Genomic DNA, 144,179 nt, shown 5'->3' on the forward strand with positions numbered 1-144,179 from the left:
CCAAGGCGAGGGTGGTGCCGAAGCTGGCGGCGAGGCGGGCCTCGGCGGTGCCTTCGGGGGTCGAGATCCGAGAGACCTCTCCTCAGGCACGGTTGATCATGGCCCGAAGCGGGTAAGTATCTTGGAACGTCTTCGTCCTGGCTTCTCATTCGTATGTCCCGACCGCGACCTTTCTTTCCTTCTCAGCAAGCGAAGCCACGGCCTAACCGACCTGGCTCCCCGGAAGGCCCTTAAGACGACATCGGATTCCGCAGCTGGTGCCGCGTCGGGCCTCGCTATTCAGCTAACCTTCTCGCAAGGCGCTCCACAGCGGGGGGCTCAGGCAGCACCAGTCGCCGTGGAGCGAGTTCCCGAGGCCGGCTCTTCTGCCGAGGCGGCCATCGTGCTGGAGGAGGCGGCTGGCGCGGACGTGGCCTCGGGCCCACCAGACATGCCGCCGGTGCTGGCGCCTGCTGCTACTGAAGCCGCTGTCGTCCCAGTCGGGGAGCAACCTGTTGCTGCTGACGCTGAGATGGCCGAGGCGTCGGCGCTCGGTGCCTCAGAGGAGGGGGCGTGGAAACGCGATCCGTCCCGCCGAGCGGCAGCCTCGTCCCTGCGCGGCGGAGCTCCGAGGGGCGGCGCCAGTTGCTTCGGTTCCGGACCCGTGAGGCTTTGGATCCCTTCTTCGTTCTTGACGATGAGCGGGAGGAGCAGTCTTGAGACGAGCTCCGCGAGTGTGCCGAAGCAACGGTGGGGTCGCTCTGGTCGTCGCTGGAGGTCTTCTGCAGGGACGTCCCCAAAATCCTCCAGATAATGGTTTTAGGCATACCTTCTTTGTGACCAAGGCGTCTTTTGTGATGTCCCGCTCCCTTCCCTCAGGATCTGACGGATCTGAGCGCCGCCAAGTCGTCGTTCATCCACCATGAGGTCGACATCTAGGGCTCGCTGCGATCCCTGAGGACCTCGCTCGCCGGGGCTACTGCGCGCCTCTCCCAGTAGGGCGCCGAGGTGGCGGACCTTCGGCTGCTTTGCGCAGATCTGAGAGCAGAGGCGGCAGCGGCACGCGCAGAGGTGCAACGACGACAGTCGGAGTTCGACCAGGTCGCCAATGAGCGAGACCAATCTCGGGGCCGGGCTGCCGAGGCCGAAAGCCGGGTTGGTGCCCTTGCAGCAGACCTAGCCGTAGCCCAGGCCGCAGCCTCGGAGCAGCGTGCCCGAGCCGGAGGTATGTCTTGGCCATTTTCGGTTTTCGTTTCAGCTTGTCTCCTTCGCTTGTGTTTGAGGCCTTGCGTTCTGGCTATTCGTAGAGCTCGAGTCTGCCCTTGGTGAGTCCACCAGGGCGCTTGCCGGGGTGGCTGAGCAGAGGGAGGCCGACCACACGGCCATGTCCGAGGCTATCTCGGACTTCTGCCGGGTCTTTGGCTTCGGCAACGTCCCCTCAGGAAGCTCCCCTCAAAGTCGCCTGCAGGCCTTGGGTGATCACGTGCGCGGCAGACTCCGCGAGGCACTACACCACGGCGTCAGGCGGGCCTTCGCCGTGCTTGCTTCCCACTACGTTGTGGATCTGGAGCGGGTCAGCGAGGGGTATTGCCTCCCTGACAAAGATGAAGCCGCCCTGGCTGAAGTCCAGAGGCTCGACGCGGCCGCCGCGGGCCCGAGCGCAGTGCTGGCGACCACCTTCGAGGCAGAGATCCTCCCGCCCACACCGTCGTCTGAAGCCGGGGTGGACTTTGCCGAGGGCGAGGACGAAGCCGAAGGCGCGGCTCCTTCCCCGGGCGGCGCCTAACTCTGTCGGAGTAGTTTCCTTTGAAAGCACGTGTGTCTTTTGCGGCCGCTGAGGCCTGAACACTTTATTATCGTAGTATAAAGTCGTGCCCCTTTTCCTTTTCATTTTGCGTGTCTGGCTCCGCTCGTCAGCAGTAGGGTGGCTTGCCCGAGTAGGAGTCATTTTTCGTGGTAGGTGCCGAGTGAGGTATCTGTAACCCAGAGGCGTAGGAATCCCTCGGCTCAGTCAACCTTGCCACTTACATGCACCCGCGTTCGCTTCTCGGGGTCCTGCTACCAACATAGCCGGGAGAAAGCCTTTTTGATTGAAAATTTTGACATGGAGGGGGTTCCCCCCTTTTTTAGCCCCCGAGGGAGGGTTGGGCTTTGCCGAGGCAAGGCCGACCCTTCCTTGATGACCAAATTTTGCGTGGGAACGAGGTATACGAACAACTCGAAAACATCTTAAGGGTAGAAGCGACGTAGCTGTTGGATGTTCCAAGTGTTGGTGTAGACCTCGCCTTGACTGTCGGCCAGCTTGTTCGTTCCGGGCTTCAGAACTTTGGCAATGACGAACAGCCCTTCCCAATGGTTTGTGTAGCCCCCGGGTGCCTTCTGCAAGGGGCCGACGAGGTCCAGACCCCACACAGCAAAAAGCCAGGTGATGGGTTTCGTCTGCAGAGCCTGAGCGGGCAGGCGAGTCTGCCTCGCGTAGAACTGACACCCTTCACAGGTGCAGACAATTCTAGTGGCGTCGGCCACCACCGTCGGCCAGTATAGAAACCTTGTCAGAAGGCGTTTCCGACGAGGGCTCGAGGTGCTGCGTGATGGCCACAAGCCCCCGAGTGTATCTCTCGTAGGAGCTCCTGGCCTTCGGCGATGGAAATGCATCGCTGGAGGATGCCTGAGGGGCTGCGGTGGCAGAGCTCCTTCCCATCTCCCAGCAAGACGAACGACTTGGCGCATCACGCCAACCGCCGAGCTTCGGCTCGGTCGAGGGGTAGCTCTCCTCGGTGGAGATATTGCAGGTACGGGGTCTACCAGTTTCGATTAGGCGTGACCCCGCTTCGCTCCTCCTCGACGCGCAGTGCCTCACCCTCGGGGGCCGAGGGTACCTCGGGCTGAACCGAGGATGCCTCGGGCCGAGCTGAGGGTGCCTCGGGTTGGGCCGAGGGTGCCTCGGACTGAGCCGAGGGTGCCTCGGACTGAGCCGAGGGTACCTCGGGCTGATCCGAGGGTGCCTCGGGCTCGGACGTGTCGTCGATCTTGACGGAGGGTTGATGCAGGTCTCGGGAGAAGACGTCTGGGGGAACCGTTGTCCGCCCCGAGGCTATTTTAGCCAGCTCGTCCACAGTCTCGTTGTAGCGCCGGGCGATGTGGTTGAGCTCGAGTCCGTAGAACTTGTCTTCCAGGCGCCGAACCTCATCGCAGTAGGCCTCCATCTTCGGGTCGCGGCAGTGGGAGTTCTTCATGACTTGATCGATGACGAGCTGTGAGTCACCGCGAGCGTCGAGGCGTCAGACCCCTAGCTCGATGGCGATGCGCAACCCGTTGACCAGAGCCTCATACTCAGCCACATTGTTAGACGCCGGGAAGTGGAGGCGTAGCACATAGCGTAGATGCTTTCCGAGGGGCGAGATGAAGAGCAGGCCTGCGCCCGCTCCTGTCTTCATCAGCGACCCGTCGAAGAACATGGTCCGGAGTTCCGGCTGGATCAGAACTGTTGGGAGCTGGGTGTCGACCCATTTAGCCACGAAGTCCGCCAAGACCTGGGACTTGATGGCCTTCCGAGGGGCGAACGAGATTGTTTCGCCCATGATTTCCACTGCCCACTTCGCGATTCTACCCAAGGCCTCTCGGCACTGGATGATCTCCCCCAGGGGGAAGGATGACACCACAGTTACCGGATGAGACTCGAAGTAGTGTCGCAACTTCCGCCGCGTCAGGATCACCGTGTACAGCAGCTTCTGAATTTGTGGGTAGCGGATCTTGGTTTTGGACAGTACCTCGCTGATGAAGTAGACTGGCCTCTGAACGGGCAATGCATGCCCCTCTTCTCGTCTCTCAACCACAATCGCGACGCTAACCACCTGAGTGGTCGCGGCGACGTAGATCAAGAGGGCTTCTCCGGCAGCGGGGGGCACCAAGATAGGCGCGTTCGTGAGGAGCGCCTTCAGGTTCCCGAGGGCTTCCTCGGCCTCGAGGGTCCAAGTGAAGCACTCGACCTTCCTTAAGAGGCGGTACAGAGGCAGACCTCTTTCGCCGAGGCGTGAGATGAAGCGGCTCAGAGCCGCAAGGCATCCCATGACTCTTTGTACGCCTTTCAAGTCCTTGATGGGCCCCATGCTGGTGATGGCTGTGATCTTCTCCGGGTTGGCTTCGATGCCCCGCTCGGAGACGATGAACCCCAAGAGCATGCCTCGGGGAACCCCAAAGACACACTTCTCGGGATTAAGCTTCACTCCTTTCGCCTTGAGACATCGGAATGTCACTTCAAGGTCGGAAAGGATGTCGGAGGCTTTCCTCGTCTTGACTATGATGTCATCGACGTAGGCCTCGACCGTCCGGCCAATATGTTCGCTGAACACATGGTTCATGCACCGCTGGTACATCGCACCCGCATTCCTCAAGCCGAACGACATGGTGACATAGCAGTACATGCCGAAGGGTGTGATGAAAGAAGTCGCGAGCTGGTCAGACTCTTTCATCCTGATTTGGTGATACCCTGAGTAGGCATCGAGGAAAGACAGGGTTTCGCACCCAGCAGTGGAATCCACGATTTGATCGATGCGAGACAGAGGGTAGGGAACCTTCGGACATGCTTTGTTTAGACCAGTGTAGTCTACACACATCCGCCATTTCCCTCCTTTCTTTCTCACAAGCACAGGGTTGGCAAGCCATTCGGGATGGAATACCTCTTTGATGAACCCTGCCGCCATTAGCTTGTGGATCTCCTCGCTTATGGCTCTGCGCTTTTCCTCGTCGAATCGGCGCAGAGGCTGCTTCACGGGTCGGGCTCCAGCTCGGATATCCAGCGAGTGCTCGGCGACATCCCTCGGTATGCCGAGCATGTCTGAGGGACTCCATGCGAAAATGTCAGCGTTCGCGCGGAGAAAGTCGACGAGCACTGCTTCCTATTTGGGATCGAGCCTGGAGCCGATCCAGATCTGCTTGGAGGCGTCGCTGCTGGGGTCGAGGGGGATGGACTTAACCATCTCCGCTGGCTCGAAGTTGCCGGCGTGACGCTTCACGTCTGGCACCTCCTTAGAGAGGCTCTCCAGGTCGGCGATGAGGGCCTCGGATTCGGCGAGGGCCTCGGTGTACTCCACGTCGCATTCGAACGTGTGTTTGTACGTGGGGCCGACGGTGATGACCCCATTGGGGCCCGACATCTTGAGCTTGAGGTAGGTGTAATTGGGGACGGCCATGAACTTCGCGTAGCATGGCCTCCCCAATACTGCGTGGTAGGTTCCTCGGAACCCGACCACCTCGAATGTGAGGGTCTCCCTTCGGAAGTTGGAGGGTGTTCCGAAGCAGACGGGAAGGTCGAGTTGTCCGAGGGGCTGGACGCGCTTCCCGGGGATGACCCCGTGGAAAGGCGCAGCGCCTGCCCGGACCGAGGATAGATCAACACGCAGGAGCCCGAGGGTCTTGGCGTAGATGATGTTGAGGCTGCTGCCTCCGTCCATGAGGACCTTGGTGAGCCTGACGTCGCCGATGACGGGGTCGACAACGAGCGGGTATTTCCCCGGGCTCGGCACGTGGTCGGGGTGGTCGGCTTGGTCGAAGGTGATGGGCTTGTCGGACCAGTCTAGGCATACTGGCGCCGCCACCTTCACCGAACAGACCTCCCGACGCTCTTGCTTGCGGTGCCGAACCGAGGCGTTTACCGCTTGCCCACCGTAGATCATAAAGCAGTCGCGGACCTCGGGGAACTCTCCTGCCTGGTGATCCTCCTTCTTGTCGTCGTCGCGAGCCCGACCACCCTCCGCGGGTGGCCCGGCCCTGTGGAAGTGGCGCCGAAGCATAGCGCACTCCTCAAGGGTGTGCTTGACGGGCCCCTGATGATAGGGGCACGGCTCCTTGAGCATCTTGTCGAAGAGGTTGGCACCTCTGGGGGTTTCCGAGGGTTCTTGTACTCGGCGGCGGCGACAAGGTCCGCGTCAGTGGCGTCGCGTTTCGCTTGCGACTTCTTCTTGCCCTTCTTCTTGGCGCCGCGCTGAGTTGACGCCTCGGGGGCATCCTCCGGTGGGCGGCCCTGGGGCTGCTTGTCCTTCCGGAAGATAGCCTCAACCGCCTCCTGGCCAGAGGCGAACTTGGTGGCGATGTCCATCAGCTCGCTCGCCCTGGTGGGGGTCTTGCGACCCAGCTTGCTCACCAGGTCGTGGCAGGTGGTGCCGGCGAGGAACGCGCCGATGACATTCGAATCGGTGATGTTGGGCAGCTCGGTGCGCTGCTTCGAGAATCGCCGGATGTAGTCCCGGAGGGACTCTCCCGGCTGTTGTCGGCAGCTTTGGAGGTCCCAGGAGTTTCCGGGGGTGCACGTACGTGCCCTGGAAATTGCCGGCAAAGGCTTGGACCAGGTCGTCCCAGTTGGAGATCTGCCCCGGAGGCAGGTGCTCCAACCAGGCGCGAGCGGTGTCGGAGAGGAACAAGGGGAGGTTACGGATGATGAGGTTGTCATCGTCCGTTCCACCCAGTTGGCAGGCCAGCCGGTAGTCCGCGAGCCACAGTTCCGGTCTCGTCTCCCCCGAGTACTTTGTGATAGTAGTTGGGGTTCGGAACCGGGTCGGGAACGACGCTCGTCGTATGGCGCGGCTGAAAGCCTGCGGACTGGGTGGTTCGGGCGAGGGACTCCGATCCTCCCTGCTATCATAGCGTCCCCCACGCCTGGGGTGGTAGCCTCGGCACACCCTCTCGTCGAGGTGGGCCCGACGGTCGCGGTAATGGTGCTCGTTGCCGAGGTGACCCGGGGCCGCAGGCGCCGTGTTGCGCGTGCGCCCGGTGTGGACCGAGGCTTCCCGCATGAATCGGGAAGTCGCGGCGCGATGTTCCGAGGGGTACCCCTGCCTTCGGGAGGCGGAGCTCTCGGCCCGTCGGACCGTGACGCCCTCCAGGAGATTCTTGAGCTCTCCCTGGATTCGCCGCCCCTCGGTGGTTGATGGCTCTGGCATTGCGCGGAGAAGCATTGCTGCTGCAGCCAGGTTTTGGCCGACCCCACTGGAAGCGGGTGGCGGCCTCATCCTGACATCGTCGGCGATGCGGTGCTGGAAGCCCTAGGGTAGATGACGCCCTTCTCCGGCCGGAGGTTGGCCCGCCCATTCCTGCCCGACGTCCCGGCGGATCGGCTCAAGTGCTCCTGCCCCCTCGTCGAGCCTGGCCGGCACCCCGTGGATTTGCTCGAGCTGTGGGTCATGACCCCCCCGCCGGAACGGGGACCACAGCTAGCTCCCGTAGGATGTCAACGCGTGGCACAGGCCTAGGGGGATCGCCGTTCTCCGGCATACCAAGATGGTTGCCTTCGGAGGGACCCCCTAGATCGACGTGGAAGCATTCACGACTTGGGCCGCAGTCCTCGTCGCCGAGGCTGCGGCTAGGTTTTCTCTCCTAAACTCACTGGTCAAGACCGGTTGAACTGGTCCTGAGGGGCAGTTCAGCTGGTCTCTGACCCCTCTGACCTCTGATCTGCAGTCTGCCAGTCAGACTGGCAAACAGGTCGCCAGAGCTATCAGGGGCGGTTCAACCGCCCCCCCTGGGCGGTTCAACCGGTCTGGTCAACCCTGGTCAGCCTGCAGGTCAGTCTGCCAGTCAGTCTGACAGTCAGACTGGCAGACAGTCTGCCTGACCTGCCAGGGGCGGTTCAACCGCCCTAGGGGGCGGTTCAACCGGTCTCAAACAGCAAAATCGGCCCCAACGGCTAGTTTTGAGCTCCAACTATATATACTCCCTCCTACCTCTCTCCCCACAGCAGTGAGCACGATTTGAACTCCATTTCCAACTTGAGAAACACCTCCCTCTCTCTCACACACATCTCTTGCCTCTCCCATTTCAAATCTTTGGAGAGAAATCTTTGAGTGAGCTTGAGAGCTGCGGTTTTGTGCTTCATCTCTAAATCTCTCTTGCTCTTCTTCTTGATTCGAGCTTTGGTACTACATTGAGTTCTTTGTGGATTCATTACTCTTGGAGCTTCTAGCTCCTAGACGACTAGGTGTCTCTTGTGAGTCTCCAAATCTTGTGGAAGACCACAAGAAAGTTTGTATTACCCGCTCGTTTGAGCAAAGATTATTGTGTGGGTTTGACCTTTGTGGTCGGCAAAGGGAGGATTAGGGTTGAAAGAGACCCGGCTCTTTGTGGGCGCCTCAACGAGGAAGTAGGGCACCTTTTGTGGTGTGACCGAACCTCGGGATAAATCTTGTGTCTCTTGTGTTCTTGCTCATTGTGTTTGTTTGTGTTCTTCGTTCTCTCACCATTGCGTGGAAGATTTGTTTATATCTTTTTGGTGTGTGGATTTTGAGAAGTGCCATTCTCAGATCTACTACTTTGAACCCTGTGGATCATTTAGAACATCTCATTTCCAAAGTTAACTAGGTGAATTTCGAGATCAATTCAGTTTTACCCAGTTTGCTTCTAGTTTTTGTTGAAAAAGTTTTAACTTGCCTATTCACCCCCCCCCTCTAGGCAACTTTCAATTGGTATCGGAGCCTAATCCTCATTCTAATGCTTAACCGCGTGAGGAAAGATCATGTCGGGGGGACTAAGAAACGAAAGTGCTTCTAAGCTTGAAAAAGTTGAGGTTGCCTCGACTTTATCTTTTGGTGCAGATATTGATCCTAGGGCAATAGATCTTGCCATGAAAATCGCCGAAAGGATGTTCCTCAAAATGAAGGAAGATGAGGCGAAGAACAAGATTGAAGAAGAAGAAAATGATCGATGGAGACCAAACGACGAATCCACCTCTTCACAAGGTTCGTCTTTCAAATCCACTTCTCATATGTGCTTTATTGCTAATGGGAGTGACAGTGAAAGCGAAAGTGAGGATGAGGAGGAGCAAGAAAGTGATAGTGAAGATGAGGATGATCTTCAACAATTCTTCGCTCAGCTAAGCAAGAAACATCGGATGAGCTTGCTTAAACTCATGAAAAGAGTGGAAGAACAAAAAGAAATGCTTCATAATCAAGAAGACTTCCTCATCAGAAAAATTGAAGACTTAGAGAAGTTGACCAATGAGCATGAGAAGCTAAAGTGCTCTCATGATGATTTGGTCCAAAGGTATGAAGACATTTCAATTGAGCAAATTAAAGTTGTTAATCATTCATCATATATTGCTCAATTAGAAAGTAAAAATGCTATGCTCAAGAACACAATAGAAAAGCTAAATATTGAAAATCTAGCTTTGCAAGAAAAACATGATATGCTTGTGTGCTCTCATAATAAATTGATGGATTCACATATCATGTTAGAAATGGCTCATGAGGTTGTGTTAACTAATTTGAAATCATACCAACCTCACACATGCACATGTACTCAAGTAGAAACTATATTATCATGTGCTAACAAATGTTGCTCTCAAGAAAGCCAATCTTCCATTGAGCTAGAAATTTCAGGAATTAGTGATATTTCTATCACACAAGAGAATAAAGAGCTCAAGGAAGAAGTTGGAATGCTAAGAAGGAGCTTAACTCTTTTGAAGGGAAAGTGTCATGCTCAACCTTCTCAAGATAACCGTGATAATATGGTGAAAAAGCTTGAGAAGGGGACAACCGCAGCATGCACAAAACCCCTTCAAAAGAATACCAAGCTTTCCAAGAAGGGCATGAGCAAAATCCATGGTGAGAAAATTAATGCTCATATGATTTGCTCTAACAATGTACCTACGTGCTTCAACAAAGAAAGATCAAAGAGAAGCGATAGGAGGTGCTATGGATGCAAGGAGAAGGGCCATGAAATTGATTCATGCCCCCACATGAAGAATCAAGACCTTGCACGATCAAGAAAGATGACCATCAAAAGGGATGATAGCAAAAGGCAAATGCATTGCAAGGACAAGCATCACATTTGCTACAATTGCCGTGAAAAAGGTCATCTATTCAAGGTTTGTCCAAAGGATAAAACTCCTAAGCCTAACTTGTCAATACATTCAAATATGCTTAGGAGACCCAAATTTGACTCTTGTGCTAGAAAGGTGATGAGTTCACCACATTCTAGGACCAAGGCTATTTGGGTGCCTAAGTCCTTATTGGCTAACCTTGATGGACCCATCCAAAGATGGGTACCAAAATGTACTTGATAAGTTTTGCAGGTACCCACAGATGATATGAAGCTTTGGGGTGCTTGAGCGGTTTAACTCAATTCTTATCTCAAGCTATCAATCTTACATTGTATATCCTTTAAGATTGACCCAAAGATGAATTGAGTTGTTATATCACTAACTTCATATTCATCTCTAGCAAGAACTTGTGTTGTAGGGAATAAGGATTAACCTTTGTAGGAATCAAGCAAAAGGCCCACAACCAAGTGATATCCAAAGGATGGTAACAATTAATTCTTAAGTGCACATTGCTTTTAATTGGTATATTCCTTTGTGTCTTTTGTAGCCACATAGGAAAAATGAAGCACTTGAGAATGAACTTAAAAGATTTTACCTTGCTTTGGAAACGATCTAATTATATAGTAGATTGCAAGTTCATATTTTTATATTGTGACAATCTACATGCTTTAAATTGATTGTATGTATATTGTGGCATATTTCAAGTTAATCATCATATTATTGCCATGACCTAGACATAAAGAGTATTATCCCATGTTCTTAAATGAATAGAGTGCTAAGTAAGAAATTCAAATTCTTATAGCACTTACCAAATGGGGAATTCTCTATATGACTAGAGTTGTGAGACTAATGTTTTTATCTAAGTGATTTATGTAGTTTCACAACATGAGAATGTGTTTCTCAAATGGAGTGTGCCATTCAATCTATGCGTACATTTTAAAATTTGAAATGAGGTTTATTGTGAAAAAAATTATTTTAAAATTCTTTCCAAGCTCAACTGGTTTGACCAGCTGAACTTTCTAGTTCAGCTGGGGAGACCAGCTGAACTTCTGAGTGAACTTCAGCTCGGCTGGTATTCACCAGGAAACCCCCTGGCTGAAACCGATTGAACCGGTGTCCAGGACTGGTTGAACCGGTCTGGTGCAGTCTGAGCCGCTGGCGCCCATCAGTCTGACCGTTTGACTGACCGCGTCAGCCCCCCTTTTTCAGACGCCTTTTCAGACTGCGCTAGTACCTTTTTTCAGGCGTCAGGTCACCTTTTGCAGCACTTTTTCAGTCATTTTTTTGTTGCGTCAGGTCACCTTTTCAGAAACCTGTGCGGTACCTTTTCAGCTTTATTTTTGCAGACTTTTACTGTTTCATTTGGTATGTGACCAATAATTGTTCCTTTCAAGTGGCATTCTTTCAATTGGTAATAATCTATTTTATGAAGAAAAAAACGTCAATATGAAAGTTAAATTCTTTTTGGCTTAAATTTGTAAATTGGTGCATAATATTAATTCACTCATCCATGTGCATTAATTTAAAAGGAATTTAATTTATGCCTTTATGTCTCATAAATGATGGTTTGTTTGCCATTCATATATAGATATCATCATTCATTAAATACTTCCTTGGACTACTAATACCTCTTTTCAAAAGTGTTTTATCAACTAGTTTTAAAAGGAAAAGAGATAACAAGCTAAAGAAGGAAGTCTCCACGAATGAAGACAAGAAGAATACTTAGATCACACCATCTCATATAGCAAGACCTTTCAATTGGTATAACAAATGGTATGTTTTATATGGTGGTAAGTATTCTTAGGCATAAGTTAATTCATTGCAAATTTGTCATGCCTTGACCATGATATGTAATATACTCCTCATTAGACTCTTAACTGAACTGAAAGTGCATGTGGCAAGTCATTCAAATACTTGATGCACATATCTAGTGGGAGAACATTATATATCTTGTGTCATAGAGAATAAGTTTCACTTGAGTAAGCTATACTAAGACAATCCAAAATGGTAAATTTGTATCTCATTCATATGGATTGTAATCTTTGTTTTCTAAATAGCTACTCTTGATGCAGTTTAAAATTCCCTTGTCATTAATTCTAAAAGTGCATAAGAATCTTTTTGATTGATATTCATCACATACATATGCACTAACATGGATATGTTCTTGAACTGTAAAAGGTACAATTAGTGATCCATACTCTCTAAATTTTGGAAACCCATATTTTGATATCTTAGAAATCTACTTCAATCGGTATCCATATGCTACACATTGAATTGGATCACTAAGTTGTAAATTCCATGCATAACTTGTCTTTATGATATGAATGCTTGTGCGACTAACCTTGATAAGCTAGGTGCACCCAAAGTCAAGGTAGGTTCATCATCAAGAAGGCAACACAACGATGTATTAAGAAAAAGGAGAAAAGGCTCCTATTCTTAACTCTAGTTTTTATCTATGTGATTAAATATTAACTTGAAACCATGTAAGATGGTTGTCAAGTATATGTGGGTGCCTACACAAAGAGAAAGGTCACAATAAGGATTGTGTGGGTACTCAAGGCTCTTCCTACTAATCTCAAAGGACCCAATTCAAATTGGGTACCAAGATATGAAGCTTAAACTTGTTTTGCAGGATCACGCCTTCAATGGATCAAGTTGGATCCTCGATAATGAATGTATAAATCATCTTTGGAGATAGTAGCTAGGGTGGTAACAACTGAATCTCAAGTGCATATTATTTTCAAATCTTATCTTTTTGTGACTTGTGTAGCCACTAAGGAAAAAGAAGCACTTGAGGATATACATCAGATGTTGATTATGAAATAAAGATCTAATTGGAAGTTGAATGAATATTATCATATGGTGAACAATCCAAAATTATGTGACGTATTCTCTATCTAGTTAATTTGGATTTGATTCTTCTATATTAGACACTCACCATAATATGGATTAAGTCATCCCTTTAGACTTCATTGAATAACCATGCATATTATCCATGTCATTCAAAATATATTGTGCATGAGGGTTCAAGGAAATTTAGTCCATATTATGATGTTTCTCTATTTTAGCAACACGCTTGTCTTCCACATATAAAGGGTTGCTAAATAAGAAACTAGTGCTTGTGCTACTAATGTCATCTCTTGTGTTGAGTTTATCCATAGAAAATCTATGTTAAGAGAAGGTGCTTGTTTTAAATTGGACAAATCACAAGCTTAAAGGATACTATTCAACTAAAGTAAGAATAAGTTGATAAGAGGCCAAGGTATGAAAACTTCCACTCCTTCAGTTGTTTTAGTATTCTATCCTTAGTGGGATGTACCATAGTATAGGTTAAATTCCTTGCAATATAAAATGTTCAATAGTGCATATAACTTTGACATCAATTATATGTGTGCACTAATTTAAAGGAATTTAGTCTATCCTTTTGGGTTTCAATAATGATGATTCATTTGCCATCCACATATAAGGATCATCATTTGTGAAACCCTCTCTTGTGTTTTTAATACTCTCTTTTCTAAGTGTTACAACGAGGTCCTTCCAAGAGCTTTCAAGATGGATGCAAAATCTACAAAAAAAATGAATGAAGTTCAAGATCACTTGGTTGGATGAAATCACAAAGAGAAAAGAGAACACAGTGAATCAAGAAGGGAGTTATATTTTTTTTGTCAACCAAATAATGAAGATGTAGTGACATATTTATATGATATCCTTCATTATGAGGTTGAGGTTCATATTAGCATGCTTTACCCTCCAAGATTTCAATTGATATACTTTTAGTTCTTAAACTTTTAATTGGTTTAATTTTCATCATCTATGTAAAGCATGTTATGTTAAACCAAGATATAGTGCAAACATCTCCTTTAACCTCGTATTGTTAATGTGCATAAGTGTACTTTGTGTACTCTTGCATGCACAAATTGATGAAGAGTTTAGCCTATATCTTGTGAGACTAATGATTTCTTTCAAGTTCATGATTGTGTAGTCTCACGCCTTGGAGAACATCAAATGAGGATGAGTGGTTCCAAGGAAATGATCAAATATTTACCACATGTCACCCCATGGATTAGTTCTATTGGGGATCGATATGTGTTCTCTAGCATAAATTCAATTGTTTCAAATATATTATGCCTTGACCAAGATATATGATGAACTCCTCTAAGAATCTTAATTGAATCAAGTGCATGTTACAAGTAATTCAAGTACTTGATGCATACATTTAGGGGGAGCTCATTCTATATCTTGTGTCCTTAAAGACTAACATTTTATTTTAGTGAACTTGTGTAGTTCTTTGAAGAGAATGAGTTTCTCTTGATCGTTTAAAGAGGATAAGTTTCTCTTTGAAATATCAAGCCTATCAAAATCTAAGATAGAAATTCATGATTATAATGAAGACCATATGGCATGGAACAAAGTCTCAAATTAGAAAGGAATCTTCAAGCAAAGACAATCGCTTCCACTGCAAAATTTGATGGGTATTAAAGATTCTTTGCTCCAATAAATATATCTTTTATACATTCCACAAGGGAATGAGTTTCTCTTTTATATGCTACTCCAACATCATCTAAAATTGGTAAACATGTATCACATGCTTCTGGATTGCAAATGTCTAAAGTAGCATAGCTTATAAATTCTCTTGTCTAGAACTTAATTGATTAAATAGTGCACATGTTCCTTATGTTGTATAATTATATTCAATTGATACTCCTTTTATGCCAATGGTACTTTAAGTTGCAAATAAGTACTCTCAACAGGTATCAATTGAATTCATATATATGTGTGCACTAAAACTTGAGGAGAACTTAGTGTAATATGCTATTAGTGATCTATTTATCTATCAAATTGTATCAATTGGTGTTTTTCAATTGATATTTTTCATACATGATCACTAGTTGCATAATCCATACTTGTGCAATTTTCATGTTGCCTCTTGTTGTGATAAGAAAATGCTAGGTGACATCTAGACTCCAGGTATCAAGATTTATCTTTCAGTTAGTATGACAATCTTCATTTGATATCTTGGACCTATGTCACAATTATGCCAACAAGAGCTTGCAAATGAATTCTAAATCCAACACAAGTCTGGAAACCCCTTGAAAAGGTAAAACGCAAAGGTACATCACTTATGACACTTATCCATTACCTTTGTGCCATATAAGGACCCCTTTCATGATAGTGTGTTCACATCTCGCTTAATCATAATTTCTATCCTTTATATTCTTTGTATCCTTTTTGGAGATTTATGACAAAGGGGGAGAAATTATGCATTAAAGCTTACCTTTAGTCTTATGTAACTAAGTGTTAGAAGACTTTTAAAAAGGGGAGAAATAATTAACAAAAAGGGAAGTCATAAGAAAAACATAAGATGAAGAAAGTTGATAAGTGCATTCCATGTCATGAGCATCACGTTTATTTTATGACACACTGCACCCTATGAATAGTATGATATAAGTTGTCTATACTTTGACCTAAATATGTGCTTTTGGCATTTGAGTACAAAAGTGTTATTTTCTGAAATGCACATATTTAGGGGGAGGAAACTATATCATAGGATTTAAAATCTTATTTATCAAATCTTATGTAAGCTTTAAATGTGTTGTCATCAATCACCAAAAAGGGGGAGATTGAAAGTGCATTCATCCCTTTTGTGAGTTTTGGTGATTTGGATAACAACACATTTAAAGGTCTAACAAGTTTGCTAAGTGTTGAACAGGGAATTTAGTATGATGAACACACTTGAATAGTGTATAATGATCAGTGAACAAGGTTCAACACAAGGTCAAATAACCAGTGAGACAATGCAAATGGATATAATATGGTCTCTATATTGGTTTGAATATATGGACAAGTCCTGAGAAATCACTATGCATAAATATGATCAGAATAGAGGTTGAAGTGATTAAGAGGATTGGTCAAGCCAAAGTGAATAAGATATGAGGAATCGTGAATTGGCTTGACCATATTACTATCAGTCCATATATGCTTCTATGAGAATCAAACTAAAGCTTGATTAATCTTAACAGTTATATCTAGAAGACATTCAAGCAAGGTTCACAATATTGAAGAAATGATTCTCTTAATGGATGCTCAATAGGATGTGACTCAAGAATGGCTTGATAGGGTGAAGATAGCAAGGAAAGGGCTTCGAGGAACTAAGCGAAGGTGAAGGCCAAGCGACGGCTTGTAGACCGAGGTACCATGGCTAAGGTGAAGAAGAGAGTACTTGCACTAAGTCGATGAACTAATCAGCTATGAAGAGTTACAACATGTTGATGCATCAGTAAGGTGACTTGAAGCCATGATTTGAACTCATATAAGGTGATATGGTACAAGTCACACGGTTTGATTTGAGTTTGCTTCAAAAGGTGAGACAAAGATGTTTGTGATCCTTATGAAGCAATGCCATGGAGAAATCACACATGAGACACCAATGACTCAAGGAGTTTACTTCATTTTATTTTATTTAACTTGAGTATAGGAATCGTCGTACTATAAAGGGGGATCCAAAAAAAAGGTTGGTGTTTGCCAAAGCTCAAACCTCTCTATTCAAAAGCTATTTTTGAAAAGCAAAAATCTCTTTAACATTCTATGGTTGACCATGGTTAGGTTTGAGAAACCTAGAGTGTTCTTGCTGAAAAGCAGCTGAACTTCTTCAACTGCAGCTGAGCTTTCCAGCTGAACTTAACTTCAGCTGAGTTGAGCTTCTTCAGCTGCAGCTGAGCTTTTCAGTTGAGCTGAACTTCAGCTGAGTTGAGCTTTCTCAACTTCAGCTGAACTCAACTTCAGCTGTGAACCTCTTTGACCATACACCAGCTGAACTTGCCTCCGGGAAGTTGAGCTGGGGTTTTCTCTCCTAAACTCACTGGTCAAGACCGGTTGAACTGGTCCTGAGGGGCAGTTCAGCTGGTCTCTGACCCCTCTGACCTCTAATCTGCAGTCTGCCAGTCAGACTGGCAAACAGGTCGCCAGAGCTGTCAGGGGCGGTTCAACCGCCCCCCCTGGGCGGTTCAACCGGTCTGGTCAACCCTGGTCAGCCTGCAGGTCAGTCTGCCAGTCAGTCTGACAGTCAGACTGGCAGACAGTCTGCCTGACCTGCCAGGGGCGGTTCAACCGCCCTAGGGGGCGGTTCAACCGGTCTCAAACAGCAAAATCGGCCCCAACGGCTAGTTTTGAGCTCCAACTATATATACTCCCTCTTACCTCTCTCCCCACAGCAGTGAGCACGATTTGAACTCCATTTCCAACTTGAGAAACACCTCCCTCTCTCTCACACACATCTCTTGCCTCTCCCATTTCAAATCTTTGGAGAGAAATCTTTGAGTGAGCTTGAGAGCTGCGGTTTTGTGCTTCATCTCTAAATCTCTCTTGCTCTTCTTCTTGATTCGAGCTTTGGTACTACATTGAGTTCTTTGTGGATTCATTACTCTTGGAGCTTCTAGCTCCTAGACGACTAGGTGTCTCTTGTGAGTCTCCAAATCTTGTGGAAGACCACAAGAAAGTTTGTATTACCCGCTCGTTTGAGCAAAGATTATTGTGTGGGCTTGACCTTTGTGGTCGGCAAAGGGAGGATTAGGGTTGAAAGAGACCCGGCTCTTTGTGGGCGCCTCAACGAGGAAGTAGGGCACCTTTTGTGGTGTGACCGAACCTCGGGATAAATCTTGTGTCTCTTGTGTTCTTGCTCATTGTGTTTGTTTGTGTTCTTCGTTCTCTCACCATTGCGTGGAAGATTTGTTTATATCTTTTTGGTGTGTGGATTTTGAGAAGTGCCATTCTCAGATCTACTACTTTGAACCCTGTGGATCATTTAGAACATCTCATTTCCAAAGTTAACTGGGTGAATTTCGAGATCAATTCAGTTTTACCCAGTTTGCTTCTAGTTTTTGTTGAAAAAGTTTTAACTTGCCTATTCACCCCCCCTCTAGGCAACTTTCAGCTACCGTCGGAACAGTCGGAAAGGCAGTAGTCGCATGCGGTCATGAAGTCCCGCATGGCACTGGGGTTACCAAGTCCGGAGAAATCCCAACAGAAGTCGGGCTCGTCATCTTCCTCGGACCCCGAGGGCCCGTAGGTCGAGACGTCCGTTAGCCAGTCCCAAGGGTGACCGCACACGAAACCCCAGAGGGTTTGGACTCGCCTCTACGAGAGCGTCCGCCAAAGCGAAGTCTCTTGGCGGGTCGAGGCTGAATCCAAAGGGCGTGAGATGGGAACCGGTGGGTACCTCTTGGTCGACGGGCGGTGACGAAGTCACGTCAGGGACTGACTGCACCGTCGTCTCAGGTACGAGGGTGATGCCCAGCAAGCCTTTCACGAGCGTGCTGGCGTCGTCCGTTTGCTTGGAATTGGCGTGTTGCGGGGAGACGGCGCTCGTCTTCGTCTCAAACGCGAGGTCGATGCCCGACGCGTCCCCCGTTGGGGCGCCGGCGCCGTCGACTCGCTCGACAGCCGACGAGGTGCCGCCTCCTGCTTGGCCTTGGTTGCCCCGCCTCCTCCTCCGTCGGCGGGGGAGAGGGCGGGGTGAGCTCGAATGTCGTTCTTCCACCACGCGGGGAAGACGTCGCCGATTCCGCCGCCGGCGGGCGGGCTGTCGGCCGCCATTGTTACTGTCGCACGACGGGGGAAGGAGCATCATGTCGTAGTTGCCGTCTGAAAGGGAATTAGGGTTTCACCTAGTCCCTAATTAATTTTGGTGGTTGAATTGCCCAACACAAATAATTGGACTAACTAGTTTGCTCTAGTGTATAAGTTATACAGGTGCCAAAGGTTCACACTTAGCCAATAAAAAGACAAAGTATTGAGTTCGACAAAAGAGCAAAGGGACAACCGAAGTCACCTCTGGTCTGGCGCACCGGACTGTCCGGTGTGCCACCGGACAGTGTCCGGTGCACCAGAGGACTCCAACTCAAACTCGTCACCTTCTGGAATATCCAGAGGCGCTTCGCTATAATTCACCGGACTGTCCGGTGCTCCAAGGAACGGCGCCTCAGGAACTCGCCAGCTTCGGGAATTCGCAACGGCTAGTCCGCTATAATTCACCGGACATGTCCGGTGTACACCGGACTGTCCGGTGTGACAACGGAGCAACGGATATTTCGGCGCCAAGGGCTACCTGCAGCGCATTGAATGCGCGCCAGCGCGCGCAGAAGTCAGGCACGCCCATACTGGCGCACCAGACACTCTACAGTACATGTCCGGTGCGCCACCGGACATCCAGGCGGGCCCAGAAGACAGAGCTCCAACAGTCGGAACCCAACGGCTTTGGTGACGTGGCTGGCGCACCGAACATGTCCGGTGTGCACCGGACTGTCCGGTGCACCATACGACAGTCAGCCCCACCAAACGGCTAGTTTGGTGGTTGGGGCTATAAATACCCCCAACCACCCACCATTCATTGCATCCAAGTTTTCACACTTCCAACCACCTACAAGAGCTAGGCATTCAATTCTAGACACACTCAAGAGATCAAATCCTCTCCCAAATTCCATACAAAGCTTTAGTGACTAGTGAGAGAGATTTGCTTGTGTTCTTTCGAGCTCTTGCGCTTGGATTGCTTTCTTCTTTCTTGATTCTTTATTACGATCAAACTCACTTGTAATTGAGGCAAGAGACACCAATCTTGTGGTGGTCCTTGTAGGAACTTTGTGTTCCAAGTGATTGAGAAGAGAAAGCTCACTCGGTCCGAGTGACCGTTTGAGAGAGGGAAAGGGTTGAAAGAGACCCGGTCTTTGTGACCACCTCAACGGGAAGTAGGTTTGCAAGAACCGAACCTCGGTAAAACAAATCCGCGTGTCACACCTCTTATTTGCTTGCGATTTGTTTTGCACCCTCTCTCGCGGACTCGATTATATTTCTAACGCTAACCCAGCTTGTAGTTGTGATTATTTTTGAGAATTTCAGTTTCGCCCTATTCACCCCCCTCTAGGCGACTATCAATTGGTATCAGAGGACGGTGCTTCATTAGAGCCTAACCGCTCAAAATGATGTCGGGAGATCACGCCAAGAAGGAGATGGAGACCGGAGAAAAGCCCACTACAAGCCACGGGAAGACTTCATCGGAAGAGTCTCGCAACAAGAGGAAGGAGAAGAAAGACTCCTCCAAAGGTAAGGAGAAGAAGTCTTCTTCACACCACAAAGAGAAGAAGGAGAAATCCTCTTCCCACAAGCCGCATCGGAGTGGGGACAAGAAAAAGAAGATGAGGAAGGTGGTCTACTACGAGACCGATTCTTCATCGACATCCACCTCCGGCTCCGACGTGGCATCCGTCACTTCTAAGCGCCAAGAGCGCAAGAAGTATAGTAAGATTCCCCTACGCTACCCTCGCATTTCTAAACATACACCTTTACTTTCCGTCCCATTAGGCAAACCACCAACTTTTGATGGTGAAGATTATGCTAGGTGGAGTGATTTAATGCGATTTCATCTAACCTCGCTCCACAAAAGTATATGGGATGTTGTTGAGTTTGGTGCACAGGTACCATCCGTAGGGGATGAAGATTATGATGAGGATGAAGTGGCCCAAATCGAGCACTTCAACTCCCAAGCCACAACCATACTTCTCGCCTCTCTAAGTAGAGAGGAATATAACAAGGTGCAAGGGTTGAAGAGTGCGAAGGAGATTTGGGACTTACTCAAGACCGCGCACGAGGGTGATGAACTCACCAAGATCACCAAGCGGGAAACGATCGAGGGGGAGCTCGGTCGCTTCCGTCTTCGCCAAGGGGAGGAGCCACAAGATATGTACAACCGGCTCAAAACCTTGGTGAATCAAGTGCGCAACCTCGGGAGCAAAAAGTGGGATGACCACGAGGTGGTTAAGGTTATTTTAAGATCTCTTATTTTCCTTAACCCTACTCAAGTTCAATTAATTTGTGGCAACCCAAGATATACACTAATGACTCCCGAGGAAGTAATCAAGAAATTTGTGAGCTTTGAATTCATGATCAAGGGCTCACGGAAGATCAACGAGCTTGACGGCCCCTCCACGTCCGAAGCTCAACCGGTTGCATTCAAGGCCACAGAGGAGAAGAAGGAGGAGTCTACACCAAGTAGACAACCAATTGACGCCTCCAAGCTCGACAATGAGGAGATGGCGCTTGTCATCAAAAGCTTTCGCCAAATCCTCAAGCAAAGGAGGGGGAAGGATTACAAGCCCCGCTCCAAGAAGGTTTGCTACAAGTGTGGTAAGCCCGGTCACTTTATAGCTAAATGTCCTATTTCTAGTGACAGTGACAGGGGTGATGACAAGAAAGGGAGAAGAAAGGAGAAGAAGAGATACTACAAGAAGAGGGGCGGCGATGCCCATGTTTGTCGGGAATGGGACTCCGACGAAAGCTCTAGCGACTTCTCCGACGACGAGGACGCCGCCAACATCGCCGTCACCAAGGGCCTTCTCTTCCCCAACGTCGGCCACAAGTGCCTCATGGCAAAGGACGGCAAAAAGAAGGTTAAATCTAAATCCTCCACTAGATATGAATCCTCTAGTGATGAAAATGCTAGTGATGAGGAAGATAACTTGCGCACTCTTTTTGCCAACTTAAACATGCAACAAAAAGAGAAATTAAATGAATTAATTAGTGCTATCCATGGAAAGGATGATCTCTTGGACTCCCAAGAGGACTTCCTTATTAAAGAAAATAAGAAGCATGTTAAAGTTAAAAATGCTTATGCTCTAGAAGTTGAGAAATGTGAAAAATTATCTAGTGAGCTAAGCACTTGCCATGAGACAATAGATAACCTTAGAAATGAAAATGCTAGTTTAAATGCTAAGGTTGATTCTCATATTTGTGATGTTTCAATTCCCAATCCTAGAGATAATAATGATGATTTGCTTGCTAGAATTGAAGAACTAAATATTTCTCTTGCTAGCCTTAGGATTGAAAATGAGAAATTAACTGCTAGGGCTAAAGATTTTGATATTTGCAATGCCACTATTTCCGACCTTAGAACTAAGAATGATATTTTGCATGCTAAGGTTGTAGAATTAAAATCTTGCAAACCCTCTACGTCTACCATTGAGCACACTTCTATTTGTATTAGATGTAGAGATGTTGATGTTAATGCTATTCATGATCACATGGCTTTAATTAAACAACAAAATGATCATATAGCAAAATTAGATGCTAAAATTGCCGAGCATAACTTAGAAAATGAAAAATTTAAATTTGCTAGAAGTATGCTCTATAGTGGGAGACGCCCTGGCATCAAGGATGGCATTGGCTTCCAACGGGGAGGCAATGTCAAACTTAGTGCCCCTCCTAAGAAATTGTCCAACTTTGTTAAGGGCAAGACTCCCATGCCTCAGGATAACGAGGGTTACATTTTATACCCTGCCGGTTATCCCGAGGACAAAATTAGGAGAATTCATTCTAGGAAGTCTCACTCTGGCCCTAACCATGCTTTTATGTATAAGGGTGAGACATCTAGCTCTAGGCAACCAACCCGTGCTAAGTTGCCTAAAAAGAAAACTCCTAGTGCATCAAATGAACATAGCTTTTCATTTAAAACCTTTGATGCATCATATGTTTTGACTAACAAATCCGGCAAGGTAGTTGCCAAGTTTGTTGGGGGCAAACACAAAGGATCAAAGACTTGTGTTTGGGTACCCAAAGTTCTTGTTTCTAATGCCAAAGGACCCAAAACCGTTTGGGTACCTAAAGTCAAGAACTAAACTTGTTTTGTAGGTTTATGCATCCGGGGGCTCAAGCTGGATCATCGACAGCGGATGCACAAACCACATGACAGGGGAGAAGAAGATGTTCTCCTCCTACGAGAAAAACCAAGATCCCTAACGAGCTATTACATTCAGGGATGGGAATCAAGGTTTGGTCAAGGGTTTGGGTAAAATTGCAATATCACCTGACCATTCTATTTCCAATGTTTTTCTTGTAGATTCATTAGATTACAATTTGCTTTCCGTATCTCAATTATGCAAAATGGGCTACAACTGTCTCTTTACTGATATAGGTGTCACTGTCTTTAGAAGAAGTGATGATTCAATAGCATTTAAGGGTGTGTTAGAGGGTCAGCTATACTTGGTAGATTTTGATAGAGCTGAACTCGACACATGCTTAATTGCTAAGACTAACATGGGTTGGCTCTGACATCGCCGACTAGCCCACGTTGGGATGAAGAATCTTCATAAGCTTCTAAAGGGAGAGCACATTTTAGGACTAACAAATGTTCATTTTGAGAAAGACAAGATTTGTAGCGCATGCCAAGCAGGAAAGCAAGTTGGTGCTCATCATCCACACAAGAACATCATGACGACCGACAGGCCGCTTGAGCTGCTCCACATGGATCTATTCGGCCTGATTGCTTACATAAGCATCGGCGGGAGTAAGTATTGTCTTGTAATAGTGGATGATTATTCTCGCTTCACTTGGGTATTCTTTTTGCAGGAAAAATCTCAAACCCAAGAGACCTTAAAGGGATTCTTGAGACGGGCTCAAAATGAGTTCGGCTTAAGGATCAAGAAAATTAGAAGCGACAATGGGACGGAGTTCAAGAACTCTCAAATTGAAGGCTTCCTTGAGGAGGAGGGCATCAAGCATGAGTTCTCTTCTCCCTACACCCCACAACAAAATGGTGTAGTGGAGAGGAAGAATAGAACTCTATTGGACATGGCAAGAACCATGCTTGATGAGTACAAGACTTCGGATCGGTTTTGGGCCGAGGCGGTCAACACCGCTTGCTACGCCATCAACCGGTTATATCTACACCGAATCCTCAAGAAGACACCCTATGAACTCCTAACCGGTAAAAAGCCCAACATTTCATATTTTAGAGTCTTTGGTAGCAAATGCTTTATTCTTGTTAAAAGAGGTAGAAAATCTAAATTTGCTCCTAAGACTGTAGAAGGCTTTTTACTAGGATATGATTCAAACACAAGGGCATATAGAGTCTTTAACAAGTCCTCCGGACAAGTTGAAGTTTCTTGTGACGTTGTGTTTGATGAGACTAACGGCTCTCAAGTAGAGCAAGTTGATCTTGATGAGATAGGTATTGAAGAGGCTCCGTGCATCGCGCTAAGGAACATGTCCATTGGGGATGTGTGTCCTAAGGAATCCGAGAAGTCTCCAAATACACAAGATCAACCATCCTCCTCCACGCAAGCATCCCCACCGACTCAAAATGAGGATGAAGCTCAAGTTGATGAAGTAGAAGATCAAGCAAATGAGCCACCTCAAAATGACGGCAATGATCAAGGGGGAGATGCAAATGATCAAGACAAGGAGGATGAAGAACAAAGGCCGCCACACCCAAGAGTCCACCAAGCAATCCAACGAGATCACCCCGTCGACACCATCCTCGGCGACATTCATAAGGGGGTAACCACTAGATCTCGTGTTGCACATTTTTGTGAGCATTACTCTTTTGTTTCCTCTATTGAGCCACACAGGGTAGAGGAAGCACTACAAGATTCGGATTGGGTGGTGGCGATGCAAGAGGAGCTCAACAACTTCACTAGGAATGAGGTATGGCATTTAGTTCCACGTCCTAATCAAAATGTTGTAGGAACCAAATGGGTCTTCCGCAACAAGCAAGATGAGCATGGTGTGGTGACAAGGAACAAAGCTCGACTTGTGGCCAAGGGATATTCCCAAGTCGAAGGTTTGGATTTTGGTGAAACCTATGCACCCGTAGCTAGGCTTGAGTCAATTCGCATATTATTAGCCTATGCTACTTACCATGGCTTTAAGCTTTATCAAATGGACGTGAAAAGTGCCTTCCTCAATGGACCAATCAAGGAAGAGGTCTATGTTGAGCAACCTCCCAGCTTTGAAGATAGTGAGTACCCTAACCATGTGTATAAACTCTCTAAGGCGCTTTATGGGCTCAAGCAAGCCCCAAGAGCATGGTATGAATGCCTTAGGGATTTCCTTATCACTAATGGATTCAAAGTCGGAAAGGCCGATCCTACTCTATTCACTAAAACTCTTGAAAATGACTTGTTTGTATGCCAAATTTATGTTGATGATATTATATTTGGGTCTACTAACGAGTCTACATGTGAAGAATTTAGTAGGATCATGACACAAAAGTTCGAGATGTCTATGATGGGGGAGTTGAAGTATTTCTTAGGATTTCAAGTGAAGCAACTCCAAGAAGGCACCTTCCTAAGCCAAACGAAGTATACTCAAGACATTCTAAGCAAGTTTAGAATGAAGGATGCCAAACCCATCAAGACACCCATGGGAACCAATGGGCATCTCGACCTCGACGAGGGAGGTAAATCCATCGATCAAAAGGTATACCGGTCGATGATAGGTTCTTTGCTATATTTATATGCATCTCGACCGGATATTATGCTTTCCGTATGCATGTGTGCAAGATTCCAAGCCGACCCTAAGGAAGCTCACCTTACGGCCGTAAAACGAATCTTGAGATATTTAGTTTATACTCCTAAGTTTGGGCTTTGGTATCCTAGGGGATCCACATTTGATTTAATTGGTTATTCGGATGCCGATTGGGCAGGGTGCAAAATCAATAGAAAGAGCACATCGGGGACTTGCCAGTTCTTGGGAAGATCCTTGGTGTCTTGGGCTTCAAAGAAGCAAAATTCGGTAACTCTTTCTACCGCCGAAGCCGAGTACATTGCTGCAGGCCATTGTTGCGCGCAACTACTTTGGATGAGGCAAACCCTTAGGGACTATGGTTACAAATTAACCAAAGTTCCTCTTCTATGTGATAATGAGAGTGCAATCAAAATGACGGATAATCCCGTCGAGCATAGCCGCACTAAACACATAGCCATTCGGTATCACTTTTTAAGGGATCACCAACAAAAGGGAGATATCGAGATTTCTTACATTAATACTAAAGATCAATTAGCCGATATCTTTACCAAGCCACTTGATGAACAAACTTTTAACAAACTTAGGCATGAGCTAAATATTCTTGATTCTAGGAACTTCCTTTGTTAATTTGCACATATAGCTAATTTATATACCTTTGATCATGTCTCTTTCATGTGCTATGACTAATGTGTTTTTAAGTGAATTTCAAACCAAGTCATAGGTATATTGAAAGGGAATTGGAGTCTTCAGCGAAGACAAAGGCTTCCACTCCGTAACTCATCCTTCGTCGTCGCTCCGCGCATCTCTCCATCTTTTGGGGGAGAGTTCAAAGCAAAAAGACTTCGTCTTTGGTATCATCTTCACTCATTTACTTATGACCAAAGGGGTAGAGAGCATTACACAGGGCTCTAATAATTCCGTTTTTGGCGATTCATGCCAAAGGGGGAGAGAGTGAGCCCAAAGCAAAAGGACCGCACCACCACCTAATTTTCAAAAGAGTTTTTCAATTGGTATGATTCTCAAATTGATAACTTTCAATTTGGTATCCTATTGTGTTCAAAAAGAAAAAAATAGTATTTTCAAAATCTATATCAAAACCCTCTTGAACACTAAGAGGAGGATTTCATCTAGGGGGAGTTTTGTTTAGTCAAAGGAAAAAGCATTTGAAACAGGGGGAGAAAATTTCAAATCTTGAAAATGCTTTGCAAAATCTCATTCATTTACCTTTGACTATTTTGCAAAAGAACCTTGAAAAGGATTTACAAAGGAATGTGGTGCAAGCGTGGTCCAAAATGTTAAAAATGAAGAAACAATCCATGCATATCTTATAAGTATTTATATTGGCTCCATTCCAAGCAACCTTTGCACTTACATTATGCAAACTAGTTCAATTATGTACTTCCATATTTGCTTTGGTTTGTGTTGGCATCAATCACCAAAAAGGGGAGATTGAAAGGGAATTAGGGTTTCACCTAGTCCCTAATTAATTTTGGTGGTTGAATTGCCCAACACAAATAATTGGACTAACTAGTTTGCTCTAGTGTATAAGTTATACAGGTGCCAAAGGTTCACACTTAGCCAATAAAAAGACAAAGTATTGAGTTCGACAAAAGAGCAAAGGGACAACCGAAGGCACCTCTGGTCTGGCGCACCGGACTGTCCGGTGTGCCACCGGACAGTGTCCGGTGCACCAGAGGACTCCAACTCAAACTCGTCACCTTCTGGAATATCCAGAGGCGCTTCGCTATAATTCACCGGACTGTCCGGTGTACACCGGACAGTGTCCGGTGCTCCAAGGAACGGCGCCTCAGGAACTCGCCAGCTTCGGGAATTCGCAACGGCTAGTCCGCTATAATTCACCGGACATGTCCGGTGTACACCGGACTGTCCGGTGTGACAACGGAGCAACAGATATTTCGGCGCCAACGGCTACCTGCAGCGCATTGAATGCGCGCCAGCGCGCGCAGAAGTCAGGCACGCCCATACTGGCGCACCGGACACTCTACAGTACATGTCCGGTGCGCCACCGGACATCCAGGCGGGCCCAGAAGACAGAGCTCCAACGGTCGGAACCCAACGGCTTTGGTGACGTGGCTGGCGCACCGAACATGTCCGGTGTGCACCGGACTGTCCGGTGCACCATACGACAGTCAGCCCCACCAAACGGCTAGTTTGGTGGTTGGGGCTATAAATACCCCCAACCACCCACCATTCATTGCATCCAAGTTTTCACACTTCCAACCACTTATAAGAGCTAGGCATTCAATTCTAGACACACTCAAGAGATCAAATCCTCTCCCAAATTCCACACAAAGCTTTAGTGACTAGTGAGAGAGATTTGCTTGTGTTCTTTCGAGCTCTTGCGCTTGGATTGCTTTCTTCTTTCTTGATTCTTTATTACGATCAAACTCACTTGTAATTGAGGAAAGAGACACCAATCTTGTGGTGGTCCTTGTAGGAACTTTGTGTTCCAAGTGATTGAGAAGAGAAAGCTCACTCGGTCCGAGTGACCGTTTGAGAGAGGGAAAGGGTTGAAAGAGACCCGGTCTTTGTGACCACCTCAACGGGGAGTAGGTTTGCAAGAACCGAACCTCGGTAAAACAAATCCGCGTGTCACACCTCTTATTTGCTTGCGATTTGTTTTGCACCCTCTCTCGCGGACTCGATTATATTTCTAACGCTAACCCAGCTTGTAGTTGTGATTATTTTTGAGAATTTCAGTTTCGCCCTATTCACCCCCCTCTAGGCGACTATCACCGTCGAGGGACATGAACTCAAGACTCCCGAAACGGAGCACCGTCCCGGGCTGGAAAGGTTGCTGGAGACTGCTCATCTGGAGCTTGACGGGAAGCTGTTCGTCAACACGCAGCAGGCCCCTACCTGGCGTGCCAACTGTCGGCGTTTCGAGACCGGGGGGTCCCTGGGCCGACGAGTGAGAATGTCGCCGCGTGCCCCAGCCCAGATGGGTCGGCGCGAGGCCGAGCGCGAAGGGGGGAAGGAGGCATGAGAGAGGTGGAAATCCCGCAGCCTTCATGTTCGTCCCGCGCCCAGGTCGGGTGCGCTTGCAGTAGGGGGTTACAAGCGTTCCACGCGGGAGGGAGCGAGCGGCCTCACGCGAGCGCCAGTCCCGTCCTCTTCCCCGCGCGGCCAACCCTCTGTAAGAGGGCCCTGGTCCTTCCTTTTATAGGCGTAAGGAGAGGATCCAGGTGTACAATGGGGGGTGTAGCAGAGTGCTACGTGTCTAGCGGAGGAGAGCTAGCGCCCTAAGTACATGCCATCGTGGCAGCCGGAGAGGTTTTGGCACCCGGTTCGTGTGGTGTCGTGGCCATCGGAGGAGCGCTGGAGCCTGGCGGAAGGACAGCTATCGGGGCTGTTGAGTCCTTGCTGACGTCCTCTTGCTTCCGTAAGGGGGCTGAGAGCCGCCGTCATCATAGAGCGTGCGGGGTGCCATCATTACTTGTCTGGCGGAGCGAGCCAGATGGGACGCCGGTCTTGTTCCCCGTAGCCTGAGTCAGCTTGGGGTAGGGTAATGATGGCGCCTCCTACTGACGTGGTCGGTCCGCGCCCTAGGTTGGGTGATGTGGAGGCTCCTCCGAGGTCGAGGTCGAGTCTGTCTTCCGTGGCCGAGGTCGAGTCCGAGCCCCCGGGTCGGGCGAGGCGGAGACCGTCGGCTGAAGCCAGGGCTGAGTCCGAGCCCTAGGGTCGGGTGAACCGGAGTTCGTCGTCTTCTGGGGCTGAGCTCGAGTCCGAGCCCTGGGGTCGGGCGGATCGGAGTTCGCCGTCTTCCGGGACTGAGCCCGAGTTCGAGCCCTGGGTCGGGCGGAGTGGAGTTCGCCGTCTTCCGGGGCTGAGCCCGAGTCCGAGCCCTGGGGTCGGGCGGATCGGAGTTCGCCGTCTTCCGGGGCTGAGCCCGAGTCCGAGCCCTGGGTCGGGCGGAGCGGAGTTTCCTATGGTGCCTGAGGCCGGGCCTGACTGCCTGTCAACCTCACTCTGTCGAGCGGCACAGCAGTCGGAGCGGCGCAGGCGGCGCTGTCCTTCTGTCAGGCCGGTCAGTGGAGCGGCGAAGTGACTGCGGTCACTTCGGCTCTGTCGACTGGAGGACGCGCGTCAGGATAAAGGTGTCAGGACACCTTTGCATTAAATGCCCCTGCGATTTGGTCGGTTGGCGTGGCGATTCGGCCAGAGTTGCTTCTTGGCGAAGACTGGGCCTCGGGCGAGCCGGAAGTATGTTCGTCGCTGGAGGGGGGCCTCGGGCGAGACGGAGATCCTCCGGGGTCGGCTGCCCTTGCCCGAGGCTGGGCTCGAGCGAGGCGTGATCGAGTCCCTCGAATGGACCGATCCCTGACTTAGTCGCATCCATCAGGCCTTTGTAGCTTTGTGCTGATGGGGATTACCAGCTGAGAATTAGGAGTCTTGAGGGTACCCCTAATTATGGTCCCCAACAATATGTCATTCTTTTTACACCAAGTACTCAATGTAATCATGCGTGCATGTATCGTTCTACACAACATAATAATTGAGGATGAGCATAAATGATCGTACGATATAGATGGCTACTAGATAGTCGAGTCTTTCGATGCAACTCTAACAATTACCCTTGAAGCATCAAACTTTGCGGTCATCCTTCAGCCTAAGATTGCAATCCATTATAGTCTGGTGCATGATCAACTCTAAGATAATTTAATGAAGCATATTTGAGATCTCTACCACGAGAATTAGTTTTTTTTGAAGTAATGCAATTTAATTTTTTTATAAATTATATAATTTTTATTTGCTTAATTATGTGCCTGACATGTTTTTTAATAATACACTGTTACATTTCAAATATAAATCTATAAAAGAAAAGTTGATATAATACTGAGGTGGTTGTAGTATGACATTAAATGCTATAGTCTAACAATAAGGTGTCGTTTGGTTCGCAAAATGTAACGTAAATAGTAATGATAACGATTCGTACTCGAATACTAGCGGTAACAAAATTGAATAAGACGGTATCTATTTGTAGTGTAGTATCGATTACAGTTGAACTTAAACAAACATGATTTAACGTTATCAGTTACCCATTACGTTACCAATATGTGAACCAAACGACATCTAAAAGTTATACCCTAAAGTGCCTCGTTTGATAGCTTATGTGATGAGGGTAAGGGCTAAAAGTAGGGTTGGATGAAATACTCGTGACTCGTTGGCTCTCTCGGTTCATGGGTGGCTCGGCTTGTTTGAATTTTTTCACGAGCTGAACTGACATCCTAGCTCAATTCTTTAACGAGCCAGCTCGCGAGCTAAACGAGCTACCACGTTTCAACAAAACAAAATATATGCATATCATTTACGTAATAATTGATGAAAATGTTATATGTATGTGTGATGTCTACGGATTATGAGTTAAACTAATGATCGATGAATTATGTCTATGTGTTAAATTGGTCTATGCAAATATAACTGTGGGTTAAACTGATGAACATGCGTGTGAATCATGAATTGATGAGTGATGAGTTATGTTACTTTTGTGTTACATTGATGTGGTATGTGAAACTATGAGTATAATTACTATTTTCTATTGTTAAATTAGTTTAAAATTAACTAAAATTGTTTAGTATATACATATTGTTTTGTCTACTCTAGCTCGCGAGTTAAACGAGCTAGTTCGAGCTCGTAAACGAACCGAGCTGACTTTGTGGCTCGTTAGCTTAACGAGCCAATTCAAACTCGGGTGAGCCAAACCGAATTGGCTCGATATCCAGCTCTAGCTAGAAGTAGGGTCGGACGAAATGCTCGTGGCTCGTCGGCTCGCTTAGTTCGTGGCCGGCTTGGCTCGGATCAGTTCGTTTGAATTTTTTCACGAGCGAAGCTAGCATCCTAGCTCGGTTCGTTAACGAGACAGCTCAGATTGTTAACGAGCCAGCTCGATTTGTTAACGAACCAGCTCGTGAGCTAAACGAGCTATCACATTTCAGCAAACCAAAACTACATGCATATCATTTGCGTAATAATTAATGAACATGTTATATGTATGTGTGGTTTCTATGGCCTATGAGTTAAACTAGTGATTGATGAATTGTGTCTACGTGTTAAATTAGTCTATGCGAACATAAGCGCAGATTAAACTAATAAATATGTGTGGATAATGAATTGATAAGTGTTGAGTTGTATTAATCTGGTGTTACATTGATGTGGTTTGTGAAACTATGAATATAATTATTAAATTAGTTTAAAATTAACTAGAAATTGATTATTATGTATATATTATTCTGGCTCGTGAGCTAAACGAGCCAGCTCGAGCTCGTAAATAAGTCGAGCCGAGCTAACTCTATGACTCTTTAATTTAACAAGCCGAACCAAGTAAGCTAGCTAGCTTAATGAGTCAACTCGAGCATGAACAAGCACAGCCGAGCTGGCCGGATATCCAGCCCGAGCTAAAAGAATTGCACAAGCCTTTAGCAGGTAGCCGATCAAATCTCCACCGTCCTCATCGTTGTTAACGAGAAAAATGGTCTTCTAAAGTCTAAACATCGTGCTTTACATTTTTGCTATCCATAACAAAATACGACGTAAAACATTTTATATTTAGATCTTGTTTGAAACAGCTCCAACTTCAAAAAAAAAAATAAAATAAATAAATAGTAAAGTTAGTGGAGTAGATCATTAGATGTCCAAAAAATTATGGATCTAAGCTATAAACTTTTAAAGACATTTAGATAAGTCATTTTATTTATTATTAAGATTAAAAATATACTTAAAACTATTTAAATTGACATTATAAATTAATAATGATTAATGTCCACACTAGAGCAATCCCAAACATCCCTTTAATTTCAATATCATTTAAATATTTTTTGTTATGTCCCCTTACCAAAGATAAAAATATCTAAAATAACATTGCAACTAAATATAACATATTCTGAAATATTTGTTTTTGCGAAATCAATGTTATCAATGGCCAAAAGTATAAAGCGTATTGTATTTACAGAAATCCAATTTTATCGTCGTCGACGTCGATCCCTCTCTCGTTCTCTCAACAAATCGACGAAGTCCCTGAACTCATTTCCAGCCTCTCCGCGCCCCAACCACCGCCACCGCGTGCGAGATCACAAGCCTCCACACCGTGACCACCGGCGCCGCTGCGGCGTCCTGAGCAGGCGGCGAGCCTCGTGCACAGGGCAGGCTCGGCTCGCCGGGGCGGACGAGATGAGCGGGCACGACTCCAAGTACTTCTCTACCACCAAGAAGGGGGAGATCCCCGAGCTGAAGGAGGAGCTCAACTCCCAGTACAAGGTCTGCGCCCTCACTCGCTTTACCTTGTTCTCTTCCTGTGCTCTGCCGCGCCTGTCGATTGGTTCCTGCGCGTGGATCCAGATCCGGGCGCGACGTTAGGGCTGCAGACGCGTCTGCTTCTAGATCTGCGGGTCTCGGCTGCTTTCCTGTTGGGTTTGGTCGTGTTGAGGGTGCGATTTTGCGCCGGAAGTGCACATTTCGGTGTTATGTTGGTTACGAATGAGCTGGAATGTGCAGAATTCAGTGCTGGATCGCGCTGTTTAAGCTGCGTTAGACATTTCTGGGCTGAAACGGGTTTGAATTGGAGCACTTGAATGGATTGAACTTTGGTGCTTCTGAAACTTGGACTCTGAGAACTTTGAATAATCTGATTGTTTCATTATATGCCAATATGAATTAGCAGGGGTCAAGCCGTTGACCATTGATTAATTCCTTTCAATTAGTGCAGAAGATGAGAAATGCGTGCTTATGGAATTCAATGCAGTTCATTAGCTCTGTGTTCAGCTATATTATTTTATACCCATATATACATGATCACCAAGGACAGGCCTGACACAGTGGTAAAGACTTTCCAATGAGTCAAAGGTCCTGGATTCTACGCAGCCTCTCTGCAAACACATGCAAGAGAGGCACACACAATAAGCTGTCACTTTGTCATGAGATCAGTTGATTTATGATAAATAATAAAATTCATGTTTCCAAATTCCAATTTATGTACACTTAGGCTGTATTGGTACATTTTTTTTTGTTGAGGGGGGCACAAGTGTATTATACTATGTAATGTGGTAGTTGGACCATATACACTTGGTCAAATTAAGTACTATGTAACTGTAGTGATGTTAAGATTATAGTTGTTGCTGCAAAAGGAAACCAATTTAGGACTATAAGCTACATTTCTGTGTTTCCATATTTCCTGATGTCTGAACTTTTTCCGAAATGTGGCTTGCAGGACAAGAGAAAAGATGCTGTCAAGAAAGTGATTGCTGCTATGACTGTAGGAAAAGATGTCTCATCATTGTTCACTGATGTTGTGAACTGCATGCAGACTGAGAACTTGGAGCTCAAGAAACTAGTATATTTGTATCTCATCAACTATGCTAAAAGTCAACCTGATCTTGCCATTCTTGCTGTGAACACATTTGTTAAGGTTAGAAATTCTTTTTCGTAAACGCGTAGGAGAACTGCGCACCAATATATTAAGAAGAATATAGAAAAGGTCAAAAATAGACCACAACAAGAAAAACCACCTTACGGTGGCAAAAAAACCCGGAAATATACAAAAGGGTCCATCTAAAAAAGAAAAGAAAGATCAAGAAGCAGCCAACACTAAGGCCAAAGGGCACACAGCCCCCCAGCACCCGCAAGGCACCATCGATGAGTGTCGTATTTGATGTTTGGAATAATCTAATTGGTGCTACGGGAGGTGCCCTCAAACACACATTCATTCCTTTGCTTCCAAAGCCACCAAGACAACTAGAGAATTGATCCCCTTGCGTAGCACAGCAGGTACCTTGCTTTCCAGATTAGCCCACCAGTCTTGAAAAACAGTATGAGGGGTGCTAGGAGCCAATAGCTGCAGATTTACTAAGCTGAAGATCCTGAACCACACTTCGCTGGCGAAGACACAAGTTACTAAGAAATTCTAGCAATACTTGCAATTAACATTTATGGTTTGTGCAGAAAAAGATGCAAAATATATGACCTATAGATATCATATAATCAGAGACATGAAACTTCTGCAGGATTCACAAGACCCAAACCCATTGATTCGTGCTTTGGCTGTTAGGACAATGGGTTGTATCCGTGTGGACAAAATCACAGAGTATCTCTGTGATCCACTTCAAAGATGTCTCAAGGTCTTTCTTCGTTCTTCAAGAACGTTATTCAATCAAGCTGATCCCTCTTCCATCTAATGATCTAAATGACAATATATGTAAATTGTTCCTCAGGATGATGATCCCTATGTACGGAAGACTGCAGCTATTTGTGTTGCTAAACTTTATGATATAAATGCTGAGCTAGTAGAGGATAGAGGATTTCTGGAGGCCCTTAAGGATTTAATATCTGACAATAATCCTATGGTTGTTGCAAATGCTGTTGCTGCTCTGGCAGAGATTCAAGATAGTAGTGTTCGTCCAATCTTTGAAATCACCAGCCATACACTGTCAAAGCTTCTGACAGCTCTGAATGAATGCACAGAGTACGCCACACTCCTTGGCTATATTTAGTTTTGAATATCTTGGTAATTTACCAAAATCAAGCACTTCAACATTTGGTAATTATGCAGGTGGGGTCAAGTTTTCATTTTGGATTCTTTGTCAAGATACAAAGCAGCAGATGCCAGGGAAGCTGAAAACATAGTGGAACGAGTTACACCCCGTCTCCAACATGCAAATTGTGCGGTTGTTCTTTCTGCTGTCAAGGTAGGTTATTACCTGATTCACATCTACCGGGATATCATAAGGACTAGGCCTTGTGCAGTTTTGTTTATGTGCTTGTTCAGTAACTGTAACTTACCACGACTACTGTCTTGCAAGGTCTATATAGATGAACTTCTCAGTCATCAGTCATCACTGCATTGTAGCATGGACTGTAGACATCAATTTATATTATGATGAACTGCTGGAACCACTGGACATTGCAATTTATTTTTTGTTGCTTGACCTTTCAAGTGAATAGGACTACTGTTACTGTCATTAAATTATTTTTTTATAAGAACTATGAAAAATCAAAACGTCGTATAAGGTAGAACGGATGAAGTAGCTACTAACAAAGCACCATTTCCATTTTTATTTTATTTTTTTGAAATACTTTTGTTGACTCTTTCTTTTTAGTTTCTTAGCCTATTTGTTATTCTGTTCTGTCCCAGATGAGAACTTCTGTTAATGTTTTTTTCCTTATGTGATTTTAGATAATCCTTCTACAAATGGAGCTCATTACGAGCACGGATGTAGTCAGGAATCTCTGTAAGAAAATGGCTCCCCCTCTTGTTACTCTTTTGTCAGCAGAGCCTGAAATTCAGTATGTAGCCTTGAGGAACATTAATCTGATAGTTCAAAAGAGGCCTACAATACTCGCTCATGAGATTAAGGTGACAATTTTTAGCTCTTATTCATCAATCATGTCAGTGTGTTCCTCTAACTCAATAGTGCATTTGTCTATAGGTTTTCTTTTGCAAGTACAATGACCCTATATATGTTAAGATGGAAAAACTGGAGATTATGATAAAGCTTGCCTCGGATCGAAATATAGATCAGGTACATAATCAAATATTTTTTGTTGTATGCTGCTGTTGATTCTAGCTTATGTTTTATTGATGTCAAAGATCATTTTCAGCTACAGTTTTGGTTTATTATTTTTATTTGTGGCCTCATACAATAGAGAAGTGCAGAAATCAACAAAGGAAGCATTCCAGGGACGATTTCAATACGAGTTTGAAATTCAATTGCTAGATTTCTTGAACATGTTTATCTTATGAGAGACTTGAGAGTTCTGTTGGTACTGGTGTGACTTCTCTCTGTTCAAGAGTTGACCGAGCTTTTTGTAGGTGCTCTTGGAATTCAAAGAATATGCCACAGAGGTTGATGTTGACTTTGTGCGGAAAGCCGTTCGTGCGATTGGGAGATGTGCAATTAAATTGGAGAGAGCTGCTGAAAGGTGCATCAGCGTTTTGCTTGAGCTGATTAAGATAAAAGTTAATTATGTTGTTCAGGAAGCTATAATTGTTATCAAAGACATCTTCAGACGCTACCCTAACACGTGAGTTGTTTCTCAATTAATTTGGGGTATATTTTCAGACTATCAATATATAAAAACACCCTTCCTGTTCTGCACGAGAAATGGTGTTTGTATATGACTGTTTTGTTTTACTGAATTTCACAGGTATGAGTCTATCATCGCTACACTTTGTGAAAGTCTGGACACTTTAGATGAACCAGAGGCTAAGGTGTTAGTCAATGCACACATCCTAGTAATTTATTGTATTTTTGTTGGGATACTTATTTTTGTTCACTTATGTGTCTTAATTTCTCTAGGCATCCATGATTTGGATAATTGGAGAATATGCCGAAAGAATTGACAATGCTGATGAACTTCTTGAGAGTTTCTTGGAAACATTTCCTGAAGAACCAGCATTAGTTCAACTGCAGCTGCTAACCGCTACTGTTAAATTGTTTCTTAAGAAGCCAACTGAGGGGCCACAACAGATGATACAGGTTGCCATTTCAGATGCTTATTTATTTACTTATCTTTGCAATGTTGTTTAGACTTTAGACTTGCTTCAAGCCTTCAAGATGTCTGAATATTTACATATTCGGTATCATGAATTCTCAGTCTTGCATTGATGATGTTGATGTCTTGAGAGCACTGTTAATAATGGTGATTGTTGTTGCAAGTAGTTGCTTCCTCCCATAATTCCTTGCTTCTAAATGTTGGTTCATCCTTGATATCATGATCAATAATCTTGTTCAACGTCAGTTCACTGCTAATTTGGAGCTATTGCCTGTAGGCTGTTCTCAATAATGCCACAGTTGAAACAGATAATCCTGATTTGAGGGACAGAGCTTATATATACTGGCGACTTCTGTCTACTGATCCTGAGGTATTACATGTTAGATTACCTGTCTAGGGTTTGGGGCCTTCCCCATGTAATTACTATCTCAACCCTTTGTAATGGGCCAGGCCCAATTACCTAAGTCTATTAATACTACACCCAACCCTGATTAGGGTTAGGGCTTCCATTCCAACTTTACATATTTGAGTTTTTAAACTGATGATTTATTAAATATCCACCCAACGACTGAGCTATGTTTGGTTTTCTGCAGGCTGCGAAAGATGTAGTTTTGGCAGAGAAACCTGTGATCAGTGATGACTCCAACCAGCTTGACTCATCACTTCTTGATGAGCTGCTAGCAAACATTTCTACCCTTTCATCAGTTTATCATAAGCCCCCAGAATCATTTGTCAGCCGTGTCAAGGCAGCTCCTAGGGCTGATGATGATGAGTTTGCTGATACAGCTGAAACAGGGTATTCGGAGTCCCCATCCCAGGGAGTTGATGGGGCGTCGCCTTCCTCTAGTGCTGGTACTTCTTCTAATGTACCCGTGAAACAGCCGGCGGCAGCATCCCCACCTGGTCCAGTGGTAATGCCAGACCTTTTAGGTGATTTAATGGGTATGGATAATGCTATTGTCCCTGTTGATGAACCTGCAGCACCTTCTGGGTAAGTAAAGTTTTAATGGTTATTCTATTTCTAACCTGGTACTTATCAATTTTGTGTATCGTGTACAACTACTGACCATATTGATATATCATTCTTTACTTTTGCAGCCCTCCGCTACCTGTCTTACTGCCTTCGAATACAGGTCAAGGGCTGCAGATTAGTGCACAACTAACACGGCGTGATGGCCAGATATACTATGATATATCTTTCGAGAATGGCACCCAGGGTGTCCTAGATGGATTTATGATTCAGTTTAACAAGAACACATTTGGTCTTGCTGCTGGTGAAGCACTTCAGGTTTCAGTGATTATATTCAATAAGTTACACCGACAACTTTTTTTGTTTGAGTTTCATGGACTGAGCTTGATGTTTTTCTGTGGTTAAGGTTACTCCACTGCAACCAGGCCAATCAACAAGGACACTTTTACAAATGAACACGTTCCAGAATATCAGCCCTGGTGCACCAAACTCGCTATTACAAGTTGCTGTGAAAAATAATCAGCAGCCAGTGTGGTACTTCAATGACAAAATTCCACTGCATGTTTTCTTTGGTGAAGATGGAAAAATGGAACGAGCTAGTTTTCTTGAGGTAAAAAGCGCGATCAAGTCTGTATGGTTTTGCTGTTTCTTTTTTCTTGTTTGGGCAATCAAAGCGAGTGATGGTGCATTGCCCATAGTACTACTTGATTTAAGTCACCCATGTTTCGTTCTTCCATACGAAATTTGAAGTCATTTTATCTGACTGCAGGCCTGGAAATCTTTACCTGATGACAATGAATTTACAAAAGAATTCCCGGGCTCTGTAATCAGCAGTATAGATGCTACAGTTGAGCGCCTTGCAGCATCAAATGTGTTCTTTATAGCCAAGCGGAAAAATGCAAACATGGATGTTCTGTATCTGTCCGCGAAGATGCCCCGCGGAATCCCCTTTCTTATAGAGGTTACAGCTGCGGTTGGTGTTCCTGGTGTGAAATGTGCAGTCAAAACTCCAAATAGAGAGATGGTTCCTCTCTTCTTTGAAGCTATGGAGGCTCTCACCAAGTGACGCCAAAGTTAATGGATATGTGGTTCTACAAAAATTTATCAGTCGATGAGCTGCTATAGGTGTTTGGATGCGGCATTTTTTTTTTCACGGAAGCTTGTGTGAATTGTAGTTTTTGTATTAGATTACAGTATTTAAACTGATAGTTCCTGGTTCCAAAGTTTTTCGCCAGAAATACTGGAGATGTTCTTGCCTCACATAATCTGTACATCTTACCCTGTTGGACCTGGAAATTTTCATCTTGTTATGCATAGCATATGAAATATGACTAGTTTTCTACACGGCTAATGTAAACTGATACTACCTCCGTTGACAAATATTTGTTGCCCGCTAGTTTATTTTTGAACTAAACGGCGAAAAACAAAAAAGAACGAAGGGAGTATAATATTGTTTTGCTTCACCCTTGACTGATTACTGCTGCCTTTTCTGTACTGACCAATTAAGAGTGTTGGGTAAGAATGCAAATGCCACTCAATTCTAGGTTTAGCATTAATTAAACATCATAGTAACGTCTCTCTGTATATCTTACCTAATCGATAGAAATAGAGATTATAGATAGAGATTTTGATGAAAAAAAAACTGCTATAGAAATTATGGTGCTTCTAAACATGCTAGTTTACCTAGTTTTTAAGGAACTGGTATAGAAATTATAGTGCTATTAAACATGTTAGTTTATACTTCAGTTTCTAGGAATCCAGAAACTAAGAAGCTGACTTCATCTATTAAAATCAGTCTTTGTACGCATGCCCTTGTTTGATAAAAAATATGGTGTTTGTCACCGCTCTATCCCCTCGGTACTAGCTTTGCCCGATCTAAATGTTTAATTATTATTTAAAATTTTAATGAAAATATGAGTTTAATCTATATTTAAAATTGACAGAAAATAAAAAAGGAATAATTGAACCAATTACTTTTAAAATAGAGTAGCGGTAAATTTGTTTTTTTATAAAACAAAGCTAGAAACCAGCTTCTAAGACTGTCCGCAGCGCATGCCGCACGGTGCCCCCTCCCACCCCTAGCACCGTAAACGCGTAGGGGGCCTCTACGCGTGCAGCGCTGGCCTCCAAATGGCCCCCTACGCGTTGCAGCGCTAGGGGATGCCGCGCCGCTCCGGAGTACTGTAGCGCCCCTTGCACAGTGCTCCCCTATTTAATAGTTAAAAAAATAGTAATAAAAGATGAAAAGAGTTAGATAATGATATTTTATAGTTGTAGTGGGTATATGAGGATAATATAGGGGAAACCGCTGCGGGAGATGAAAATTTAGGGGGTAAAATGTTGATGATGTGACCCAAAAAAATGATATAGGTGGAAAAATTTAGAGGTCACCGCTGCGGACAGTCTAAGAAATCAGGCCCAAACACGTACATCTAGTTTATTATTATTTTTTCATAGAACAATTCTAGAATTTGGAGATAGAAACCAGTGTCTTAAAAATTATGATGCTTTTAAAAAGATCCTAAATCTCTAAATATAATAATTATAATTGTTTTACGTTCGGAATTTCGTGGGATAAGAATGAATTTGACCCTCTAAAATGTGCCAAAAAACAAAGAAATTGTTAGTACGGAAACATATAGAGAAATTCAAATGATGATTCCGATAGCAGCTGATCCGAATACGAAAACTGATGAGAAAAAACAGCTCCAGCATTGAAACTACGCAAACACATTACCCATCGCTGCGAAGCTCAAAAGAAAGTAAGAAACCCATCGCTGCTGCTGTTTGTCAGTTTGTGTAGCCGTGCGTGCGTCATCACTCACCACCATCCGGTGCGCATCCGAGGCGGCATCCCGCTTGGCGGCGTTGGCTGCTGCTGTCTAGCCGTCGCCGAACGCAACCCCTGGTCGAGCACGACGGCGCGCGTGACACGAGACACTGGTGCGCCGCCGTCCAGCGCCCGCTGGTACGCGTCGTCACTGTCCACGTCGCCCCCGTCGAACGCGAGGCGCACGAGGCGTTGCACGTCCCGCGGCGTCAGCTCGTGTTGATCTGCGAGCTCGGGGCCGTCGGAGCGCGCCTGGAATCCCGATAACAGCAGCGTCCCGTCGCTCGGCCCGCCCTCCCGAGCGAGGGCGCCATCGTACGGCCGCGCCGAGAACTGGGCGCCGTCTTCGTCGTCGCTGATGAGGGCGGCCGGGTCCTGGTCATACTGGCAGTCACTGCCGCTGCGCCAGCCGTGCGCCCAGGATTCCTCGTCGAGCTCCAGGTCGCTCCCAGTCTCCTCGCTGTCCGTCTTGAACGAGTTGACGAACTCGACGCCGCTGAGCTGAGCCCCCTCTTCCGCATACCTCGCCCGGACGCGCGCGGTCGCGTCCCTCGCCGACGTTGCGACCTCCGGTCGCAGCGTCGGGTGCTCGAGCCTGGCCACCAGGTCCTCGAACGCGCGGTCGACCGCCGCCGCGCACAGCTCGCCGACGGCGACGCGGCACACCACGTCCTCTATTTTGTCGACCTCGTTGGCGTCGCCTCCCGCACCGCCGCTGCGGTACCTCTGCTCGACGATGAGCCGGAAAGTGGCCGTTGCCTCTGACGACGCGGCCGCGGGGATTACGGCCAGGGATATCGTCTTGCCGTCTTGCGCGAGCAGCACGAGCTTCTCCGACGACATCGTGTCGTAGACTCGTAGCTCGCGACTGGCGAGTGGCGACAGCCTAGCGCTCTAGCTTAGACGGCCGCCATCCGATGATCCGCATTCGGTTCAAATTCTCTGTTCCACCTCAGCCTGTTTATATTGCTCTCCGATGCCAACTGGGTTAATGTTTAGGGCTTGCCGGCTGTGATCTGATTGGAGATTTGGGTTCAGGTCTTCAGGGTAACAGATTGGAATACTGTATCGCGTTATTTTCGTCAGCTTGCATGCTGATTTCAGAGTTCAGACTCAAACCGTTGACTCGAAAACGGACGGCTAATACAAGTATATATATAGAGAGAGAGAGGAATACTTGTAAGAAATATGGTCCTAGCGTCAGTTTATTGACGGTTGATGACAACATAGACACTTTGACCCAACAACCACAACCTTATGCTAGTTGTGAATAAGTACATAAAGCCATACCTTCGGTCATGGCACATTGTCAGGGATGTCCTTCTCTAGCGGCAGTCATACTTGTTATGAAAGTAGGTATGTTATGTCATATCATTGGACAATGGTGTCTATACCATTGGACACAACATAGGTAGTAACAATTGTGGCAATTTGTACTTGACAATATTTTATAGTACACTAGTGAAAAGAATGATGACGTCTAAGAGAGGGATGAATTAGGACAACTATGTTTCACACCAATCTATGGCCTTAATTTTTTTATTTAATCAAAACCTTTGAGAATAACCAAGCATTCATATGTGTAGCTAAGGTTTTTGTATAAGTGTTGCTATCTGTAGCAACCTTGGTTCTAGACCTATCCACTAGTCTATAACTAAGCTAATAAGAAAAGAACACAACAAAATGTAATAGTGTAAATACGAAAGCTTAAGTGTAATAGAGATACAAACTCCCAATGTTGCGCCAATATTTTTACCAAGTTATTAAAAAAGCACACAAGCTTCTTACTAATTCTCGTTGGAGCCCATACGAGAGCCAAGCTCTTTGTTTTAGGTAACTCTGTAGATAGCCACAAGCCTTTTCCACGCATAAGTGATGCTCCACTTTTGACCTCTCTTGGATGCACCCCACCATCTACATTATCGAGATTCTAGCTAAAATGCTATGGGTCTCGTTCCCTATGGTACTTGGTAGCGACCACACCACAAAATGCAGTTGGTGTTATCTTGCAAGATATAACCCCCGATACAATACAATGATGCGGGCAAGCGCCAAGGGTTGAGATTGTCTAATCTCATCTCTAACAACTAGGAATTAACCTAGAGCAAGCACTATAATAACGATCTAACTAACCTAAGCACTTCACACATCACATATGTTGTCCTTTCATTCTCTACCAATGTTTCATTTCTCACTTGCTTTCCTTTCATTGTAGGCCAAGTAAGCAGCGTAAAAATACCGCCAAAGGATGGTTTCCAAAGAAAGTGGAGACTTCAAGTAATCCAGTTCCATCTCTAAGTGTTGGCCAAGGGAGCCCAAGTGATGTAGCTAACGAGCTGGTGTGTTTTGACTCTGTACCTAGTGATTTGGTTGTTGCCTTGTTGGTTCTACTGAGTTGGTTGGTGGCCCAACTAATTTCAGTATTTCTTCAATGCCGGCACCCATGACAACTCAAGATGACAAATTGACAACTACTCGAAGGAAGCTCACTCCAAAGAAGAAAACGAAGGGCTGATTTCGGTGTTTGTTCTATGTTCCATGTAAACTTTGTTGGACATGGACTGCATGTGATGTAAACTAAGTTGGATGTGGACTATGTTCAATGTAAGCTTCCTAAGGCCTTATTCGTTTGTGTCGGATTGTACCCGCAATCGTTTCAGCTAATCAAAGTTTATATAAATTAGAGAAGCAATCCGGTTATGAATCGTTCTGACACACCAATCCCAAACAACCGAATGACACCTAAAGAAGGTTCCCATTCACCTTATTTTATCCCGTACACTTGTTATGATGAAGCAATGTTGGCTACTGTTGGTTCCTGTCTACTTGCTGGCATGCTATTTTCAAGTGTAGACAGTTTGCAGTACATCTTTTTTTTTTCTTCTCAAATGGGATTCAGTCCGTGCACTAGTAGTACATGCCGGTGATATCGCTATTGTGTCCGATATCAAAGTTGTCTCTAAATGTAGATCTTTTTCATTATTATATCCTTGTTCTGAAACTTGTTCTTGATGCTCCCTGCTCTCCCTCCTTAGCTTTGAAAACCTCGCTTCTGTCGAGTCCAACAAACTCTGAAATAACCTGGAGAATGTCTGGCCACTCTCAAAACTGCAAATGGCAGGCTTGGCTTTACCCTATGATGCTAATCCATGTTGGTGCAGGTGGGTAGACAAGAACACAGATGGATCAATCAGCGTCTGGAGCGACGCGGCTGTGCGCCTGGCCCTCCGTCGCGGTCTGTTACCTATATCTCCGCAAAGGCACATGGATAAATTTTTTCAAGGCTGAAGCAGTTATTAGTTGCAATCTCCAGCATAACAAATTCGCGAATCCGACTCTCGAGCGTACCTACCATGGATCCAAAAATCTTAGGGATACCCATGGCCTAAACTTGTTGCTGAATCCCCGCTGCCTCCACGGCGTCCATGCCCTAGCTATTTGATGCTTGCTTCAGCCCAGGGTTTTCCTCCGAATCCCCCTTCTCCAGCCTCAGCTCCCCTCTCCAATCGCAGTTGCAGTTGCGGCTGGGCTAGGCTTTCGTCAGCAGCACTTTCCTCCCCTCGGCTCTTGACAGATCGAACTGCTTCCATCAGCAATTCAATCGGGAGATGGCCACCACTCAGTTCGCCATGGTTGAGGAGCTGGCCTCGCTCATCAAGGACAACCTGCACAGCAAGCATCTCATCCTCTCCACCGAGGAGTCCCTCGTCGCAGCCCTCCAGGAGCTGCACTGCCGTGAAGAGGACGACGGCGCGGCGGATACGATAGAGCTCCAGCCTGCCGGGGCCTACCACCGCCTTCTCTTGCATCGCCTTGCTGAAATTTATGGGTAAACAAACACCTGCTAGCTTAATCGGGGTGATGTTGTGTGCGCGCGCTGTCTAACAGCTAATCTGCCTGCTTGTGCCTAGGTTCGCGCATGAATCGGCCGGTGAAGGCGAGGATCGACATTTGGTCCTCCAGCGCTGCCCCGAAACAGCCATGTAGGTTGCCAAGCTTGCTTCAAATAAAATCTCTCACCATGTCATGTCTTCTCGACTTGTTTGTTGCCCATCGTCTTTATTATGCATTTGCTTTTCTATTTTATAGACCACATATTCTGAGTTTCTGACATTAGATCAGAACCCCCATTGTACCACGATATTAGTATGTTTCAAGTATCGTTCAACCAGGGTTTGATGCTTGGACCAATGCAGGATAAATCGAATTACAGCCAATTCATCTACAAACTCAGACACAACTTTCCAGTTGTGTATCGATATATATAATCCCTTGTAGTATGATATTCTGTTTGGATGTATGAATAGATATGGTCACTTCCTTCCTCTATATCTGAGCATCCAGTTGTACCCTAACTCATTCTGTTCCTGAAAAAAAAGTTCTGTCATTTGGGCCTATGGACACCATACTATTGTGAGCTAATTCAACTATACCTTCTATACTCAGCATCTTGTTGCTTTCTTTATGTTGGATTTACCTTTCGTTGCTTCTCCCACCTGTTATTTTCCTTTTATATTATCTTTATCGCAAAAACTATGTTATATCTTACTGATCTAGTAAATCCTTAGTTGTCTTTTCCCTTTATGTTGAATTAGTTTTGTCGTTTGTTGCAGCCCATCTGTTCTTGTTAGTGATATGATATGGAAGTTTGATAACAGCGATGATTTCATGTCTGTTGTGCTAACCCGAAATGATACAGGTGAGACACTTTTTATGCCCATTTGTAATAAAAAGATGGGTATTTTACCTGCCTTATCATGTGCATCTAGTATTTGGATTTGCGTGTCATAATCTATCTATAAAAGGAGCTGTAAACAAGCAATGTATATATTTGTGAGCAATATTTTGCAATAGGAGATGTAAAAAAGCTGGTTGAAGGAGTAGATCTGCACCCATGTTCTTGCGGGCTTTACATGGGTGGTTAGCCAATACATCTGTATTATCTGGCTTCATATGCAACATATGTATTTTTCACTGTTTGTATGGGCATATGTTGATACTTCAGAGGACATACTTGTTTCAATGGTTATTGTTGTCCCCAGAAACTCTAAATACATCATCACATTGTAATGCTATTATAACCACTATTATGCATATCATTGTAAAGGTCTCATGTACTCACTGAAACAAGTTTCCATTCTTCTACCAGATTTTCAAAAACCTCAGAAGGCAGATATTGTCCAAAAAGACATTTCTGTTAAAAGCTCGCGTCTGAAAGACAATACAGGTATGCAGAATATGAACTCTGCCTTTCAGCCAGAAAACTTGTTACAAATAGGAATCAAGTAAATATTATTTGCATGGATCTCAACATATAATTTTTACATAAAAGCATGTGGGTTTGAAAAAAAAAATAAAAGTACAACCTGTAACTAGTTAGCCCTTATCTTTCAGACTCGAAACCTCTGAGGCAGCCAGCAGTACATCCTGCAGCATCATTAAAGGAGAGGGAAGCTGCTTATCGAGCTGCTCGTGAGCGGATCTTCTCTGTGGATGATGCCAAGGGAAACGATAGGTCATACGTGAAATGTCGGCAGGTTCCTGTTGTTGCTCAACGGATGATTGCCCATGCACTCGGTCAAAAGGTTCAAAATACCACAGAGGCAGTTGCCTCCACAGAAAGCAGAGGAAAACATAAACAGCTGCCAAATGGGAAAAGTATTCCGACACATAGCAGGAACAACTTCTGCCCAGTTACACCAGATAACAAAGAAGCGGTTCGAAATGGTAGGCCAAACTCAGCTGGTTGTAACTCGTATCAAACTCCATCAAGCCAAAGACGCCACACAACTAATACTAGAGCTGTTACTGCTGAAGGCTTGAAGAAAGAACAGACTGGAGCAGCTAAAAGAATGTTTGCACATGCACTGGGTCTGTCTGCAGCTCGAGGAAGTAATGGTGCGCTGCCCAAACCGAAGTAAAGATGTGGATTTGAGAACGGGTAAGTGGAGAAGGTTGCCCAGTGCAAGCTCAAGCTCCTGCCGTGGGATGAACCTGCAACGGTTGGTGCTCTTCTGTGCCATCTACTACTGTGGAGCGATTTTTGTGGTGCTGTAGGAGATGAAAGCGGTTATTGGTTGGATGTTAATTGTTGGACTTGGACCCAGAGAGGATATGTGGCCCGGCGCTGGTTCGAAAATTCAAGCTCAGATGGGGAAAGATGTTGCTGGATACGCATTACATGCCAAGCCAAGTGGAAGAGAAACGCCCCTCCTGTCACTCGTATGGTAATATCGCTCTAAGGTTGCTGCAATTTGTTTACTCTAGTACGTTATTTAGAGAGGCACATCCTGTGCCGTTACTTTTTTCCTTTGACTATACTTATATAAGGACGACTTGCTGGATTTGTGGTCTTGATTTAATTTGTACTCTTAGGGCTTGTTTAGCAGCAAGTGTAATGGACGAAATTGAGAAGTTTAAAATCTCTTACTATTTAATTTTGATTGGTCCCCTCAATGAGCCCTGGGTTTGTTTGGAAGCAGAGCAATAGAATTGGAGGAGCTAAAATGAATAGTAAAGGCTGATTTGGTGACAAGGGGATCCTGTGAGGATCGGAGGATTGAGGGAGAAATAAACTAATTTTCTCTTTAATCTCCTGTGATCCCTGTTCACCAAATCAACTCTAAGAAGATTTGAGCCCCTCTAATCCACTTGCTCCCAAACACGCCCTGGTAAATGTTTGTATTTGAATTACATAACTTAGTCGTTGAAATAAGAGTCTGTTTGTTTAGGATTATAATATGACCAGATTATATAATTGATCAAATTTTGAACAAAATGTTAGTTTAAAATTTATTATATTATATAATCTAGATAGATTATAAACCCAAACAAACACCCCCTAACTATGCGTACGTAAGCATGGGGTTTCACCAGTGTTTGGTGCAGCTACGTTGCTTAACTTGTTGTCAGAACCGAAGCTGCGCCAAACGAGCCGAGCTTGCCAAACATTAAGCTGCAGGCAGATCGAAAGCATTTAACTGATCTGTTATTTTTACTTGCAAATGTTTTTTTTGGTTGCACGGAACACAAAACATTGTAAAATCAGACTTCTTAAGTTCGCAGGACTCGGATCGTATTAAGAAGATAGCCACCTAGTATTGTATTAAGAAGAACTTCTCACACAGGTCGAGAAAACCTCTGAACTCCTGCCTCATCCATACACAGCGGCATCGAAACCCATGTGAGAACGACCGCAACCAGGACTGAGCCTTAAACCTGTACTTTGACGTAGGACAGACGAGCGGATTTTTTTAACCACACCCTGCGCTCCCACGAGAAGTCGAACTCAAGACCTGAGAAATGCTACTCAGACCACCTAACCAACTCGGTAGAGGCCCTTTCACCATGCCATATAAAAGAAGTAAATGATTAGAAAGCACCATATCTGAAGATCCTAAATGTACTATTTTCAATAAAGTTTACAAGATGGTACTCTCGCTATTTATCGCACAACAAAAAAAATAATGCTAGCGAAACAATATACAATAGCAAAATACGAAAGGGTCTCTAGCTTGATTAGTTATGTGGTCTGAGTAGCACTCAGGTCATAGATTTGACTCCATATATGAGCGAATTTCAGCCCGTGTTTAAAATAAATTCCCTCGCCAAAGCACAAGTCTAAAGACCTAGCCCCGGTTGCGGTCTCACATAGGCCACTGTGTATGGATGAGGAAGAGGTTCAAAGGTTTTCTCGACCAGCGTAAAAATATATTCTTAATATAATGGCGTTTACAGTCTTACCCAGTAGGTTGAATTCTTTTTTTTTAATGTACAATAATTAAGTGAACGGTCAGAAATGACAATTCCAATTATGAATAACCCAACTTGATTTTCAGAATCCGGGGGGTGGGGGGACTGATTACTCCTAAAAAAAGTTTCTGAATGTATACTAGATATATGTGCACAAGGACAAAGAAATCTATGTAATATCTTACCTTCACTAATATCCAAACTAGTAACCTTTGACTCGTGGCCCACCAAACTTTTGATTGCTTTGTAATCCCGAGCTGACCACAGCTGAAAATATGGAATGCATTTGATAGCAATATGATTGCTGTCTATATTGATTGATGAAGAGGGAGTACAGACGCATATAGAGATGGACAAACGGGCCGCCCGGCCCGGCCCGGCCCGACCAAAAACCGGGTCGGGCCTGCTGTGCCAGCGGGCTTAAACGGGCCGGGCCGGCCCGTTTAGTACGAAAAAACGGGCCGAAAAGCGGGCTAAACGGGCCGGTAAACACGTTTTAGTGTAAAAAAACCGGGCTTAACGGGCTTAGAGGTAAACGGGCCGTGCCGGGCTAGCCCGCCGTGCCTAGTTTCCTGTCCAAGCTCGCCCGCTTATTCTACCGTGCCGGGTTCGGACCGGGCCCAAAAAGCGGGCTTCGTGCCGGGCTCACGGGCCTCGTGCTTTTTGGCCATCTATAGGCGCATATATTTATAGAGGGACAGAGGGGTAGGGGATCTCAGGTTTATAGAAACAATACCCTGAGATCTCCTTGAATGGAAGAAAACTATCTCTGCCCCCTAAATGGGAGGATTGTATCTATATCTTCCTATATGCGGCTGTAGCTTCCTATATGCGGCAGTGCTAGTAAGACAAGTATGCCTACACTTGTATGGAAGGGGATCCTGCGCCTATATGGCAGGAAACACATGTCTGAAATATCAGCTAACACGCCCCCGCAGTCTGATCATCGGTACCACAAACGTTCAGGCTGGATCTGAACTCCGTGATGACTGTAGAGGGAAGCCCTTTGGTGAAGATGTCTGCATACTGGGAGGTAGTAGGCACATGGAGAACGCGGACATCACCGAGAGCCACCTGATCCCGAACAAAGTGCAAATCAATCTCAATGTGCTTGGTTAGCTGATGCTGGACAGGGTTTGAAGACATGTAGACCGCACTGATGTTGTCACAATAGACCAACGTGGCACGACGTAACGGGTGACGAAGTTCGGCCAGAAGCTGACGAAGCCAAGTGGATTTAGCAACAGTGTTGGCGACGGCCCGGTACTCGGCTTCAGCACTGGAGCGGGACACAGTCATCTGTCGTTTGGAGGACCAAGAAATAAGGTTATCACCAAGAAAAACTGCAAAGCCTGAAGTGGATCGGCGTGTGTTAGGACATCCAGCCTAGTCGGCATCAGAGTATGCAATTAACTCAGCCTGAGAAGAAGGGCGCAACTGAAGACCCAAATGCAGAGTGCCACGAACATAACGGAGAATGCGCTTCAAGGCGGCAAGGTGAGGCTCGCGAGGATCATGCATGTGAAGACAAATCTGTTGCACAACATAGGCTATGTTTGGTCGGGTAAAAGTGAGGTAATGTAGAGCTCCAGCTAAGCTGCGGAAATCCGATGGATTAGAAACAGGAGCACCAGTAGCTACAGAAACCTTTGGGTTTGTGTCGACAGGTGTAGAACAGGGCTTGCAATCTGCCATACCAGCCCGATCCAGAATATCCAGCATATATTGACGTTGCGAAAGGAAGAGGCCTCCATCTCGTCGTTGAACTTGCATCCCCAGAAAGTGATGTAGGTCACCCAAATCTTTCATAGCAAACTCCAACTGTAAGGCCTGAATGATGTGTCGAAGGAGAACAGTAGAGGATGCTGTGAGTATAATGTCGTCGACATAGAGTAACAAATAAGATGTGTCAGTTCCTCTATGGTAGACAAACAGAGATGTGTCACTCTTGACCTCGATGAATCCCAGGGAGAGCAGATGAGTGGCAAACCGACTATGCCAGGCACGTGGTGCTTGTTTCAGTCCGTAGAGGGATGTATTGAGTCTGCAAACATGTTGTGGGCTGGCTGAATCCTCAAAACCTGAGGGTTGGCTACAATAAACAGTCTCAGAAAGAGTCCCGTGAAGGAAAGCATTCTTGACATCAAGTTGATGAATCAGCCAGTTGCTGGAGACAGCCAAAGATAAGACAGTTCGCACAGTAGCAGGCTTCACGATGGGGCTGAAAGTCTCATCAAAATCAATGCCGGGTCGTTGCGTAAATCCACGGAGAACCCAGCGAGCCTTGTACCTTTCAAGAGAGCCATCAGCATTAAATTTGTGCTTGAAAATCCACTTGCCGGTCACAATGTTTGCACCATGGGGTCGAGGTACCAGATCCCATGTGTGATTCTGCAAGAGTGCTGCATACTCATCTTCCATGGCAGCTCGCCAATTAGGATCAGCAAGAGCGCCACGAAAGGTCTTCGGAATTGGAGATAGGGGGCGACGTGGAACAGTGCTGGCACCCGGAAGCCAGCCTTAGCGCGTGTGACCATGCGATGATGGTTAAGCACTGGGGAGACAGCCACCGCTCTGGGTGGGGGACAACGATGCGATGCGTTCGTAGGAGATGGAGATGAAGCAGCGACACTGCCAGTCGAGATGGCAGAACCGTCCAGACCAGCCGGGGTGGTTGTAGTGGCCAGGTCCTGCACTGGGGGTGTGGACGACGCGTGAAGACTTGGCCAAACCGGCGTGGTGCAGTAGTGTCGGGTGCACCACCAGCAGCATTGGGTGGAGCAGCGCCTGCTGCTGGGAGCAGCAGCGCCGGGAGCTGTAGGCGCGCCAGGAACAGCTTGGGCGCTAGGAGCAGCAGCGCCTGTAGGTTTGCTGGGAGCAGCAACATTCTCCGGTATGAGTCCTGAAAGAATCAGAGGTGGTGGGCCTATAGGTGGCGGCACCGGGTTAGTGGTAATTGTATCTAGGAAGTCAAAATCTTGGGAGGAGGCAGTGGGTTGCTGTTCAGCAAAGGGAAAAGTGGACTCATCGAAAACAACGTGGCGGGAAAGGATGACACGGTTGGATAGGAGGTCAAGACACCGGTACCCTTTGTGATGTGACGAGTAGCCAAGAAAAACACACTTAGCGGAACGGGGATCAAGTTTGTGGCTAGTGGTGGCAGATAGGTTGGGATAGCAGGTGCAACCGAACACGCGAAGATGTTCATAGGAGGGTATGGTTTTGAAGAGGGCAAAGTGAGGAGTGGAAAAATGAAGGGTCTTGGTGGGTAGAATGTTGAGAAGAAGTGTTGCCGTGTGGAGTGCTTCAACCCAGAAGGTTGGTGGGATGCTGGCCTGAAAGAGAAGGGAGCGAATGGTGTTATTGGTAGTACGGATGATGCGCTCAGCTTTACCGTTCTGAGATGAGGTGTAGGGGCAGGACATGTGTAGGAGGACACCGTGGGTGAGGAAGAATGTTCGAGAATTGGAGTTATCAAACTCGCGCCCGTTGTCACATTGCACGGCTTTAATCGTGACACCAAACTGTGTTTTCACATAGGCGAAAAACTGAGTGAGAGTCGGGAAAGCATCGGACTTTAGTCGTAAAGGGAAAGTCCATAAGTAATGGGAGCAATCATCAAGAACGACTAAGTAATATTTGAAACCCGAGACACTTAAAATAGGGGATGTCCACAAGTCACAGTGAATAAGATCAAAATTGTTGACCGCACGAGAAGTAGACGTACGGAACGAAAGGCGAACATGACGACTCAACTGACAAGCATGGCATAAAGGAGAGCTAGCATCTTTATTACACATGGGAACGATTGATGCGAGCTTGGAGAGGGACTCATGGCCAGGGTGACCGAGACGGCGATGCCAAAGTGACAGAGTGGAGCTGGCGATGAAGCTGTGTGCGGCAGGGAGGCACAGGGGGTATAGAGGCCCGGAGCTATTGCACCTGACGATCACGTTCCGAGATAGTAGATCCTTCACAGAGCAACAAGAGGGATCAAATTCAATGGAACAGTTATTATCGGTAGTAAACTGGCGAACGGAAATTAGGTTCTTAATGAGTTTGGGTGACACAAGAACATTGTTGAGATGTAGAGAACCATGTAAAGTAGTGGAGCCAGTGGAAATGACATGAAGAAGTGAGCCGTCACCGAAAATAATGGAGGAAGGTGCAGTAAGAGAGGGAGTTGAAGTATTGGATAGGGTACCGGCGTTGGAGGTCATGTGGGAGGTAGCACCGGTGTCGAAGTACCAGTCAGTCTGCTGAGGCAGAGTCAAGGACACAGTACTGAAAGCGGATGCAAGGGACTGAGCGTCCCAAGAGGGAGTGGCCGACTGTGCCAGCATGCCGTAGGGAGACTGGGGGGCGCTTCCCTGCAGAGGGTCGGTCTGTAGAGTGTGCTGCAATGGGGCGTCTCCCTGTCCTTGAAGAGCACCATGAACGTATTGCTGGGTCTGATGGGCCAGCAGCGCCTGGTGAGGAGCGATGGAGACTGGAGCAGCGTAGAAAGCCTGCTGTTGCTGGGCCGTCGGAGGCAGCAGGGCCTGGTGCTGCGCCAGGAGACCTTGCTGCTGCTGTGGGGTCGGCGTCCGTGGGCCGGGCCACATCTGGATGGCCCCAGTCCAAGGATTTTGGATGGAGGGCCACAGACCGGAGGCACCCCCGTGCTGGCCGCCGGGACTAGTGCCTGGGAATCGAAGGATACCCTGGCGCCCGTGGCCACCCCTCTTGCTGCGACGGTTGGGGTGGCGTGGGGCCGAAGGCGCCTTGTTGGAAGCAGCAGGAGCCTTGTTGGAGGTCGTCGAAGCCCCGCCTTGTGGAGGTTTGGTGGAGGTAAGCAGGGCGGCAGATGGAGAAGACGCACGATGAGCCATCGTGAGTTCCTCCAACAGAAGAGTGGCCCGGACATCGTGGAACGTCGGAAAGGGGCGACCGAGGTGAAGATGACGTCCGATGTCGGAGAAACGGTCGCTGAGGCCACGCAGAACGTTGAGGACCAACGTCCGGTCGGATACTGGTTCGCCAAGATCACCGAGGGCATCTGCCATGGTTTTGAAACGACGACAATAATCGGAGACAGGTAGATCACCTTGGACGAAGTGCCGGAACTGAGCGTCGAGGTGGAGGGCGCAGGTTTCCCGATTCCCGAGAAACTGGTTCTCGAGAGTCAGCCAAGTGGTGTGGGCAGTGGCGCCGCGTTCCATGGCCATTTCAGCAAGGTCCGGGGAGATGGAGCCGGAGATCTAGGACTTGACAACGCAGTCCATGCGTGCCCAGTCAGGGAAGTGAGGCGCGGGAGTGTCGTCGAGGATGTGGCTGTCCAGGGAGTATTTGACAGTGACGAGAAGGAACTCATCACGCCAGCGGGTGTAGTTGTTGTTGGCGAGGTCGAGGACGACGTGAACGAGACTCCGGATGTTTTGCACAGCGACGACCTGGGAGTGGAGGTTGACGATCGCAGCAGCCTCGTGAAGGAGGATGGCATCGTGGAGGCCCTTGTCAGCACCACCTGCTGGATCAGAGAGGTGGGACTGATTGTCGTCGACAGGACTGCCATCGGCGGCAGTCTGAGCAGCGAGGGCGCGTGCATGTGCTGCGCGCTCGAGAGCAGCGCGAACACGTTCGGCGGCAACATCGCGCTCCTGGGCCGTGGTGGCCGCCTCCTGCTCTGCCTGAAGGGCTTGGGCGAGTGCAGCATCACGCCTGGCAGCAGCCTGGAGGCGGGCTTCATGCTCGGCTGCGACCTGGGTCACGGCGTCGTCGAGGAGAGGTGGCTGTTCCAGACCAGCCATGGTCAGGGGAGGGCGCTGCCTGGATGGCGCGCAGAGGGGAGGTGAGGGCGCAGCCAAGACGTGGCGCGCAAGGAGGAGGGAGGCGGCGCAGCTAGAGGACTGCGCCTAGGGCAGCGGAAGAAGGATATGAACTTGAACTCGTGATACCATGATAGCAATATGATTGATGTCTATATTGATTGATGAAGAGGGAGTAGGCGCACATATTTATAGAGGGACAGAGGGGTAGGAGATCTCAGGTTTATAGAAACAATACCCTGAGATCTCCTTGAATGGAAGAAAACTATCTCTACCCCCTAAATGGGAGGATTGTATCTATATCTTCCTATATGCGGCTGTAGCTTCCTATATGCGGCAGTGCTAGTAAGGCAAATATGCCTACACTTGTATGGAAGGGGATCCTACGCCTATATGGCAGGAAACACATGTCTGAAATATTAGCTAACAGCATTAGAGATTAATTGGCAAATGAAGGAATAAGGAAAAGTGGAAAACAAATTCAATAAATTACATATTTTTACCGTTGCTTTGGTGTCATAGGAAGAAGTCGCTAAATAATACCCTTCTTGGGGTTCCAATTTCACATGTGAAATAAGACTCTTATGAGCTGGTATAGAATACAACATTTACTTTTTCCTCAAATCCCATATTCGACAGAAATTATCTTCACTTCCCGTTGCAACCAGATAACCATTAGGAGAGAAGTTGACTCCTAGAACCCGAAATAGAAAATAAAATTAAGTCATATACAAATGAGGTGTTCACAATACAGTTACAGCTCCACAACGCCATATGTATAACCCCATACGAAGTTTTGTGAAGGTACTTCTAAAGTTCCATGATGCAGAAGAAAAAAGAAATAGCCTACAGGTTTCACATGCCCCATATAGGTAAAGAACAATCTTCCTGATCTCAGATCCCATACTCGAGCATATGCATCAAGACCGCAAGATGCTGCCAAAGAACCATCAGGGTGAAAGCTAACACCATATACACTTCTGCTGTGCCCCGGCCTCTTGGAGTAGCAGTTCCTTTCCAGTATTGATGTCCCACGATCTCCAAGTCTTGTCAAAGCTAGCTGTACCAAGGTACTTTCCAGATGGATGAAAAGCAAGGCGACCAAGACGATCAAGGTGACCATCAAAAGACATCAAAAGTGACCCATCTGGTTCCCATAATTTTGCAGTTCTATCAGCTGAAGCCTATGTTGCCCTGATACGGGAATACGGATATGTTGCCCTGATACGAGGATATGGATGCGCGATACGTCGATACCCCGATACGTCATTTCTCAAAAAATACTGATACGACGATACACAATATATATTATAAATAAAATTAAATGTTGAAATGTCTGAAATAGACCACCGCCGATCAGTTCAGTTTAAGGGCATTAGAAGTTAATGTTCAACAACTTTGACTAAAGTAATCATCTACTTCCTCTTCCAGAATTTATCTAGACTCAAATCAATGAATCCAGCATGCCAAAAACATGTGTAACGATACGCTATACCAGCAGACTCGCAAATAATCACTAGTTCACCACACAAGTTCTAAGTTCTAATTCTAACAGACCAGACATGAAACAACAACTAGATTCCATTCTGCATCTTCGGTCAAACCCAATGCCTCAAGATCTTCAAACAATCTTTCTTCAAGTTATGGCTCATCCAGTATCGATCAGCTTGCTCAAGAAAATCAGCACCACCCTCAAAATCAGCTTCGAAAGTGTCAGCTCCAACATCCCACATTGCTAATGGACCACAACGGTATTCATCAGATTTTCTAGAAAGAAGACGCGAGTTTTGGTGTGTGAAAACTAAATCCTCAGCACGCCCAGGATTTAGCCTACAATTTAAATTGCAGATTTGTATTAGGAATCCAAATTCATACATGTGTGACCAACTGATCATAATGAATATGACAAATAAAATGAAATAAAATTGAACCTGTTTCTCAATGAACTATGGATCAGCCCATATGTACTCCAATTTCTTTCAGCACAGGAAGATGATGCTGGCTGTCCAAGTAATTTAAGTGCCAACTTCTTTAATTCTGGAGCAGAATGGCCATGAATTCCCCACCACATTTTTGGTTCCATATAACTTCTATCCTCAAGTGAGTCAAATGAATTGAATCCAGGTCCAAACAAAGAGAAATTAGCATACTGCAACTTAATCTTTTTTAATTCTGCACCAGAAAAATACCTCCTGAAACAAGTATTTCTCATCTCTGAAATTTCCTCATCATTATGAGGAGCCTGTCGGTTGAGGACCTCATTGATCCATGCATCAGTGTAATACTTTGAATTTAGTAAGTGTGCCAAGCAGTGCAAGGGCGTGTTGCTTTTTGTCCATCGACTCACCAAGATGTCATGCACAGCTGAGTAAAAGATAGATTCTTCATGTGTCTCTTTCATTTCATGACGATAGATCACACTCTTCACCTTCTCTATCATTGTGTCCCACATCTCATATATCAAATGGAGGCATGGCTTGTCAGTATCTGTCGCTCGTATCATTGTATAGATAGGCTCAGTGAAACTAAGGAAATAGCGCACTTTATCCCACCACAGATCATTCACAATCTTCTTTACAAATTGAGCCTGACGTGGATTATCTTCCCTATAGGCACTCCACTTTTCACTCACAACCATCACTGAAAGAGCATCTTTTATAGCAATAAATCTCTTCAACATCACAATAGCAGAGGAAAATCTTGTGTCAGCAATGGCAAGGAATTTCAGATTGCTTTGCTCATTGAACATAGACAACCTCATGGAGTGATTCATGATGAAATTTTTAATCATGCTGGCATCTCCAATGACTTCGCTAATCCACTGGAATTCAGTATAAAGCACATTTTCAATTTCCCTAGAAGCACATATGTTCTTCAAAGCAAGATTCAAAGTATGCACAACACAAGGGGTCTAAAAAATATGAGGGTGCTTCTGCTCAACTATGATGCCAGCAGCTCTGCAATTGGCAGCGTTGTCAGTGATCACTTGCACAACATTTTGTGCCCCAACCTCATCAATTACTGCTAACATCTTCTCTGCAATATACTCCTTGGTCTTGGATATTCCTTCAGTGTTGATCGCTCTAAGAAACATTGGACCATCTTCTGTAACAACCAAGAAATTCAAGAGTGGGCGTCTTTGAGCATCTGACCATCCATCTGAAACAATACTCACACCTTTAGAGCTCCAAGTTTCCTTCACGGGCTACAACATTCTCTCCACATGTGTCCTCTCTTGCACAAGAAGAGCTGTTCTCAACTTGTTGTAGCTTGGAGGGACATAACCTCCAATTGGGTTATTGGTAGCAAACATGAAAGCCTTTCTAAAATATGGGTTACGTGCAAGATTAAAAGGCAGACTACCAGTGTAAAACATTCTAGCTATTAGTTCATCAAGATGTCTTCGAACACCCAAATTGAAGCTAGATTCAATAGCTGAAACACCCCTCCTTTTCCTCTTCTCATTGCCCTCAACTGGAAGTCGGGTATCTCTAGGCATGGTTCTATCAGCAACAACACTGGCTGCAGCAACTTCAGCTTTCAATTGTTCAAGAACATGTACTGTCACCACTCGACAAAACTTCACCCAAAACCAGGAATTTTCAACATATGTGCTTTAACTCTAGAATATCTTCCATTATAAACATGGTTACAGAGTCTACACCTAATCCTCGTGTTGCCCTCCCAAACCCTTTCCAGTTCTTTCAAGTATCTCGGCATACCTCCACAATGGTTTTTTCTCATCATCACCATACAAGCAGCAGCCAAGACTTGTTTTGCGATGGCAGTGTTATTTGCGACTGGAAAACTTCCTTCGCTGCTGCTAGCATCAGTAGATGCACTCGTTGCCATGAGATCTAACAAGAACAGAGAATGGGACAAGTACCAGTCAGAGAGTCAGGCAGCCACAGAATTACAGAACTCGCCGCCGGCCATGGAATCTAAGAAGAACGAGACGAGTTTGAGACTTTGAGAAGCAAGACAGGGCAGATGGCAGATCACGTCCACAAACCTCACGACGGCAGACGGGCTGGCTGATGGCAGAAAACACGACCACAGAACTGGAGGCGGCGGACGACCTGATGGCCACGGATCGGCGACGGCTGGCGGCGCGCAGGAGAAGCGGAGGTCTCCAATCAGTGGTGGCGTGCAGGTCTCCAAGGATCGGCGCGCAGGACTGGAGGTCTCAGGTCTCCAAGCGGAGGTATCCCGTGCGACGCGCAGGAGAAGTTAGGGATATAAGGTATCCCGCATGTGTTGGAGAGGTGTCCCGTCATTTTTTATTTATTTAAATTCACAGAAATTTTGGATACTCTCCGGATACATATCCAGAAGTATTCGAAGAGTATCCATATCTGATACAGTATTCAACAAGTTTTGTGAAGTATCCGCGCATCATAGGCCGCGCATCATAGGCTGAAGCTGTTGCTAAGAAGCCATCAGCAGGAGAGAAGGCAACATCAGTCGCACGCTCTTTGTGACCTTTTAGGGTTGCAACCCTAGTTATTTGTGGCATGCTCCATACTTTGATTGTTCCACTCCAGGAACTACACGGTGCAGATAAGCAAATGGTTATTTCCTGAAAAGAAATCAAGAGTGAAAGAACATAATCTTCCATATAAAGCTGAAAACAAGTGTAAACATTTAATAAGCAACTAGTTGCACTATTGGTAACATAGATACGTTGTTTAACTTCAGTTAACAATCTTATTTATTGTGCACACAAACTGCTAACTAATTTCAATTAACGACTCAAGGTGAATATGGCTGAAGATGGTCTTTATTGCTGTTATTTTGATAATCCTGAATAAAGCCAATGTATAGAGTCTAACTTCAGCTTTATGTTCTACCAAAGTTTGTCAGGATAAAGCAGGGATTATGCGCACTCGGAAGGGATACAAGTTCCAACCAATCACATATGAGAAGATTTTTTTTCTCGAAAAGCACAGGAGAACTGTGCTCCATAATATATTAAAAAGAGAGGACAAGGGTCTAAAGAAAGCCACACACTGGCATACACAAAAGGATCTATAAACACACTCAATACTACAACAGCATATATGCTGGCAGCCAAAAAGGATAGACCTTTGGCTCCCGCAAACTCCCATCTCTTTCTTTCCTCTTCTGTTTGCTCAAGGAGAAGAGAGAGGTTTGGAGCTTCACCATCAAACACCGCTCTATTTCGGTGCTTCCAGATCGTATGAGAAGATGGGACTAATAATATGTTGGACATCCCCTATCCACTAGAGTAAGAAACAAATCCGATCCTGATTTCCTAGCAGCCCAGTGATCTTAGACACTAAAACTTTAAATTACAGCTGACTTAGTTAATTCCCAAGTGATATGCTTAGTCTATCATTGTCGAAGGGGTATAGTGCGCATGTGCACATTTTAAATGTGAGACATACATCTCCTATCAATGGCAGCAGTTAATTTTAAAAAGAACCCCTTCCACCAAAATTTTATGACTAACTCCACAAAGTTGCCACCGTTAGATGCTAGATGGATGTCCTAAATTTAAAATGTGTACGTGAGAACTGTATCCCTTTGAGCACCAGCTATGTTGCCCACGTAAAAGTTTTTTCTATATTTGATATACCTTATGATATGCTTAGTCAAAATGATTAAAAGTATTGCCAGACCCAGAATTAGCTACGGAAATCACATAATAATAAGATCAAAGTCGGAAACAGTTTTCTGCATCCTTGCCTCGCAACATTTGTTTGAGACATATAGAAGAACAAAGCACATGTAATTCCGTATGATTAAGAGGAAACACCTTGTGGCGAGCATGGATGCATCACGAGAGAAGGAACAACCAGTGAGCGGGTGAAAGTCGCCTAGAGGGGGGGTGGATAGACGAAACCTGAAAGTTAAAACTTTATCCCCCAACTAGATCCCTTGATTAGTGGTTAGAACAAGATAGATAATTATCGAAGTATAAAAACTAAGTCCTTGCTTGTAAAGAGTATTGCTTTCAAATAATGCGGAATTGATAAATCAATACTACTAATAAGTCTATGAGAATAAAGCAAGAGGGCTTAGGCAAGAAGAGCAATAACACAAGTTCTCTCTTGCAATGTGTTGCTTTACTAAATGAGAATTTAACTTAAAGCAACACCAAATAGAATTAGCAAAGAGTAGTGCAAGAGAAACTTAGAAAAGGGAAAGGACAAACAAATCACAAGCAATAAGCACACGAGACACGGGTGATTTGTTTTACCGAGGTTCGGCCCTCGAAGGCCTAGTCCCCGTTGAGGAGTCCACTAAGGACGGGTCTTTTTCAACCCTTTCCCTCTCTCCACCGATCACCCAAGGATCGGCGAGCTCTTCTTCTTCTCAAGGATCACTCTTGATCCCGCAAGGACCACCACACTCTTTTGGTGTCTCTTGCTAGCTTTTACAAGCCTCCAAAACTTTGGAGGAAGTTCAATGGGAGTCAAAACTCCACGCGCAAATGAACACAAAGATGTAGCACACACTATCTCTCAATGAATCTCACAAGGCACTAGTGCTAAACTCAAATGAGTAGCTCTCAATTGCTTGCTCTCTCTTTTGTGGCACTTGTGTTGGTTGTAGCGGTCTAAATCTTGTGTATAGGATGGATCAATGAATATATGTGGTTGGGAGGGCTTGAGTATGTCAACTAGATGACTTGGAATGTTGCTTGGGCTCCCACACTTTGAAGTGGCCGGTTGGGGTGGTATTTATAGCCCCCAACCACCCATATAGCCGTTGGGGCGCATCTGCCAGAAATTGCACTGGCGGACGGTCCGCGACTAGGGCCCGGACGGTCCGTGACCCTCCAACGGTCGATTCTGACATCTTCAACGGATACTTCTGACAGATCAACGGTTAGATCAACGACTATCTGCCTCGGTGACACCACGCGGACAGTCCGCCCTTGGTTCCGGACGGTCCGCGCCAGCTGTATAATTCCTTTTGCTCAACTTGTCACATTCGGGCTGAACCAGGTCTTCACCTGCGGACTGTCCGTGAATTATAGCCGGACGGTCCGCGCGTTGTAGCTGGACGGTCCACGGTTTAGTCGGACTATCCATGATTTATAGTTCCTGGTCGAAGTCAAAGTGGTGTCGCGGATGGTCCGCCGCAAGGGCCCGGACGGTCCGCGCTTGGTCTGATTTTCCAAAAAGCTTCTCCTGTCCGGAATAATCTACGGTATTCCGGACAGTCGATTTAGTATAGTTGTAGATGAACCTTTAGCACCTGTAGAACATATAATCTAGAGCAAACTAGTTAGTCCAATTATTTGTGTTGGGCAATTCAACCACCAAAATCAATTAGGAAAAAGGTGTAACCCTAATTCCCTTTCAATCTCCCCCCTTTTGGTGATTGATGCCAACACAAACCAAAGCAAATATATAGGTGCATAATTGAACTAGTTTGCATAATTGTAAGCGCAAAGGTTACTTAGAATTGAGCCAATATACTTTTAATTTTTTAGACCATGCTTGCACCAATTGTTTTGTTTTTGCAAACTCTTTTGGAAATTCTTTTCAAAGTGTTTTGCAAAATAGTCAAAGGATAAATGAATAAGATTTTGAGAAGCATTTTCAAGATTTGAAGTTTTCTCCCCCTGTTTCAAATGCTTTTCCTTTGACTAAACAAAACTCCCCCTTAATAAAATCATCCTCTTAGTGTTCAAGAGGGTTTTAAGATATCAATTTTGAAAATACTACTTTCTCCCCCTTTTGAACACAATAAGATACCAATTTGAAATTTACCAATTGAAAATCATTAGCTTTTCTTTAAAATTAGGTGGTGGTGCGGTCCTTTTGCTTTGGGCTTACACTTTCTCCCCTTTGGCAAATAAAACATGAGTGAAGATTATACCAAAGATGGAGAGATGGCGGGATACCGGCAAAGAGTGGATAACACCAATGGAGTTGAGTGGAAGCGATGTCTTTGCCGAATACTCCATTTCCTTTCAATCTAAGACTTAATACATGAGATGCTCATGAAAACATATTAGTCTTAGCCTTGGCACAAAGAGAGATAAGAGATATGAAAATGTACCAAAAGAAAGAGATATGATTAAAAGGATATGTCAATTAAGCTTAAACAATTCTATATAATATAGATTGCTCCCCCTGAATATGTGCTTTGAGAGGAATACAGATTTTGGTCTTAAACGCCAAGTGCACATAATTAGGTTAATGAGATCATATCTATATCATAAAGAGTGTGAAGTGCATTGTGTCATAGTATAGGTGTGATGCTCAAATGCTCACGACAATTGATGCACTTATGAAAGCATGTTATCTTAAGCGATTACCCTTAAGGATTTCAAAGAGGCTTAAGGATCATCCACCTTTGGAACAAAGGCAGCTTATCCTCGTTACAAGGTTAAGCTTTAAGCTCTTTGACAATAAAATTACTTCTCCCAGATTGAACAAAGATGTAAGAATGAATGTTTGAGAAGTTAAACTAAGTATGAAGCAGGGTTTAATGCATGAACATGCTTTCTCTTCCTTTTATACAAGATATACAAGGAATGTAGGAAGATTTAGGTACATGTATGAATGAGATTGAGGAGTTTTACCCTTTTGTACCTTTACTTAGTGATGCTCTCTTCATTGTGCTTTGTCCTTAGTCTTATTGAATTTTCCTAAGACCTGTACTCAAGACAATATATGGAAATATTTTGCACAAGAGAGAGTTCTACAACTAGTGATCTTATTCTAAGTCATTGTTTTTAGATATCAAGTAGATCACAGATTACATAAATGTATCATGAATTCTCCTTTTAACTTAGTGCATATCAAGATAGATGTCGATTGAAATCAAATTGAAATTGCATGAAGCACTAAGAAGCATAAGTGATAATTGAAGTTATTCAATGATCATACAACAGATGCGATCAAAAGAACAACATAGGCATTAGATTTTCAAACATGCTCATAAATAGGAGAATTCGATAAATATGCTACTTTAACATTGAAAGCTACAATCCTTGATAAAGGTGACATTATTTTACCAAGTTGGATTGAAATGAAGCAGCATGCCTTATGAGAAACTTGTTCTCATACAAAAGACTATATGAGATTACTAAGATAACGAGCTAGTCTCAAAATAATCAAGATATAGAAATAGGCTCCCCCTAGAGATATGCATCAAGAATGAAGGAAATGGGTGGATGCACTCACTTTTAAAGGCAAATAGGGAGAAGCACTATTTATCTCGATCAAGGCTTAAAAGATTTGCAATAAACAATTTTTGCCTAGTATTCTCATAATGAAAAGTTTTTTTGAATGCTTACAACCACATCATTGAATGTTTTGAAGATCTCATATCCAAGTAGGTGTTGTTGCTCTTGATGTCTTCCTTTTTCATTTGAGTGTCCTCCCTTTATAGTTGACTCTTTTTCCTTCCAAACTTATTGAAAATACTCAATAGAGATGTTAATAGCACAAGGGAGTAAAAGATGAATGATGATTTCTTAAGAGAGAAAGTAAAGGTAGTTCATCATCCATAGATCACACAGACATGAAGTAAAATCCTTGACATTAGTGCACATTACTTGAAAAGAGGAACATGCACTATTTAGACATTTGATCAAGCATAGGAATTTACTTCTTCATATTGAATTTATTAATCATTACTTAAAAGCAAGTCAATATGAGAACATATATATAGCAAAGGTATGAAATAGATTCTAATGGATAAGTGCATTAATGAAAATGAGATTGAATGCACATCTTAGCCAATTTAAGTTTACTAAAGAATCTATTTCTTCACAAAGATATACTTAGAGTTAGAGTGAACAATCATTGATGGGAACTAAATTAAAGAGATGAGTTCCCATACCTTTGCTTTGACCTTTCTTCCTTTTGGGTGAAGAGTACCCTTTGAGGCTTGTGGCTTTAACCTTGCACTTACTCTCTTATAAGTAGGCTCAAGAGAAATGTTAATAGCAACACAAGCACTAGTTTCCCTTTTTGTAATTATTTTTGATAAGGAATGAAGAGTGAATTACTAAAGCATGGAAACTTTATAATATGAACTAGAGTATTCCTTGAAGTATGCTTAGTTTTAACTTATGGAACAAGCATAGTAAGTTCTTAAGAATTACAGGAATAAATCTAATTCATAACATGGAGAGCGATAAATGTAGAAGAATCATATCCAATATAAGCAAGAAGCATAACAACATAAGTCATTGGATTGACTTTCCTTTTTATGTTAAATTACGCATTTCCAAAGAGAAAACATATTCTAGTTATAGAGAGAATCTTCCTTTTGTAGGTGTCGTAGGGATTTGAATTCCTATTGTGACACCCTATTCCTTTAAGAACTTGGAATATCTCTTTATATCTAGAATCATGGTAATAATAAGATAATAAGTGTAAAACATGCCATGGATTTCTTAATAATTTAAAACATGTAGATTGCCATAGTATAGAAATGATGAATGTACAATCTACCATATGGGAGGAATATCTTCAAAGAATGGTGACATAATTTTAAGAACATTTTAAGTGCTTCCTTTTCTATGTAACTACACAAGACACATAAGAAATGATAATTTAAGATATTTGCACTTAAAAGCATAATTGTTACCATCCTTTGGCTTTCCTCCATGTTGTAGGTCTTGACTTTTCGACATGGGATTAGTTCTTTGTTTCCTACAACATCAATATCTTCCCGAGATGATATGAGTTTTAGACATAATAATTTGAAATAACCTTGGGTCAATCTTGGATATGTAGATCATTGTAGATTGATAGCTTGAGTTAATGTGAATTGACTTGACTCTCTCAAGCACCCAAAGTTTCATATCATCTCCTTCTCCTGCAAAGCTTGTCAAGCATGTTTTGGTACCCATCGCTTGATGGATCCATTATGATTAGTCAACAAAGATCTAGGAACCCAAATGTCCTTTGTGCTAGCGCTTGGCAAATTCATTGCCTTTTTAGCACAAGTTGCAATTTTGGGTTGCCTAGTTATATATGAATCAAATGACAAGCTATGAGTGGAGGAGTTACCAATGAGACAATCCTTGCATTGATGTCCCTTTTCCCGGCATGTGTAGCATAGGCGTTTTCCAAGTTTTGAAGATTTCTTCTTTCCTTGTTTGTTGCTTGCTACATGGTTAGTAAAAACTTTCTTTTCTAACCCTATGCCCTTTTGTTTTAAATGGGGACAAGATTTAATAAAGTGTCCCTTCTTTGAACATTTAAAACAAAGTTTATCATCCTTGTTAATAATCAAGCCATTTTTAATATAGGGACATGATCTAATCAAGTGCCCCTCTTCAAAGCATTCACTACACTTCTTGATTCTATTTGTATGAAGTGTAACTTGATTATTACCTTGGATGTTACCTTTTATGGAGGCATGGTTGAGGCTTTTAGAAGAGGTATTGATTTTCTTCTTTTGCTTCCTCCTCTTAGCAATCCTCAAGTCCTTGACATTTTCTTTAAGGGATTTAGTGCATGCCTCGGTTGTTCCCGTCTCAAGCTTCTTCACCATGTGATCATGGTTATCTTGAGAAGGTTGAGCAATGCATTTCCCTTTTAGTTGAGTCAAGCTCATTTTTAGCCTCTCATTTTCTTCTTTGAGCTTTTGATATGTATCATCGTTTGCTCCTGCAAATTCTAGCTCAAAGGAAGATTTGCTTGTCGACGGACAACAAGCATTAGCACATGGTAATATAGTTTCAATTTGAATACATGTGTAAAAGTGAGGTTGTTGGGATTTTAAGTTTTCTATCACAACCTCATGAGCAATATCTAATATGATATGATCATCCATAAGATTTTCATGAGAGCATAGGAGCATATCATATTTTTCTTGAAAAGCTAGATTTTCAACTTTTAGCTTTTCTACCTGGTCCTTAAGCAAGGTATTCCTATTTACTAATTGAGCGATACAATGTAAAGCGTTATCTTGCTCAATTGAAATAGTTTCATACCTTTGGACCAAATCAACATGAGAGCATTTTAGCTCCTCATGTTCTTTAGTCAACTCGTCAAAGTGTAGCATTTTCATGGAGAGAACATCTTCTATCCTTTGACGAGCTTCGCTTTGCTCTCTCGCTCTTTCTAGAAGTTTGAGCATGACCGCCTTATCCTCTTGGCTTAGGCGAGCGTAGAGTTGCATGAAGCTTCTTTCTTCCTCCCCATCCTTGTTTGTGCTTCCGCTATCATTTTCATTAGCCACACAACACATGTGGGAATCGAAATGGGAAGACAAACCTTTTGGAGAGGTGGATTCATCGTTTGGTCTCCATCGATCATTTTCTTCTTCTTCCTTGCAATGATTAGTATCACAAATACCAAAGGAAGTAGAAGCACAAAATGAACTATCATGTTTGGACTTATCAAATTTAGTTTTAATTCTAGTCCAAATATCATGCACACCACAAATAGGTTTATCATATTTTATTATGAAAGCATGATAATCTTCTTTGCTAAGGGATTTACTTAAGATGTCATAAGCTAGATAGTTTAAGCGAATACATCTTAAATCTTCTTCGGAGGCATTTTCCCTAGCATAGTTAGGAGGAATAATACTCTTGTCTAAAATTTGTTCTAATTGTGGATCTATGATTCTAAAGGCATTTATTACTCTAGTGGACCATGAATCATAATTAGAACAATCGGAAAGTAATATCTCAAGAGTTACCTCCTTGTTCTCCTTCGGAGTTGTCTTCTTGTTCTTTTGGGATCTTCTATGAGCCATCACTTCGAGTTGTTAGACTCAAGATGAAGTGCCTAGCTCTGATACCAATTGAAAGTCGCCTAGAGGGGGGGTGAATAGGCGAAACCTGGAAGTTAAAACTTTATCCCCCAACTAGATCCCTTGATTAGTGGTTAGAACAAGATAGATAATTATCGGAGTATAAAAACTAAGTCCTTGCTTGTAAAGAGTATTGCTTTCAAATAATGCGGAATTGATAAATCAATACTACTAATAAGTCTATGAGAATAAAGCAAGAGGGCTTAGGCAAGAAGAGCAATAACACAAGTTCTCTCTTGCAATGTGTTGTTTTACTAAATGAGAATTTAACTTAAAGCAACACCAAATAGAATTAGCAAAGAGTAGTGCAAGAGAAACTTAGAAAAGGGAAAGGACAAACAAATCATAAGCAATAAGCACACGAGACATGGGTGATTTGTTTTACCGAGGTTCGGCCCTCAAAGGCCTAGTCCCCGTTGAGGAGTCCACTAAGGACGGGTCTTTTTCAACCCTTTCCCTCTCTCCACCGATCACCCAAGGATCGGCGAGCTCTTCTTCTTCTCAAGGATCACTCTCGATCCCGCAAGGACCACCACACTCTTTTGGTGTCTCTTGCTAGCTTTTACAAGCCTCCAAAACTTTGGAGGAAGTTCAATGGGAGTCAAAACTCCACGCGCAAATGAACACAAAGATGTAGCACACACTATCTCTCAATGAATCTCACAAGGCACTAGTGCTAAACTCAAATGAGTAGCTCTCAATTGCTTGCTCTCTCTTTTGTGGCACTTGTGTTGGTTGTTGAAGGCTCTCTTGTGAGTTTTGGTGTTTGGATGACAACTCAATTAAAGGACTAACGAGTGTACTAAGTGTTGAACATGTGCTTAAGGTAAAGCCTACAGGGTTCAACACAAGTGAACAAATGTGATGGTCCAAGAACTGGATTATGGATACATAATGGACATCACAAGTAAGATGGACATTGCATAAAGTGAGACTCGGGTGCGTAGCTCGGAGACAACTGATCAAGCCAAGGACGGAGGCAAGAAGAGCTTCGAGGTACCAAGTGCACGGGAGAAAGTCAAGGAGGCTGAGGAACCCAAAGCCAAGGGTGAAGAAGAAGGCCTGCAAAGTCAAGGGTGATCGAGTTGAGAACAGTTACGGCACATCGAGGATCACTACATAAGGACGTGACTTACAACCAATGAGGTAACAGCTACAGTTATGTGGTGTAAGTCATAAGGCTCAAGACCAAGCTCTAAGAAGGAGATCAAGGTCACTAGAAGGAGAACAAGTGTCAAAACCAGAACGGGAAGCAGCCCAAAAGAGCTAAGTTCACCTTGATCTTTAGTTTGGTTTGTTCCTATGTTTGGAGATGTTCTATGTGACCTTTGCAGGATGTTGGAGCTAAGAAATGTCAATCTAGATCAAGTCAAGCCGACTTGATGATTTATGAGTCCAACATCAAAGCTCAAGCATGTGAAATGCTATAATGATTAAGAGAAGGTATGTTTCTAGACTTAGTACATTGGTTTTGTGGACTAATATACTTGTCTAAGTGTTAGAAACAGAAAGAAGAATAAAAGAAGAGAGGTGCAAAGGGCTTGGCTATGTACAACCAAGTCAGCTCAGTCTGGCACACCGGACTGTCCGGTGGTGCACCAGACAGTGTCCGGTGCACCAGGCAGAACTCTGGCGAACTGGCCGCTCTCGGGAATTCACCGGCGATGTATGGCTATAATTCACCGGACTATCCGGTGTGCACCGGACTGTCCGGTGAGCCAACGGTCGGCCGGGCCAACGGTCGGCCGCGCGATCTGCGCGGGACACGTGGCCGAGCCAACGGCTAGATGGAGGCACCGGACTGTCCGGTGTGCACCGGACATGTCCGGTGCGCCAACGGCTCCAAGACTCCCAACGGTCGGCTTCGCCACAGAAGGAAAGAAATCGGGCACCGGACAGTGTCCGGTGTGCACCGGACTGTCCGGTGCGCCACCCGACAGAAGGCAAGATTTGCCTTCCTGGATTGCTTCCAACGGCTCCTAGGCTCCTTGTGCCTATAAAAGGGACACCTAGGCGCCTCCAGCTAAGAAGAAGTGTAGCCAACAAGTGTAGACTTCACTCGAATCAATTCTCACTCTCCCTCTTGTGTGTAACTCTATAGTTTGTGTAGAAGGCACAGCTATAAGCCTTAAGAGAGGAGAAGTGCTGCTTAGAGCTAGAGCAAGGTCTTGAGCGTATCGTTACTCTGCCGGGGTGCTGCCAAGAAGTCTGTAAGCAGCCGCGGTTCTGTTGTAACCCCACTCAATAGTGAAAGGCTCTACATGTCATACTGACAGATCTGAGCAAACATAGGAAGGAGTTGAAATAGACTCCAAGCCCAGGTGTGGCTAACTCCAACGAGGACTAGGCAAGCATTTCAGGCTTGGCCGAACCTCGGGATAAATCCTTGCGTCTGCGTGCTCTGTTCTATCCTGACTCTCTGCCTTACTTGTCTTTATATCTGCACTTCAATACTTATCTGTGGTATAAGCTTGATTTGAAGTGCAGGACATTTTGAGACAGGATCTTCCATTCCGCTGCAACCTACTCGAAGAGTCTTCTCACTCCACTACGTACTAAGTCTTCGAGTAGAGTAAGAATTTCTAGTTATAAAGTGATTAATTTTTATTCGCCTATTCACCCCCCCTCTAGGCGACATCCAGATCCTGTTCCTGGGTCAAAGGGAACTTTCAATTGGTATCAGAGCTAGGCCTCTCCAGTGTGGGCTTAGCCGTCCGGAGATAACGATGTCGTCACAAGAGGTAACTATAGAACTTCTTTTAGGCGATGGCTCTAATTACAAATCTTGGTCTGTCTCTATTTATAATGCTTTCATGAGTGTTGATCCTGATTTGAGACAGATCTTTAGGAGAAGTATTTTTCCATCTGATATTAGTAAAAATCCCTCTAATGATGAACTAAGATGTTTTTCTCTCAATCACCGTGCTTGCAGCATCTTAGTTGATTCTCTTTCTAGAGGTGCTTATTTTGCCATCATGAGTAGTGATAATGATTTAATTGTTGATGCTCATGATTTATGGAATAGAATTAAAGTAAAATATTGTGTGGCAAATTGTACTGCTTCTACTCCCTATATTGCTTGTGATACTAACCTTTCAAAGGGAGAAGATCAAGAACGATGGGCACCCAACGATGAATCCACCTCGTCGACAGGTTTGTCTTCCACTAGTTATAAATGTCTTATTGCTAACAATGATAGTGGAGACGAAAGTGATGATGAGGAGGAATATGAGGTTGATAGCGAAGATGAGTCTTCATCACAAGGTACATTTTCCTGTATTACTTCCACTAATAATAATGACAGGGAAAATGAGACCGGTGATGTGGAAGAAGAGGAGATTCGCCGGTTCTACACCCATCTCAACAAAGAAGACAAAGTGCTCTTGGTTAAGTTGTTGAGGAGGAACAAGGAACAAGGCGAGACGCTTCTCAGGCTAGAGGAGACTCTCATCAAAACCAACGACAGCCTGGAGAAGATGACCAAAGAACATGAGGAGCTAAAGTGCTCTCATGATAATTTGGTCCAACGGTATAAATCTATTTTATTTGAGCAAAGAAATAATCATGATGTATTATCTGATGTTGCTCAACTTAAAACTGAGAATTCTATGCTTAAGAGTCAAGTAGAAATGATAAATTTAGAAAAACTTGCTCTAAGCGAAAAATATGATATGCTATCTTATTCTCATAATGAATTAGTTGATGACCATATCATGCTTAATGTTGCTCATGAGGTTGTAATTTCAAACTTCAATTCATGTGAACCTCATTCTCGCACGTGTGCGCATTTAAATTGTATATCATCATGTACTAACCCCTGTTGCTCAAAAGAAAGCCAATCATTGATTGAGCAACAAGTTTTAGGGTCACAAAAGAAATTCTGTGGGAATAAGAAGCAACGACAACTAAGGAGAAGACGCTTAGCTCAACTCTCTCAAGATATCCACGGGCGCGTGGTGAAGAAGCTTGAGAAAGGAAAAACTGCAGCAAGTGTTAAGCTCAATAAGAAGAATGTTCCCAAAGCTATAAATGAAGAAATCAACATGAACGAGGAAAAAGGTAAAAATTCAATTAGTCATGATGTTTTTACTAATCATCTCTCCATGTCCTTCAAGCACAAAAAAGGAAGAGGAAAAAGGAGGTGGTTCAAATGCAAGGAGATAGGCCACCTCATCGCATCCTGTCCGTACAAAGACAAGGATGAAGGGACAAGAAGTTGCTTTGGATGCAACAATAAGGACCACATTATCACTTCATGTCCGGTCATGAAGAATCAAGGGTGTGCATCCTCCAAGATGACCCTCACCAAGGAAAATGACAAACAGCAAGCGTCATGTCAGGTTGAGCGACGCTTCTGCTACAAGTGTGGTGAGCAGGGTCATATATCAAAGGTATGTTATAAAGGTAAGATTCCTAAAGAAGTGAATGTGTGTCAATCTCATTCGCTTAGGAGACCCAAATTATACACTTGTGCTAGATCTATAATGAGATCACCTAGAACTAGCACAAAGGCCATTTGGGTACCAAAGGCACATTTAGATGATCATTATGGACCCATCCCGAGATGGGTACCAAACTGTGCTAACTAGACCATGCATGTGCCTTGAGATGGACTGGAGACCATGGGAGAACTTAAGACGGTTATCTAAAACTCTATACTTAAGCTATTAATTGTTTTGGTATTTATTGACCCAAGGTTGAATTATTGTGAAACACTAATCCCATGTTCATCTCAAGTGAAATAAGGTGTATAGGTCCTGAATCATTATTGGTGAATCAAGTAAAGGACTTTGATGAGAATCTACAACTTGCTCTCCAAAGGATGGTACCCGTATATTTTAAGTACATAATTGCAATTTAGTATTGCTCTTAAGTTGGCTTGTTGTGCTACCTGTCTTTGGAGTAGTTATGTTTTATGATTGCCTGTGTTAAATGAATCATAATGAAGTCTGCTTAATCATGATTGGTGCTATATAGGATATATCTTTTGAATCATTCATGGGTAACTCTTTCATTTGTTATATCCATAACGATTAACTCTCTTGGTGTACATGGATAAACCTGTAACTTTTTGTAAGTCATGCTATGTGCAATTATGACATTTTGTTTAGTTCATGTTCAAATGATTACCCTAGTTTGGTACTGTGTGAATTTCAAATCCATGTCGTCCCCTTTTGAGCTATGAGGTGCATGAGCAAAAGGAGCCCTGAATTGGTGATAACTAGTGCTCTCATAAAGGCAAAGGTATGGAAAATGGAACTGTGCAATTTTATTGATTATCTTGAAATTCCATTGATAGTGATCATAGCTGTGTTCTTGCATTTCATTGGTAATATCGTGGCTTATGCATTAGAATGTTGTTTCTTTTGGTGTACCTAAAGAACCTTCTTAACTATGATGTGCTTAAGACATGATCGTATTGTCTTTCAATTGGTATATGTGCTCCAATGATAGTTAAGTATGAAGCATGTCTAAGTTGCGTGTAAATGTTAGACTTCCTGTGAGTATCCAATTGGCTTGTGTGCCACTGAGGCATGCATTGTTGTATTTAGTCAACCTTTCATTTAGCCTTCAATTGATGTTAAGTGGCTTTTCATTTGATATTCAAATTGGCATCTTTGTGTGATGAAAGTGATAGAGTATGCCTTGACCAAGGTATGTTGTGATCCCCTCTAGTTCTAAGGAAGCTAGAATGTGCAAAGTGCAAGTCATTCAAATACTTGATGCACAACTTGATGGGGAGCACACATAACTTGTGTCTTTTGAGACTAACTGTTTCTTGAGCGATCTTGTATAGTCTCTAGGTGGAAAAGAGAAGATAAGCAAGAAATGGAGCAATCTGGACTTGGGTACCTCTGTAAGTCAAGAAATTGGTATCTCAAGTTGTGAGTAAGTGCATATCTTTAGATTGCTCATGCTCTATAATATCTGGTGATAATAGATGCTTAAATATCATGGAGCCATGATATTAAATGAACTTTGCAATTGGTATCTTTCAATTGGTAGCCGTGATAGTCTACTTCAATTGACATCTTTTGATAATCATTAGAATAGAAGTTTCTTCTTGTGCCCAATACTATAACTTGTTCTAAGTTTGGTGTCTTAGCAACAAGAAAAAGTTAGGAGAATGAATCAGGCACAAGAGTGGAGAAGCTCTCGAGAGATTAAATACTTTCAAGATGGGAAGTACACTACAACATGGTAAAGGTACAAAAGGAAGTATTAATCTTTTTGCATATATGTATCTCACCTAAATGTTGATAGTGCTTATGCTCAATAAGTAAGGGGGAATTTTGATAGTCGTTTTTCCTCCTTGACACCTTGCTGTCCCTTGACATCATCCTATGTTCTTGCTTGAGTAAGGTTTTTGGTGTTTGATGTCAAAGGGGGAGAATTTGTGTATTAAAGCTTATCTCAACCTGAGAGGAAAGCTTATCCTAAGGGGTGATGTGTTAGTTTAAGCTTTGCTGGTGTGTTATTCATATGCTTCCTGCGGTATTATATGTGTTGCATCATATGGACTAGTGTTTCTGCTGCGATAAATTAACTGGCTTCTAGAGTGTAATAGATAGTCATGTGGTTAATGGTGCTTTAAGACTAAAGGTGCTTTAAGATTGCTTTAAATTGGTATCTTAATGATGAATAGTGGTAGGTTGATATTCCTGTGATATATCCACTAATTTGAATGGTGCTTAACTCTGGTTATGTGCATTTGTGTGCTCTAGCATCATGGTTTGATTCTTGACACAATGCATCATAAAAGGTGCTAAGGTGTAGAAATGCTTCGAATTGCCTAAGTATGTGCAAATTGACGTCTGAGACCAAAATTGTGTTTTTGAAGTAAGCACATATTTAGGGGGAGCATTCTATAAACTTAGAATTCAAAATTTGTGCTTCAAATCTTATTCTTATGTAAGCTTTAATTGTGTTGCCATCAATCACCAAAAAGGGGGAGATTGAAGGCTCTCTTGTGAGTTTTGGTGTTTGGATGACAACTCAATTAAAGGACTAACGAGTGTACTAAGTGTTGAACAGGTGCTTAAGGTAAAGCCTACAGGGTTCAACACAAGTGAACAAATGTGATGGTCCAAGAACTGGATTATGGATACATAATGGACATCACAAGTAAGATGGACATTGCATAAAGTGAGACTCGGGTGCGTAGCTCGGAGACAACTGATCAAGCCAAGGACGGAGGCAAGAAGAGCTTCGAGGTACCAAGTGCACGGGAGAAAGTCAAGGAGGCTGAGGAACCCAAAGCCAAGGGTGAAGAAGAAGGCCTGCAAAGTCAAGGGTGATCGAGTTGAGAACAGTTACGGCACATCGAGGATCACTACATAAGGACGTGACTTACAACCAATGAGGTAACAGCTACAGTTATGTGGTGTAAGTCATAAGGCTCAAGACCAAGCTCTAAGAAGGAGATCAAGGTCACTAGAAGGAGAACAAGTGTCAAAACCAGAACTGGAAGCAGCCCAAAAGAGCTAAGTTCACCTTGATCTTTAGTTTGGTTTGTTCCTATGTTTGGAGATGTTCTATGTGACCTTTGCAGGATGTTGGAGCTAAGAAATGTCAATCTAGATCAAGTCAAGCCGACTTGATGATTTATGAGTCCAACATCAAAGCTCAAGCATGTGAAATGCTATAATGATTAAGAGAAGGTATGTTTCTAGACTTAGTACATTGGTTTTGTGGACTAATATACTTGTCTAAGTGTTAGAAACAAAAAGAAGAAGAAAAGAAGAGAGGTGCAAAGGGCTTGGCTATGTACAACCAAGTCAGTTCAGTCTGGCACACCGGACTGTCCGGTGGTGCACCGGACAGTGTCCGGTGCACCAGGCAGAACTCTGGCGAACTGGCCGCTCTCGGGAATTCACCGGCGATGTATGGCTATAATTCACCGGACTGTCCGGTGTGCACCGGACTGTCCGGTGAGCCAACGGTCGGCCGAGCCAACGGTCGGCCGCGCGATCTGCGCGGGACACGTGGCCGAGCCAACGGCTAGATGGAGGCACCGGACTGTCCGGTGTGCACCGGACATGTCCGGTGCGCCAACGGCTCCAAGACTCCCAACGGTCGGCTTCGCCACAGAAGGAAAGAAATCGGGCACCGGACAGTGTCCGGTGTGCACCGGACTGTCCGGTGCGCCACCCGACAGAAGGCAAGATTTGCCTTCCTGGATTGCTTCCAACGGCTCCTAGGCTCCTTGTGCCTATAAAAGGGACACCTAGGCGCCTCCAGCTAAGAAGAAGTGTAGCCAACAAGTGTAGACTTCACTCGAATCAATTCTCACTCTCCCTCTTGTGTGTAACTCTATAGTTTGTGTAGAAGGCACAGCTATAAGCCTTAAGAGAGAGGAGAAGTGCTGCTTAGAGCTAGAGCAAGGTCTTGAGCGTATCGTTACTCTGCCGGGGTGCTGCCAAGAAGTCTGTAAGCAGCCGCGGTTCTGTTGTAACCCCACTCAATAGTGAAAGGCTCTACCTGTCATACTGACAGATCTGAGCAAACATAGGAAGGAGTTGAAATAGACTCCAAGCCCAGGTGTGGCTAACTCCAACGAGGACTAGGCAAGCATTTCAGGCTTGGCCGAACCTCGGGATAAATCCTTGCGTCTGCGTGCTCTGTTCTATCCTGACTCTCTGCCTTACTTGTCTTTATATCTGCACTTCAATACTTATCTGTGGTATAAGCTTGATTTGAAGTGCAGGACATTTTGAGACAGGATCTTCCATTCCGCTGCAACCTACTCGAAGAGTCTTCTCACTCCACTGCGTACTAAGTCTTCGAGTAGAGTAAGAATTTCTAGTTATAAAGTGATTAATTTTTATTCGCCTATTCACCCCCCCCTCTAGGCGACATCCAGATCCTGTTCCCGGGTCAAAGGGAACTTTCAGTTGTAGCGGTCTAAATCTTGTGTATAGGATGGATCAATGAATATATGTGGTTGGGAGGGCTTGAGTATGTCAACTAGATGACTTGGAATGTTGCTTGGGCTCCCACACTTTGAAGTGGCCGGTTGGGGTGGTATTTATAGCCCCCAACCACCCATATAGCCGTTGGGGCGCATCTGCCAGAAATTGCACTGGCGGACGGTCCGCGGCTAGGGCCCGGACGGTCCGCGACCCTCCAACGGTCGATTCTGACATCTTCAATGGATACTTCTGACAGATCAACGGTTAGATCAACGACTATCTGCCTCGGTGACACCACGCGGACAGTCCGCCCTTGGTTCCGGACGGTCCGCGCCAGCTGTATAATTCCTTTTGCTCAACTTGTCACCTTCGGGCTGAACCAGGTCTTCACCTACTGACTGTCCGTGAATTATAGCCGGACGGTCCGCGCGTTGTAGCTGGACGGTCCGCGGTTTAGTCGGACTATCCATGATTTATAGTTCCTGGTCGAAGTCAAAGTGGTGTCGCGGACGGTCCGCCGCAAGGGCCCGGACGGTCCGCGCTTGGTCTGATTTTCCAAAAAGCTTCTCCTGTCCGGAATAATCTACGGTATTCCGGACAGTCGATTTAGTATAGTTGTAGATGAACCTTTAGCACCTGTAGAACATATAATCTAGAGCAAACTAGTTAGTCCAATTATTTGTGTTGGGCAATTCAACCACCAAAATCAATTAGGAAAAAGGTGTAACCCTAATTCCCTTTCAGCGGGCGATCATCTCCAATCTCGCTGCACTCTAGCACAAACTCTCCAGCCTGCTTCACGACGAGTTCGGCCTCCGCCTCTTGGTCCTCATCGGGATCCTCATGGTGGCGCTTGGCCCTCTCGATCCTGGCCTTGGCACGGGGCAGAGAGTAGTGTGCAATGTCGACGCGTGCCTTGAGAAGCTCATGCGTGCCCTCGGTGAAGAAGGGATATTGGATATCCTCCTCCTCCTCGCTTTCGGTTCCGATCCGACACAGCCGCACAGGACACAGATAGACTGTATACTGACCGAGTTCTCCCCTCCAGCACAGGACACAACCATACATGTACATATATATATTATTGTTGATTTTTGTTTTGTTGATTGTTGATTCACTATAATTTTTTGTGCGACACATTTGATATAATTTTACATTAAAATTTTGTTGCGGCACATCCTATATAAAAATCCTAGGTCGTGTAGAGGTTACGAAAGAAGCGGCGGCGGGTGCACGAGACGGAGGGACGGGAATGGGAGTGATTGTCGGGTGGATGGGGACGGGGAGCATAGCCATAGGAGGGGGGCTGGGGTATGGGGCCTGGGGTTCTCCATGGGTTAGTGCTCCCACGAGGAGACGGTTAGTATCGGTTAGGGTTTTCAAGTGGAAGTCGTGGCGGTGGTCAAGAGGCAGGAGACTCTTGTGGTACGAGCTCGTTCGTCTCCACTGGTATGTTCTAGCTAACTCATTAAACTAATGAGATAGCTCGATTTGTTAAGCTAATGAGTCACGTAGTTAATTCGACTCGGTTTATTTATGAGTTCGAGTTGTCTCGTTTAGCTCGCAAGCTAGAGTAGAAAAAACAATATAAATATAATAATCAATTTCTAGTTATTTTTAAACTAATTTAACAATATAAAATAGTAATTATATTCATAGTTTCATAGACCATATCAATGCAACACCAAATTAGCATAACTCAACACTCACCAATTCACAATTCGCACACATGCTCATCAGTTTAATCCTCAGTTATATTCATATAGGCTAGGTCCGCGAGGAGTCGTTGTAATAGTAGGAATATGTCACTTTCTAGATCCTGAACCCTATAGACCCCTTCAATTTTCTCCGCACGTAATCCCCTCAATGCTTAGATCCTTCCCACAACTAGATTCTTTCCATAGCCATATTCTCATAAAAGCTCCTGAGAAAAAAGCTGAACCAAATAGGCACAAAGAGGATAGGGCTAAGTCGGTACTTTGTTGTGTGCCTATTCCGTTTACGTGACTAAAACGGGAAAACGAAAATATCTCAGTAAAAATGGGATTTTGGAAATATGGATGGAAAACAGCAAACTGTTTTTGTTTCCGCTCCACCAACGTACCATCCTATTTTCATCTCGTTCTCGTTTTTCCCACAAATACAAAAACGATTCAGATTAAAATGGAATATAGTATCGGTTGAAACATGATTTTATTCCTCCGTTTTCATCTCTAATTCTCTCTAAATATTTGATTGTATAACACATAGTCATGTTTACTTAAAAAATAATAGATTCCACGATCATCCCTGGTGAGCGGGTTTGATTGTTTTTTCTCCAATTACAACGTGAGCATATCTCTTCTCTTCTCTATCTACTATATAAAGCATTAGTTTTCACGGTTTTCACCATCGTCGTGCATCACACACAAAACATGTAGGTTTGTTCTTCTCCCCTGCTTCTCGTCTAACAAATAAAGAAGCATTAGTTTCCATGCTTTCCACTGCCGTTGTGGGTTACGTGCGAAGCATGTAGGTTTATTTCTCTCCCCGGTTCTTGTCTAACAAATAAGGAGGTATAATGATGATGACACCTGAATAAGCCTTGTCTCGCCAGAGGTAACATTGGCTCATTAATCCCGCTATGAATCACGGTTGCGCATGCGCTACAATCAAGTGTTCCTCGAAGTGTTGTCTATGTGACATTGGTACCGGATCCCTAGCGCCTACCACTAGGACCTCTCCTAACAAACAAGGAGGGATAATGATGGTGACACCTGAATAAGTCTCGTCTCGCCAGAGACGACATTAGCCTATTAATCCCGTTATAAATCACGACTGCGCATGCGCTATAATTAGGTGTTCCTCGATGTGTTTGGTGAGCGTCGGATGGCGAAGCTCCATGATATCGACTTGATGTGGTGTCCATGTGACACTGGTATCGGATCCCTAGTCTAGCACTAGGGCAGCAGGGTCGTAGGATGCCATGGTTGCGAAGCGGCGAAGTTCAATCGCATTGCTGCCATTGCTGAGATCAGCTTCTTCTCCATCTTCAAGGACGCCATCACACGGACGCTCGACATGTTGTTCGTTTGACTTTAATCTAAAATAGCTTCTACTAATACTAATTCTATAGTATTTTGTCTCTGTAAATTACAGTTGTTCGAACAGCGGAAACAACGATACAATTTTTCATAAATCTGAATCAGACGAGCACACGCCACCACTACGACCTTTCCTCGTCAGGCCTGTAGGCTCTGATGGTGCTCTCGCGCCTCTCCCACTGCCTCGTGAGCCTAACGCTTGTCGCCGCGCACTTCGCCACACCTAAAACATTCACCCATGGCAGTGACCCCTTCATCCTCTAGAATCCCGACCGTCGCTTCTTCTCCGCGCCCTCAAACCACAGCCCCAACCCCTCCTCCACGACGTCAGAGCCCAGCCAGGGCACCACATTCGCGCCCGTGTCACCGGATGAGATGAGGCACCAGGAGATCGAGGGCCCCACAATGGAGTGCGACACGTCGCCGCTAGGCGATGAGTCACACGCGGGAGCTCGACGCGCTCCGCCGCACCATGCAGCGGCTCGTTCACGCTCCTCGGAGGTGCACACCTTGTTGCCAATGCGTGGATCTCTTAGGGCTAGTTTGGGAGTCATGAAATGGAGGGGCTAAAATCACCTCCTTATTCAGGTGATTTTAGCCCCTCTAATCCCCTTCGATTTTTGGACTCTCAAAGTAGCCCTTATGGTGCCCCTCCCCTCGGTGTTGTTTTATGCAGCGGCAGTGCAGGGAATGGCGGCGTTCGATAAGCTGAACGAGCTCCATGCCGATATACTATTACTGTTTGTTAATAAATTGGCTACAACCACAATTCTTTATTGTTGCTTCCCTTTTGCTACTGAATTGTATTTTGGATTCATTGGTGATGATTTGGCAAAGCTGTATTACCATCTTTCACTAGAAAGACACTGTACTGTAACTGATTGAATTAATACTCGGATCAGGATAAAATGTGTTCTCTTATCTCTGTGATTAGAGATATATTGTCGTAAATCATGATTATTGTACTAGTCTTTACTATATAATAAAGTACTAGTTTTCACCTTACCAGTCACCCGTCTTCCACTTTTATGTAAAAATAAAAATTTGTGTACAAATAGAAATTTAAAACTTAATTGTTGGTTTTACATTCACACAACACATATTTTAAAGTTCTATTAAAATAAAATTTACCTATAGGTTTTCAGTTTTATTAAAATAAAATTTATCTATATGATATATAAAATTCGTAGCAGCAATGCATGAGTGTCTAATTAGTATATTAAAAAGAACATATTCTACTAGTATCTAATTAGTATATTAAAAAGAACAGATTCCACCGTTCTTCGTGAACGACGTTTGATTGTTTTTTCTCCTATTGCAACACGCGGACATAATGACTTAAAAAAAGAACAGATCCCGGGTTGACAGCTTCCACATTAGTGAAATATGGAAAATGAATAATCAAGACAAGTTTTACTCCTGTATTTTACAGAGTCAGAACCTTCAACAGCAAAGCTTCTTATCTCTGCTGCATATATACTAGTATATATTAAATATTTTATTAAGTACAATATTTAAAATACGATATTTGCTGTCGCACTTGATTTTATACTGTCCACTGTGAGTACTACAAAGCCGAGAATGATGTCTCAAACACTACCCTCAACTCAAGAAAAATACAATGAATAATTCACTCTACCCTCAGGTTATGATAATAGTTGTTGTCTGCAGAGCACTGAATTCATCGTCACAACTAAAAACTTCAGCTCAGACAACACCACATCCGATGAGGAGGGAATGTTGAAACACTATCTATATCTATTCGGATGGCTGCAAAACCATCTTGAGGATCAACGATGTATCGATCAAAACCAGAATTTGTAAAGAACCAACTTGGACATCACTCCAGGGCTCAGGACGACTTCGAAGCATCCCTCTGAATCAACCTTTCACATGGGGCACAGGCTAATCTTTTGGGCTTGTTTCCGCCGATGACGAGTCGGAGGAGGAGTCCGTGTTGTACCCAGGAGCACGCGGTGGCAGCTCTGCCACTTCTAGCTCAGTAGCTGAACAAGAAATCAACGGACAAAAAGTCAGAACCAGGGGTTACTCCTATGAGAACGAGCTCGGAGCTCGTTCCACCTTACAAAATTACGATGGTGGAATCCGGGCTAAAGTGTACCAAAGATACTCCAATCCAAGTTGTCTAGTAGAGTGTTAAGAATCTATCGTGTATTGTAAAAGAATGTACGAACATAGCTTTTGGATCTAGTGCCTGTTAGTAACCTAGCCTCTAAGGCTTGCTTGCAGCACAGATGTAATAAATGACGGGTTTACTATGCAAGCTAGATGCCCAGATATTTATGCATGTATCATAGTAGAATGACCAACAACAGATTTTTAGCCCCCAACCAAGGACGAGGAACACAAGGAAGCCCTTCCATTTTTAGAAACCAGGGTCCTCACAGCAAGTCCTATGCATTTGTGCACATAATGTAGACATCGTATCAACCAGTCAATACTAATATTCATCTCACCTGTAACTTTATGAACCTTAGACTTGTTTAACTTCTTTGTGTGCCGCCGTATAAGCTTCTTCGTTTTTGTTATAGTCAACTGCCGAGCAAATGGAGAGAACTCAATTTCGTTCTCACTCCGTTCACCATGGAAATCATGATCAGCGTCTCCTTTCATTGTCTTCAAAACAAATGCCATAGCTTTCTTTTTCTGTGTACTGAACAAGCCCTTAACGGAGGTTGCAAATCCATCACCAGCTCCATCACTAGGTTTTTTTAGAAATGCTGGAAGTTGATCAGAACTGCCAGCTTCATCACCATCACTGTCACTTAAATTAAAATCAGCGGCACTGATTAAAGCTGTAGATGGTTCTTTTTGGCTGCTAGATTTAGCTTTAAACTTTTTACCCTGTAAAAGAGAAATAAGTAACCTTTAAGTCAAATTAGTGGAAATGTTAATGTTTCTTACAAGATAAATATTTCCATCTAGATTCCTTCTGGAAGTCATAAAAAATAGAACAAGATAACCTTGAACTATAAACACACATTTACATCTAGCTTTGCATTATATGCTATTTTGATTTTTAACATACAAGCATTTGGAATTTGAAATGCTGTTTCAACTTTGAAAGTTTGTGAGTAAATCAAAATTACTTGCCTGCATGCCTGTAACAGACTTCAATACACCCCATACAATATGTTTCTTTACTCGAGAAAACAGTCTTGCCCATGTTCCTGTAAAATCCTCACGATGGAAGGTATCCATAAGTAGCCTTACATCACTAACAGCAAATGGCAATCCTTCATATGTGAGCTGCAGTTCAACCTTGCATACCAAGAATTGTTGTCATCAGACCAAATAGTGAGCACATGACATGAAAAGAGTTATTTTAGGAAACTGGCTATTGTTTTATCATGTCATGTATTACAAGTACCAGGTTGTATAAAAACACTGCATTCAGTGAAGTAAATGCCAACCTGGCTTATTTTTATATTGCGGAAGTCCATCATTTTTTGAGGTCTAGATTGTTTCAACTCATTGGGCTCTACAATTTTCTTATCCTCGCGGGTAGAGCGGACAGGACGTAATAACTTGGAATCCTTAGCAGCATCTTGAGGTTCATATTGGGTATTTGTTTGACCCTCCATTTGTGAAACAAGTTCGTTAGCTACAGACTCAGCAACTGTTTCCTCCCATGTCCTGTCAAATGAAGATGTCCTTCGAAGTTCAGGCTTCTGTGCAAATGTAGTTTCTTTTGATGACTGGTTATTGGGACTGTTTGTCTCTGCAACAGAAGTGTTTTTCTTTCGTCTTGTTCCTGCTGTAGTGGAGACCTTGAAAAGCTCCTATATACAGTAGTAAAATAAGGAACAAAGAGGAAAGCATAATAACATTTGAAACATCAAAGACATCAAATGATCTAACCTGTCGCTTTTGTGGTTGCTGTTCATCTCCAGGGAAAAAATATCCCCACATCATTCTGTACATTGCTTCAGTCAGATAAATTTTTAGTGGATAGATGTCTACCTGCAGTTACAAGAGTAAAAAGGAACCACTTTTATTATTTGACATCCACCAAAAAAAAAAACAAGCCAGTATAGAGCTGCACTATATACTAATGCTTATTTGTACATCATGACCTGCATTTCATTTATCTAACTATGGTAGTGAAAAAAACTAGCAACCACAGGGAAAATATCATTCTAAACTTAAAAATACTATCAGTTCGACGAAAAGATTTCAATTGAACTTACTAAGAAACTCTCGATAACTGGATTCCCACCAGTTGGAGCTCCCTGCCAGGCATTAACACGAAGCATTGCATTCCTGCATTTGAAACGAGTCATGAATCATGATTTTTTCTCAAGCACGCAGTAGAGCTATGTATCGTTATATTAAGAAGAAAAGGGGTAAGAGCCCTTACAACACATTAGCACACACCCTCGAAAAAAATCAGCCACACCTATGCCTTTGTCAAACACTAACAACCATGACCACAACTGCCAAAAACATATAGCTCCTCAAGGACTCGTTCATGCCTTGTCAGACCAAGATGTTATAGAGGGAACTAAACAACACGCGAGGCAGGACTCGGTACATGACCTTGTCAGAGATACTGGTCATCATGGAAAGTCGGAGCTGCTCTTTGCTCCTTGTGATAAGTCCGGCAATGAGGACATGCAGTGGGCACCATTGGTTTGTGTGCTACCTCTGTGTGTAAGTGGTTTGCCAAGGGTTAGTCATTGGGGTTATTGTGTTCTGATTTTGCGGGTTTTCTGTTTATTAATTTGTGCATCCGTAAGGTTTTCAGGCTTGGTTTCCCTTAGAAACTAGGTCAGCTTTATTCGTATTAATTGAAAGGCAGAGTTTCTGCCATTAAGTTCAAGAAACACAAAGTTCCCAAAATTCCTAGGGCAATCCCATTTACCAAACAGGCCCTTAGTGGTTTATGGTTACTGTGTTCTTTGCTCTTTTCTGTTTACTGAACAGCAGTTCACAAACATTTCAAAGTTATTCTTTAGGGAAATATTATGAAGAGGATGTATAGAATTGCAACCTATAGTCCATGAACCTCAGCATCTAAGGCATTATTTTTGTCCCTTCAAACATTTTGCCTATACATACCAGATACCACTACTGGTCAGCCTGAAAATGAATCACCTTATGATCTTAAAGCATCTAGAGTTACATCTACAAAAAAAACATGTTGCCAAACTACTGAACATAGCACATGCATTAAAGGCTTGCCTAGCACATCATTGTGAATTTATAAATAGTAGATGTTTAGGCTTGCCCTAGAACATCATTGTGATATATGATAGACATCCCTGAAAACATTTCCCTAAGAAAAGAAATAGAAAAGATTGTACAAAGCTGCATGTGAGCATCTAAATAGTCATGTACACAACTCAAGAGGGAGAAGATGCTTACTTGCCCCATTCAGCAGGTGGATTCCAGGGTGATACAACAGTATCTGATTTTGCATTAGCAAGTCCATTTTTTAGGACAAACAGCTTGGTTGTCAACTGGGCGATGCCAATATCTTTGTAATCTCGGTCGAATTCAAAAATCTACATGTCAACAAAAAACAAAAGTTAGTTTTCAACAGGAACTATCATCATTCTTGAGCATAATTTGAACAGAGTACTTATATGTGCTATCAGAAATGACAATCAAGAATATATTTGACCAGAAAGCAATCAAGTTTACCATATCGTTTATCTCGGCCTCAGAAAAGGATTTTCCATCTGCTAACATGCTCCACACGATCTTTTTTATCCTCACAGAAATTCTCATGGCAAATGAAGGGCTTTTGTTCTTTTCTTTTTCCATCAACCTCAACTGTGCAGCTTTCTGCATAGCGGTTCTTAGCATAGAATATGCTTCTTTCCTACCATTGCGGACATTCACGAGTCGTTTCTTCAGTTGTTTGACCTACCAGTGGTTAAGTTAGCAATAGTGGTAATTAAGACATAATAATGATATAATCATAACTATATACTAATGTGGATTAAAGCAAGTATTCCCTCATCCCAAAATATGAGTTTCTGGTTTTGTCCTAAGTCAAACTATTCTAAGTTTGGCCAAGTTTATAGAAGTATTAACTTCTACAATATCAAACAAGTAAATTATGAAAATATATTTCAAAAATATCCAATGATGGTCATTTGATATCATAAACATTATTAACTTAGGATAGTTTGACTTGTGAAAAAACAGAAACACTTTTTTTGCACAGAGGAAGTATTAATTGAGGTATGAACTACTAAATGAAGATAGCCGAAGAATACAATCATATAACTGATGTATCTTTTTTATACTAATATGAACTCAACATGGATATAACAATGGTACTTCTGAACTTACCAGCATTAACCTTGAACCAGTAACAATCCATGCAATGTCATTAGCCTTTGGTGACTGACTCTGACCATGAGATGTTTCACCACAGATAGATAAGGCCCGGATATCATCAAGCAGTAGCTTCCGAGCTCTTTCTTTTACCTCAACACCAATCTTAGCTAATACTACCTCCTCAACTCCATCAGGTACAACTGCATCAGATGCTTCTTCAATGTTGTCATCATCATTGTCCAGGGGATAGCTTAGATTACTCTTCGGTTTCCTGACAAATTTACAAGTCCAATTAGTGCAAAGCAATATTACTGAGATAAGAATGATCTGATCAATATAGACTAAAACAACTTTTTAGATACAGACTTTTATTCAAGAACGAGATTGCACATGTTGAAGAGTTAGATCAATCTTACAAAGTGCTACAGAATGCAAACAAATTCAAAGTGCCTAACTTTAGTTAGTGCATGAACTAAGTGAAGTATAATTTAATACTAAAGCATTTATCTACTAGCTTTTTAACTTGAATCACTAAGTCAAAGACAACAAACAAACTGGATACACAGTAGTCCATGAACTTATTTATTAAAGTTTGTCCAAGGTCTGGCTTATAACAAAACAAGCTTCTTAGCACTGGGGCCTGCACAACATGTGGAACAATTGTGTCCTTCAAATGTTGTATGTAGGTGCTATGTGCCCATGTTACTGGAACCAAATGTTAAATGCTTCATTGAGTGCAGGCAGACAAAGACACAAGTACACAACACATACACAAAGGAACACAAGTGCACACAACCCTGAAAGATCAACACTGCAATGCACGGTATAGGTATAGGCAAACTATTAAAGTGTTGAAACACTGCAAACTATGGCCATATGAAGTCCTTGAACCCATCAAAATAGGGGGCTGCATACACTAACTTATTACTGTTTCTGGTAGAATTTATTAGCTACTTTAGCAAGTGACTTATGAGTGTTCAAATAACGTATGTGCTGCTTTCTCTAGCCAGTGTTTTCCACCAAATATCTCCATTAATAGCTATATATACAAATAAACACAGACTAAGCATGTGACCATCTCACTTGTTTACATTTGCTTCTTGGCCTTATATGTCTACAAGATAAATGGTATGTACAAACATGTAAAGAGCTTACAATTTCCATCTTATTGAAGGAAAGTTATTGCAGTATATATGTTTTGCACTGGAAGAAATGTGCCTAATTGATACCTGCTGAGGCACGTGTGATCTACACCCAATATTCAGACAAATGTTTTTTAGGGGGAATATTCAGACAAATGTGATTAAGCATAACACCTGAGATTAGGTAGATTCCATAGTTCAGCTAATCTACCAAGCATATACTGTGTGTGAAGCATTTAAACTAGGATGTAAATAGGAATAATTCAGCAATTCTTTAATCAGCAGAACATTAACTGGCTGCAATATGAAGATAATGCTCCATGGAAACACCATCATATATGCTGCTGATCTTTTAAGGAAAACTTGAACCATGTAGATGTCTTTGTCCAAAAACTTCCAGGCAACGAATGTTCGCTTCTATATATGAATAGCAGAATTGTTGCTTCCTTGAATCGTGCAAGCAATTTTAATGATATTTCCTTTTTCCTTGGTAATATGTACCTCTTCACTGTCTTTCTTCTGTTTATTTTTGTTTTCCAATTAGCCTACCCCAATTTGCTTGGGACTAAAAGGCTATGTTGATGTTGTTGATTTTTGTTTTCCAATTCAGTAGACTAATATTTTATTTAGTAACAACTTAACAAGAAGTTATGTTGTTCTCATATCCCAAAGATTTTCCTTAAAGAAGTTGCTTTACATCATAAAGCAACTTTTTGAAAGAAAAAGAATGTTTTTTTTCTATGGCTAGCTGCGCATAACAGATGCTGGACTGCTGATCGGCTAGCCAAAAGAAACTTGCCACATGCAGCCCTTTGCCTCCTTTGTGACCAAGAACAAGAAACAATCAATCATCTCTTGGTTAGGGGGTGTTTGAATGCACTAAAGCTAATAGTTAGCGACTAAAATTAGCTGGAGACATCCAAACACCCTAGATAATAGTTCAGCTATTAGCTATTTTTAGAAAATTAGCTAATAGTTAACATTTTTTTAGCCAACTAACTATTAGCTCTAGTGCATTCAAACACCCCCTTAATCATGTGTTCTCTAGACAGTTCTGGTTCCTGCTGCTGCAAAGGATTGGGTTGGCTGCTTTGTCTCCTCAGCCTTCGGACATGATTTTTCAAGAATGGTGGAGAGTAGCTGCTGGACAGGTCAATGACACAATCAAAAAAGGACTCAATACATTGATCAATCTAGGCACCTGGACACTTTGGAGACACGGAAACAAATGTATTTTTTATGGCAAATCTCCAAGACTTTTCAGGGCCTTGATCATGGCAGGGGATTAGTTATGGATTTGGAACTCGGCGGGCCAGGGAGATGGACTCAGTGGTTTAGGCCAGTTTCTTGTTGCTGTGGTCGTTTAGATTTGGGTAACAGGCATGAATACATTTATCTAAGTGAGGGTCTCTCTCTCTCTCTCTCTCTGTGTGTGTGTGTGTGTGTTTTCTTGTATTTTTTTAACCTCTCTCCTCTCCTTTTAATGAAATGATGAGTAATCCTCCTGCATGTTTGAGAAAAACATCTTTCATTTTCATTACAATTGGGAAAACATTGGCAGGAATCAGGATGGACATTTTGGGAAGAAAGGAGCGAAAAAGACAATCTGTTAAACTTTAGGACCAACAAGGAGCCACACAACTGGCTCTAGATGTAACTGCCGAAACGCTAAAATGGAAGGACTACGAGATAGGTGATGTTCTCCTTTAAAAAAACCTTAAAAATAGAGAAAGGAGAAAGAAGATAGATGATTTACTTGGGAGTTCTTGCAAAGAGAAGGTTAGTCAATACGTCCATCATAACTTGAAATTGGCGTGATGTCATACCAGCAGTTATGTCTGGTGAGTTAAATGTCAGCTCTTTCAGTGGTTTAACCTGCATACCAAAAACAGTTGATAGATAAACTAGTTCCCTCCACTATAGTTGCAAAAACATGCTCAGGAACATGTTTTAGCAAAATGAAATCATTGACAAGAGAATAGACCTTTAGTTCAGGGGTTCCTCCCTTATGCCTCGTGTAGCGGAAATACATTTGGCATGGCATAAATACCCTTTCAAGTAAAGCACCCGTTCTCTTAACTTCAGATGATCGCCGGTGTATTTTTGGCAACCACTGAATACCAGCACCTGGATCAACATCTGTGGGAGCAACATGAGCCTGAACATGCTCCAACATGACAGAGAGCTCAACACGTGACCAGGTCATTTCTGGCCCAGTCCCACCAGTAGCATCATTACTGGAACCAATTGCTTTCTCAAACATCTCTTGACCAACTTGCACAATTGAATGAAATGAACGAACCATGACCCGCCCACTACCAGCAGCTAGCAGAAACCTACCCTGATATGTTGAGCAGATATCTAATGCAATTAATGGAGGATGAAAGGAACACTCATAAATTTCAGCATCATGTTGCCAACAAATAATTGAAAAAATAGGGCTTGAAAACTAAATTTGGAAATCTTGGGCTCCTCCAAAGTGCAAGACCTTTTTTGGTTAGCCATGCAGAATAAGTGTTGGACAGCTGACAGACTACAAAAAAGAGGTCTTCCTTTTTGTGACCAAGAGAAAGAAACAGTGCAGCATCTGCTGACTAGTTGTGTCTCACCAGGCAGTTTTGGTATAGCTTTCTCTCCCCCTTTGGTATGGGCCAGCTAATTCCCGGGCCAGAGGATATTAATTTTGCTGACTGGTGGAGAAAAATGGGCAATCGAGTGCACAAAAGCTCTAAAAAGGGAGTCAACAGTGCCATTATCTTGGGAGCATGGTGCCTATGGTTACATCGAAACAGAGTTATATTAGATGGAGAATCTCCATCCATGGGCAAGGTGCAGAGATTCCTAGATGAGCTATGTTTATGGGTCCTAGCTGGTGCGAAACACCTTGGAAGCCTAGGTCTTGCTGCTGCTCTTGGCGCAGCAAGCCTGACTTAGTAATTGTTGGTCGACCCTTTGTATCTTTTTCCCTATGGACCCTTTTATTTATGCTTGTTGTTGGCCACCATAGGGTGGTTTTTTTGTACCGGTCCTCTTGGACCTTAATCCCTTTCTTCTTAATATAATGAGACGCAGTCACGCAGCTCTCATGCGTTTTTCGAGGAAAAAACTAAATTTAGCTACAGAATGCCCACTTGCCATCTTAACATTTCTGTAATACATTATCAGCCATCCAAAAAAAATATGAATTGAAAAGTTCATTTAAAATAATCTTCCTTTATAAAAGAAAAGCTCAATCAAACGATAATATTTTGTTATATCGTAGTACTTTGTGTAATATGCAGGGTAAACACCTCTGCCTTGTGGTGCGCTGCTAGAGTTCAATACCTCAGCAGAGAAGCATCCTGTGATCCTGTGTTTGTGTGTGTTGGGGTTGGGGGGCGGGGTTCAAACATACATAATTTTAAGTTTCGAAGTCAAATATGCATCTGGTTTTTTTAGCAGTGAAAAACTGAGTGAATCGTTTTCAATTCAAAGTTGCACCACAATTTGATTTAGCAAACCAGCTGGTTTGGTTTCCAGTCCCCCAGCAGACCAGAAAGATTTAAAGTGGCATAATCACAGGCTTATGAAAATACAAAATCACAAGGAAGATTTGCATTTAACAAACAATCTGATATTATTTAAGATGCCAAATGCTACTTCAAAATAAAATGTAGCAAAGAAGTGCAGTGGCAATTTACTCACATTTGCTTCTTCTGAATGCAAATTGAACTGAGGTTGGACAACGTTAACCATGAAATGCCTGGTACCTTCCTCTTCTGAATCACTATTATTTGAACGCTTAAGTGCTACATCACACAGCAAGGTAATAGAGTGAAAAAATTGAATACTATTTCAATATTTGCTAGTGTTTAACGCATTAATGAGAAGTAAATAATATGATAAGAATGTGCTTGTTGATAATAAATAATAACATCATAGTCATCGACTGAACACGATTATGTCAAGAACTAGAAAACAGAGGATTGTGTTATTGATCATACCATTTTCACTACTTGATGTCAGATCTGGCTTGCCAGATCCATTGGAAGGTGGTGACTCTGAACTCTTGATTTGTTGAGGTTCAGAAGGCTGTGATGTTGAGGATACAGAGCTGAGAGCCCCATCCTTGGACATCTCAGCTTCTTTAATTAACTGTTTCTTCTCGAGAATCTTTGTTTGAGTGTATTGGCGAGAAGGAGATGGTTTTGGAGGCTGAAATGCCTGAGTTAAACCACCAACCCAAGAGAGGACAGCAGCCCGGTTTTCTAAATTCCAGAGAATCTTTAGTCCATAGACAAAAACTCTCTGGCAACTATCAGCAACCACAACATTAAATCCCTCATCATCACTACCTGATTGATCATGATCACTTTCATCCCCCCCATCAAACTCAGACTTGATCAATGGCATTTCAGTTTTTTTTCTGCCATCTTCCTGCCATGCTGATAATCTAGCAGCATCAGCCTTGGGAGTTTGTTTCCGTATTGTGAAATAATCAGAATAAAGAAAGAATCCATCATCTCGGCTTTTCTCGGTTGGACTAGTTTTCTTTTTTCCTTTTTCACAACCAAGACTATCTTTATCTTTTGTCTGCAGAACCTTATTTTCTATCTTAGAATCCATAGAAGTTGATGATTCAGGAATTCTGTTAATAAATACCTTCAACAAGTGCAGGTCTATGCCCTGGTAGACAAGATCAAGAGGTTCGCGCTTGCAATCAAAGGTGAATATCTGCTTCCCACGGCTGAAAGCTATTTCGTACCTAAACTTTGTGAAGTGTAGTGTCAAACCTTTTGCAGGATCATCCGCCTGTAGAGGCATGTTGTTAATTTGTAATTGCATGGCATCAAAACGAATGCACTGTTCTGTCATAACTCTGTCAAGTGGGAGGTTTCCAGACCGTACAAATCTGGGAACTCCAAAACGCGGAAACCTGGAAAACAGTCTTAGTTTATGGGGAGGAAGAAAAACCAAGTTCCACCACTTCATTAGCCACGCCAAATCATGCACCCCCACATTCACAGTTGGAGCAGTTGTATTCAAATTACTCTTCTTTTGGTGTTCTATGGGTTCAGTAGTATAAGGCTTAAGTGAGAAACTCCACTTCAGTGACAGAGAAGTTGAGCGAAATGCATCAAAAACTTTATCCCGTGGTTTTCCCTCTGCAGGAAGAGCAAATATAAAATGATCCATAGGATTACCTGAATCACAACCCCATTCTATTGAAATATCCATGAAAAAGGAGGGGGTTTCAAGGAAAGGTATAGCTGGATGGTGTGGAATTTCCAAGCTGGACTTCTTTGCTAGACTCTCTAAGCTAGTTAGGTACACCCTCAGATACTTCGAAGAAAGACTGACATAACCATCCACATAATGTATTTCCATGAAGTCAGTTATGATTAACAGCTCATCAAGCTTCTCATAAGGACTTGTCGAAGCAGGGAGATGCCACTTTGTCTCATTAAAACACAATTTAAATTTTCCATGAATATAGTTCCTCATATCGTCCCACCAGGGTAAGCTGCGCTCTCTTCTAGGGGGCTCAGGACGCTCAAAATACCACCTCTTTGCTAAATTTGCCCTCCTAAGTGCACAAGTAAAAGCATAGCTCACATCAGCAAAAACTGGCTCATAACCAACTCCAAATGATACTTCCGCCTTTTTAAAATACAGTGGTATGTCAGCATATGTTTTCATTGGTGGGGTATAACCAGTTGCAGAGCGTAGCAGATTTACTCTCCACCATTTGCCAACATAGACATCCTGTCGTGCTTGGGGCTGAAAACAGGTTGCCTGCCACCGGGGGGAAATTCAGTACAACTTAGAATGATGCTTGATCACTATACAGAATTATCCAGATGTTCTGGATAATATCATTTTGTTGAAATATTGAATAGTATGCTCAAACAGAATAAGGAAGAAACTACAAAGATATGCAGTTAGGTGAAGCCATTATTTTTTTCTACCACTACAAGGTTAGTTAACTATTATAGTGGTATTTCACAGAAATAGTTAGCAATTTTAACGCTACTTCATCAGTGAACGGCAAGGAATGCTAACCTGCTGACCCAGCACAAGGCGTCCATCACATTTGCCATTGGTTCCGGAAAAGAGTGGAAATGTGTAATCTCTCAAGTACGCAGATAAGGATCTAGTTTTCAAACTAAAATTGCTACCATACAATCGGGAAAACGGGATGTCATCTTTGTCACAAACTGGATCTAGAGATTTAATAAAACTAATCATTCCTTCATCACCGCCATCGATCTTTGATAAGCTCACATCAACATCTTTTGCACATACTGACATAACTGATGCTCTACGAGTACTCATCTTGAATCCTGACTGGAAGCCACTTGAACAAGCACCTGACCCTTCTGATACTGGCAATTTCTGGCATGCTTGGTAATATGACTGAAATGCTTGTCTATAGATCTCTTCCCGGAGTTTTTCAATGGAGTGTGTGCCAGGAACATATGCATCAACATCAGGGCAACCACTGTTCTTTTCAGAACTATCCAGTTTTGCCTTGGGGGAATCCTTATTTTTACCTGAAGAAAGCTCATCAAGCAGATTCAACCTAACTGTGGACTCACAAAATACATTCTTCATTAAAATCATATGTTCGTCAAGCCATCCTTGCATGGGCTCTTCCTCAATTTCTGCTATCAGGTCACGTACGATGATCCGCACATACCGAAATGCCGTTGATTTTGGTTTGCTCTTTTTGCTGCTGGTGGTACTAGATTTCTTCTCAGGAAACAACACAGATGTTTTTGCTGCAGAAATAAGTTTAAAGGCCCTCAATGTGTCTTCTACAGCATCATCAATAGCTCTCAGTTGCAACCTAAAAGGCAAGCAAATATTAACATCACGGCATTGAATAACCCAATCACATGCAGCTGCAGATTGTAATTTCTTATCAGAATTGCTATCAGAAACAGAAATTGGGATACGAGATAACTGCATCCGACTGCTTTTTAATATCCACGCACCACAAAAGCTGACTGATATTCCCTCAACCAAAACACCTATCTTTGCATTCTCAGAAAATATGTAGCCAACAGTAATCATTGCCTCCACCCCATCAGCAAGTTCACCTGAAATTTTCAGTGATTCCAAATCAATGGCAATCACTGATTCTCGCTTCTTTTGTGCCTTTTCTTGCTGACCATGGTCTGAGGGTGATTCCTTTTTGGAAAGAATATCCATGTTCAATGTTTCATCTTTTACCTCGGTAACAGAATTCTGGAGTTTCATTCTATGCAGAACAGATTTAAGCCGTGTAGCTACTTCAAGCAATTCCAGATAGGGATCAGGTTCCCACCTTACTGCAATGTCAGTCACATTGATGAGAGAGCAGGCTGCAATATCATTTAACCCACCAGAACGCTGGACAAACTTTGCTTTACGCACATCAAAAAGCTTGGTTTCCTCTACAGGTTTATTATCAAGCTGGTCCTCTTTATGCGTCAATCTGAAGTTCTCAAGTTCAACCTGCATGGTGTGCTTTGCCTTATTCAAGGATACACCAAACTGATAGATCTCAAGAGAAGTGGAGAAGTGGACATTCTTATGATCTGGAAGACTGGTAGAATTTACATAAGCCATCCTTGGGGAACCATTAGCTTCGTTGATGATTACAACACGACCACCCTGAGAACCAAAATTTACACGCTTTGGATCAGCAATACTCATATCTTCCAGCCTCATTTCACCATCATACACAATAGAGCACTGTGCAACATTGATTTTGAGAAGCAGTGCTCTTTTGGCTTTCTTGGTAGATTTTTGAGAAGCATTCTCCTGGACAGATCGTTTCTTAGGAGGCAAAATGCTTTTCATAAACACTTTGTATGACATTGCAGTTGCACAGAGTGACTCAAGATAGGAAAAACAGAAGTGCATTCTGATTCCAGATATATTAACAGAGATAGCAGATTTAGCATGGTCCTCATCATTATCTTGGCCTGGATCATTTTGTTCCAAGTCAAGAGTTGAATGGCTAATGTGTAGTAAGGTGCCTGAAGCACCTTCTTTCATTGACTGTTGGTGTTTACTAGGAACAAGAAATTTTAAGTCACCAAGCTTGCCATGCAATTGAGTTCCTCGGTCTATCATCTTACTGGCAGAAACATTAGCTGATTGAAAAATACACTGCATTATCCAGTACAGACAGAACAAGATTAGTATATCAAAACAAGATTGCAATGTCATAATTTGTGATATCATTAGCCACCACATGAAAAATCTGCAAACCATTTAAATGTCTTACTTTTTGTTTTCAAGCAAATACAAAAGGGAGGCCCCTAATGTATTTAAACCGCACTGTCAAGGTTCCAGCCTTGGCCAGCTTTTGGTGGGTCCCTTCTTAGAGATAAATCAAGTGGGATGTCCTTTCACCCTGATCTAGTTTTTTTATGGTATTTAAACATGATAGTTAGAAATCCCTTGGTACCAAGCTTACACAAATCTCATCAAGGAGACTGGAGGGCAATCCTGGTAGTCTGAAAGAGTTGGAAATGTACTCATTGTTGTCACCAGCAATTTCTGATTTAACAAATTCATCATCTACCAAAATTGCATCATAAATTCCAAATTTAGTATAATGACTTTTGAATGCACTAGTCATGTAACAAGCGCACAGCAGTATACACTGATTTAGCCACATGCCCATGTGGCCATGTCGTGAGGACAGTCAGTTTCATGGTCATTTTCATGAACAGTCAACCTAAACCATCAGGGGCTTCACCAGCAGGATGTAGACACAGCAGCCAGAAGCGGCAGCTGCAGGGGATTGGTGGTTATGGGTCAGCAGCCAAGTCAGTGGTGTAGCTAAGCAGGGGCTGAATTCCCTAATTATCCTTGGAGCCTGGACTCTATGGAAGCACAGAGATAGTGGTGTTTTTGATAGACAGGCTCCAAACCTAGATGTGGCTCTCAAAAAAGCTAATCAAAAGAAGGACGTATGGGGGCTAGCAGGGGCTAAGGAGCTCTCCTTTCTAACCGCCCCTTATTCCAGGTCTTTAACTGAGTTTAGATAGCTGCTCTGTTTTTTGTCTAGATTCATGGATCCTTTTGTGTATTGGTGTTTTTGGCAACCATAAGGTGGTTGTGTCAGTTTGTAATGTTTGGTTTGGTCCAGCATGGACTCTTCTTTTTTTCTTAAAATAATGATGTGCAGTTCTCCTGCGTGTTCGAGAGAAAAATATATACTGATTTGAGATCAGTGTTTTCAAGTCATCTGACTAACCACGAATTCATGATTAGTCAGGCTAATCAGTCCCCTGACCTCGATTAGGCACTACAACCCGATTAGGTCGATTAGAAATCAAGTCGTCCAATTAGATTGTGGATGACTAATCTAGAAGGGGATGACATGCAAGTTGGGCTTGGCATCTGTGCACTTCGCACATGGGCCAAGTATTTTTGGCTTAATAGGGTTTTGATATATACATCTCCTAGTAAATCCATTCCCCCCATCCACCGCTAGGGGTGGAAACAAGTCGAGCCGAGCCAAGCTTGGCTCGGCTCGCTACAGCTCGGTCAAGTAACAAGCCGAGCTCGGCTCGGCTCGCTCCTCTGGCGAGCCTGAAAAGTTGGCTCGACTCGACTATTTGGTACTAACACTATATGCTAATCTCAAATAACATAAACTAATCATCTATTTTGTACTAGCGCTATATGCTAATTAGGATTTCATATAACAAATTATTGTTGGGTCGAGCCACGAGCCAGCTCGCGAACCACAACGAGTCGAGCCCAGCTGGCTCGCTCTTTTCACGAGCCACAAAAACAGGATCAGCTCAGGCTCATTCTAAGCGTCGAGTCGGTACGAGCCGAACCGAGCCGGCTCATCGAGCTCGAGCTTTTTTTCATGCCTATCTACCACCTGTACGAGCTTTCACTTTCGAGCAGGAGAATGGAGTCTCACTGCCTCTAATGCTAGTGTTCTCTTCCACCTCCTCCACTACCATCCTACATTGCTCTACTACTGTCGTTGATGCTCTAGTTGTCTGGAATGGATTATGGAGTTCTGGACCAGGTATCAATCTATTGTTACTTGTTGCATACTTTGCTTTCATGGTATCATGATACTTGGTTCTCCCATACCTTCCTTTGCTTGGAGATATTGGAGTCTGCAGGCATGACAAAGTGCAAGCCTTGTAGCACTCCAGTTGATATCCATCCTAAGTTATCGATCACGGCCAGTTCACATATTGAGGATCCTACTAACTTCCGAAGTCTGGTGGTAGTACTCACCTTCACATGGCCTGGCATCTATCTTGTTCAGCAAGTCTGCCTTCATATGCATGATCCTCACAGTCCTCACCTTGCAGCCCTCAAACACATCATGCGCTACCTTCGGGGCACCTTGGACTTATGCCTTTTCCTTCACCCCATGTCCCAGTCAGATCTTGTGGCCTATTCATATGCTGATTGGAAAGGTTGTCCCAACACTTGCAAATCCACTTTAGGCTTATGCAGTCTTCCTTTGTGACAACCTCATATCCTAGTTGTCGATGCTAGTGTTGAAGCCGAATATCACAATGTAGCCAATGTTGTAGCAGAAACCACCTGGATGTGACAGCTCTTACTGGAACTTCACATTCTCCTCCGACATGTCATGTTGGTCTACTATGACAACATCAGTGTTGCTTACATGTTCAGCAATCTGGTTCCACACCAATATACCAAGCATATTGAGATTGCTCTCGCGAACGTGTGGTTGTTGGCGATATCTTGTTATATAGGTTCCATCTTCCCTATAGTATGCCGACATTTTCACCAAAGGGTTGCCACCTTCTGTGTTACAGAATTCAAAACATTCTCAACATCTGAGGAACAGATGTTTCGGGCGTGGGGGTATGGTAGACGACATGCCTTGGACCTTGGGCCTAGGTATAGTCGCCAGGTTATGTGCCTTGGCTCCAAGTCCAGCATGTGTTGTAAATTGACTTGTATTTGGTAAGGTATATCAAAGGACGGCTCTATATCAAGCCCACTCTGCCTCTACACTCACATGTACCATGTATATCTCTGATCAATCTACTATTACTTGTTGCATACTTTGCTTTCAGTAACTAGGGTCGACTAGACGATTTGTAAACAATGTTTTGGATTTGGTTAAGGATGTGATTTTGCAATATAATGTCCAGGATCAACCTTTTGGAAGCCCTTTGGCTCAGGGTATACTCTTGCAATCATCCTATACTACTTTCTTTGTGGTCACCATCAGATTTGCACCATGGAAAAATGTGGAAATCCTAGGCTCCACTATGTTGCAAGTTTTTCATATGGTTGGTTGTTCTTAAGCAATGTTGGACAGGTGATGGGTTGGCAAAGAGAGATATACTTGATCCTCCTCGCTGCCCTCTTTGTAATCAAGTTGATAGACCATGCAACACATTCTTATATCTTTCGTCGTCACTTGGCCAGTTTTGTGTCCATCGTTCTCTAACGAGCTAGTCCTGAGAGGATTTCGTCTAGGGATGGCAATATAACCCGCAGATCAGAAACCCGATGGGTGCGGGTGAGGATTTTGACCCGCGGGTGCAAACCGCACTGGACCCGAAGTTTCGTGGGTGTGAATGTGAGTTTCTATTTCAACCCACGGATGACCCGCACGGCCGCACCCGACCCGAAATTTGGTTCATTCTTTATTTTGCGCAAAAATGATTAAGATACAATAGTAACTATTTTGAATAAGTAACTTAGCTTATGATTCATGAAATGTTTTGTTGCTGCTCAATGTGAGAAGGCTTAAAAATCCGTAGATATAGCTCAATTATTGCATGTACCTAATTGCTTATAGCTGAATTATTGTTTAAAAGTGTACACTGAGTAAAAACCCGCGGGTGACCCGAAACCCGACGGTTTCGGGTGCGGGTTTGGAATTGCACACGCAGGTGCGAACACGGCGGGTTTAAGTAGACTTCACGGGTTGTCATCCCTAATTTCGTTTTCTACTAAGCCTGTTTCTTAATAGAGGCTTGAGAGGGAGTCGTTCGGTCAAGTAGGGGTACCTGGCTTATCCACGAACCCGCAAACAGGCTTAATTTTTGCGGGTTCGCGAACAAGCCTGCTTGTTGTCAAGCAAGTGGACAAACAACAAAGGAAAGGGCTTAATCTACTAGCTATCCTTGTTGCTTGGGAGCTTTGGAAACATGTTTATAATGCTGCTGCTCCAAATGCGAACAAAGTCGTGTGGTCTATCAAGGAGGAACGAACTTTGTGGTGTACAGCAAGAGCTAAGGAGCGTCGTTTTCTATTCTTTGGAACATGCTAGGTGCATAATTCCTTAGTATGTTTTACTAGTCGGGTCATTCTTTCTTTGTTATTTAGTGGTGTGTTTGTTGTGAAGTCTTTTCAAGGTATAGTGTTGTACATTTTGTTCTTTCTTTTATTTTAATGAAATGATATGCAGTTCTCCTGCGTATTTTCGAGGAAAAAATAATGTTGCATTAGGTGGAATCGAATATGTTCAATAGGACTTAGGAATGTTACTATTACATTATCTTATATATAATGTATATGAGAACCCTCTATTAGAAGAAGCCTATTAACAAACCATACTTGTGCAAACATGAATTGGTATCAAGTTTCTGTTTCCTTTACAATTGAGTTCCTTTCCTCACCTACATACCACTCTCTCCATAAGTGCAACTTTCCCCTTCACATTAATGTCATCAATCTCTATGTAGTTTTATGGATGCTAAATAGCATGATTGTTTTAGCAATATGAAGGTGAGTTATAGATAGAACTCACAGCGGAAAACTTGGCACACCGAGGATGGCCTCACTAGGACAGATGTGCTCTATACAACAGGCCGCTATAGACTAGTTACCACATTTGCTTGGCATGCCCTTTTGCGCAAGAAGTATGGATCCAAATTCTCGCTTGGGAACGCTTTGAAGGGTAGACCCGCAATGTATGCAAACTTCGACACCCTAACAGATTAGTGGGAGAACACACTACGGTTGGTGACAAGGGAACAAAAGTGAGCATCCAAGGGTCTAGCTATCTATACCATGTGGGACCTATGAAAAGGAGCTAACCGCAGGATCTTCAATGGGTCCATACCAGTCCCCCAAGTCACTGGAAGGGTCAAAGAAAATCTAGAGCAACATAAAAGAGCTCACCGCTTGCATCCGCCAAAGTCAACTTTGGTGGGACTTTATTTTTCTGGGCTCTGTTTGTTTTTTTATCTCATCTAGCATGTTGTGTTGACCTTTGCCACTTCTATAAGTGAACCCCTATTTCTCTCTTCTTAATTGAAAGGCAGAGCTAGGGGTGGTAATGGATCGTGATCCAAATGATCATTCACAATTTGTTATGGCCCTAAATTAGTTTAGTTCAAAAATAGATAAAAATAGTGCTCGGCCCTAATCCGATCCGATCCTTACATTTTATAGTGTAAAATTTAGAGCTCATTGTCACCTCTAGGCAGAGCTCATGCCACTTTGTTCGGAAAAAAAAATTAGAGAAGTAGAGATAGAACATGCCATTATTAGAATCTAATATGAGTGGTTTTCCTTAATCTGAGCCTTGTGAGTAATGCAATGCAAGCAACAAAACCAACTAAGAACAGAAAAGTACAGCACAGCAGTCATAAGGTACTTAACACTTACATGGTAAAGTGGTACGTCATCAAGACTATGAAGCACAAGAGTCAACTCGGGAACTGACATAGTACATGCCAAAGACAATGCTAATTTTTCTTTGGGTGCCTTCTTTTGCTGAGGATTTTCATGAAGAACAAGAGGCTTCTTTTTATCTGAGTTTATTCTAATCAGAGGCTTAATTCTGCTTACAATGAGGTTACATTGGAATCCACTAATCTTGATATCTACTTCAGCTTGAACTGGTAATGCTGGCTGAGAGAAAAAATGCATAAGCACATTAGCTCCAAAAGGATTTATAAACTAAAAAGACATTGTATCTGTGTATTCAAGGGAAGCCTTATTTGTGTGTAAGGAAAGTATTCTCCAAAAAATGGCAATAAAAGAAGGTAGATGAAGGCCCCTCAAAATTCTCCAAGGGGAATCAAAGGATAAAAAATAGTAGGGTTTGAACTAATAAATAAATAAGATCAAACTGACCTGAGACGGAATGTTAGCTGAAACAACTGTTGAAACTTTTACAACCTCTAATACGGAGGTAGCGCCATCCATTAGAAGCTGCAAAACAATCAGTCATCAAAAAACTTCAGGTCCAGTTTTTCTATAGAAAACAATCATGTTGAAATGACCAAAACTGAAAAAAAAATCCTACAGATATCATAAAAACATACATGAATCTCCGTTACATCAGTTTCCAACCGAATATGTGTTGTGACCTCTCCGAAGTCTTGTGGTTGTAACCTTGTACATCTCAAAGATATGCTACCAATTTCATTGTTGATTGAGAGGCCATGATCTTTAGGCAAAAACTTCAGAACAAGTTTGGACATATTGAAGCTAACCTTCCAAATAAAACTACATTTTAGTGAACAGTAATCCAACAATTAAATTGTTCTAAAAAACCGCAACAACAATTTAAAATGGCAAATATATACAGTAGGAGATAACTTGAAAGTTTTGAATTGGACCCCAGGTAAAGTTAAACCCCTTAATGCCTGGGTTACATGTGCTAGCAAAAAACATTTGAGTTGCAATTTATATGATATTTAACATCACCTCTAACTATTTGTTTCTGATATTTCTTCAGTCCTATAAATTTGCACACTCAACAATGATAACTTGTGTTTAATGAGCAATATCAGTGCCAGTGAAGAATGATTATTTGATGGTTCTATACTTAAAGAAATATGCATCCTGCACATACTGTTTATATATATATATATATATCCAGAATAGATTTAGCTTTGCTAAGCAATATCACTCCAATGCAGCCTCCCTCCAAGTCAATATAAACAACAAAAGTATATGTCCACATATTTTAAAGACAAAATGAACAAGTACGACTATTGTCAAAAGTATAAGCAAGTGTAAACAAGGGCAGACTCAGCGCCGTAGGCTCCCACATGAGTGGGGTCTGAAAAATGGATAAACCGAGGCAAGCCTTTCCCCCCACAGATGCGGAGTTCCCCCCACAGATGCGGAGAGGTTGCTTCAAACTGGTGACCTGGTGACTCAGTGAGACAACTCTCACCACTGCAAGTGTAAACAAGCTAAAAAATAAAAGATGAACTATGCATGCAATATAGCAAAATACTTGTGGATAGATAAATATAGAAACATCATTTGTAGTCTAGGAAAATGAACCAATACAATGGCTGTCAAAAGTATAAATAAGCATAAACAAGCTAAAAAATAAAATATGAACTATGCATGCAGCAGAGAAAAATACTTGTGGATAGATAAATATAGAAACATCAGTTGTACTCTAGGGAGTTCATACAACCTTTTCTGGAAACATACTGATCTTCTTATTTAGTGATGCAAGTTTGCCCCCTTCAGATCTGGCTGCTGATTTATTATCCACAGAAGGTTCATCCTTTTGCTCAGCAACAGTAGAGGCAGATGGTTTCTTTTTTGCTAGTAATTTCTCTTCCAAATTCACAACAATTGGACCAAGCATCAAGTCCAAATTTTTTACTCTAATTGCTTTATCCCTAGAAGACATAGTCAAGAATAGTTCCTATTGTTAACTATTCATTATTTATAAATCTGGTGATGTTTGCAAAGCATTGACTTAGCGTGTTACCTCTGATGAAGATCACATGAGAGTGATATATCCTCAAACAGGAAAGAGCTATGGTCTGAAGTGTCCATGGCTGAACAATATTGTCCACTAACCCACCAATCCAATTTACTAAACACCAATGTGTTGTTTCCAATGCTGTCTGAATCCAGTGCTTGCACAAATAAAGGTATGATATTAACTTGAACATTAAGAACTGGATCCAGTCCTCCAGTTTTAGATATATCAGTCTTGAGGTCCTTGATACCAAGAGCAGCTTTTGGAGCCTGCAGTATTTAGAGACAAGTTTTTGCCAAGTTATCAACGGGCGCATGAGAGAGAGAGAGAGAGGCAAAAGTGAGAACACGTGTTAGAGCTACTCTGACTCATATGTGCCTTTTGTTTAAAAAAATCATAGATTACAAACAAAACAAGAAAGACAAAGATGGCTAAACCTGCATTATAAAGCTCCTAACAACAAAATAAAAATTAGACTATTTGGATATGAATCTATCATATAGAATGTACCAAAGACTGAACCAGAACCAGAGCACACATCTGCTAGCAAGAACTTGGCACAAAAGTCTATCAAGCGACTAAACCTTTGAGAATATGTCAGTATACAACTATGACACCTTATGAGCCTCTTCATTTCCAGCATTTGCTAATAATGACAGGGAAATAATGTTTATGGGATTGCTGGGAGAAAGATGTCATTCACAAAATTGTGAGTGTTCATAACAATATAACTATGATCGATGAAATTTAAGTATCTGTATAGTAGGCAGTACCTTAAGCCTCAGCTCCACTATGGATAATGACAACAGACTGGCCATGCTTGTTATGAGCCTCCATTTTACTTGTCCTTTGGATTTTCCTTTTGCTTTAGCTGTTGTGGTTGAGATCGGTTTGCGAGGGGCGGGTTTCTTCTTGTTAGTGGATTTCACAGGTTGCCTGAGGACAACATCCAAATCAGAGATTTGCAGTTGCAGGATTGGGCCATGGGTTAGTACTGTAAATCCCAGCTGGGTGATCGGTTTCCGCAGGCCAAGTCTAATTTCACCAATGCAGATAGACTCAACAGCGCCCTGAAATGCAGTGCAAACGCGGATGGGTCATATGTCAGGATTGGCATTGCCATTGGCGTGGACCGTGGAGGAATGAGAGGCCACGAAAGCAGGTAGGCGGGGAGGTACCTTCGGTGATGAAATGGTGATGTCCCTCAGGTAATTGAAGCCGTAGGAGCGGCAACCGATGGAGAGCTTGGCCGCGCGTTGGAGTACCCAGGCTACCGCCCTGGCGAAGAAGCTGCGATTGGAGTTCGCAACACACGAACTCTTGAGTGCCATTACCCCATCCCATTCCGAGAATTGAGAACATAACGTATACTCGTAAAGCGTAAAATAACGAACGATTTCATCCGGTGAGGCTTCGTGGAAAGGGGAGGAAGAGGGGAGCGAACGTACATGATAGCGACGCATCCGGCCGCAGCGGCGAGGGCGGCGAGGATGGCGAGCTTGAAGACGGAGAGGAGGAGGCCGTGGCGGAGGACGAGCTCGACGGCTTCCCAGGCGACGACGAACCCCACCAGCAGCTGCACTAGCCCAAGCATCATCTTCGACTCTCCTCCTCGGCCTCTAGCACTCCGTCATGGCATCAAACCCTTCCTTGCAGAAGAATGCGAGGTCGCCACGACGGCGAGCAATCGCGGCGCGCGCTCCGTGCGGGATCCGATTGGTCGAGGTTGTGGAAAGTTGAGGGGAAGCGCGGGGCTGAGCGGAGATGGTGCGGAATCGCGGACTGGAGTAATGGAGAGGAGAGGGTGGCCAGGAGCGGAGTGGGGAAGAGGTGGCGCGCCATTTCCGGGGGAAGCGAAGGGGGTGGCCGGTCCGGGTGGGGAGGAAAAAAGGTGCGGGCGGAGTGGCGCGGCGGTTACCCACGTCCGAGTCAAAATTCCATAAAAAACATACCCGGAACTGGCACGGGCGTACGCCCGTACCGCGCACAGCGCCGCGTCCAAGCCAAGCGCCGCGTGGACGGTGGAACGGTGGATACAGCGGGTCCTCAAGATCCAACATGGGATGGTTATTTACTCTATTGGAGATTGTTCCGTTGCAGGGAATTAAGATTTCTAATTTCTCAAGAAAAATAAACTAATTTTACTTAGAAAAATAAAAATCCCTTTGAAAAATAGGGTTTCCAAAATAGCCATAAGTGAATTTAATCTAGATAGGGATTGAGTGGATCTCACTCAATCCTCTTGGAAATTTAATCCTCTTAGGGTTGATTTGGTGACAAGGGGGTCACGAAAGATTGGAGGGGGTTGGGAAGAAAATAAACTAATTTTCCCCTCAATCCTCTCCAATCCCCCGTGATCACTGGTCACCAAATTAGTATTTATGGTTTAATCCCTGCCTCAAGTCCATTTGTTTAATCCTTGTCAAGTCATATACAAGACAAGATGATATAGAAGTGTCTTTCAACATATAAGTGATGTATTTCATCAGCATACAAGTGATATCTTTCTCTTTCAGCAGCAAAGTTCACGCAAATGTCTAGCGAGCACCATTATTACAGGGTTTAGTACATGATAAAGCATCAAATAGGGGAACTTATAGCATTACAGTCATAAGCTGCAGGTCCACTAACGAACAACAGGTCGTGTGTGTGCATCAAGGGATATGCTTCGCACAATACTATTGTGTGCTCCAACCATGCCAAGTTATCCTTAGAAACCCTGATCACGACCTGCTCAAAGAAGTGACATTTCAGCAGACCATAGTAAGATAAATACTACAAATGTTAAAATATGAATCCTGAAACATCTCCAAAACTGCACTGGAACTACTTACTATCCTAACTCTCCTTCTAGCTTTTGCATACAATTGACTGTTGATCACTAGTAAAACATAACATAAAAACAATAATTTCACCAAATTAAAGTGTCTAATATCAAAGCAACTAAACTAAAGCTAGAAACAGAGACTTTCTGCTCATGAGAGCAACACTGCAATTAGGTGTAACTTTAAATAGTGCACACTACAGGAATATAGAACTAAATATTCAAACAATTGTATCAACAGATTTTCGAGGCATGAAGCAGAGAATGTCATTTGTTCAATCATATATTATTCCAACACTTGTCCATGACGAGAGGAAGAAAAACATCTAAAAAACATAACAGTCATGGGAAATAAGATCATATTTTTTGGCATAATACTTTCCTAGAACATAAACAATTTGCTAGCAGCACAAGTACAGTTAGAACTTATTAATTGCTTGGTAGCTATTCTCAATGTGCATTGAAAGACTGAATTTCTATAGGCAAGTATGTAAAACAAATATTATTATAGCGAGAGACTGGCGCAAGTTGCTGGAAATACTATGAAGATGAAACAACGGTAAAGTGTGCTCTATTTCTATTCATTTTTGAACTAAAATTAATTAAGGGCTCAAGCCAATTGTGGTTGAACATTTAGATCGTGATACATTACCACCCTATCTGTGTGTAATGCAGTCGATCGTTGGCGAAGTTAATCATTAATCCATTGGCTCACCGGACAGTCCGGTGAATTTTAGTGAAATGGCTCTGAGAAAACCCGAGAGCGGACAGTTCGCGGAGGTCTTCAGCCTAGGCACCGGAAAGTGTCTAGTGCGCCATTGAAAGTCGCCTAGAGAGGGGGGTGAATAGGGCGAAACTGAAATTCTCAAAAATAATCACAACTACAAGTCGGGTTAGCGTTAGAAATATAATCGAGTCCGCGAGAGAGGGTGCAAAACAAATCGTAAGCAAATAAGAGGTGTGACACGCGGATTTGTTTTACCGAGGTTCGGTTCTTGCAAACCTACTCCCCGTTGAGGTGGTCACAAAGACCGGGTCTCTTTCAACCCTTTCCCTCTCTCAAACGGTCCCTCGGACCGAGTGAGCTTTCTCTTCTCAATCACTTGGAACACAAAGTTCCCACAAGGACCACCACAAGATTGGTGTCTCTTGCCTCAGTTACAAGTGAGTTTGATCGCAATAAAGAATCAAGAAAGAAGAAAGCAATCCAAGCGCAAGAGCTCGAAAGAACACAAACAAATCTCTCTCTTAGCACTAGGGCGTTGTGTGGAATTTGGGAGAGGATTTGATCTCTTGAGTGTGTCTAGAATTGAATGCCTAGCTCTTGTAAGTGGTTCGAAGTGTGAAAACTTAGATGCAATGAATGGTGGGTGGTTGGGGGTATTTATAGCCCCAACCACCAAACTAGCCGTTTGGTGGGGCTGACTGTCGTATGGTGCACCGGACAGTCCGGTGCACACCGGACATGTCCGGTGCGCCAGCCACGTCACCAAAGCCGTTGGGATTTGACCGTTGGAGCACTGTCTTCTGGGCCCGCCTGGATGTCCAGTGGCGCACCGGACATGTACTGTAGAGTGTTCGGTGCGCCACTACGCGCTTGCCTGACTTCTGCGCGCTCTAGCGCACATTAATTGCTGTTGCAGGTGACCGTTGGCGCGAAGTAGTCGTTGCCCCGTAGTTACACCGGACAGTCCGGTGTACACCGGACATGTCCGGTGAATTATAGCGGAGCAGCCGTTGCGGTTTCCCGAAGCTCGCGAGTTCCTGAGGCGCCGTTCCTTGGAGCACTGGACACTGTCCGGTGTACACCGGACAGTCCGGTGAATTATAGTGGAGCGCCGCTGGATTTTCCCGAAGGTGACGAGTTTGACTTGGAGTCCTCTGGTGCACCGGACAGTCCGGTGCGCCAGACCAGAGGTGCCTTCGGTTGTCCCTTTGCTCTTTTGTTGAACCCAATACTTGGTCTTTTTATTGGCTAAGTGTGAACCTTTGGCACCTGTATAACTTGTATACTAGAGCAAACTAGTTAGTTCAATTATTTGTGTTGGGCAATTCAACCACCAAAATCATTTAGGAAATAGGTGTAAGCCTAATTCCCTTTCAATCTCCCCCTTTTTGGTGATTGATGCCAACACAAACCAAAGCAAGTATAGAAGTGCATAATTGAACTAGTTTGCATAATGTAAGTGCAAAGGTTGCTTGGAATTGAGCCAATATAAATACTTACAAGATATGCATGGATTGTTTCTTTGTTTTTAACATTTTGGACCCCGCTTGCACCACATGTTTTGTTTTTGCAAATCTTTTTGTAAATCCTTTTCAAAGTTCTTTTGTAAATAGTCAAAGGTAAATGAATAAGATTTTGCAAAGCATCTTCAAGATTTGAAATTTTCTCCCCCTGTTTCAAATGCTTTTCCTTTGACTAAACAAAACTCCCCTTTAATGAAATCCTCCTCTTAGTGTTCAAGAGGGTTTTGATATTAAGTTTGAAGAGGTTATACCAATTTGAAATTATATCATTAGTAAGATACTAATTTGAAAATACTCTTTGAAAAACTAAAATTTTTAGAAATTGGTGGTGGTGCGGTCCTTTTGCTTTGGGCTCATACTCTCTCCCCCTTTGGCATGAATCGCCAAAAACAGAATCATTAGAGCCCTAGTAATACTCTCTCCCCCTTTGGTCATAAGTAAATGTTGGGGACCTTCGGCGTCCGAAGGTCCTCAAAAACAGGATTTAACAGTATTCCTGCAGTACAATGTGTAAACAGGTATCCTCGGACTAAAGTCGGCATTGTAGTGGACCGGAATAATACGAAGGTTGACTCAGAGCCGAAGGTGCGAGCAGGAAAGCTTCGGCGCGACAGCAAAGAGTGGAACCGACTTAAAGATGAAAAGGCTATTCAGACCTCAATAGACTACTATAGAGTTATTATCAAATGTAAAGGGCATGAATGTAATTTTATAAGGGCTGTGTCCCGTGTCTATAAATAGGTGAACAGTATCCCCGTACTGTTCACGCTGACTTGGCATTCGCTTTTTGCGTCACGCTTGTACTGTCATTTCCTTCCGATTGAAGGTACATTTGTAGTTCAGTAATATTTTTGTTTATGCTCAATAATAATAAATGATTGTTCATGTTTTCTTTTACATTCTTTATATTTCATCCTTCGTCGTTGTTTGATGAATTGATGAAGGTATGACCTTCATCACCTTCGTCCGCAAGTCATTATATCCTAAGGGAAATAATGCTTCGGAGGACGAAGGATATTAACGATTAACATATTCTATGTTGCCTTGTTCTTAACTCTTAGCATTTGAGAACAAGTCCCCAACATTGGCGCCCACCTCCGGTGAACTCACTTCCATTTCTTGAGCTTTTCAATACCTTCGGCAAGCATCACCTTCGTCATGCCGCCGAAGAAGGCTTCAGCACCAGGGGCTGGCACGCTACAGCCGCTGGACCCCAATCAAGACGTCCTTTCTCTTAGAGAGGCACGAAGCCAGAAGAGGAAGGCTACCAGTCCAACACCTCCGGAGGATGATCTAGATCAGGAGATTCAAAATCTGGAAATCCTTCAGCAGCAGGTTCAACGCAAGAAGGAGAAGATGGCCAGGCTAGCTGAACTGCAGAGGCAGATAGACGAAGCCTCTGAAGAAGTTCGTCATCTTGCTCAGGATGAGCAACACCGAAGGCCTCAGCATCAAGACCTTCATCAGGAGGGCTTTCCCAACGAAGATGACTGGTATGACAATTTCCATCATGGGAATTTTGTTTTTGATGATGCTTCTCCCCTGTCCGCTGAGCTGCAGGCTACACCTTGGCCTCCGTTCTACAAGCCGCCTCAGCTCCCCATATTTGATGGCCACTCAGATCCGAAGCAGTTTTTGATGAGCTACGAAGCAACAGTGTCTTCGTATGGTGGCAATGCTTCAGTCATGGCCAAATCTTTCGTTATGGCTGTCAGAAGTGTTGCTCAAACCTGGTATTCCTCCCTTCGACCAGGAACGATCACTTCATGGCAGAAGCTGAAGGATTTGTTGTTAACCAGCTTTCAAGGATTTCAGACGAAGCCGGTCACTGCTCAGGCTCTGTTCCAGTGCACTCAGGATCACGAAGAATACCTTCAGGCATATGTCCGAAGGTTCTTGCGTTTAAGGGCACAGGCACCAACGGTGCCCAATGAAATTGTCATCGAGGCCATGATCAAGGGGCTTCGGCCAGGTCCGTCAGCTCAGTACTTCGCCAGGAAGCCTCCTCAAACTTTGGAGAAGCTTCTCCAGAAAATGGATGAATACATTCGGGCCGACAATGATTTTCGCCAAAGAAGGGAGGAGGCTTTCAGGTTTTCTGAAATGACCAGGGGCTTCGGAGGGAGGTTCTACCCGAGGCATGTGAGATCAATTCACAATTCTACACAAAATGATGACAGAGGAAGCCAACAGCAAAGGCCACAATGCTCCTCACAGGCTTCTGGACAACAGCAAAGCTCCTTCCGACCTCCAGCTCCAAGAGGCAGAGGCGCCAGGGGCTTCGGAGGAAGATTTGACGACCAACCGAGAAGAATCTTTTGCTTATTCTGCGGTGAGAACAAAGGCCATACTACCAGGATGTGTCACGTTACTATTCAGAAGCAAAAGGAAATAGCTGAAGCAGCAGCACAACAGGCTCAGCCGAAGCAGGTCATGCATACAGCTTCGTATCATTCGCCCTACATCCCAGAATATGTGGGTAATCATCCTGCGGTTTCTGTTGCTTCGGCGAGTCAGCCTCAAGCTTCCTGGCAACAGCCTCCGCCTCCACCTCCGTTGCAACAAGGCCAGCAGCCAGAAGGGAGCCAGTATACTCCACACCAGAGGGACTTCAGAGAGCAGTCCGAAGCTCGTACAGTCAATAGCACTGTGCCAGAGTCAAAGCACATCTATTGACAAATATCCTACCTTAATAGCAATCTTTTTCATTCAGTTTTATTTTCTGTAATAAAGGACATTGTTTAGGTTTCGTGTAATTAGTTTCGTTAATTCCTACAAAAAATATGTTGTTTTCTCCACAGGCTTAAATTGATCGAAATTCAAAGACTTGTGATAATAAGAAGGACCTTCGAACTATCAAAAATTCTTCGAAGCAACAAAAAGTCGTTCTAACGAACGCAGAGTAAGTTTGACGAAGTCACAAAAAGCCGCTCCGAAGGGAGCGCAGTGTAAGTTTTCTGCTCCAAAGTCGTTCCAAAAGGAATGCAGAGCATACAGCGAAAAGTCAACGCTGATACCGCCTAAGTAAAAGGCGAAGAAGCTCCAAAGACGTTCCTAAGGGAATGCAGAGCTTACAGCGAAAAGTCAACGCTGATTCCGCTGAAGTAAAAGGCGAAGAAGCTCCTAAGGGAGGCTTATAGCGAAAAGTCAACGCTGATTCACAAAAAGATTATGTGTTTTATCGCGCAGATATGCGTGTACCTTCGGAATATCACCTTACATAGCATAACATCATCACATCATCTTTGCATAACATAAGCATCATACATCATACTGCATGTGGCATAAGAAAGAAATATGATATCAATCTTCGGGAAAGCGCTTTGAAAAAGGGGCAAATCATGCCAAGTCACAAGGAGCAACAATATTGATTTATGAAGTATAGCCTTGAAGCATGTTTCTACGAAGCTTCAACACTCTTTCAGGATACTTCGGATATTGTTGTGATAAATGGTAATTCTTCTTCACGAAGCATGAAAAGAAGGGAAGGTGTTTTTTTGCCAAAGACTCAAAAACGGTACGTGTGTAAAGTTTCATGCATCGTAAAGAATTGAGTAGCAAAAATAGATATATTACATTCGGGGTTACAAAATGTTACACTATATTACATTTCAGAAGTTTTTTACAAAAATGTTTAATCCTCTCTCAAAACGACTTCTGCAGCCTCATTCAGGAGCCGATTGACGACTTCGTCCATAATATCTTCGGCCATCTTTTTAATTTCGTCGTCCCCCTTCGGCTGGGGGTCCGAAGGCGCTTTAGTCGGATCTGAAGCAGGACACGGCTACATTGCTATTACAAATCGCAAACAGATCTTAAAAGCCTAAAGATTACAACACGATAAAAACTATTATTTAGTACCTAATTGACCTTCGGCTTCTACGCTCTTGCCAGCAGCCTCAGCTACTTCTCTAGCATCGTGAATGCCCTTTTCACTTCTTCGAATAATTTCTCCGGCCATTTCTCGGTCACCATTATCCCAGATATCGGTAAAAAACTTTCCACCAATTATGCTAGCTTCGGCCGAAGGATCTCTTGTATCTTCAAAGGACAAGGCAGCTTCGGACTGTGCTAGAATTTTTACATGTTCGCAGCCCTTCTTCTCTAAGATGGTGGCAATCCCTCTGGCGCCAGAGAAGGCACATATATCTCCTCGGCTATTTAAAATTTCTTCGAAGGCTTCAGCTTCGTGGTCAATCCATTCAATAACACCTTCGGGATTGCCTCTCGGAAAGTTTTCCTCACTTGAGAATGCGCCGACCTTGGCGAAGCTAGCCTTTAATTTCTTAACGCAATCTATAGATTTGTTGTAGCATCTCTTTTTGGACGAACGAAGCTCTTCAACAGTCACTTCTAGGTGATCTGCCCATTGATCGCTCAGTTCAAGCTTTGTCTCTTCAAGTACGCGTTCTTCCTTGGCTCTGGCCAGTTGTTTCCGAAGGTCTTCAATTTCACGCTTCTGAGCTTCAGCTTGACTTTTAAAAGTAGCTTCGTCTTCCTTTATTTTATTTATCAATGAGTATAATATTTTATCTTTTTCAAGACCTTCGTTCCTCAGTTCAATTACTTCGGAACGAAGGTTGCTCAGAGCTATAGTACATCCTTCGTCCTCAGCATCTTTCTGTGCCCTGAGGGCATTGCTGAGTATCAGGCCCTGCAAACAGGAATATGTCTGTGTCAATAGTTTTAAACAAACGAAAAATTTTGAACTAACAAAAAATTCAAGAATTCCATTTGTCGCACCTTTAAACTGTTGTAAGCTAGGCTGTCAGCCAGATCGTTCTTTGACAGCACCGAAAGTCCGTCTTCTAAAGTTGGGAATCCGAAGCTTCTGCTCATCTCCCGACAGACAGAAATTTCCTTGCTGTCGGGGAGACAATACAAGAAATCTTCTTCTCCACTGCCATTAAATATCAACGCCCCCTTTGGATATTTCAACTTTTGGGCATAATGCTGGGCCTCTTGTTCTTCTTTTTCTGATAATTTTTTCCCCGAAGCATGACGAAAAATATAATCACGAATTTTGGGGGATGCTTCGGGGGTAACAACACCAGTTTCTTCAACAAAAGTTGGCTTTGTTATTTTTTCTGCCTCACTTTCCAAGGTTTTTGCCTTTGCGGGCTCTGAGGGCCCAGCTTCGGCTTCGATTTCTTGCTCTGGAGCTGTAGAACCAGAAATTTCAGCTGTTGTTTCAGAAGTAACAGCAGCCTTCTTCGGAGGTGTGCTCGAAGATATGATCGTTTCCAGTACATCTAGCACATTAGCCATTCTTTTTCTCTTCGGAGTTACGGCTGGCACTTTTTCATTTTTTACTGTCCCAATAATTGTTGTAGGACTCAAAACTTCTGATGTTTTGGAGCCCTCAGTTGCTTCCTTTACTTCTTCCATTTTTTCTGTGAATGGCGCTTCGACCTTCTCTTTCGTTTCTGGTAACAATATCTTTGATTGCTCCAATTTTGTCTTCGTTGGCATTTCGGCCGTTTCTGCGACTTCTGGCAGCAAAGTTGGCTCGGCTGGTTTTTCAGCTTCGGTGGCCGAAGAAGTTTCTCCAGTAAATTCAGGCACTGAAGCTGGTTCAATATAGCGCGGCCGATGCGTAAGAACCTTTATCTTCTTCCTTTTCGGTTCTGGCTCGCTAGGAGCAGCTGCAGTTTCTTCTTTTGCAGAGCTTGTGTTTTTTCTCTTCTGCCTTCGAGTGGGATAGCAATAGTCAGGGTAGACGAACCCGATGGCATCAAATACCCGATTCAGCCTCTTCTTTTTTCGGCCTCCGAAGGCTGCTGACATTGCAGTATCTTCGGCCTTCGAGTAGGTCCCAAGCAGCTCATCACTTAAATTATCAATGCTTTTCAACCACTCATCATCTGGCTCAATAAATTTATCTCCAAATTTAAAAGTGTACTTAAATCTGATAAGTCCACCTTCGTCGGCCTCTTTAATGGTTTCTTGTGGCATTTCCCATTTCTCCGCAAGCGGCCACACCCTGAAGGCGATATGCTCTTGTACTAAGTCCCTTGTTCCTATAAAAGAACAGACAATGCCGAAGGCTCTCTGGCATTCTTCGGCAGCTTCATTCATTTCAACCTTCGGCCTGCGAAGGCCGAAGCTTTGCCAAATAGGGCGCATAATTATACCCTTGATGTCTTCTCGTGCTTTCAGATCATTTTTTACATAGAACCATTCTGTCATCCAGCCGCTGGGCCATCTTTTCCGAAAAGTTGGCACGGGGCAGCTTGACCCAGACCGAGAAACAAAATTGTAGCAGCCAAAGTTATTGTGATACTGTTCCTTACCCCAAGGTATTGTCTCGTATGATAATTCGTGCATATTGCAGAAACTTTTTGCATCAGGCTTCAGACCTTGGCTTCGCATGGCCCACACGAAGATATTCAGCCTTATGATTGCCTCGGGGGTAAGTTGGTGAAGATAAACTTCAAAGATCTTCAGCACCTCCACGACGAAGCTGCTCAAGGGCAATCGCAGCCCAGCCTTCAAGAAGCTTCGGAACACTACGACTTCATTCTCTTCGGGGTGTGGACAAGTCTTCTCCCCTTCGTCGGCCCTCACAACGGACAGATCCCGGAAATACCTTCCTCTCATGTTAACAAGATGATTCTCTTTGATAGTTGATTTACCATAAACTGAATGGCTTGGTCGCCTGGGGCGATCTTCGGAGTCTTCGCCACCACTGTCCACATCATAACTTTCACTGTCACCAGTATCTTCAGACAGCCCTTCCAGAATCTCCTTGGTGATTTTTTCTGTGTTGGTCTTCGACATCGCTATAAGAAACCCTAAGTTCTTCTCTTCATCGAGACTCAACTTCATCTCAGCAGCAGCTTTCTTAGCAGCTTCAGACATCTTCGGAAACACTAAAAAACTGTTTTCAAAGCCGAAGCTTCAAAGCTAAAAGCTTAGCAAATCACAGTGCACAAGAGCTAAAAAAATGAATGAGCGAGAGTGGTTGGCCAGAAAGCGTGCAAAATGAGTTTGCGGTATGGCCGTATTTATACGCTCGGTGCGTTGAAAGCTGAAAGACCCCACTTGTCATTGAATGTTGCTATTCTAGCAAAGGGAAGGTGTTTTTTCGGACCTTCGGCGTAAAGCCTTCGTCCATATCGCAATCTAAATTTATTATTTCGAACAAATTAATATTGCGAGGGGCTACTGTTGGGGACCTTCGGCGTCCGAAGGTCCTCAAAAACAGGATTTAACAGTATTCCTGCAGTACAATGTGTAAACAGGTATCCTCGGACTAAAGTCGACATTGTAGTGGACCGGAATAATACGAAGGTTGACTCAGAGCCGAAGGTGCGAGCAGGAAAGCTTCGGCGCGACAGCAAAGAGTGGAACCGACTTAAAGATGAAAAGGCTATTCAGACCTCAATAGACTACTATAGAGTTATTATCAAATGTAAAGGGCATGAATGTAATTTTGTAAGGGCTGTGTCCCGTGTCTATAAATAGGTGAACAGTATCCCCGTACTGTTCACGCTGACTTGGCATTCGCTTTTTGCGTCACGCTTGTACTGTCATTTCCTTCCGATTGAAGGTACACTTGTAGTTCAGTAATATTTTTGTTTATGCTCAATAATAATAAATGATTGTTCATGTTTTCTTTTACATTCTTTATATTTCATCCTTCGTCGTTGTTTGATGAATTGATGAAGGTATGACCTTCATCACCTTCGTCCGCAAGTCATTATATCCTAAGGGAAATAATGCTTCGGAGGACGAAGGATATTAACGATTAACATCTTCTATGTTGCCTTGTTCTTAACTCTTAGCATTTGAGAACAAGTCCCCAACAGTAAATGAGTGAAGATTATACCAAAGTAGGAGTCCTTTTGCTCTCTCCCCTAAAGATGGAGAGTTGCGCGAAGCGACGGCGAAGGATGAGTTGTGGAGTGGAAGCCTTTGTCTTCGCCGAAGACTCTAGTTCCCTTTCAATACACCTATGACTTGGTTTGAAATAGACTTGAAAACACATTAGTCATAGCATATGAAAGAGACATGATCAAAGGTATATAAAGGAGCTATGTGTGCAACTCAGCAAAAGAAGTTCCTAGAATCAAGAATATTTAGCTCATGCCTAAGTTTGTTAAAAGTTTGTTCATCAAGAGGCTTGGTAAAGATATCGGCTAATTGATCTTTAGTATTAATGTAAGAAATCTCGATATCTCCCCTTTGTTGGTGATCCCTTAAAAAGTGATACCGAATGGCTATGTGTTTAGTGCGGCTATGCTCAACGGGATTATCCGCCATGCGGATTGCACTCTCATTATCACATAGAAGAGGGACTTTGGTTAATTTGTAACCATAGTCCCTAAGGGTTTGCCTCATCCAAAGTAGTTGCGCGCAACAATGGCCTGCGACAATGTACTCGGCTTCGGCGGTAGAAAGAGCTACGGAATTTTGCTTCTTTGAAGCCCAAGACACCAAGGATCTTCCCAAGAACTGTCAAGTCCCCGATGTGCTCTTTCTATTGATTTTACACCCCGCCCAATCGACATCCGAATAACCAATTAAATCAAAAGTGGATCCCCTAGGATACTGTTGGGGGCCTTCGGCTTACGAAGGTCCTCAAAAACAGGATTTGACAGTATTTCTGGAGTATAATGTGTGAACATGTATCTTCGGACTCAAGTCGGTATCACAACAGACCAGAATAATACGAAGGTTGATACAGCGCCGAAGGTGTGAGCAGGAAAGCTTCGGCGTGATAGCAAAAAATGAAACCGACTTAAAGATGAAAAGGCTATTCAGACCTCGATAGATTACTATAGAATTATTATCAAATGTAAAGGGCATAAATGTAATTTTGTATGGGCTGTGTCCTGTGCCTATAAATAGGTGAACAGTACCCCCGTACTGTTCACGCTGATCTGGCATTTGCTTTTGCGTCACACCTGTACTTTCATATACTTCCAAGCTGAAGGTACACTTGTAATTCAATGTTATTACTGTTTCCTCACGATAATAATATATAATTGCCTATGTTATCATTTATATTCTTTATAATCCATTCTTCATCATCGTTTGCCATGTTTATGAAGGTATGTCCTTCATAACCTTCGTTCAAAAGTCATTATATCCCAAGGGAAATAATGTTCCGAAGAACGAAGGACATTATAAATTAACATTTTCTGTGTTGCCTTGTTCTTAACTCATAGCATTTGAGAACAAGTCCCCAACATTGGCGCCCACCTCCGGTGAACTCACTTCCACTCTTTGAGTTTTTGAACACCTTCGCTATGGCTCCGAAGAAAGCTTCAGCAGCTGGCACTGCAGCCCTCCAACCGCTGGACCACAATCAGGAGACTGTCTCTCTTCGGGAAGCCCGAAGCCAGAAAAGGAAGGCTGTTAGTCCGACATCTCCAGAGGATGAGATAGATCAAGAAATCAGAGACATGGAGATCCTTCATCAACAGGTGCAAAGGAAGAAGGAAAAGATGGCCAGGCTAGCTGAACTGCAAAGGCAGATAGACGAAGCCTCTGAAGAAGTTCGTCATCTTACCCAGGAGGAGCAACACCGAAGGCCTCAGCACCAAGACCTTCATCAGGAGGGTTTCCTCAATGAAGATGACTGGTATGACAATTTCCATCATGGGAATTTTGTTTTCCATGATGCTTCTCCTCTGTCCGCTGAGCTGCAGGCTACACCTTGGCCTCCGTCCTACAAGCCGCCTCAGCTTCCCGTATTTGATGGTCACTCAGACCCGAAGCAGTTTTTGATGAGCTACGAAGCAACAGTATCTTCATATGGTGGCAATGCTGCGGTCATGGCAAAATCTTTTGTTATGGCTGTCAGGAGTGTTGCTCAAACCTGGTACTCTTCCCTTCGACCAGGAACGATCACTTCGTGGCAAAAGCTGAAGGACTTGTTGTTAACTAGCTTCCAAGGGTTCCAGACGAAGCCGGTCACGGCTCAAGCCCTATTCCAGTGCACCCAGGATCACGAAGAGTACCTTCAGGCGTACGTCCGGAGGTTCTTGCGTTTGAGGGCACAGGCACCAACAGTGCCCAACGAAATTGTCATTGAGGCCATGATCAAGGGGCTTCGGCCAGGACCGTCAGCTCAGTACTTCGCTAGGAAGCCTCCTCAAACTTTGGAGAAGCTGCTCCAGAAGATGGACGAGTACATTCGGGCCGATAATGATTTTCGCCAAAGAAGGGAGGAGGCTTTCAGGTTTTCTGAAATGACCAGGGGCTTCGGAGGGAGGTTCTATCCGAGGCACTGAAAGGGAAATAGGCTTTAAACCTCTTCCTAAATGATTTTGGTGGTTGAATGTCCAACACAAACAATTGGACTAATTAGTTTGCTCTAGATTACATGTTCTACAGGTGCCAAAGATTCAACTCAAAACCAATAAAAAGAACAAGACAGGGTTCAAAAGAAAGGAGCAAAGAGAAACCGAAGTGCTCCCTGGTATGGCGCACCGGACTGTCCGGTGTGCCACCGGACACTGTCTGGTGCACCAGGGAGGATTGTCTTCAAACTCTTCACCTTCGGGTTTCTCAGGCGTAGCCCACTATAATTCACCGGACTGTCCGGTGCACCACCGGACAGTGTCCGGTGCTCCAGAGTGAAGTGGCTCTGAACTGGCCAGCTTCGGGAAAATGGGAGGTCGCTCCGCTAAAATTCACCGGACTGTCCGGTGTACACCGGACTGTCCGGTGTGCCAGCGGAGCAACGGTCATCTGCGCGCAACGGTCGACTCTGCAAAGTGTACAGTTGAATTCAGAGTGTCAGAGCAGAAGTCAGAGGGGCACCGGACTGTCCGGTGCTGCACCGGACTGTCCGGTGCCACATAAGGACAAAGCCTCCAACGGTCGACCAGCTCCAATCTCAACGGATAGGATGACGTGGCTGGCGCACCGGACATGTCCGGTGTGCACCGGACTGTCCGGTGCGCCCATCGCCAGCAGCTTCTCCAACGGCTACAAAATTGGAAGGTGGCTATAAATACCACCCCAACCAGCCACTTCAAGGTGTGGGAGCCCAAGCAACATTCCAAGTCATCTAGTTGACATACTCAAGCCCTCCCAACCACATATATTCATTGATCCATCCTATACACAAGATTTAGTCCACTGCAACCAACACAAGTGCCACAAAAGAGAGAGAGCAAGCAATTGAGAGCTACTCAATTGAGTTTAGCCCTAGCGCCTTGTGAGATTCATTAAGAGATAGTGTGTGCTACATCTTTGTGTTCATTTGTGCGTGGAGTATTGACTCCCATCGAACTTCCTCCAAAGTTTTGGAGGCTTGTAAAAGCTAGCAAGAGACACCAAAGAGTGTGGTGGTCCTTGTGGGATCGAGAGTGATCCTTGAGAAGAAGAAGAGCTCGCCGATCCTTGTGTGATCGGGGGAGAGAGGGAAAGGGTTGAAAAAGACCCGTCCTTAAGTGGACTCCTCAACGGGGACTAGGCCTTCGAGGGCCGAACCTCGGTAAAACAAATCACCCGTGTCCTTTGTGTTTATTACTTGTGATTTGTTTGTTTTCCCTTGCTCTAAGTTTTCTTGCACCATTATTTGCTAATATCATTTGGTGTTGCTTCAAGTTAAATTCCCATTTAGTGAAGCAACACATTGCAAGAAAGAACTTGTCCTAGTGCTCTTCTCATCTAAAGGCTTCTTGCTTTGTTATTCTATAACCTATTAGTTGTATTGATTTATCACTCCCACATTATTTAGCAATACTCTTTCCAAGCAAGAACTTAGTTTATATACTCCTATATTTGTATATCTTGTTCTAACCACTAATCAAGGGATCTAGTTGGGGGATAAAAGTGTTAATTTTCAGGTTCTGCCTATTCACCCCCCCTCTAGGCGACTTTCAATTGGTATCAGAGCTAGGCACTTCATCTTGAGTCTAACAACTCGAAGTGATGGCTCGTAGAAGATCCCAAAAGAACAAGAAGACTCCTCCATCGAACGTAACTCAAAAAGAGGTAACTCTTGAAATATTATTTGATGATTGTTCCAATTATGACTCATGGTCTACTAGTGTGATAAATGCTTTTAGAACCATAGATCCACGATTAGAACAAATTATAGACAAGAGTATTTTTTCCTCTAATTTCAATGGAAAAATTAATTCCGAGAAGGATCAAAGATGTTATCGCTTAAACTATCTAGCTTTTGACATCTTAACTAATTCTATTAGCAAAGAAGATTATCATGCCTTCATATCAAATTATAACGAATCAATCCATGATGCGCATGATATTTGGACTAGAATTAAAAGCAAATTTAATAAGTCCAAACATGATAGTTCATTTTGTGCTTCTACTTCCTTTAGTATTTGTGATACTAACCCTTGCAAGGAAGAAGAAGAAAATGAACGGTGGAGACCAAACGATGAATCCACCTCTCCAAAAGGTTTGTCTTCCCATTTCGATTCCCACATGTGTTGTGTGGCTAATGCAAATGATAGCGGAAGCACAAATGAGGATGAGGAGGAAGAAAGAAGCTTTGTGCAACTCTACGCTCGCCTAAGCCAAGAAGATAAGGCGGTCATGCTCAAGCTTCTAGAAAGAGCGAGAGAGCAAGGCGAAGCTCGTCAAAGGTTAGAAAGTATTCTCTCCATGAAGATGCAATGCTTTGACGAGTTGACTAAAGAACATGAGGAGCTAAAGTGCTCTCATGTTGATTTGGTCCAAAGGTATGAAACTATTTCAATTGAGCAAGATAACGCTTTACATTGTATCGCTCAATTAGTAAATAAGAATACCTTGCTTAAGGACCAAGTGGAAAAGCTAAAAATTGAAAATCTAGCTTTTCAAGAAAAATATGATATGCTCCTATGCTCTCATGAAAATCTTAGAGATGATCATATCATATTAAACATTGCTCATGAGGTTGTGATAGAAAATTTAAAATCCCAACAACCTCACTCATGCACATGTATTCAAATTGATACTATATTACCATGTGCTAATGCTTGTTGTCCGTCGACAAGCAAATCTTCCTTTGAGCTAGAATTTGCAGGAACAAACGATGATTCATATCAAAAGCTCAAGGAAGAAAATGAGAGGCTGAAGATGAGCTTGACACAACTAAAAGGGAAGTGCATTGCTCAACCTTCTCAAGATAACCGTGACCACATGGTGAAGAAGCTTGAGACGGGAACAACCGCGGCATGCACTAAAACCCTTGAGGAAAATGTCAAGGATTTAAGGATTGCCAAGAGGAAGAAGCAAAAGATGAAATTCAATACATCCTCCAAAAGCCTCAACCACGCCTCTACAAAAGGTAACATCCAAGGTAATGATCAAGCCACACTTCACATTAAGAGGTGTAGTGAATGCTTTGAAAAGGGGCACTTGATTAGGTCATGTCCCTACATTAAAAATGGCTTGATTATTAACAAGGATGATAGACTTTGTTTTAAATGCTCTAAGAAGGGACACTTGCTTAGATCTTGTCCCCATTTAAAACAAAAAGGCATAGGGTTAGAAAAGAAAGTTTTTACTAACCATGTAGCAAGCAACAAACAAGGAAAGAAGAAAACTTCAAAACTTGAAAAACGCCTATGCTACACATGCCGAAAGAAGGGACATCAATGCAAGGATTGTCCCATTGGTAACAATTCCACTCCTAGCTTGTCAATTAATTCTCATGTAACTAGGCAACCCAAAATTGCAACTTGTGCTAGAAAGGTAATAAGTTTACCTAGTGCTAACACAAAGAACTTTTGGGTTCCTAGATCTTTGTTGACTAACCGTGATGGACCCATCAAGCGATGGGTACCAAAATATGCTTGACAAGCTTTGCAGAAAGAAGGAGATGATATGAAGTCTTTGGGGTGCTTGAGAGAGTTCATTCAATTCTTATCAACTCAAGCCATCAATCTTCAATAATCTATATACATGATTGACCCAAGATATCATTTGTGAAAAATCAAGGCCTACAACATGGAGGAAAGCCAAAGGATGGTAACACTTATCTTTTAAGTATTTAAAATATCATTTCTTATGTGTCTTGTGTAGTCACATAGAAAAATTGAAGCACTTCAAATGTCTTTAAATTGATATTACCATTCTTTGAAGAATTTCCTCTCATATGGTAGTTTGCACATTCATTATTTCCATACTATGGCAATCTACATGCTTTAATTTATTGCTAGTATGTCATGGCATATCCTTCCTCTAATTATCTTGTTATTGCCATGATTCTAGATATAGAGAGATATTTCATGTTCTTAAAAGAATAAGGTGTCATGTAAGGAATTCAAATCCTTAGGACACTTGTAAAAGGAAAACTCTCTCTATAACTAGAATAGTGAGACTAATGATTTCTATCTAAGTAACCCAAGTAGTCTCACTTGTAGAGAATAAGTTTCTCTTTGGAAGCATGTAATCTAACATGAAAAGAAAAATCAATCCAATGTTTTATGATGTATTTCTACTTGCTCAAATTGGATATGATTCGTTCACATTTATCGCTTTCCAAATCATGAATTAGATTTATTCCTATAATCTCAAAGGATTATTTATGCTTGTTTTATGAGTTAAAATTGAGCATAACATCATCTATGGATAATCTAGTTCATGCTATGGAGTTTCCATGTTTTGGTAATCTAGCTTCTCATTCCTTATCAAAATGATTACAAAAAAAAATGGAAACTAGTGCTTGTGTTGCTACTAAAATTTTTCTTGAGTTCAATTATGAAAATCTACAAGAGAGAAAGTGCACAAGCCTCATGGGTTGAGCTTCACCCAAAGGAAGAAAGGTAAAAGCAAAGGTATGGGAACTCATCTTCTTAAGTTTGGTTCCCATCTCAATGGGTATTTAATCTAAATTATCATATTCTACCCTTGTGAGGAATAGATTCTTTATTGGACCAAAATTAACTAAGTATGCATTCAATATCATTTTCATAAATGCGCTTGTCCATTAGAATCTAATTCATGCCTTTGCTATATCCATTTTCATATTGATGCACTTCTAAGTCATGATAATAAATTCAATATGAAAAAGTAAAATTCCTTTGATTGATCAAAAATGATTAAAAAGGTGCTCATTCCTCTTTTCTGTTAATGTGCACCAACGTTAAGGAATTTACTTCATGTCTATGTGACTCATGGATGATGAATTATGCTTATTTCCTATCTAAAAGAAATCATCCATTACTATATATTCCCTTGTATTACTAACATTCTTCTTGAGTATTTTCAATAAGTTTGAAAGGAAAAAGAAGCCACTGCAAAGGGAGGACTCTCAAATGAAAGAGGAGAACATCAAGAACAACACCACCTACTTCCACGAAACAATCAATGGTGTGGTTGTGAGTATTCTAAATCTTTCATAATGAAAATACTAGGCTCAAGTTGTTTATTACAAATTTAATGAGCCTTGATCAAGATGTATAATGGTTCTCCCTATTTGTCTTCCAAGTAAATACATCCATTCAATTCATTCAAATTCTTGATGCATATCTTTAGAGGGAGCCTCTGTCTATATCTTGATTATGTTGAGACTATTACTTTATCTTAGTAATTTCATGTAGTCTCTTTCATGAGAATAAGTTTCTCATATAGTATGCTACTCCACATCAATCCAACTTGTTAAAATAATGTCGCCTTTATCAAGGATTGTTGCTTTCATTGCTAAAGTAGCATGCTTATTGGATTCTCCCATTTTAAGCTTAATTCATATTCCAATATGTTACTCTCTTGATCACATCCATTGTTTGTTTGATCATAGAATAACATCAAATGACACTTAGTGCCTCATACTCTTTCAAATCGATATCTCTCTTGATATGCACTAGGTTAAAAGGAGAATTCATGATTCATTTATGCAATTTGTGATCCACTTGATATATGTTAACCATGTCTTAGAAAAAGGATCACTAGTTGTAAGAACTCTCTCTTGTGCAAAATATTTTCACACACTGTCATTAAGCATAGGTCTTAAGCAAACAAGACCAAGGACATAAGCACAATGGAGAGAGCGTCTACAAGTAAAGGTACAAAAAGGGTAAAACTAATTCCTATCATTTACATATGTACCTAAATCTTCCTCTTATATACACTCTTTGCATATCTTGTATAAAAGGAAGAGAAAGCATGTCCTTTGCATTTATCCCTGCTTCATACCTAGTTTAACCTCTTAAAATCTCACTCATGCATTATTGCATCTTTGTTAAAACTAGATGAAGTGGTTTTATTGTCAAAGAGCTTAAAGCTTAACCTTTGTAACGAGGATAAGCTACCTTTGTTCCAAAGGTGGATGGTCCTTAAGTCTCTTTGAAATCTTTAAAGGAAAATGCTTAAAATGTTTGCAACATGCTTTCATAAGTGCATAATCTGTCATGAGCATCACACATATACTATGACACAATGCACTTCACTTTCTCTATGATATAGACTTGTTCTCATTAACCTAATTATGTGCACTTGGCATTTAAGGCCAAAATATGTATTCCTCTCAAGGCACATATTTAGGGGGAGAAATCTATATTGTATAGAACTAAGATCATGCTTAATTGACATATCTTTTGATCATATCTCTTTCATTTTGGTACAAATGCATATATCTTATTATTCTCGTACCATAACTACGACTAATATGTTTCCAAGTATATTTCTATACTAAGTCGTAGATTGAAAGGGAAATGGAGTCTTCGGCGAAGACAAGGCTTCCACTCAACTCTATCGGTACTATTTATCCTTCGCCATCACTCCACACTAGCTCTCCACATTGGTATAATCTTTCACTCATATATTATTTGCCAAAGGGGGAGACAACTTATAGTCAGAGGGGCTTATATTTCACTCATATGTATCCGTTTTTGGCGATTCATGCCAAAGGGGGAGAGAATGTTAGCCCAAAGCAAAAGGACCGCACCACCACCTAATTTTAAAATGAGTTTCAAATTTCAAATTGGTATCTTATTGTGTTCAAAAGGGGGAGAAAGTAGTATCTTAAAACCCTCTTGAACACTAAGAGGATTTAATCTAGGGGGAGTTTTGTTTAGTCAAAGGAAAAGCATTTGAAACAGGGGGGGAAATTTTCAAATCTTATGATTCATTTACCTTTGACTATTTACAAAAGACCTTGAAAAAGAATTTCCAAAACATTTGCAAAAACAAAACTTGAGGTGCAAGCATGGTCCAAAATGTTAAAAATAAAGAAAAGCATCCATGCATATCTTATGAAATGAATATTGGTTTAATTCCAAGCAATCTTTGCACCTATCTTATGTGATAGTCGCCTAGAGGGGGGTGAATAGGGCGAAACTGAAATTTACAAAAATAAACACAACTACAAGCCGGGTTAGCGTTAGAAATGTAAACGAGTCCACGAGAGAGGGTGCAAAACAAATCGCAAGCAAATGAAGAGTGTGACACGCGGATTTGTTTTACCGAGGTTCGGTTCTCGCAAACCTACTCCCCGTTGAGGAGGCCACAAAGGCCGGGTCTCTTTCAACCCTTCCCTCTCTCAAACGATCCCTCGGACCGAGTGAGCTTCTCTTCTCAAATCAAAGCCGGGAATAAAACTTCCTCGCAAGGGCCACCACACAATTGGTGCCTCTTGCCTTGATTACAATTGAGTGTTGAACACAAGAGCAAGTGAGAAAGAAAAGAAGCAATCCAAGCGCAAGAGCTCAAAAGAATACGACAAATCTCTCTCGCTAATCACTAAAGCCTTTTGTGGAATTGGAGAGGATTTGATCTCTTTGGTGTGTCTAGAATTGAATGCCTAGCTCTTGTAAGTGGTTGAGAAGTGGAAAACTTGGATGCTATGAATGGTGGGGTGGTTGGGGTATTTATAGCCCCAACCACCAACTTGACCGTTGGTGGAGGCCGTCTGTTCGATGGCGCACCGGATAGTCCGGTGCACACCGGACAGTCCGGTGCCCCAGCCACGTCATCAGTTCCGTTGGAAATTGACCGTTGGAGTTCTGACTTCTGGGCCCGCCTTGATGTCCGGTGGCGCACCGGACATGCACTGTAGAGTGTCCGGTGCGCCTGCTCCCGCGTGCCTGACGACTGTGCGCTTCTGGCGCGCATTAAATGCGCCTGCAGGTGACCGTTGGCGCGAAGTAGCCGTTGCCCCGAGGTTGCACTGGACAGTCCGGTGTACACCGGACAGTCCGGTGAATTTTAGCGGAGCAGCTGAAGTGAAAACCCGAGGCTGGCGAGTTCCAGAGGCCGCCCTTCCTTGGAGCACCGGACATGTCAGGTGTACACCGGACATGTCCGGTGTACACCGGACAGTCCGGTGAATTATAGCGGAGTTGCCTCTGGAAATTCCCGAAGGTGGCGAGTTTGTGTTGAAGTCCTCTGGTGCACCGGACACTGTCCGGTGTACACCGGACAGTCCGGTGCCCCCAGACCAGAGGTGCCTTCGGTTGCCTTTAGCTCTCTATTTGAACCCAACTTTGGTCTTTTTAATTGGCTTGATGTGAACCTTTTGCACCTGTATAACTTATACACTAGAACAAACTAGTTAGTCCAATTATTTGTGTTGGGCAATTCAACCACCAAAATTATATAGGAACTAGGTGTAAGCCTAATTCCCTTTCAATCTCCCCCTTTTTGGTGATTGATGCCAACACAAACCAAAGCAAATATAGAAGTGCATAATTGAACTAGTTTGTATGATGTAAGTGTAAAGGTTGCTTGGAATTGAGCCAATATAAATACTTACAAGATATGCATGGATTGTTTCTTCATTTTTAACATTTTGGACCACGTTTGCACCACATGTTTTGTTTTTGCAAAAATCTTTTGCAAATAGTCAAAGGTAAATGAATAAGAGTTTGCAAGGCATTTTCAAGTTTTGAAATTTTCTCCCCCTGTTTCAAATGTCTTTCCTTTGACTAAACAAAACTCCCCCTAAATGAAATCATCCTCTTAGTGTTCAAGAGGGTTTTGATGATTCCAATTGAAAAACTATTTTCTCCCCCTTTTGAACTCAATAAGATACCAATTGAAAAATACTCTTGGAAAACACTAAGTTTTTGAAATTGGTGGTGGTGCGGTCCTTTTGCTTTGGGCTCAACCTTTCTCCCCCTTTGGCATGAATCGCCAAAAACGGAATCATTAGAGCCCTTCGATGTATTTTCTCCTCCTTTGGTCATAAAATAAATGAATGAAGAGTATACCAAAGTTGGAGAGATTCTCGGAGTGACGGCGAAGGATGAGTAGTGGAGTGGAGTGGAAGCCTTTGTCTTCGCCGAAGACTCTAATTCCCTTTCAATATACCTATGACTTGGTTTGAAATACTCTTGAAAACACATTAGTCATAGCATATACAAAAGAGATATGATCAAAGGTATACTTGTGTGCTATGTGTGCAAACTAGCAAAAGAAATTTCTAGAATCAAGAATATTGAGCTCATGCCTAAGTTTGGTAAAAGTTTGTTCATCAAGTGGCTTGGTAAAGATATCGGCTAATTGATCTTTAGTGTTAATGTATGAAATCTCGATATCCCCCTTTTGTTGGTGATCCCTAAGAAAATGATACCGAATGGCTATGTGCTTAGTGCGGCTATGCTCGACGGGATTGTCGGCCATTTTAATTGCACTCTCATTATCACATAGCAAAGGGACTTTGGTTAATTTGTAACCGTAGTCCCGCAGGGTTTGCCTCATCCAAAGCAATTGCGCGCAACAATGACCTGTGGCAATGTACTCGGCTTCGGCGGTTGAAAGAGCGACCGAATTTTGCTTCTTTGAAGCCCAAGACACCAAGGATCTTCCCAAGAACTGGCAAGTCCCCGATGTGCTCTTTCTATTAATCTTACACCCCGCCCAATCGGCATCCGAATAACCAATTAAATCAAAAGTGGATCCCCGAGGGTACCAAAGCCCAAACTTAGGTGTATAAGCCAAATATCTCAAGATTCGTTTTACGGCCGTAAGGTGTGATTCCTTAGGGTCGGCTTGGAATCTTGCACACATGCAAACGGAAAGCATAATGTCCGGTCGAGATGCACATAAATAAAGCAATGAACCAATCATCGACCGGTATACCTTTTGATCCACGGACTTACCTCCCGTGTCGAGGTCGAGATGCCCATTGGTTCCCATGGGTGTCTTGATGGGCTTGGCATCCTTCATCCCAAACTTGTTCAGAATGTCTTGAGTGTACTTTGTTTGGCTAATGAAGGTGCCCTCTTGGAGTTGCTTTACTTGGAATCCTAAGAAATATTTTAACTCCCCCATCATAGACATCTCGAATTTCTGTGTCATAATCCTACTAAACTCTTCACATGTAGACTCGTTAGTAGACCCAAATATAATATCATCAACATAAATTTGGCATACAAACAAGTCATTTTCAAGAGTTTTAGTAAAGAGTGTGGGATTGGCTTTTCCGACTTTGAAGCCATTAGCAATAAGAAAATCTCTAAGGCATTCATACCATGCTCTTGGGGCTTGCTTGAGCCCATAAAGCGCCTTAGAGAGCTTATAGACATGGTTAGGATACTCACTGTCTTCAAAGCCGGGAGGTTGCTCAACATAGACCTCTTCCTTGATTGGTCCATTGAGGAAGGCACTTTTCACGTCCATTTGATAAAGCTTAAAGCCATGGTAAGTAGCATAGGCTAATAATATGTGAATTGACTCAAGCCTAGCTACGGGTGCATAGGTTTCACCGAAATCCAAACCTTCGACTTGGGAGTATCCCTTGGCCACAAGTCGAGCTTTGTTCCTTGTCACCACGCCATGCTCATCTTGCTTGTTGCGGAAGACCCATTTGGTTCCTACAACATTTTGATTAGGACGTGGAACCAAATGCCATACCTCATTCCTAGTGAAGTTGTTGAGCTCCTCTTGCATTGCCACCACCCAATCCGAATCTTGTAGTGCTTCCTCTACCCTGTGTGGCTCAATAGAGGAAACAAAAGAGTAATGTTCACAAAAATGTGCAATACGAGATCTAGTGGTTACCCCCTTATGAATGTCGCCGAGGATGGTGTCGACGGGGTGATCTCGTTGGATTGCTTGGTGGACTCTTGGGTGTGGCGGCCTTTGCTCTTCATCCTCCTTGTCTTGATCATTTGCATCTCCCCCTTGATCATTGCCGTCATCTTGAGGTGGCTCATTTGCTTGATCTTCTACTTCATCAACTTGAACTTCATCCTCATTTTGAGTCGGTGGAGATGCTAGCGTGGAGGAGGATGGTTGATCTTGTGTATGTGGAGGCTCTTCGGATTCCTTAGGACACACATCCCCAATGGACATGTTTCTTAGCGCTATGCATGGAGCCTGTTCTTCACCTATCTCATCAAGATCAACTTGCTCTACTTGAGAGCCGTTAGTTTCATCAAACACAACGTCACAAGAAACTTCAACTAGTCCTGAGGACTTGTTAAAGACTCTATATGCCCTTGTGTTTGAATCATATCCTAGTAAAAAGCCTTCTACAGTTTTAGGAGCAAATTTAGATTTTCTACCTCTCTTAACAAGAATAAAGCATTTGCTACCAAAAACTCTAAAATATGAAATGTTGGGCTTTTTACCGGTTAGGAGTTCATAGGATGTCTTCTTGAGGATTCGGTGAAGGTATAACCGGTTGATGGCGTAGCAAGCGGTGTTGACCGCTTCGGCCCAAAACCGATCCGGTGTCTTGTACTCATCAAGCATGGTTCTTGCCATGTCCAATAGAGTTCGATTCTTCCTCTCCACTACACCATTTTGTTGTGGAGTGTAGGGAGAAGAGAACTCATGCTTGATGCCCTCCTCCTCAAGGAAGCCTTCAATTTGAGAGTTCTTGAACTCCGTCCCATTATCGCTTCTAATTTTCTTGATCCTTAAGCCGAACTCATTTTGAGCCCGTCTTAAGAATCCCTTTAAGGTTGAAAGGATCACGATGCCCAAGAGGGGGGGTGAATTGGGCTTTTCTAAAAATCAACACTAATTAAAAACCTAAGCAAGAGCTAAACAAGAGCCCAACTTCACCCCAACAACTAGCACTAAGAATATAATACTAGAAATGTAACAAAGCTAAGATAATACTTCAAATACTTGCTAAACAAATACACAATGTAAAGTGCTTGAATTAAGTGCAGAATGTAAAGCAAAGTTTAGAAGACTCCTCCAATTTTTTCCCGAGGTATCGAAGAGTCGGCACTCTCCACTAGTCCTCGTTGGAGCACCCGCGCAAGGGTATCGCTCCCCCTTGGTCCTCGCAAGAACCAAGTGCTCACTACGAGATGATCCTTTGCCACTCCGGCGCGGTGGATCCCTCGAGACCGCTTACAAACTTGAGTCGGGTCACCAACAAGATCTCCACGGTGATCACCGAGCTCCCAACGCCACCAAGCCGTCTAGGTGATGCCGATCACCAAGAGTAACAAGCCGTAGACTTTCGCTTGACCAAGAGAAGCCTAATGCAAGTGGTGTGTGCTCTAGGTGGCTCTCACTAGCGCTAATGAGGAACAAGCGCGAATTATGATTCTCTAATCTCCTCACTAGGCTTTTGGTGCTTGCAATGCTCTACCAAAGTGCTGGAATAAATGTGGAGTGCAACACTTGAATATGGTGGGTGGAGGGGGTATAAATAGCCCTCACCCACCAACTAGCCGTTACAGGCACTTTACTGCGCGATGGCGCACCGGACAGTCCGGTGCGCCACCGGTGCGCCAACGGTGCGCCACCGGTGCGCCAACGGTCGTTTCCAACGGCTAGTTCTGACAGAGAGCCGTTGGACTCATGGCGCACCGGACAGTGAACAGTCCACTGTCCGGTGCACACCGGACAGTCCGGTGCGGTGTCCGGTGCACCACTAAAATTCAACTCTGAACGCTGCGCTCTCGGGTTTCTGCGAAGGGAAAAATACTGCCGTGGACCAGCCTGGCCCCACCTGGCAGAGGGTGCACCGGACAGTCCGGTGCACACCGGACAGTCCGGTGCCCCTAAGCTAGAAACCCTAAGTCTTGTTTTTCAGCTGATTTTCAAATCGGTTTTCGCTCTAACTTGTGTGTGAGTTCTAGAGTGACACCTAACACTGTATATGAGTGTGATTGAGCACGAACACTACACTAGAACTCTCTTGGTCAAACTACTCATCGACAACCCCTCTTTATAGTACGGCTAAAAGAGAATAAAAGACCTAACTAAATCGCGAGTGTCCACATCTCCTTGACACTCGGACTCCGTAGACCTTCACCTTTTGTTCCGTCGTTTTAGCCGTCGCTTCGAGTTCTTATCTCCGGGATTGTTTTCACCGTTGTAGTACTTCTACCTGTCATGCGACCTAACTTACCATTTGTCTCTGCAAAACACACGTTAGTCACATATAATATTACGTTGTCATTAATCACTAAAACCAACCAGGGGCCTAGATGCTTTCAATCTCCCCCTTTTTGGTGATTGATGACAACCCTACAAGTTTTGTGAGAGTAGTTTGTTTTGAAGATTCTGTCAATAGAAAGAATGGTTAATTATACTCAGTAATCTTTGACAGAAAGAATGTGTATCATAATAATAAGAGTGAGCGCATACACATCATAAGTTTCTTATTCATATAAAAGAGAAGGTAAATTAATGAAACAAGAGCTAGAAGACTGGTGATATGATATAAGGTGAAAACATAATACACACAGTCAATCATACGCAACGAGAGTATATGACGAGTTTGTGAGCCAAAAAAACATCAAGCTAGAACAGAGAGTAGCAGACACATATATTACATCAAAATGACTCTGACTCTCTACTAACTCTCTAACTCCCCCTAGCTCTCACAACTCATATCTCTCCCCCTTTGGCGTCAAACACCAAAAGGGACCTGAACCTAAACATCTGAAGCAGGAGGAGGTGGCGGGGGCGCATCCGGTCGAGGTCGAGGTAGCAGAGCGAACGCCGACGGAGGGTCAGAGTCAGTCTCGGATCCAGGATCTGCGGTAGGCCGCGCTGCAGGAGCTACCGAAACAGAAGCGGTCACAGATACTGCCACAGCGGTAGTGGTAACAGTAGATGCTGGTGGCACTAACGGCTGCGGACAGATAGAGCTGAGAGCCGAAGAGGTGAACGCCAAAGTGACCGGCCGGAGCGGAGAGGTACCAGCAGGGGGTCCAGACAAGATCGAAGGCACCACTGGAGCGTGAAGCGGAGGAGGCGGAGCAGACTGAACTGGAGGTGCTGAGATACCAGAATGCTGGAGCATGAGAGCCATGAATGCCCTATTCTCTGCCCTATCCTGAATAAGCTGCTGCTGAAGAGCATCCTGCCTGTCCTGCATGCTTTGAAACATCGAGAGCATCCTGTCGGATAAATGGGCCTGCTCGGCTGCCAGGAGAGCCTGCTGCTGGGTGAGAGTCTGCTGCTGCTGGGTGAGAGTCTGAAGAATCGAAGCAAGGGCAGGGTCCATAGCCTGAGGATGAGGAGGGGCAGCACTAGAACTCCCAGCCTCATGATCATGTGAGCGTGGAGGCATAGGAGGCGGAGGCAGAGGAGGAACCCCAAAATCATCATCATCATCATCATCATCATCAGCTGCTGTACCCTGAGTGTCAAACTGTCGTAGAGCTGCATCCTCGGCCTGAGAGTCATACACAGAAGCAGAAGCTGGCACTGGAATCTCAGGAGCAGGGCGGTAAGATCCAAACACAAGGCGTGAGGCCTCAAGAGTGCTCTGAAATCGAGGTGGCTGAATCAGCTGCGCAAAGATGTGGCATAAGTAGTGAGCATAAGGTAACTGCCGACGAGCACGAATCCCATCCAGAACAGTGTCCTCGATCTCACAGATCAGGAAGTCCACAACATCAAACTCAGAGTGGGATACCAGGGCACCAAGGAGCCAAAGCTGAATATGAGTGGTAGCCTCCCTGTATCCCATCCTCGGCAGGAGTGTCCGTCTGACGAGCTCATATAAGTACTTCGCTGCTGTAGTAAAGTCTGCTGGTGAACGTCGCGACCCATCTGTGAAAGGTGGGCGGAACAGAGCCGCGACGTGAGCTGTCCCTGGAGCAACACCGCCGTGAGGGCGACGAGGAGGATCTGAAGTGCCGTAGCAGAGGCTGTGAAGGCGAGTCGTCGACTCAGGGAATCCAAATAGCTGTCGGATCTGACTGGCAGTGATCGTGACATCCTCGCGCTCAAAGCGGAACCTCATCCAATGATGATCCGGGTCAATCCAAACAGAGGCGTAGAAGACGCGGACCCACTCCTCAACATATCTGCCGCTGATAGTCAGAAGGGACAGGAGGCCAGGCAGATAGGTGAGATGCGCCTCAGACTCAGCACCGGCTGCAAGCAGAAAAGCTGGAAGATCCAAGAGGCGGTGCACTCGCAGCGCTATCTGAGCAGACATCTGAGCCCTGAAGAATGACTCCTGAATCCGTGTGCTGAAAAGAACACCTGCTGCTGGGTCTCTCTGAGCTGGCAGCCAAGACTCCACGGGTACGTACCTGAACCGACGTACCCGTGCTGCAGTAGCACGCTGAAGATCAAACAGACGAGGATCCGAAACCAGAGGACGGGCCTCAGTCTCATCACGCTCCCGAAAGCGAGGAGGAGGGACAGGAGGAGCTGAAGCGGGAGCGGGAGCAGGGGAAGCAGTGGAAGCTGGCGTAGTGGAGGTAGTGGGTATGGCTGTGGAGGTGGATGGAGCAATAGGAGTGACGGGAGCAGGCAGAGTGGGTGGCGGAGTGGAAGCGGAGGTATGAGTGGAGGAGCGAGACCGGGAGGTGAGACGACGAGCACAGAATGCAATCTGATCGGATGGAACATGCGGCTGATCTCCAAGTGCGGCCTGCGCAGCGGCTGCGGCAGCTGCTGCCGCTGCACGGGCCTCTCTGTCCGTACGCCGCTTCTTGCGGCCTTCCTGCTGCTCCAAATAGACAGTCTTGCCCTTCACCTGCCTGAAGGGGCGACGAGGGTCCTCGTCATCGCCACCCCCTGACGCCGACGCATTCTTCGTGCGCGGCATCCTGAACTAATGTCTGCAAATGAGATAGAGAGACTAAGCATAGAGCAAAAGTGACCGATAGATTTAGTAAAGAGTGAGATGTCTACCTGGAAAGCTCACACGAGAGGTGACGATCCAGGCAGGACGGGAGACGACACACAGTCACACAAGGTCACTGAAATGACAGAAGAGGTGAGCACGTATTAGTCACATAGTCATAATCATATGAAATGTGAATAAATACATACACAGAGAGATATGGCACGATACGGGACGATCAAGAAGTCAAATGATGTGAAAACGATGTTTGACTGATAAAAAGTGCCATAGAAGGTTTGGAATTCGAATTAAGGCACGGAACGATATGGGATGGAGCCGATACTTCACGAATAGGTTTATATAGGTAAATATGAGGGAAGTGTGTGCTTGGTTTGAATTTAGGCGAAGAAAAAGAAATTAGGGCACTCGGCTCAGAAACGATCGCTCAAAACGGGAATTTTGGTGAAATTTAAGCCTAGGATCTCGGATTGGCGTGAAATTTGGCAAGTAGGTTACTGGAAGCGTTGTGAAGGTGCCTGAAAAATTTGGGTTCAATTGGAGCAAGTTTGGCTGGTTTGGGCATTTCACCGAGCATGTGGCATGCGGGGAGCTAGGGTTTTGGTGAAACGGCCATTTGAGGTGGGAATGCCCTCCCGAAGGAGCTAAAAACTTGCAGGGATACACAATAGAGATATTTGAACTCATTTCACCAGAGGGATTTGCAGGATTTGACAGGAAAATGAGAGAAGGTCAATGGGGGAAATAGAGTGCCACACTGCTGCAGACAGAGCACAGAGAGGGAGAGGAAACAGGGGAGGAAGAGGAGAGCCTGCTCACCGAGAGGGAGAGGACGGTCGCCGGAGGGTCGCCGCCGGTGAGGGGAGATCGCCGGGAGGGGAGAAATCGCCAAGAACAGAGAGCAGCTGGCGGCCGGCTGGGAAATAAAAGAGGTCTCTGGCTCGGTCGGGCTGGAGGCCGTTTTTTTAAAACGTGAGATGGGCGCACCGGACAGTCTACAGTGCCTGTCCGGTGCACACCGGACAGCGCACAGTAGCCGTCCGGTGAACCACCGGACAGCGCACAGGAAAAGGAATTTTAGCGCGCGGCTGCCGGTGCACCGGACATTGCACAGTGCAGTGTCCGGTGCACACCGGACTGTCCGGTGAGCCCAGACAGAGGGGAGTTTGGAAAATTTTGAATTTTTCTATCTAACTCCTAACCAAACCAAATCCCAACTTATAATCACTCAAAATAACACTTGTTGGGGCAGGTATTGGCACCCTCATATACTTTTCAAAATATTTTGCCATAGGCTAGATAATTTTTAGAGAAAATAGGCAAATGGTGAAATTTGCATTTTGGTTTGCACTCGGGGTTTTCATGAGTGATTTGAGTTTTGAATACTCCCCCTAAGTGCAGTACCTCATGCATATTTCAAGAACCAATAATTGCATGAAAAGTAAGAATTTAAGTGCTAAAAGCTTAAAACCTAAGACTTGTCAGGTTTGACCCGAGTTAAGCTTTTTCACTCGCTTTGTTGGCGGTTATCTCAACTAGGTTAGACAAGTCCTAGATGCAATACAAGGAATATAAATATGCAATGCAAGTGACAACACCATTTGACATTTTACATAAAATTTCTGAGATCAAGAATGTTTAGTTCATTTCTCAACATGCAAAAGCGGGTCTTATCAAGTGGCTTAGTGAAAATATCTGCTAATTGATCTTCCGACCTCACTCCTTCTAAAATGATATCTCCTTTAGCAACATGATCTCTAAGGAAGTGATGACGGATATCAATGTGCTTGGTGCGAGAGTGTTGTACAGGATTATTAGCAATTTTAACAGCACTCTCATTATCACACAACAAAGGTACCTTTTCTAGAACTACGCCATAGTCTAGAAGAGTTTGTTTCATATATAAAATCTGTGTGCAACAAGCACCTGCGGCAATGTATTCCGCTTCGGCAGTTGACAAGGCAACACTATTTTGCTTTTTGGATGTCCATGAAACTAGTGATCTACCAAGCAGATGGCATCCCCCAGAAGTACTTTTCCTATCAATTTTGCAACCGGCATAATCCGAATCGGAATAGCCAATTAAATCAAAAGTAGCTCCTTTGGGATACCACAGACCAACGCTTGTGGTGTGCCTGAGATACCTAAGAATTCTCTTAACAGCGCGAAGATGAGCTTTCTTTGGATTAGATTGGAATCTAGCACACATGCAAACACTGAACATAATATCGGGCCTAGATGCGGTAAGGTACAATAAACTACCAATCATAGAACGGTAGAGAGTTTGATTAACCGGGTTACCTCCCTCATCTAAGTCGAGATGTCCATTTGTAGGCATGGGAGTCTTGATTGGTTTGCATTTCTCCATGTTGAACCTTTTCAACAAGTCTTTGGTATACTTCTCTTGTGAGAGAAAGTTACCATCTTTCATTTGCTTGACTTGAAAGCCGAGGAAGTATGTTAGCTCACCAATCATTGACATCTCGAACTCCTTCGACATCAACTCACCAAATTCCTTGCAATGATAGTCATTTGTCGAGCCAAAGATTATATCATCAACATATACTTGACAAATGAAAATATCACCGTTATGTTTCTTTGTGAAGAGAGTTGTGTCGACGGTCCCGATTTTGAAGCCCTTTTCGATGAGGAAGTCGCGAAGACGCTCATACCAAGCCCTTGGAGCTTGCTTTAGCCCATAAAGCGCCTTGGACAACCTGTAAGCATGGTTAGGATATCTAGGGTCTTCAAATCCAGGCGGTTGCTCAACATATACAAGTTCATTTATGAAGCCATTTAAAAATGCACTTTTTACATCCATTTGATAAAGTTTTATATCATAGCATGATGCATATGCAAGTAGGATACGGATGGCTTCTAGTCGAGCAACCGGTGCAAAGGTCTCTCCAAAATCTAAGCCTTCAACTTGAGAGAATCCCTTTGCGACAAGTCTTGCCTTGTTTCTTACAATCACACCTTGATCATCTTGTTTGTTTCTGAACACCCACTTTGTTCCAATGATTCTTGCATCTTGTGGGGGCTTCTCCAGGGTCCAAACTTCGTTACGGGTGAAGTTGTTAAGTTCTTCATGCATGACATTCACCCAGTCCGGATCCTGTAGCGCCTCATCTATACAAGTAGGCTCAACACAAGAAACAAAAGAGTGATGTTCAATAAAATTAGCATGTTTATGTGATCGAGTAATAACCCCTTGTGAAGGACTCCCGATGATTTGGTTTTGAGGATGAGCTTGAAGTAGTGATGAGTTTCTCCTGTCAACCACTTGGGAAGAAGATCCTGGAGCATCAACATCTTCGGCTTGTACTCTTGCTTGTTCATGAGAGACAAATGTATCTTCATTTGCATGCCTCTCATCTTTTTCATCATCTTGTGGTACATTTGATGAAGAAGGCATGTCAATGATTTGCACCTCTTCTTCATCTTCTTTTGGTTTGATAGCTCCAATAGGCATGTTCTTCATTGCTTCCCTAAGTGGCTCATCACCTACATCATCAAGATTTTCAAGTGCTCCTTGGGAGCCATTAGTCTCATCAAATTCCACATCATATGTTTCTTCTACCACGCCAGTGGCATGGTTGAATACTCGATATGCTTTGGACTTTAATGAATAACCCAAGAGAAAACCAATATCACAACGTCTTTGAAACTTCCCTAGGTGATGGCGTTTCTTGTAGATGTAGCATTTGCACCCAAATACCCGGAAGAAAGAGACGTCTGGCTTTTTCCCATTTAGCAGTTCATAAGGAGTCTTCGCAAGTAGCCGGTGAGGAAATAGCCTGTTTGATGCATAACAAGCAGTGTTGACAGCTTCGGCCCAAAACCTCTCCGGTGTGTTATACTCATCAATCATTGTTCTTGCAAGGGTGATCAAGGTCCTATTTTTCCTTTCAACAACTCCATTTTGTTGAGGTGTATATGTGGCAGATACTTCATGCTTGATCCCAATTTCATCACAGTACTCATGAATGTTGGTGTTGTCAAATTCCTTGCCATTGTCACTTCTAATCTTCTTAATCTTGCAATCAAATTCATTTTGTGCTTTCTTGGCAAACTTCTTAAATATAGATGCAACTTCAGATTTGTCATGGAGAAAGAACACCCAAGTGTATCTTGAGAAGTCATCAACAATCACTAGACAGTAGAGGTTGCCACCGGCACTGACATAATTTGTAGGTCCAAATAAATCCATATGAAGTAGTTCCAGTGGCCTTGATGTTGACATGAAAGCTTTAGTGGGATGTGTATTAGCAACCTGCTTTCCAGCTTGACATGCACTGCATGGCTTGTCTTTTTCAAATACCACATCCTTTAATCCTCTAACCATATCCTTTTTTTAATACTTTCTTGAGAGTGCTCATTCCAACATGTGCAAGCCTCCTATGCCAAAGCCATCCAAGAGAAGCTTTGGTGAAGAGACAAGTTCTTAAGTCTGCATCTTCTGAAGTGAAATCCACTAAGTAGAGGTTGTTGTATCTAAATCCCTTGAATACCATTGATTCATCATCTATTTTTGTTACAATAACCTCTGATGGAGTGAATAAGCATTGAAGTCCAAGATCACAGAGTTGTCCCACTGATAATAAATTGAAGCTCAAGGGTGCAACTAAGAGAACATTTGATATTGATAAGTCATTTGAGATTGCCACCTTGCCAAGTCCTTGCACTTTTCCTTTTGAGTTGTCTCCAAATGTGATTTTATCTTGACCATCAACATTCTCATCTAGTGAGGTGAACATCCGTGGGTTGCCTGTCATATGTTGTGTGCATCCACTGTCAATAACCCAATGGCTCCCACCGGTCTTGTAGTTCACCTACATTCACAGACAATTCAAGCTTGAGTTTTGAGGGCCCTATATTGCATAGGACCAGTGACTCTCTCAATTAAGGACTTTGCCACCCAGATTTGTCTAGGTCTACTCTTATTTGGTGGACCTAGGAATGTAACCTTAATCTTTCCATTTGCCACCTTTCTTAGAACATAGTGAGCATTGAAAGCAAATGGTCTTGAGTGCTTAGGCAAGGGAGTTGGTGGTTTAGCTTTGCAGTTGTGGGCAAAATGACCTTCATTTCCACACTCAAAGCATTTGATAGGCTTGTGAGTCTGCTTTGGCTTGTATTGAGTGATAGCTTTCTTTTGCACAAAAGCATTGTATCCAATACCACTCTTGTTATTTTTCATAACAGTGTTCATAAGCAGCTCATTTTGGAGGTATTGACCCTTGTTGAACTTTTGCACACTTGTTGCAAGATGTTCATTTTCACTTTTTAGTTTCTTGACCTCATTCTTAAGCCTTTGGTTATCCACTGCCAACTCATTGTTGAAATCATTGTTCTCAATAGCAACTTTTCCTCTAGTAGTTGCATCAGTCAAGTAATTCTTCAATTTTTGGTTGTCTAAAGTCAGGACTTCAACTTTTTCAGTCAATTCAGCATGTAGACTAGTTTGCTCTTCTTGAATCAAATCATCACATGAGGTTGCTACATCAAGCTTAACAACAGGGTTAATAGCCTCATGTGTTTTGCAAGATAAAAGTTCATTTTCAACAAGAAGATTGTCATGATCAAATTTAATTTGAGTATAGTCTTCCTTGATCTTTACTAGTCTAGTTTGCAACTCCCTATTAGCTTCATTTAATTTGTCATATTTTTCCTTAGCATCTTTTAGGGAGTTTGTGAGCTCATTTACAGTTGATAACATAGTTTTATTTTCTTCTTTTATTTCATCACTAGCCTTTATAACTATGTCATACTTGGCATTTAAAGATTCATTTTCATTTTTCAACCTATCACATTTAGCTTTTGACTTTCTAATGATTTGAGTATATTCTTTAAGTAAGTCAGCTAACTCATCATATGAAGGTGAAGCAAATTCTTCATCACTATCACTATCACTATCATTATCAATATTAATATCATTTTGTACCTTTCGTTCACCCCTAGCCATGAGGCATAGGTGAGAAGTGGATGATGGCGATGGTGGTGGTGAAGAGAAGTCCCCGGCGATGGCCGCAACTTTTTCATCATTCTCTTCTTCACTTGAAGAAGACCCACTTGATGATTCGATGTCGGTGAGCCAGTCGCCAACAATATATGCCTTTCCATTCTTCTTCTTGTGGAACCTCTTTTGCTTCCCATCCTTCCTCTTGAAGAATTTCTTTTCCTTCTTTTCATCATCGCTGTCATCTTCCTTCTTGCCCTTGAACTTGTTCTTCTTGGGCTTGTTGCATTGATGAGCAAGATGACCAAGCTCACCACAGTTGTAGCAGTCCATCTCAGAAATGGGCTTTCTTTTGTTGGAAAAGAACTTCTTCTTTCTTGAATCAAATTTGATGCCCTCTCTATTTAGCTTCTTCAACATCAAGGCAATGTTTGCATCAAGGTCATCATCACTTGAGGATTCTTCCTCAACTTGTATTTTTGCTTTTCCTTTTCTTTCATGATTTGCTTTGAGAGCCAAATCCTTTCTTTTGGAAGATGATTCTTCTTTGTCGTTGATGTGCATGTACATTTCATGGGCATTTATCTTTCCCAAAATTTGTGTAGGTGTGGTAACTGAAAGATCCATTTGATGTAGCACAGTGACAATGTGTCCATATTTGTCTATTGGGAGGACACTGAGAATCTTCCTCACAACATCCGGTTGTGAGATTTGAGTAAGCCCCAATCCATTGACTTCCTCTACAAGAATATTAAGTCGTGAGTACATAGCATTTGCATTTTCATTTGTAAGCATTTCAAAGGAATTTAACTTTCGCATGGCTATGTGATATCTTTCCTCACGTTCACTTCTAGTTCCTTCATGTAGAGCACAAATGTCCATCCACAAATCATGAGCATTTTTATGATTCCTTACTCTATTGAACACATCTTTGCAAAGGCCTCTAAAAAGGGTGTTTTTGGCCTTAGCATTCCATTTCTCATAATTGAACTCATCACCTACAAGATTTGTGGGATCTCTAGGTTCGGGGAACCCTTGTGTGGCGGCTTTATAGACACCAATGTCTATAGCCTCTAAGTATGCTTCCATACGAATTTTCCAATAAGGAAAATCGTCACCATCAAAAACGGGAGGAGGTCCATCCCCACCGGACATCGTAACTCTAGCGGTTAAGCTAATTTATGAGCAACAAGGCTCTGATACCAATTGAAAGGATCACGATGCCCAAGAGGGGGGGTGAATTGGGCTTTTCTAAAAATCAACACTAATTAAAAACCTAAGCAAGAGCTAAACAAGAGCCCAACTTCACCCCAACAACTAGCACTAAGAATATAATACTAGAAATGTAACAAAGCTAAGATAATACTTCAAATACTTGCTAAACAAATACACAATGTAAAGTGCTTGAATTAAGTGCAGAATGTAAAGCAAAGTTTAGAAGACTACTCCAATTTTTTCCCGAGGTATCGAAGAGTCGGCACTCTCCACTAGTCCTCGTTGGAGCACCCGCGCAAGGGTATCGCTCCCCCTTGGTCCTCGCAAGAACCAAGTGCTCACTACGAGATGATCCTTTGCCACTCCGGCGCGGTGGATCCCTCGAGACCGCTTACAAACTTGAGTCGGGTCACCAACAAGATCTCCACGGTGATCACCGAGCTCCCAACGCCACCAAGCCGTCTAGGTGATGCCGATCACCAAGAGTAACAAGCCGTAGACTTTCGCTTGACCAAGAGAAGCCTAATGCAAGTGGTGTGTGCTCTAGGTGGCTCTCACTAGCGCTAATGAGGAACAAGCGCGGATTATGATTCTCTAATCTCCTCACTAGGCTTTTGGTGCTTGCAATGCTCTACCAAAGTGCTGGAATAAATGTGGAGTGCAACACTTGAATATGGTGGGTGGAGGGGGTATAAATAGCCCTCACCCACCAACTAGCCGTTACAGGCACTTTACTGCGCGATGGCGCACCGGACAGTCCGGTGCGCCGCCGGTGCGCCAACGGTCGTTTCCAACGGCTAGTTCTGACAGAGAGCCGTTGGACTCATGGCGCACCGGACAGTGAACAGTTTACTGTCCGGTGCACACCGGACAGTCCGGTGCGGTGTCCGGTGCACCACTAAAATTCAACTCTGAACGCTGCGCTCTCGGGTTTCTGCGAAGGGAAAAATACTGCCGTGGACCAGCCTGGCCCCACCTGGCAGAGGGTGCACCGGACAGTCCGGTGCACACCGGACAGTCCGGTGCCCCTAAGCCAGAAACCCTAAGTCTTGTTTTTCAGCTGATTTTCAAATCGGTTTTCGCTCTAACTTGTGTGTGAGTTCTAGAGTGACACCTAGCACTGTATATGAGTGTGATTGAGCACGAACACTACACTAGAACTCTCTTGGTCAAACTACTCATCGACAACCCCTCTTTATAGTACGGCTAAAAGAGAATAAAAGACCTAACTAAATCGCGAGTGTCCACATCTCCTTGACACTCGGACTCCGTAGACCTTCACCTTTTGTTCCGTCGTTTTAGCCGTCGCTTCGAGTTCTTATCTCCGGGATTGTTTTCACCGTTGTAGTACTTCTACCTGTCATGCGACCTAACTTACCATTTGTCTCTGCAAAACACACGTTAGTCACATATAATATTACGTTGTCATTAATCACTAAAACCAACCAGGGGCCTAGATGCTTTCAAAGGTTTCTTGGGTATGAGATTTGTCCTGCAAAAAGAACACCCAAGTGAAGCGAGAATAATCATCCACTATTACAAGACAATACTTACTCCCGCCGATGCTTATGTAAGCAATCGGGCCGAATAGATCCATGTGGAGTAGCTCAAGCGGCCTGTCGGTCGTCATGATGTTCTTGTGTGGATGTTGGGTTCCAACTTGCTTCCCGGCTTGACATGCGCTACAAATCCTGTCTTTCTCAAAATGAACATTTGTTAATCCTAAAATGTGTTCTCCCTTTAGAAGCTTATGAAGATTCTTCATTCCAACATGGGCTAGTCGGCGGTGCCAGAGCCAACCCAAGTTAGTCTTAGCAATTAAGCAAGTGTCGAGTTCAGCTCTATCAAAATCTACCAAGTATAGCTGACCCTCTAACACTCCCTTAAATGCTATTGAATCATCACTTCTTCTAAAGACAGTGACACCTACATCAGTGAATAGACAGTTGTAGCCCATTTGACATAATTGGGATACGGAAAGCAAATTGTAATCTAACGAATCAACAAGAAAACATTTGAAATGGAATGGTCAGGAGATATAGCAATTTTACCCAAACCTTTGACCAAACCTTGATTTCCATCCCCGAATGTGATAGCTCGTTGGGGATCTTGGTTTTTCTCATATGAGGAGAACATCCTTTTCTCCCCTGTCATGTGGTTTGTGCACCCGCTGTCGAGTATCCAACTTGAGCCCCCGGATGCATAAACCTACAAAACAATTTTAGTTCTTGACTTTAGGTACCCAAACAGTTTTGGGTCCTTTGGCATTAGAAACAAGAACTTTGGGTACCCAAACACAAGTCTTGGAGCCCTTGTGTTTGCCCCCAACAAATTTGGCAACCACCTTGCCGGATTTATTAGTCAAAACATAAGATGCATCAAAAGTTTTAAATGAAATGTCATGATCATTTGATGCATTAGGAGTCTTCTTCTTAGGCAACTTAGCACGGGTTGGTTGCCTAGAACTAGATGTCTCACCCTTATACATAAAAGCATGATTAGGGCCAGAGTGAGACTTCCTAGAATGAGTTCTCCTAATTTTGCTCTCAGGATATCCGGCAGGGTACAAAATGTAACCCTCGTTATCCTGAGGCATGGGAGCCTTGCCCTTAACAAAGTTGGATAAGTTCTTTGGAGGGGCATTAAGTTTGACATTGTCTCCCCTTTCGAAGCCAATGCCATCCTTGATGCCAGGGCGTCTCCCATTATAGAGCATACTTCTAGCAAACTTAAATTTTTCATTTTCTAAGTTATGCTCGGCAATTTTAGCATCTAATAATGCTATATGATCATTTTGTTGTTTAATCAAAGTCATGTGATCATGAATAGCGTCAATATCAACATCTCTACATCTAGTACAAATGGAAACATGCTCAACACTAGATGTAGAGGGTTTGCATGAATTAAGTTCAATGATCTTAGCACGCAAGATCTCATTATTATTTCTAAGATCGGAAATTGTAATATTGTAAACATCTAGTTCTTTAGCCTTAGCAATTAAATTTTCATTTTCTACTCTAAGGCTAGCAAGAGAAATATTTAATTCTTCAATCCTAGCAAGCAAATCATTATTATTATCTCTAGGATTGGGAATTGAAACATCACAAACATGAGAATCAACCTTAGCATTTAATCTAGCATTTTCATGTCTAAGGTTGTCAATCATCTCATGGCAAGTGCTTAGCTCACTGGATAGTTTTTGACATTTTTCTACTTCTAGAGCGTAAGCATTTTTAACCTTAACATGCTTTTTATTTTCCTTGATTAGGAAGTCCTCTTGGGAGTCCAAGAGGTCATCCTTTTCATGGATGGCACTAATTAGCTCATTTAGTTTTTCCTTTTGTTCCATGTTAAGGTTGGCAAAAAGAACGCGCAAGTTATCCTCCTCATTGCTAGCATCATCCTCATCACTAGAGGTTTCACATTTAGTGGAGGATCTTGATTTTACCTTCTTCCTTTTGCCGTCCTTTGCCATGAGGCACTTGTGGCCGACGTTTGGGAAGAGGAGTCCCTTGGTGACGGCGATGTTGGCGGCGTCCTCGTCGGAGGAGGAGTCGGTGGAGCTCTCGTCGGAGTCCCACTCGCGGCACACGTGGGCATCGCCGCCCCTCTTCTTGTGGTACCTCTTCTTTTCTTTCCTCTTTCCCTTCTTGTCGTTATCCCTGTCACTGTCACTTGATAATGGACATTTAGCGATAAAGTGACCGGGCTTACCACACTTGTAGCAAACCTTCTTGGAACGGGATTTGTAATCCTTCCCCTTCCGTTGCTTGAGGATTTGGCGAAAGCTTTTGATGATTAAAGCCATCTCCTCATTGTCGAGCTTGGAGGCGTCAATTGGTTGTCTACTCGGTGTAGACTCCTCCTTCTTCTCCTCCGTCGCCTTGAATGCCACCGGTTGTGCTTCGGACGTGGAGGTTTCATCAAGCTCATTGATCTTCTTGGAGCCCTTGATCATACATTCAAAGCTCACAAAATTCCCGATAACTTCCTCGGGGGTCATTTGAGTATATCTAGGATTACCACGAATTAATTGAACTTGAGTGGGGTTAAGGAAAATGAGTGATCTAAGAATAACCTTAACCACCTCGTGGTCATCCCACTTCTTGCTCCCGAGGTTGCGCACTTGGTTCACCAAAGTCTTGAGCCGGTTGTACATG

General features: G+C 43.6%; 5 protein-coding genes and 1 pseudogene across 7 annotated transcripts; 2 read left to right on the top strand and 4 right to left on the bottom strand.

The window, feature by feature from the left end:
* The first annotated feature begins 32,005 nt into the window (after window positions 1–32,005).
* Window positions 32,006–38,907, top strand: LOC103639126 (beta-adaptin-like protein C). Its single transcript, XM_008661922.3, has 15 exons — window positions 32,006–32,356; window positions 33,306–33,503; window positions 34,099–34,212; window positions 34,306–34,556; window positions 34,644–34,779; window positions 35,268–35,447; window positions 35,521–35,613; window positions 35,904–36,115; window positions 36,239–36,302; window positions 36,391–36,570; window positions 36,864–36,956; window positions 37,180–37,577; window positions 37,685–37,874; window positions 37,963–38,166; window positions 38,326–38,907. Exons 1-15 carry the CDS (start codon window positions 32,009–32,011, stop codon window positions 38,620–38,622), a joined length of 2,958 nt encoding a protein of 985 aa, XP_008660144.2. The 5' UTR covers window positions 32,006–32,008; the 3' UTR covers window positions 38,623–38,907.
* A 1,288-nt stretch (window positions 38,908–40,195) lies between these two features.
* LOC100276512 (uncharacterized) lies at window positions 40,196–41,349 on the bottom strand. Its single transcript, NM_001150281.2, has one exon. It carries the CDS (start codon window positions 41,227–41,229, stop codon window positions 40,378–40,380), a length of 852 nt encoding a protein of 283 aa, NP_001143753.1. The 5' UTR covers window positions 41,230–41,349; the 3' UTR covers window positions 40,196–40,377.
* A 2,161-nt stretch (window positions 41,350–43,510) lies between these two features.
* Window positions 43,511–46,821, top strand: LOC100272573 (R3H domain protein). The gene is made up of 5 exons (NM_001147039.1): window positions 43,511–44,215; window positions 44,298–44,369; window positions 45,000–45,085; window positions 45,536–45,613; window positions 45,781–46,821. The coding sequence occupies exons 1-5, from the start codon at window positions 43,995–43,997 to the stop codon at window positions 46,305–46,307; spliced, it is 984 nt and encodes a 327-aa protein (NP_001140511.1). The 5' UTR covers window positions 43,511–43,994; the 3' UTR covers window positions 46,308–46,821.
* Window positions 46,822–47,336: 515 nt separating this feature from the next.
* LOC103640308 (U4/U6 small nuclear ribonucleoprotein PRP4-like protein) lies at window positions 47,337–76,687 on the bottom strand (annotated as a pseudogene).
* Window positions 55,231–58,201, bottom strand: LOC100384284 (hAT transposon superfamily protein). Of its 2 annotated transcripts, none has more exons than NM_001322034.2 (3): window positions 57,958–58,138; window positions 55,877–57,802; window positions 55,231–55,775 (listed from the first exon to the last, which is right to left on the bottom strand). In NM_001322034.2, exons 2-3 carry the CDS (start codon window positions 56,734–56,736, stop codon window positions 55,544–55,546), a joined length of 1,092 nt encoding a protein of 363 aa, NP_001308963.1. In that variant the 5' UTR covers window positions 56,737–57,802; window positions 57,958–58,138; the 3' UTR covers window positions 55,231–55,543. The 2 variants fall into 2 exon arrangements, with proteins under 2 accessions (NP_001308963.1, XP_020399378.1); XM_020543789.3 differs by having other exon boundaries at window positions 55,241–55,775; window positions 55,877–57,886; window positions 57,958–58,201.
* Window positions 76,688–80,078: 3,391 nt separating the features above from the next.
* Window positions 80,079–103,900, bottom strand: LOC100126430 (aberrant pollen transmission 1). 2 transcript variants are annotated; one of them, NM_001112596.1, is given in 25 exon segments: window positions 80,259–80,708; window positions 81,180–81,567; window positions 81,817–81,984; window positions 82,137–82,505; window positions 82,585–82,686; window positions 82,914–82,986; window positions 84,091–84,230; window positions 84,370–84,594; window positions 85,027–85,285; window positions 87,913–88,031; window positions 88,141–88,497; window positions 89,841–89,944; window positions 90,140–91,931; window positions 92,199–93,283; window positions 93,286–93,297; window positions 93,300–93,358; window positions 93,361–94,295; window positions 99,771–100,016; window positions 100,242–100,319; window positions 100,433–100,603; window positions 101,545–101,755; window positions 101,848–102,110; window positions 102,615–102,911; window positions 103,020–103,131; window positions 103,290–103,900. In NM_001112596.1, coding segments are annotated over 25 exon segments (7,815 nt in total). In that variant the 5' UTR covers window positions 103,439–103,900; the 3' UTR covers window positions 80,259–80,607.
* Window positions 103,901–144,179: the final 40,279 nt, after the last annotated feature.

The sequence above is a fragment of the Zea mays genome, chromosome 9, assembly GCF_902167145.1.
Source record: "Zea mays cultivar B73 chromosome 9, Zm-B73-REFERENCE-NAM-5.0, whole genome shotgun sequence".
Taxonomy (NCBI): domain Eukaryota; kingdom Viridiplantae; phylum Streptophyta; class Magnoliopsida; order Poales; family Poaceae; genus Zea; species Zea mays.

Coding starts and splice junctions, on each gene's coding strand:
- LOC103639126 (XM_008661922.3), top strand. CDS start 32,009: ATGTTATCAATGGCCAAAAGTATAAAGCGTATTGTATTTACAGAAATC. Junction 32,357..33,305: donor AGCTCAACTCCCAGTACAAG/GTCTGCGCCCTC, acceptor TGTGGCTTGCAG/GACAAGAGAAAAGATGCTGT. Junction 36,957..37,179: donor TTCTGTCTACTGATCCTGAG/GTATTACATGTT, acceptor GGTTTTCTGCAG/GCTGCGAAAGATGTAGTTTT.
- LOC100276512 (NM_001150281.2), bottom strand. CDS start 41,229: ATGTCGTCGGAGAAGCTCGTGCTGCTCGCGCAAGACGGCAAGACGATA.
- LOC100272573 (NM_001147039.1), top strand. CDS start 43,995: ATGGCCACCACTCAGTTCGCCATGGTTGAGGAGCTGGCCTCGCTCATC. Junction 44,370..44,999: donor CGCTGCCCCGAAACAGCCAT/GTAGGTTGCCAA, acceptor CGTTTGTTGCAG/CCCATCTGTTCTTGTTAGTG. Junction 45,086..45,535: donor GCTAACCCGAAATGATACAG/GTGAGACACTTT, acceptor TTCTTCTACCAG/ATTTTCAAAAACCTCAGAAG.
- LOC100384284 (NM_001322034.2), bottom strand. CDS start 56,736: ATGATTAAAAATTTCATCATGAATCACTCCATGAGGTTGTCTATGTTC. Junction 55,776..55,876: donor CATAGTTCATTGAGAAACAG/GTTCAATTTTAT, acceptor TTTAAATTGTAG/GCTAAATCCTGGGCGTGCTG.
- LOC100126430 (XM_008659760.3), bottom strand. CDS start 100,591: ATGTCCAAACTTGTTCTGAAGTTTTTGCCTAAAGATCATGGCCTCTCA. Junction 88,032..88,140: donor GAGGAACCCCTGAACTAAAG/GTCTATTCTCTT, acceptor TTTGGTATGCAG/GTTAAACCACTGAAAGAGCT. Junction 84,231..84,369: donor AGGCCGAGATAAACGATATG/GTAAACTTGATT, acceptor GTTGACATGTAG/ATTTTTGAATTCGACCGAGA.